The sequence below is a fragment of the Pangasianodon hypophthalmus genome, chromosome 20 (assembly GCF_027358585.1).
Source record: "Pangasianodon hypophthalmus isolate fPanHyp1 chromosome 20, fPanHyp1.pri, whole genome shotgun sequence".
NCBI lineage: Eukaryota > Metazoa > Chordata > Actinopteri > Siluriformes > Pangasiidae > Pangasianodon > Pangasianodon hypophthalmus.
In genome coordinates, this window is record NC_069729.1 from 9,576,810 (window position 1) to 9,720,988 (window position 144,179).

The window sequence follows — 144,179 nt, forward strand, 5'->3', positions numbered from 1 at the left end:
GGTATAAAACTAAACAGTTCATTGTATAAAATTGTTTTTCATACAGAAAATATACTGCTCTATTTACAAGACCCTTCTAAATCACTCATAAAATCCATAACTCTTGTAAACGAATTGTCTGAAATATGACAATTTTACCACTTAATGGAAATCACTGGGACCATTATTCAAACTATCAACAACTCCTGTTTGCACTGGGAGTATTACATACGTCAACATTTCCCCCAAACACTCAGACCTATTCCATGTGAACCCTTTAACAGTCAAAACAATCATCGTAATCCCTTGAGATAAAGGGGAAATAATGATTGTTTTTGACATACTATGTTCACAAGAGGGCTCTGTCAGTTTTGAAATACAGCTTTGAAATCAGTATGAAAACTAAGTGTTCCAGACTTAAATGTGTTACAGTGTGTTTTTGTACATCATGTTGATCTGTGTATATCTTTGTTACACAATGCAGTTGTCATAATAGTTAACGGTGCATATGTATTGTCATGTTAACTTTAGCTATGAGTCAACTATGAGACACCTGATAATTTTAAGGCAAAAAGTAATTTTTTTAAATGTTAATCTATTTAGCTTAAACTGTTAAGCTATTTGTAATTACCCTGATTAAAATCTTAGTCAATGCAAATTTATACCAGTAATCAGTAAAACTACAAATATAAATTTATTATAGTTGAGTTTACTTAAACACAGGAGTTGTTTCTAGGCATTTCGATGTAGATGATCTAACTCATGATGGTAGCACCAGAATGAATTCAGAAGTCTACAGAAACACACTATCTGCCAAAACAATTGGAAGGTTTTAGACTGGCCAAGTCAATCACCAGACCTTAACCCAGCATGCATTTCACCTCCTGAAGAGGAGACTGAAGGGTGAAACCCCCAAAACAAACATCAACTGAAAGAAGCAACAAACCTGGAGAAGCAACCCAAAACAAGAATGCAAGCAGGAAATGAAAGCTTAAATTCTGATCCATCATCCATTATTCATCTTTTGATCTCAAATCCAAAATAGCACAAACAAGAGAACTGGCCATGCTGTTCTAATATGTTCGGCACGGACTGTAAATGGCAGTTTTGTACACACGATTGGTAGAAAGATCAAAAGAAAGATTGGACGAATGTTTTCTATATGGCGTATTCTACAGAAAGTGCGAAATATGGTCCCATCTATTTTTTTGAATCATCCTGAAATTCACACAAAGGTAAGCATGACATTTTTTGCTAATGCTCTTTTGTCAGCTTATCTGAGTCGGTGTGCTTTTGCATAACTGAAACTGTATAGCCTCTCACTGATCTGTACTAACTAGAGAAGTGACTCTGTTAGATCGTACATTAAAAGTGATTGACATGCTAAAGATAATAAATGGTATTTGTTGCTGTCCTCACATTGAATCGGTTATGTAACAAAATGAAGAGTGCACGTTTGAAAAAAAAATGTTCATTTTTATTTAATGTAAGATAGCGATGTTACATTTGTGAACGAATCTGACTTTTTATGTTTTAGGTAGGCCTAAACGATCTCATTCAGTTAATGCATTGATTCATATTTGTCGTTCACTAATCTCCCTCTTTGGCATGACAGTACACGTGCGCAGGCGCACCTCTGCCAGTTCGTGGTACGTTCGTGAACGAAATGAGCGAATCAGTCATCAAAATGTTAATCAATCTTGTTTAACAAGGCAATGCAAAGATCATTGAACGCAGCCCCACATTTAACATAATCCGAGATTTATGTGTGTTATTTCTAAATGCAAAAGCTGTTCTCAGTGTTTTTTGGCATAATTTATTATTATTAACCAGCGTTTTGCTTGGCTCTTGGATCCAACTGATGCAAAGTTCTCACCACTTGCAGCAGCTGCCGGCTTTGTCAACCCTACTGTCTGTGAAACTCTAGTTGATGTGGCTGATGACAATATTGAGGAACTTCTTAAACATGCAGAGGAGTATGTGATCAAAAAATCCACTCTGCTACACACACAAGATGAGGATCAGTCTGAAGATGATGCAGAAGAGGAAAATCCTGAGGAACCAGAAGATGCACCCTCCTCATCAAAGCTGCCAGTCTTTCGGTTTCTTTCAAAATGCCACAGAAGGCCTAGACAGAAGACCTCAACGACCAGCATGAGGGAGCAGATCAGAAAGTATAAGGAAGAGCTTTCACAGCAACCCATCACTGAAGAAACAGGAATAGACTTTTGGTTGGCAAAAAGTGACACTTTTTATCACAAGTTGAAACCTTTTGCTTTAGACCTGTTGGCTATGCCAGCTTCTCAAGCAGAAATGGTTTTGCAGAAATGGTTTTCAGTGTAACGGGACCTCACTAGAGGTCGGTGCAATAAAGCAAGGGTCACATTGGCACAAAATGCTTTCCTTTTGAAATGAATCGAATCAAATAGAACTGTTGTATTGACTGCCACTGATAGCACTTCTTATAGCAACAATATGCACATTCTCATTGTATGTTTACAGGTCTGTTAGTTTAATTAGATATTGACCTCTACTGTCAATGCTGAAAATAAGATGAGTTGGTTTTTAGTTCCATGCATTGTTGGCATTGTAGCCTAGCAGTTTTTATTTTAATACTGAATTAGCACCAAAATAATATTTTGTTGTTTTGTTGAGGTGTAAGAAGGAAGGGGCTGTTTCAGTACATTTGCTGTTTAACATATTCCTTATGATATAAATAAACTGTTTATTATTAACAGAGAACTGCTGATTCAGGTAATTTTTTCAGGTCATACAGTATTTGCAATGGCATTACTGCCAAATACAGTTTTTCTTTTTATAATTTTGGAGTTGCACTTTTGCTTTAAATAATGAAGAATGTCATGTGCAAGTTATAAACAATGCATATCTAATTTTTGGTCTTTTATGGAAAGGCTATATTCCATATATTTAATGAGACTTGGCTTTATTTAATTTTAATTTAGAATATTTTGTATATTACAATAGTTTAACTAAATTACACTTAAATTAAACCCAATATATTTTAGTCAACTAAATGTACAGTAGATTTAGTCCACTAAAACTAGAGTAAAACTAAAACAAAGCAGATGACTAAAATATGACTAAAACTAAAATTGCATTTTAGTTCAAAGACTATGACTAAAACTAAATTAAAATCTGCTGTCAAAATTAAAACTGGTGTACACAACAGTTCAATTAATCTACACAAGCAGTCCATGGCCATGCCATTTCTTCCTCATTTTAACACAATATTTTACCACAAAGAACGTGCAGATCACATATTTCTCTTCTTGAACGATGCATGTTTTATTGAAAGCGATCATTACTTCAGTGCACAGAATATTTTTAACTAATTTTGAGGAAAATTTATACAAATTACTCACTTTCAGCTGTTGAAATCAAAGTCAAATGATCCATAGCGCATGTGATTTTCTACGATGGAGTCACTTCTGAACTATAATAAATGTGGCTCTCGCAATGTAAACTTCGCAAACATTACTCCTCAGTCATGGACAGGATTAACGTTCGCCTTACACCGGGGTTCCTTAAGCCTGGATTAACTGATGATATAAAATCTTTCCCAGATAATAGCAACAAGGTAGTTATGGCTTTAATTTTCTATGTAAATCAGTGCTAGTGAATCCATCTTCTGATGCAGCAAGGGGTATTGCTAACGTTACTCAGGTGGCCAGACGAACATGTTATGTTCGCAACTGGGATAGAGCATTGCTTTTGGTATTGTGGGATTGTTTTCTGTCCACTTTCAAGTTTTTTTATTTTAATAAAATCATTCTAACAGAAAAATAAATCTAAAAACACTGTCATTACTTATACAGTTACTTTATTTTAGTTTCTATCATACTGAACAATCTTTGCTTGGGAAAAAAAAAAAAAACTTCATTTAATTTTGTTATTTTGCTTCAGTTATGGCATACACAAATGTGCTCACTTTCTCTAGAATACACCAAATGCTTTTTGACAGCAATTATTTTTGCTCTTCTACAAATTAAAATAATTTCTGGTTTGGCATCACAATAATTTAATGGTTATTTCCTCGTGTGCCTTGATATTAGTTTAAAAGCACAAAGGTTTTATTCATTTCTACCACTCGAAAGCTCTTTTGTTTAACCTGAAATACATACGGTACTACATCAATTTGAGTTTTTACATGAACACAATTTACTTCTGTTACAAAATAAATATCTGCTTCAAAAATGAATACTTTACAGATATGTTCAGATGGTAAAGATGTATGAAATTAATTTACAATTTTCTTTCTCCAGAAGGGCTTAGTGGTAAAATATTTTACAACTGCAAACATGTTCAACCTTATATGTACAGGCAAAGATGCTTACATTCACACATCAAGACAAAAAGCATACTTTAAGAAAATTAAGTTTGCTTGAATCCCTAAGTCTCCTGAAATTTGTCTTTATTTGTTATTACTAAAAGAATGATGAAAAAACCCAGACACATCAAAAGAGAAGCACAAAGGAGGCATTTGCTCTTGTCCAAGCAAAAGTGACCCTGTATTTAAATAGAGAGAAAAAAACAACTGGCAAAAACAACTTAAATGAATGAGTTCCATCGGTGCTCTATGTAATTTTAATACCCCATGAGTTCATGGAATATTAAAATGGCTTGAAAATGATGTGGCTGCTCACTGGTACTGTCTATAGTCACCAAAGGATGAGGCAGGCATTGAGGGTGGTTCCTCTGCAAACTGTGGACCTGATAAAAATGACAGAAATTAATTTCTTGGGTCTTTAAGGTCTCAAGTTAAAACATTTTTTGCTTTTGGTAAGATATGCTACAAGCCATTCTCATATTTTGCACACTCACCAGTTGGGAGCTGTGATGAAGCAAACCTTGTGAGAAGGATTCCAGCACCTTCTATCAATGCTAGCAGTATGCCACCCATAGCTGCAGAACCAACCATAGCCACAGGCCCGTCTAAATATAGAGAACTTCAATCAGCACCAACTTGACACAGCAAGGGTAAATAAACTGATGGTTGTGTGTCTATAGCCATTCTATATTTACAGTCTATTTTGATTCTTTCAATGACTAGTAAGGAAATAAACATCACAAACTATACTTTTACACCCAACTTACAAACAATAACTAGACAGGTAATGTTCGTCACAACAAACTTTGTTGTTGGCTTGACAATACCAGTCTGAAAGTTTGAAACTGTTTCATAAGCTTCAAGATAGTCTAAAGTTGAAAGACAGAAGGAAAGAGTGACACAGTTATAAAAGTCATATATATAAAAGCCACATATAAATTCTCGTGTTATCGTGCATGTGACGTCAATAGAATACCCATAACGCAGTTCTCCTCATAGAGCTAAGCATTTTAATGCATCACGTCTATGTTGAGGTAGTTTTGTGATTCCACTTATTTTGGGGATTAATGTGCACGTGACGTCACTAGAATACCCATATATTTTATTATTCACACAGTGTTTAGCGTAACATTAGCTCAGTTACTAGCAAACACAGCTAATTTTTTTATTCACACATAGCGTTTAGTGCAAGGTTAGCTCGCATAATAGCGAACATGGCTAATGTTATTATTCACACACAGCAGTTAGTGTAACATTAGCTTGCTTAATAGCAAACGGCTAATTTTAAACAGAGTGAGAGTGATACAGGTAGATTGATAGAAAGAAATATGGAGAGAGGGTGTGTGCTACTGGTAGGTTGATAGTGGATGGAGAGGGTGTGTGGCATTGATAGAGAGATAGATGAAGTGAGAGTCTCATTGAGCCAAGTGTTCTGATATGTCACATGTCTATGTTGCGGTAGTTTCGTGATTCCACTTATTTTGGGAGTTAATGTGCACACAAAATTTCCCATTTTTGTCTATGGGGCTGGAATAATGTCATTTTCTGGACATTTCCAGCGAATATTTCAAAATGTGACGTTTATATGCCAGGTCTACCCCCTAAGATGTATGAGAGGAGATGTGATATGAGCATTTCATTTGAATGATGGCCGAGCTGCGACACCTGTGTTTTATTCCCAATTATAATAGTGATGCTTGAATTGCATAGCAAGTACCACTATTAATAATAATAATAATAATAATAATAATAATAATAATAATTTTATGCGATAAAAATAGTGATGCTATAGGAAGCAGCACCACCACCGCTACTACTACTACTACTACTAATAATAATAATAAGCTTAATAAGAACAGAATGTTGGCTTTGTCAAGCCAACATAATAAAATGGACACTCAACTATATACTTACTTCTTGCAGCAAGAATAGCGCCCGTCATGGCTCCACTAGTTATTGAGTTCCACGGGTCCTCTTTTCCACGCACTTTCACTAGGCCACAGTCGATCATTGAGAAAAGCCCACCCCATACAGCAAAGCTTCCTGCAACAGTCAGATTTTAAACACTGACATATATATATATATATATATATTATACACACACACATATATATATACAGTGAGGTCAATAAGTATTTGATCACCCTGTGATTTTGCAAGAACTTACTTAGAAATCATGGAGGGGTCTACAATTTTCAGCATAGGTGCATTTCCACTGTGAGAGACAGAATCTAAAAATAAAAATCCGGAGATTTTTTAACAATTTATTTGTGAATTACTGTGTCAAATAAGTATTTGATCACTTGCTTATCAGCCAGATTTCTGACCCTCAAAGACCTGTTATTTTGCTTTTAAATAGTCCAGCTACACTCTGCTCATGATTCTAAAGTAGTAGCACCTGTTTGAGGTCATTAGCTGTCATAAAGACACCTGTGCACCCCACAATCAGCCAAAGTCTAAGTAGCAACATGGGCAAAACCAAAGAGCTGTCAAAAGACACAAGAGACAAAATTGTAGACCTTCACAAAGCTGGAAAGGGCTACGGGGCAATTGCCAAGCAGCTTGGTGAAAAAAGAACAACTGTTGGAGCAATTGTCAGAAAATGGAAGAGGCTAATGATGACTGTCAATGTCCTTCGGACTGGGGCCCCACGGAAGATCTCTCCTCATGGGGTATCAATGATGCTAAGAATGGTGAAGAATCAGCCCAGAACTACACGGGAGGAGCTGGTCAATGCCGTGAAGAGAGCTGGGACCATCGTTTCCAAGGCTACTATCAGTAATACACTAAGACGTCATGGTTTAAAATCTTGCATCACACGGAAGGTTCCCCTGCTTAAGTCAGCCCATGTCCAGGCCGGTCTGAAGTTTGCCAGGGACCATCTGGATGATCCAGAGGAGTCATGGGAGAAAGTCCTGTGGTCAGATGAGACCAAAGTAGAACTTTTTGGTCTTAACTCCATTTGCCGTGTTTGGAGGAAGAAGAATGATGAGTATGATCCCAATAATACCATACCTACAGTGAAGCATGGGGCTGGAAGCACCATGCTCTGGGGGTGTTTTTCTGCACAGGGGACAGGACGACTGCACTGTATTAAGGAGAGGATGAACGGGCCATGTATTGTGACAAAAACCTCCTTCCCTCAGTCAGAGCATTAAAGATGGGTTGTGGCTGGGTCTTCCAACATGACAATGACCCAAAGCACACAGCCTTATCAAGGTTCTGGAGTGGCCTAGCCAGTCTCCAGACCTAAATCCAATTGAAAATCTTTGGAGGGAGCTGAAACTCCGTGTTGCTCAGCGACAGCCCCGAAACCTGACAGATCTAGAGAAGATCTGTATGGAGGAGTGGACCAAAATCCCTCCTGCAGTGTGTGCAAACCTGGTGAAGAACTACAGAAACCGTTTGACCTCTGTAATTGTTAACAAAGGCTTCTGTACCAAATATTAAAATTTTTTTGACTTAAGTGATCAAATACTTATTTGACACAGTAATTCACAAATAAATTGTTTAAAAAATCATACAATGTGATTTCTGGATTTTTATTTTTAGATTCTGTCTCTCACAGTGGAAATGCACCTATGCTGAAAATTGTAGACCCCTCCATGATTTCTAAGTAAGAGAACTTGCAAAATCACAGGGTGATCAAATACTTATTGACCTCACTGTGTATATATATATATATATATATATATATATATATATATATATATATATATATATATATATATATATATATATATATATATATATATATATATATATTTTTATACAGCTCACATTTTCACATTTTACTTGCCTGCCTCCCCTTATCTAGCACAGCAAATACAACTTAAAATTCTGATATTTTGCAGTCACTTGTACATGCAAAAATATTAACATGCAAAAAAATATTAAATTAATGAACTGAAAACTTGATTTCAGTTATGTCGGTGATCAATTATGAGCTGTATAATACTTGTGGCGCTTTTCCACCACACGGGTCAGCAAATTACTCATAATCCTTCATCCAATCCTTCACTGTTGTCAATTAAAAATAATTTAAGCAGTTTAGACCTTAATTTAAACAAATGTATCAGATTAATCATTATTAATTTCTCTATAGTAATGTTTTCTTATCGCTTGATTTCTTTGCATTAAGTGATGAGAACACAACACAAGCACTCAGCCAAGATACAAATGGTACTGGCTTTGCATTTCTTAACTAGCTGTGCTGTTTGATAGAGAAGAACTGTTCACGAAACGGAGCATTGGACAGAGGACTCAAAAATGCTGAGGTGTACAGTGTATTCATACCTCCTAATTGTGGAGCCCTGGTTCTGATGGCCGTCAAGCTTCCTCTCAACCTGTGGTTCATGCCCTATGATAAAAACCATAAATCCATCAAGACTAAATTAACAGACATGGTTGAGATTCCCATAAAGCATTTTCACACACACAAAAAAATGTAAGAGTCAAAAAAGGATTAAAAAGTATAAAGCAGCCAAACATACAGAAGGTGAATTTCTAAAGCCTTTGACAGCCTGAAATATTCCTCCACCTAGGGCTCCCATGGTGAAGGCACCCCCACAGTCGTCCACTATCCTCCAGGGGCTAAAAGAAGAGGATCATAGGTAAATAGTGGGGTGAGTCAAATGAAAATCATTATTTTTGTTATTTTGCATCGTTTATTGCAAATAGGTATCACAAAAGTGTACAGTTTTTCTACATAATCTCCATTTCATTCAACGTAAGCACTCCAGTGTTAAACATGTGTCCATATTTCCCTGAGTCCATTTGCGTGTACAGCCACTGATGCACCATCTATTGCACTTCTTCATCCTACCTGAAGATCATTCCCAGTGCCTCCTTTAGTGGTCTCTACTGGTTAAGTAGGTAGGGTTGAATAAGATTTGAATGAATTTTTTTTTTTTTTTTTTTTTACTCCCTTGAGCCCACCTCCATTCCCACTCATAAAAGTAAATATCCTCCCTCAGAACCCATGGTTGTTCAACTAGAGTTAACATTAGCTAGGACTGTCATGACATCACTTTCAAGCACACTAATAATAATAAACAAACATGCAAAATTCAGCTCATAATGATTTGAGGACGTTCACCAGTGCAGTTGCTGTCGTTTATTTATAACAACTCTTATGAGTTCTAAGCTGCAATATTAGCATGTTAGCTGAGGGCAGAGTGAAGGAGCGTTGGGGAATGTCTCTAAAATGACTGACAGGAGGCCCATCCGAAAGACAAATAAGCGTTCTGTTTTCCAAACGGGTTTCCTCAGCCACATAATACTTTTGTCTTAAACCATTTTTAAAAAATAATTTCAACAGCAATTTGCATTCAAGTCTTCATCAGTGAACAGTTGATAACTTCAGCAACATAGGCCTCATCTGAAAACTATAATGAATTTTCCTGTTTATACAATTGCACCTTTTGACCCTGTACTACACAGTTATAGAAGGGAATTATTTATAATTGCACTATATGTTGTCATCCAGATGAGGATGTGCTCCCTTCTGAGTCTGGCTCCTCTCAAGGTTTCTTCCTCATATCATCTCAGGGAGTTTTTCCTTGCCACAGTCACTTGCTCATTATGGAAAAATTCATACACTTAAAATTTATATCCTGGATTTATATATTTCTGTAAAGCTGCTTTGTGACAATGTCCATTGTTAAAAGCACTATACAAATAAAATTTAATTGAATTATTCTGTTGCACAGGACTATATCGCTTACTGTCCATGGTTTAGCAGAATTCAAGATTTTATGTTGTGCTCCTCTTTTCACCAGAAGCTACAACCCATAATGCAATACAGCAATACATAATTCAAGCATGGGAAATCTCTTCTGCGATCAACCAATCTGGAACTCTGAGTGCGACACTGGGTGTTTCACACTTGGTCCGTTTCAGTGTCCAAATGGTCTCAGATCCATGACTCAGCGTTTTTTGTGCATATGTGAACATGTGTATTTTGTCTACCCCAATCACTCACATCAGCAAATACTACAGTCAATAGCTCTATAGCATGAATCATGAATTGATTTTGATGGTTGTATTTTACTTCAAATCTGTTTTGCCTGCTCTATTTTTCAACCAAATCATAGCATTACAGCAAATGATAGCATCATATAAAGCAACCATTTTGAATGGCACTATTCAGTGTTACCGTAGTGTAATAGCTGTGTAAAAGAGTCATGGTGTGAACAAGTGGTCAGAGAGCTCAGCAATGCTAAAATGTCCAGAAAGAGAATTGAGTCCCCTTTTGAGTCCACTTGTATTGTGAACACCAAAAGCACTGAGGCCATTTGCAGCTAGTTCCCTTTCGGGTACACTTTAACAGGAATAAGTATGGTTCATTTAAAAATAACTATATGTGAAAACACCCTCTGATAGCTTCCGAAGACACACTATTCCTGGAAGAGAAACGGCAGTATTTTACTAAAGTTGTGATATCTCAGGAAAAAAGCGGGACTTTAGTGATTTTTTTTTCTTCTTTTTTTTTTTTTTCATTTTATGACATGTGGAGTGCTCATTAGGGATAAATATAAAGTTTTTAATTTCTGTGATGATGCTTTGTGACATTGTACATTATTAAAAGTGCTTTATAAATAAAATTTAATTGAATTGAAAAAAGGAGCGAAAGTGAGGTAGGAGAACTAGCTAATCTCCACTAGCAAATGCTTGTCACCCATGTAACCACTAGTAAGATGGCTAGTAAGGTTGCCAACACAAGGGTAAAAATAATCATGTAACATTGCTAGCTAACATTATAGTAGCTACTTCTGTTGTTACTAACCTCAATTATTTGGCAATTAAACAGCCTAAATGCAATATTTCAGTCTAGTTCTCACCTCTACTTGAATGACTGATTGGATAATTGCATGGATATACAATTATCCAATCAGTCATTCAAGTAGAGGAACCTCAAAATAGGGCTGCAAGCTATTGAAGAAAATTGCAATATGCGATAACTTGTTAAATAACGCGATATGTGGTACGATAATACTATAAGTGTGTAAAATCAATTTAAATTATATTTATATATTTAAAAACTGAAAATGGCATAACCAAGATACGTTTCATGTTCTTTTGAGGAAAAGAAAGCATTCTCTGCTATCTGCGTCACCCTAAAACTTTGACTTTTTGTAACTTTTTGAAGTATTAAAATCATTCAGTTATCGCAAGCCCTTGCGATAACATAATTCTATATTTGCATTTGCGATATTTCGATAGTTTTGACATATTGTGCAGCCCTAGCTCAAACCATGGAGTGGATAGGCTACAACAGCAGAAGCTGGACAGAAACTGCGCAGTTAAAGAGGGGAAAAACATTGCCTTTTACCTGCAACTGCCCAGTTTTGGTGAACCTGTGCCAATTGCAGCCTCCGATTATGTCTGAATTGATTAGGCTGACCAAAATGGAACCTGATGTGGTCATTTGCTGTTGTAGCCCATCTGCCTCATGTGTTGTGTTTTCAGAGAAGCGTTTCTGCTCACCACTGTTGTAAAGATTGGTTATTTAAGTTCCTTAGCCTTCCTGTCAACTTAAACCAGTCTGGCCATCCTCCTGTGACCTCTCTCATAACAACAAGGCATTTCCACCCGCAGTACCATGCCACACACTGGATGTTTTTTGCACCATTCTGTGTAATTCTATAGACTGCTGCGCATGAAAATCCCAGATGATCAACAGTTAATACTCAAACCAGCCCGTCTGGCACCAACATCCATGCCATGGTCAAAGTCACTGAGATCACATTTTTCCACTATTCTGATGTAGGTGTAAACATTAACTGAAGCTCTTGACCTGTATCTTTGGCTGATTGGATAATTGCCAAGCAGGTGTACAGGTTTTGCAATTAAAGTGGCACAATGTGTGCATATATTATATAGTCAGGTCTCTAAGTATTTGGGTACTGACACAATTTTCACAAATTTCAGCATTTGACTGAATCTGAACAGAAAGTATAGGTCTATACACTTCAGAATTCATCCTGCTACTTCACAGTCACGTCATCAATAAACACCAGTGAACCAGTTCTATTGGCACCCATACATGCCCATGCCATAACACTTCCTTCACATTTGACAGATGATGTGGTATGCTTATGCTTTGGATCATGTGCCCTTCCTTTCCTTCTCCATACTCTTCCCATCATTCTGGTACAAGTTAATCTTGCATCAGAACTGGTCAGGCTTTTTTTTTTTTTTTTTTTTTAAATGAGCAAAATCTTATCTGGCTTTTCTGTTCTCCTCCAGAGTGTTTTTGACTTGGCTAGATATTGTGAAGGGTTTTTTCCTTCAACAAGGAAAGAATTCAGCATTCATCCACTTTCATTGTCTTCCATAGTCTTTCAGGCCTTTTGGTGTTGCTGAGCTCACCAGTGCATTCCTTTGGACACTGTATACAAGCTTTGTTTGTTACATTCTAAGTTGATTTTGCTTTAGGTCTTGGTTTATTTTACAGAATGGTGCTAAAGTGTGCATTTCCTGGATGCCATAACCTTGAGAAATTGTGTCAACACAATATGCATGCGTTGTGGATCTCTCGTGAACGCGCGTCAGAGATCTATGCAAAAGTAAAGATATTTTGTGAATAAAGACTTAATTTTATTTATTTTTTTGCACACAAAGAATTCATATCACTTTAGAAATTGGAATTAAAACCACTGGAGTCACATGGATTACTTGTACAATGCCTTTATGAACTTTTTGGAGCTTAAAAGTTTTGGTTACATGTACTCTCAATGGAGGGACAGAAATCTTCCAGGTTTCATTAAAAATATCTTCGCTGTTCCGAAGATGAACGTAAGTCTTATGGAGTTGGAACGACATGAGGGTGGGTAATTGATGGCAGAAGTTTCATTTTTGGGTGAACTATAGCTTTAAAGATTTTAAGTGTATAAATTTGAGTAAATAAATACAAATGAAATATATTGATGACCATGTAGTTTTAATAGCTGGATTTGGATAATTATGTACAAAAATAGAAATGTGCAATAGGATGAATTTGGGCTCAGATTATGTGTTGTGGTAGTTAATATAAATTTACTGTAATATAATAGCTTGATCTGATGCTTTGATGTTTTTCAGCAGGTAGACAGTCCAGTGGAGGAGACTGACCAGTCAGAGGAGGTTGAACACCCAAAGCGGCCTTTGCCTCTACTAAAGACAATGTTGCACCAAAATCTGCACATGATGCTTCTGCAGCTGAGATTAAGAAGTCTAGAAGAAATACCTTTGCCACACCCAAAAAATCCTCTCAGTTGGTGGAAAGAACACAAACAGGAGTACCCTCAGCTATCCTGACAACTGGGTATGTTGACCAGCTTATCTTTCTCCACAAAAACCTTGGCATGAAAAAATAAGAACTGACACACATACAAACTGGAATAACATGTGAAATCCAAGTTAAAAGGATCTGAAAATCACCATCCGTATTTATTTTTTTGTTCACATTTGTTTAATGTTTTCTTTAGAAATCCTGCAAGCACTTTTATTTTTCATTGATATAGGCAAATGTAATTCTTTTGTTCAGATCAGACAAAAACTAGTGTTATGATGTTGAATGTTACAGTCAGGGAGTGGACTAAGCATTTTCTTTTATTGACTACTTGAGATGGAGACATTAAAAACTGGCACACAGTGGATATAAAAAGTCTACACACCCCTGTTAAAATGCCAGGTTTCTGGTGATGTAAAAAAATGAGACCAAGATAAATCATTTCAGAACTTTTTCCACCTTTAATGTGACCTATAACCTGTACAACACATCTGAAAAAAAAAAAAAGAAAGAAATCTTTTAGGGGGGGGGGCCGAGTAAAAATAAAAAAACAAAATAATGTGGTTGCATAAGTGTGCACACCCTCTTATAACTGGGGATGTGGCTGTGTTCAGAATTAAGCAATCACATTCAAACTCGTGTTAAATAGGAGTCAGTACACATCTGCCATCATTTAAAGTGCCTCTGATTAACCCCAAATAAAGTTCAGCTGTTCTAGTAGGCTTTTCCTGACATTTTCTTAGTCGCATCTTACAGCAAAAGCCATGGTCCACAGAGAGCTTCCACAGCATTAGAGGGATCTGATTATTACAAGGTATCGGTCAGGAGAAGGGTACAAAAGAATTTCCAAGGCATTAGATATACCATGGAACACAGTGAAGAACATCATCATCAAGTGGAGAAAATGTGGCGCAACAGTGAGCTGCAGGAATTTCTGGCAAGTACTGGCTGTGCAGTACATGTGAAAACAATCTCCTGTATTCTTCATATGTCTGGGCTATGGGGTAAGGTGGCAAGACAGAAGCCTTTTCTTACAAAGAAAAACATCCAAGCCCGGCTAAATTTTGCAAAAACACATTTGAAGTCTCCCAAAAGCATGTGGGAAAATTTGTTATGGTATGATGAAACCAAGGTTGAACTTTTAGGCCATAATTCCAAAAGGTATGTTTGGCGCAAAAAGAACACTGCACATCACCAGAAGAACACCATACCCACAGTGAAGCATGGTGGTGGCAGCATCATGCATTGGGGCTGTTTTTCTTCAGCTGGAACTGGGGCCTTAGTCAAGGTGGAGGAAATTATGAACAGTTCCAAATACCAGTCAATATTGGCACAAAATCTTCAGGCTTCTGCTAGAAAGCTGAAGATGAAGAACTTCATCATTCAGCATGACAACAACCCAAAGCATACATCCAAATCAACAAAAGAATGGTTTCACCAGAAGAAGATTAAAGTTTTGGAATGGCCCAGCCAGAGCCCAGACCTGAATCCGATTGAAAATCTGTGGGGTGATCTGAAGAGGGCCATGCACAGGAGATGCACTCGCAATCTGACAGATTTGGAGCGTTTTTGCAATGAAGAGTGGGCGAATATTGCCAAGTCAAGATGTGCCATGCTGATAGACTCATACCCAAAAAGAGTGTTGTAATAAAATCAAAAGGTGCTTCAACAAAGTATTAGTATAAGGGTGTGCACACTTATGCAACCACATTATTTTGGTTTTTTATTTTATTTTTATTTATTATATTATTTTCCTGACCGATACCTTGTAATAATCAGATCCCTCTAATGCTGTGGAAGCTCTCTGTGGACCATGGCTTTTGCTGTAAGATGCGACTAAGAAAATGTCAGGAAAAGCCTACTAGAACAGCTGAACTTTATTTGGGGTTAATCAGAGGCACTTTAAATGATGGCAGATGTGTACTGACTCCTATTTAACACGAGTTTGAATGTGATTGCTTAATTCTGAACACAGCCACATCCCCAGTTATAAGAGGGTGTGCACACTTATGCAACCACATTATTTTGTTTTTTTATTTTTACTCGTCCAACCTAAAAGATTTCAGTTTGTTTTTCAGATGAGTTGTACAGGTTATAGGTCACATTAAAGGTTGGAAAATTTCTGAAATTATTTATCTTGGTCTCATTTTTTTTACATCACAGAAACCTGGCATTTTAACAGGGGTGTGTAGACTTTTTATATCCACTGTACGTACTACTGTATGTGTGTGTGTATATATATATATATATATATATATATATATATATATATATATATATATATATATATAACATTGTTTACAATTTATTTTCTTAAATTAGGACTTCTGCAAGCACTTTTTTTTTTTTCACCTGATATAGGCAAATGTTTATTCCTTTATTCAGATTGCACAAAAAGTAAGGCTGTGATATTGGGTGTTACAGGGAATGTGCATTTTCTTTTTTCGTTTACTACTTGAGAAATGAAAAACTGGTATACTGTGAACCTTCAAAGCAGGATCTAAGAATATATATAGTCTGTATATATAACATTGTTTTTTTTTATTTACTTATAAAAGCAAATATTTCTGCCATCAGTCCCCTTATCACCATGATAATAAACCAATCCCTTCAGACTGGCCATGTACCGTCTGCCTTGAAAACGGCCATAATCAGACCATTACTTAAGAAACCCTCAATTGATCCTCAAATCTTTGCTAACTATAGGCCCATATCCAACCTGCCATTTCTCTCTAAGGTTCTGGAGAAAGTAGTTGCCAGCCACCTTCAAGACCACCTCAAACACAATAACAATTTTGAAAAGTTTCAGTTTGGTTTCTGTTCCACTCACAGCACGGAAACAGCCTTAGCGAGAGTCACAGATGACCTGCTGATGACAGCTGATGCTGGTTCACCATCACTTATTGTCCTTTTGGATCTTTCTGCAGCGTTCGACACCGTTGATCACGGTATACTTCTCAACAGGCTACACCACTCCGTTGGACTTAATAACACTGTCTTGCGTTGGTTTGAGTCATACCTTGCAGACAGATCTGAATTTGTGGCCATGGGAAGCTCAAGGTCCCGTTCACATGCTGTTAGATGCGGAGTTCCACAGGGATCAGTTCTTGGACCTATTTTATTCATTTTTACATGCTCCCCCTTGGCAAAGTCATCAGTCGCTTGGGAATTTCTTTCCATTGTTACGCTGATGATACACAACTATATATGAAAAATGATGCTCACTCATCATCAACTTTAACTACACTCATTGCCTGTCTGGAGGAGATAAGGGCATGGATGAATCATAACTTTCTCCAGCTGAACAGCTCAAAAACAGAAGCCGTCCTCATTGGTTCCCCTCATCAGATCAGAACATCTACCATAACTTGCATTACATTTTCTGGCCAGGACATCCCCCTATCACCATTAGTTACAAATCTTTGTGTTAGGTTTGACCCTCATTTAACCTTTGAGGCTCACATTAAACATCTTTGTAAAACATCATTTCATCACCTCAGAAATACAGCCAGACTCCGTCCTACACTCACCCTACATGATGCCGAGAAACTCGTCCACACCTTTGTCTCCTCCATGCTGGACTACTGCAACTCTCTTCTCATCGGGATCCCTAGCAAGAGCATCCAGAAACTCCAGCACATACAGAATAGTGCCGCTAGGATCCTGATGAGGGTGCGTAAATACGAACATATCACACCAATTCTTCAATCATTACACTGGCTTCCCATTTCCGCTCGGATTGAATACAAGGTCTCCCTCCTCACACATCAGTGCATCTATGGCAATGCCCCCACTTACCTTAAAGAACTCCTCACCCCACAGATTTCAGCACATCCCCTCCGCTCTACAAACACTCATCGTCTCCTCCCCCCTAGGACTAAGACCCGCACCATTGGGGATCGAGCCTTTTGCGCCGCTGCTCCTCGCCTGTGGAATGCCCTCCCTGAACATCTGAGGGCTCCACAAATGACTGATGGTTTTAAAAGGGGTCTAAAAACATACCTTTTTAAAAAGTGTTTAAATTTCTGTGCTAATCTCAGTTGGCAGCTGGTTTTAATTGCTGTATGTTATTATGACTCTTTTCTGTAGCACTTTGAGATTTTCTTTAAAATGTAAAGTGCTTTATAAATAAAAATGTATTATTATTATTACTTAATTTGTTTACCTAAATAATCAGGGGCAGGATTTCTTTACTGATACAGGCAAATGCTCAGATTGCACAAAAAGTAGTTGTTGGATGTTACAGGGACTGATAAATGCAAATGCAGATCCCACTGTTCTGATTACATTTAAAAAAAATTACTAAGGTTTTATGCAGTTTTATGGTGGTGTGTTCTTTATACTAGACAGTTTTCCTAAAATTAGATTTTAAAAAATGCAATATATTGCCTTGCTTACAGTATGGCAATATATTGAATTGTAACCCCTGTATCGTGATGCATATCTTATTGCCCAATTCTTGCCAATACATAGCCCTATTTGAGACACTGTAGCATTTGTCAGCTCAAACCAGTCTGGCCATTCTCCGTTGACCTCGCTCATCAACAAAGCATTTCCATCCGCGGAACTGCTGTTCACTAGATGTTTTTGCTTTACCACACCATTCAAAGTAAACTCTACAGACTGTTGTGCATGAAAATCCTAGGAGATGAGCAGTTATAGAAATACTCAAACCAGCCTTTTTGGCACCGACAATCAAAATGACTGAGATCACATTTTTTTCCCCATTCTGATGGTTGATGTGAACATTACCCAATGCTGCTGGCCTGTATCTGCATGATTCCACTGCTGCCACAGAATTGCTTGATTAGATAATTGCATGAATCAGTAGGTGTACAAGTGTTCCTAATAAAGTGCTCAGCAAGTGTAGATGTGTTAACTTAGAACATGGTACCTATTTTTTTGAACGCAGCCATTTTTCCAAGGGATCAAAAATGCTGGAACATGTGACTGACAGGTGTTTCTTGTTGCAGCGGTGTGCCCTGTTTGATTGTTTAAATTGTTTAATTTGTTATTCTTCCTTCACTTCACTTTAAGGGTTTACAAATGCAAATTTCATTACTCTTAGATAAATGTGTCATGTAAATTTAAACATGCATTATTAAAGGCTGATTTTAGCCTATGGTCAGAAATATGACAAAGGAGTAAACAAACCTTTGCCAAGAGCGGGTAGAAATCATAAAATCACCAGAGCATAAAGAACTTGGAGCCATGCTCAATAGATCACTAGATAATTATAGAAATTACTAGTTTTAAAACAGTTTGTCCACATTTTGTCCACTGTTTATTTTCTCTTTTTGTTTGTTGGTCCAAATTTTCAGAAAATAATATTGAAAATATGCCATAATATTGCAATAAAGCTCAAATTTGGCACAGATCTGGTCTTCCGAAGGTTGATTTACTGAAATTGTTCCACAGTTCTCACGTCCCTAAATGAAACGGCACCGAAGAGGAAAATTGTGCTCTCCCTATAGTTTAGTAGCTTCTGAGAGTGAAGAGAATGACCAATATATTATAGGGTTTTGTACTGAATAGCTGTTTTTGTGGCATCAACAGTTATTTAGTTATTCAAAACATAGTCAAACTACTTGGACAATTTTTTACATTAATAATCAATTTAATGTTAAGCTGTATTTTTTTTTTTTTCAGAAATGTTAACCAAATTTTTAATCAGTGCAATAAACAGATACTATGAGAGTTCATACTTGATAACTGGTACAGCATCATGTTTGTCATAGTATTGTATTAGTATTGAACATTGTGACGCTAAAGTTGGTAGAGGTATCAAAGTCAAAATTATGACAAGATATAACCAATCTGCAAGAGCCTCAGAACAGTGGCTGTGTCCATTCTAGATTCAGTAGGGGTTAATCAGAACTTAATAGGACCCACTCATAGCGGTGGTCACACTTGATTTAATATTAACATATGGATTAAATACAGAACATATAGTCACACTTCCACAGTCTGAAGCTCTCTCATTGGGTCCAGTTTTCGAATCGTTTGCCAGCAGTTTCTTGCCTGTGCCAACACTTAAACTATACCCTTTTTTCCCTGCTTTTATCAATAATTTTGCACTATCATTTTCTTTTGTTGTATTTTTCACTTTTCTCTTCAGCCACATTTTAATTTTCTCAAAGAATACTTCTGTTTTGTTTTTTTTATCTTAAGACAGCAAGAGGAGGCCATCCACATCTAATCTTTCTAATTTCAACAAATCTTCGACTAAGGCATGTTTAACATTCAACATGGTAAACATTCAGCTTGTTCAGTGTGTTGAGTGCAGGATGTGTAGTCATTCTTCCTCCGTCGTTAGTAATAGCTTTATTTGTGATAAGTGTATATTAGTTAGCTCTCTGGCAGAAAAGATTGCAGCATTAAAGGTGCGCCTCCAGATACTAAAGAGGGTTAGCCAGAGCGAGAGTAAAATAGTTTCTGTAGAGGAAATTCTCGATGCCTTTGGCAGGGTTAGTAATCCCCCTACTCACTGGCAAATGGATGACAACTCGGTGGCATAATCACAAAGCCAAAGCTAACGCTAAGGTTCGCCCACAGGAGCAGCACTTTTCTCCGCTTCACGTGTCTAAAAGGTATGCTCTCCTCAGTGAAGTACCTGCTGAGAAACCTGAAGGAGCTCTGGTTATAGGAGACTCCTTAAGGCAGATGAAATTAGCTACGCCTTGGGGGGCACCAGCAGTTTTAGCTAGGTGTATACTGGGAGCCAGGGTCCCAGACATAGCAGGTAATCTTAGGGTCTTAGCTGAACAAAGGTTTTCAAAGGGAATTTTTCCACACAGAAGCCTTCGTCAGTCAGAGGTTACTGAGAGTAACATTGTAGAGGTGTGTAAATTAGCAAAGGAGATGTCCAACGCGGTAATATTCTCTGGCCCCATCCCAATGTGCGTGGCAATGTAGCTTACAGCAGGTTACGGTCGCTGAACTACTGGATGTCAAGGCGGTGCTCCAAAAACTAAGTGGGCTTTATAAATAATTGGAGTAGTTTTGATGGCAAGGCTGGCCTATTAGGGCTGGTTGGTATCCATCCCACTATGGAAGGTGCTGCTCTCATTTCATTGCAGCAAAGTTCATTCTCAGCACAGGCCTAGTTAATCAGTGAAAATCCAGAACCAAGGCCAGGGAGCAGGCAAGCAGGCTAAAACTACCATCTGCTTGCTGCACACAGATTCCACCATATTGAGACTGTGTCTGTTCCCTGAGCGAAATGAAAATACAGAAATACTCAAAGTTTGTTTCAGTAACCTAATTAACATAAAATTAGATCATACTGACTGCACAGCCAGCACCTTTGATCTGAAGCTAGGACTGTTGAATATTAGATCTCTTGCATCTAAAGCACTTATTGTTAATGAAACTATTACTGATCAGGAATTTAATGTACTGTGTACTTAACAGAAACAGTCCTCCCGGATAAAGTTACATACATCACCCTCATATAACTGGCAGAGCAGTAAGTGTTGCAGTTATTTATAATGATAATCTAGTTGTCACACAAAAACCTAGACATAAATTCAAAGCATTTGTAGTTCTTCATACTAACATAACATATGTAGCCACAAAAAATAAGTCTACTCAGTCGATTACAGTAATTATTATTTAGAGACCCCCAGGGCCAAATTTTGAATTTCTTTGTGAATTTGTTGGTTTCAAATCTCAAACCTAGATTGTTTCTTTAGACAAAGCATTAATTGTTGGAGACTTTAATATTTGATAAACCAGAAGACCCTCTGAGAACAGCTGTTGTGTACATTCTAGATTTAGTAGAGGTTAACCAGAACATAATAGGACCCACTCCTAATGGTGGTCACACTCTTGATCTAATACTAAGTTTGGATTAAATACAGAAAATCTAGTCACACTTCCACAGCCTGAAGCTATCTCAGATCATTACCTCATTTCATTTAAAATGTCTTTTTTTGCCATGCTTCCGCATCAAAGGTACCTTCACATCAGCTACTGCATGCAGTTTAATTAATAATCTCCCAGAGTTATCAACTTTAATTGGATCACCATCTGACCCCACAGAACTTGATCAGGTGACTGAATGCTTAGAGTCAACATTCTGCTACACTCTAGTTGATGTAGCTCCACTTGAAACAAGAATAATTAGAGAGCACCCTGGTATAATGATCACACATGCACCGATCACACACAGATCACAAAAAAATTAGAACGTAAATGGTGTCAAACTATTGATAGTATTCCAGACAGCATGGAAGGAGAGCCTCCTGAGCTATAGAAAAGCTCTTAGTTCTGCTAGATTAATGCATCTCTCCTCCCTAATAGAAGATAACAAAAATAATCCCAGATTCTTATTTAATACTGGAGCAAAATTAACTAGGAATAAGACCACCACAGAAGCATGCACACCAATCAACAAGTAGTACCAATATCAATACATCACTGTGTTGTAGCAACGACTTCATGAATTTTTCCAATGACAAAACTGAAGATATCAGGCAAAAAAAATTCAGACTATTAATTTAAGTCTGATAACTAACCATGTCGATGACAATATAACTATATCAGATCAGCAATTACAATGTTTTACTCCCGTTCGAGAGACTGAACTAATTTCACTAATTTCCTCATTAAAATCATCAACTTGTACACTAGATCCCTTACTTACGAATTTCTACGAACAGATACTACCAGATGCAATTGGACCTTTAATTGTCTAAAAATAACCGATTCTTCCCTTAGCAATGGCCATGTACCTAAATCTTTTAAACTAGCGGTTTTCAAAAAAAGCTTTGACCTTACCTCAACCCCTGTCAGCTGTCCAACTACAGGGCAATATCAAACCTCCCCTTTATCTCCAAGATCCTAGATAAGGTTGTAACATAGGAATAATATACTTGAAATCTAGCAGTCAGGATTTAGGCCTCATCATAGCACTGAGACAGCGCTGGTTAAAGTAGTAAATGACCTACTACTGGCCTCTGATCAGGGTCTCTTTGCTTGTGCTGCTTGACCTTAGGGCAGCTTTTGATACTATTGATCATATTATTCTCCTTGACAGACTAGAAAATGTTTTCGGAGTTAAGGGAACAGCTCTCTCCTGAATCAGGTCTTATTTGACTAGTCGTTATAAGTGTGTAATTGTAAATGGTGACTTCTCTATGCATACAAAGGTAAAGTCTGGAGTTCCACATGTTGTATGTTTCAGCAAAGCCAGATGAGAGACACTAGCTTAATAAAGTTGACGAATGTGTAAAGGACATTAGACACTGGATGCTAAGTAACTTCCTTCCAAGACATAAGTACTTCTACTAGGACCACGTGCAGCTAGAAGAAAGCTTTCTGATTACATAGTAACTCTGGATGGCCTTTTAGTAACATCATGTGAAGCAGTAAAAGACCTTGGCATGATTATTGACTCCAGTCTCTCATTTGAAGCTAATGTAGATCATATTACAAGGATAGACTATTTTCATCTCATAAATATTACTAAAATAAGAAATATACAGTATGTCACTACAAGATGCAGAAAAATTAGTTTACTTTTTTTTTTTTACCTCTAGGTTGAATTAATGTAATGCCTAGCTGTCTTGATGTTCCAGTAGATAAACAAGCTCCAGTCCATCCTTACTATAACCAGATGATATGACCACATCACTACTATCTTATATCTTCATATATATATATATATATATATATATATATATATATATATATATATATATATATATATATATAGGAAAAACAGTTTTGTTTATATTTGTAACACTCATTTTGTGGAATTTGTTTTAAATAAATGAAAAAATGTTATTGAAATTTGTATTTTTTTAAAGTCCAATTAATCAGAAAAACAATTGGCTGATTAATTGATTATGAAAATAATCATTAGTTGCAGCCATAGCTGTAACTGTAAAACATTACATCTTGAGCATGTCCACAAACAACAAAGTTGTAAGCATCAAGAGACTTGTATGCCTTCAATTTCTCTCTAGTATAAATGCTTAGAGTTTCTAAAAGATACGTATACATATCCTGTCATTGCAGTCTAGACCACCACATACCACTGAGCCCCTGACATGACGCCAAGCCTTAAGCATCTTTTTGTTTACAAACATCAAATGGGTATGTACAGCAAAAATGATTTAAAGGTAAGAAGTGTTACTCTGTTTATTGTGAGTGCTATGCAGGGAGTGGGTAAAACGAGGTAGCGGACAGTATTTGGCCGGCGGTCCTTGAGATTGACACATGTGAATTACATTCTTAATTGAATATTTAGCTATTTAAGCAGATACAGCTACCAAGTTCGCTAGCACAAATTATAATTGAGACTTATTAATAAATACATCCTACCAATGCCGTCCAGCAACAAAATATTTATATATATATGGAAGCACGAAGACTAAGCATAAATAGTACTAACAGTGCTAAAGCAAGGTCATACCATGCTCAATAGCAATAGCATGTCAAGTGAGCGAACATAGAGCATGGCTAAAATCACTGAACTGTACGAAGCATGAATCACCCGCTACACGGGAGTTTCATATGAAACTCATTTTGAGCTTGAAACAATATATAACGTAAGTGCATGCTTAGCTTTGGTAAAGTAAGACAAAAGTATTTAAAATGTATAAAATCAAGAAGTTATTTTAACTGGTTAGCCTTACCACGGCTCCCTTGCGTACTCTTCCATTTTGTTCTTTTCCGTTCCCAGTGACGCAATCAGGAACGTGACACTTCACCGGGTGCGTCACAACCTCTTATCGATGCCTCATTGGACTGTATGAATCCGTGTATCATTCCGAAACCGGAAAACGAAAAAATGGCTTGTTGCCTTATTATTCATTTACAAATCCAAAACGAAAAACAAATTCTTTCGATCTCATGATCAAGTTAAAAATAAGAAATTTAAAAAATGGGTCAGGGTTTAATTTTAACATTGTAATTTTTCGGTTTGCTATGACCCGGAAGTTACTTGTTTCTTACTTGTGCTTGTACTTGTACTTACTTTGTTACTTGTGCTGGATAACGGTGTTTTTTTTTTTTTTTTTTTTTTGATGAAGAGCATGGACAGGGAATGAGAGAGCGTGCACAGCTTTGTTTGTGTTTGTGTGTGCGTGTGTGTGGACGCACGGTCTGCTCTCGTGTCCGTATGCATGTTCGCGCTGAGCTTATAAAAATGAATTACCATGACCCACGTGAAATACATAGTAGTGCCTCCTGGTACGTGAGACAATGAGAACAATAGGGAATTGGAATAGGACCGCGGCTTGGTATTGCTTTTGACATAGTTCCTGTTTTTGAATCATTTGCCGGGAGTTTCTTGCCTTGTGTCGGCATTTAAACTATACAGTTTATCCTGTTTTCATCAATAATTTTGCGCTATCTGATTATTTAGTTTTATTTTTCACTTTAACCTTCTGCTGCCTTTTTATATTCTCAAAAAACGATTTGTTTTTTGTTTTAACTTTTAACATTCAGCATGGCAAACATTTGGCTTGTTCAGTGTGTTGAGTGCAGGATGTTTAGTCATTCTTTAGTCATTGTCCTGTTAGAGCAGGACAGTATCCATCCCATTTGGGAAGGTGCTGCTCTCATTTCTTGCAGCATAGCTCATTGTCTCAGAACAGGCCTAGTTAATCAGTGACAATCCAGAGCCAAGGCCAGGAGCAGACAAGCAGGCTAAACTGACCTTCTGAGTCATCACTTAGGTTCCACCATATTGAGACTATGTCTGTTCCAAGAGCTAAACAAAAATGTAGAAATACTCAAAGTTTGTTTTAACTTAATTAAAAATAAAATCAGATCATGCACAGTCATCACCTTTGAACTGAAGCTAGGACTATTATATATTATATATCTTGCATCTAAAGCACTTAATGAAACTGTTACTGGTCAGGAGTAACATACTGTGTTTAACAGAAATGTGGATTAAACCAAATGAATATGTAGCATTAAATGAAGCTAGTCCTCCCGGATACATCAACCTCATCTAGCTGGCAGAGGAGGAGGTGTCACCATTATTTATAATGATAATCTAGGTGTTACTCAAAAACCTGAACATAAATTCAATGCTTTTCAAGTTCTTTATACTAACATATGTAGCCACAAAAAAATAAGTCTACCCAGACAATTCCACAAATTATTATTTACAGACCCGCAGGGCCATATTATGAATTTCTTTGTGAATTTGCAGATTTCATTTAAAATCTGGTTGTTTCTTTAGACAAAGCATTAATTGTTGGAGACTTTAATGTTCATTCTGATAACCTGGAAGATCCTCTTAGAACAGTGGTTGTGTCCACTCCAGATCCAGTAGGGGTTAATCAGCACGTAATAGGACCCACTCATAGTGGTGGTCACACTCTTGATGGAATACTAACATTCGGATTAAAAATAGAAAATATAGTTACATTTCCACAGTCTGAAGCTATCTCAGATCATTATCCTCATCTCATTTAAAATGTGTCTTAGTCATAATATATGCACATGCATATATTAATTAAAGACAATCTGACAACTAACCATGTCGATGACAGTACAACCATATCAGATGAGCAATTACAATGTTTTACTCCCATTTGAGAGACTGAACTAATTTCACTAATTTCCTCATTAAAATTAATGCATCTCTCCTCCCTAATAGAAGATAACAAAAATATATAACTATATCAGATCAGCAATTACAATTAGAGCAATTAGAATGCAATTAGAATGTTTTAGTCCCCTTCAAGAGACTGAACTTAGTTCATCAACTTGTGTACTGGATCTCTTACCTACATGTTTCTTCAAACAGATACTACGAGAAGAAATTGAACCTCTTAAAAAAAAAAAAAATTCTTCACTTAGCACTGGTTATGTACATAAATCCTTTAAACTAGCAGTTATCAAAACCCTGATTAAAAACCTGACCTAAACTCTTTGTCAGCTGTATAACTATAGGCCAATATCAAACCTCCCCTTTATCTCCAAGATCTTAGAAAAGGCTGTAGCACAACAGTTATGCTTATGCCTACATAGGAATAGCATTCATGAAATCCATCCATCAGGATTTAGGCCTCATCATAGTACAGAGACAGCGCTAGTTAAAGTAGTAAATGACCTACTACTGGCGTCTGATCAGGGTTATGTCTCCTTGCTTGTGTTGCTTGACCTTAGTGCAACTTCTGACACCACTGATCATACTATTCTCCTTGATACACTAGGAAATGCTGTTGGAGTTAAGGAACAGCCTTCACCTGGCTTAGGTCTTATTTGACTGATCATTATCAGTTTGCAGATGTAAATTGTGTCTTTTCTATGCACAGTAAGGTAAAGTTTGGTGTTCTGCAAGTTTTTGTTTTAGGCTCACTGCTTTTTTTCCTCTATATATGCTACCTCTGGGTAAATTTGTTCACAAATGTCGTATTAGCTTCCAGTGTTAAGATGATAACACACAGTTATATGTTTCAGCAAAGCCAGATGAGAGACACCAACTTAATAAAGTTGAGGAATGTGTAAAGGACATTAGACACTGGATGCTTAGTAACTTCCTTCTATTTAGTTCTGACAAGATAGAAGTACTAGGACCACATGCAGCTAGAATTAAGCTTTCTGATTACATAGTAACTCTAACTCAGTCACATAATGTGCAGCAGTCTTTCACATGTAGATAATATTTCTAGGATAGCCTTCTTTCAACTCTGAAATATTGCTAAGATAAGAGATATAATGTCACTACACGATGCCGAAAAACTAGTTCATGCTTTTGTTGCCACTAGGTTGGATTATTGTAATTACCTGCTGCCTGGATGTTCCAGTAGGTGCATAAACAAGGTCCAGTTAGTCCAGAATGCAGCAGCCAGAATCCTTACTAGTACCAAAAGATATGACCACATCACCCCTATCTTATCCACACTGCACTGGCCCCAATCAAATTTCTTCTTGATTATAAACTACTACTGTTGACGTATAAAGCACTGAATGGTCTCACACCACAGTACCTGAGTCTTTATGATCCTGCACACCTACTTTAACCCTTGGGAGTCTCGGGTGTTTTTTGGATCCTGGAGATGCCCTGACATGCCCTGAAATTTGTTCTTATTTGAGTTACTTATAGCACATTAATGGCAATAGTCTCATTACACTATATTCAGCACAAACTGTGCTTCAATAATATGTGAGCAATATGTATGTACATGTTTGTTTTTGAGAAAATCAAGTAGTAAAAAAAAAATTAAGGACACTGAGACACATAAAACACATACTAAATATATTTTCACAAGACTTTTGAGTACTAGATTGTGTAGTCTTTGTTACACCATGGTGTGAAAACCATCCTGTTCATTCATTCATATTAAACGATGCATTGATTTAACTTTTGTGTGACAGTTTTTGTTTTAGAAAGGCTGCATGTAAGCGAGTGTCAATGGTAATGAATATTGATGTCTTTCACACCTGGGGAGATAACGACCTACCCCCTAATGGGTCCATGAAGGTAGAATGCAACTTTGACTAAATAAAGAATTTGAAGAGACTAAAAAAGAGAATGTTTTTGTTTGTAGTTTACATTTACATTTATGGTATTTGGCAGACGCCCTTATCCAGAGCAACTTACAGTAGTGCTTTGAAATCTATCAAAAATACATTCTGATATTAGTTCACTAGGTCACAAACTAGGAATACCATCAGTCCAAAACTCTGTTGGGGATTTTTTGTGTGTGTGTGTGTGAAAGTGCTAACTTAAGTACTTTACGAAGAGGTAAGTCTTTAGACGTCGTTTGAAGACTGCCAGTGACTCAGCTGTTCGGACATCTAGGGGAAGTTCATTCCACCACCTTGGTGCCAGAACAGAGAAGAGTCTCGATGCATGCCTTCCTTGCACCCTGAGAGATGGTGGGACAAGTCGAGCAGTGCTAGAGGATCGGAGGGAGCGTGGTGCTGTGCAAGGTGTGATAAATGCTTTGAGATGAGTGGGCGCTGGTCCATTTTTGGCTTTGTAGGCAAGCATCAGTGTTTTAAATCTAATGTGGGCAGCTACAGGAAGCCAGTGGAGGGAGCGCAGCAATGGGGTGGTATGGGAAAATTTAGGAAGGTTGAAAAACAATCGTGCAGCTGCATTCTGGATCAGTTGCAGAGGACGAATGGCACTCAGAGGCAGACCTGCCAGGAATGAGTTGCAGTAGTCCAGTCTTGAAATGACAAGGGACTGAACAAGCACTTCTGTGGCCTGTGTAGAAAGAAATGGACGAATCGTTCTGATGTTGTAAAGGAGAAATCGACATGAGCGTGTCAGATTAGCAATGTGAGAGGAGAAGGACAGTTGATTGTCCATGGTTACCCCAAGGTTGCGTGCAGTAACCGAAGGCGAGATCAGAGAATTGTCTAGGGAGACTGTAAGATCCTGAGATGGGGATGAATCACCTGGGATGAACAGCAGTTCAGTTTTAGTGGGATTAAGTTTCAGCTGATGAGCTGTCATCCATGATGAGATGTCTGCGAGACATGCTGAGATCCGAGCAGTAACATGAGTGTCTGAGGGAGGGAAGGAGAGGATGAGTTGAGTGTCATCTGCATAGCAGTGGTATGAAAACCCATGTGAGGATATGACTGCACCAAGAGATTGAGTATAGAGGGAGAACAGGAGAGGACCAAGTACTGAGCCTTGTGGAACACCAGTGGAGAGTCTGCGAGGAGCAGATGTGGATCCCCTCCATGTTACCTGATATGACCGACCTTCCAGGTAGGAAGCAAACCATTGCCATGCTGTTTATTTACAGCGTAATGCACAATATAGTAAAAATCTAAAAAATGAGGGTCAAAGGCACATTTTTGAGCACATAGATTTCAACACACAGTCACACACCTTTGTGCCATTCCTGAAAACAGTAACTGGTTAACTGAAGACACAAGTGAACGTCACATGCCTGGCATTTCCAAAATGTTTGCTGCTTCTTGCCATGCACTTCTTTGGAATGCGCACAGATCCAGCGACCAGCAGTGGCAATATTCCTGACATCTGAGCTCAGCTCAGCTCCTGGAACCGGCACATGGTCATTGCTGGTGCTGCTTTCTGTGACACACCACAGAGCTCTGCAATAAGCTGTTCCATAAACCCCTTGTGTGTCATTTTGCTGTATAGCTCTTTGTGCACTATGTAAGCATTGGTGGCAGCAATGTCCAAGAAGTGCAGAAAGATCTTTCTTTACCACTTTATGGTTTTGTGCTGTGCAGTGTAGTACTATAACAGCTGATCGGACAAGTCAGTGCCCCCCATGTGTCTTTGTCCTCCAAGTGTCTTGTGCTTTCACCCTCCTCTGCACAGTGTCTCCTGTATAGGCAGCATGGATGGTGGAACAGACAGACACCTCTCGTGTGTCCTTCCACTTCACAAACACAAGAGATCCATGCTGAATCCACCTGATGTATCCCCTGGCAGACTTTTTGGTCAGTGAATTAGCTGCATTCAGTGGGCAGTCCTTCCTACAGTCTCCGTAAATCCCATAAGCACCAAACTTCATAGCAAACAAGTCTAGTAGCTTTGGACTTGTGTAGAATTTGTCCATGTACACTTACAGGATCTGCTGCTAATGTTTTGGTGCCAGATACCACAGCACACCTTCAGAGGTCTTGTGGAGTCCATGCCTTGACAGGTCAGAACTGTTTTGGCAGAATAAGGGGGACCTACATAATATTAGGCAGGTGCTTTTAATGTTATGGCTGTTCAGTGTATTTCTGTAAAGCTTCTTGGTGACAATGTCTATTGTTAAAAGCGTTACAAAATGAAATTTAATTGAACTTTAAAAGACGTGCACATGGTGGATTGCAAGTGATAGAAACTATAAAAATATTTCCTTTGACAAATTAAGTTCCAAAGCACAGTAACTTTAATTGGAATAACGCTACAGAGATTGGATCTTATTTTTCCTCGATATAAACAGAGATCGCTGACTGAGTGACCGTGTTAATAAGCACAGAGTGAGATCAAGAAGAGAAGGAAGGAGATTCGAGGTGGTGTGTGCAATTCCCATTGTTTAAAAGAATGCTGATTTTAACAAACAGTATGCAGCTTCAAAATACTCAACACTTTTATTAGAATATATATGTTAAAATCAAATTTTATAGTTTAAAACAGAAAATGTACAGTATTCATATTCATCTATGCTTTAGGTTGTTCTATCTTCAATTTATTCTCTACCATTAAGGTAGGATTCTTTTGTGTACTATCTACTTGACTCAGTTGAATCTAGATGCTTGCCACTAGAATTGTTGTATTTTATATTATTGTTGATTCTGTAGAGTTGCTTCGAAGTGTCTGTTGGGCCATGCTAATTAGTCTTCTCGCGTGGCTAATCAAACGTAGTTTCAGTCTCCCTTAAGGTGTGAATTGTGGGCAGGGCTTACTAAGATATATTGAAGGTTATCCACTACAGGTCAGAAGCATATTCTGCAATGGTTATATGCATAAATTTAGATGGAAAGTGACAAGTTTAGCAGTGTCACTATCCCCACTCCTGACTAGGCTGCAGATATGTGCCTCTAACCCATCTCTGTTGTCACCTCTCACAGACCCAGAAGCTCTCATCCACAAACCAGAGGCTGAACTACCAGTTACCTCATCTACCCTCCTCTGTTGTCTCAATCTCAAACAGTGGTGGTAGGTGGGCTCTGGAATTGCCAGTCTGCTGTAAAGAAAACTGATTTCATCTCAGCTTTAGATTCCCATTACTCTGTTGACTTTCTGGCACTAACTAAGACCTGGATCTCTCCATAGAACTCAGGTACACTGACTGCCCTATCCTCTGCTTTTGCTTTCTCTCACACTCCACACCTCTCTCTCTTCACACCTCTCTCCCTGTCTCATCTCAACATCTCATTCTTTGAATTCCATGTAGTTACAGTTACATCCCCGATCAACCTTCTCATCATTGTCATCTACCGCCCTCCTTTTCCCCTAGGAGAATTTCTTGAAGAAATGGACATGCTCCTCAGTCTTTTCCCTACAGACAGCACCCCTCTTACTGTCCTCGGAGACATCAACCTCCCCTCTGGCAATCTCCAGTCATCATGCCTTCTCCCACTTCTGCATTTCTTGATATTCAGCAGCTGCCGTCCCACACACAAGGGAGGAAATGCCCTAGATCTGGTTTTCAGCCGCCCCTCTCCAACTACAGACATCAATGCTACCTCCCTCCACATCAGCACCCGCCCTATCCTGTCTAAAAACTAATATCAATACTTCTCTCCAACTTGTCAAAACTTCCACTCTATCTCCCCTTCCTCCATAGCTTCCTGTACCCTGTCATCCCTTCCAAACCCTGAATTCATTTCCATCATCATCATCATCATCATAACAGTGTGTTGTCCTAAGATCAATATCATCATCATCATGATCATCACCACCACCATAGTGTGTTGTCCTGAGGCTATCGTAATGAACATCATCATCGTTGTCATCATCATCATCATCATCATGATTATAATCATCAAGATCATTGTGTTGTCCTGGAAATAATTATGTCATCATCATAATTATCTTCATCATCACCATCATCACAGTATATTGTCCTGAGGCTATCATCATCACCGGTTGATGTCCTAAGGCTGTCATCATTATAGTTATGATCATCGTCACAATGTGTTGTCCTTAGGCTATCATCATCCAGTTCATCATCATCATCATCATCATCACAGTGTGTTGTCCTGAGGCAATCACCATTGTCATCATAAACATCATCATCATGATTATCAGAGTGTGTTGTACTGAGGCTATCACGATCATCATCATCATCTTCAGTGATGTCCTTAGACTATCATCATAATCATTATCATAATCATCATCATCATCTTGATCATCATCACAGTCTCTTGTCCTGAGACTATCATTGTCATCATCTCAGTGTGTTTTCCTGAGACTAACATCATCATCATGATCACAGTGTGGTGTGCTGAGGCTATACTCATCATCATTATCATCGTCATCATCATAATAATCGTCATCATTACCACAGTGTGTTGTCCTGAGGCTATCATCATCATCATCATGATCACAGTGTGGTGTGCTGAGGCTATACTCATCATCATCATCATCATCATCATCACCAGAGTGTGTTTTCCTGAGGCCGTTATCATCATCATCAACATCATCATTACAGTGTCTTGTCCTGAGGCAATCACCATTGGCATCATCACAGTGTGTTGTACTGTGGTTATCGTCATCATCATCATCATCATCGTTGCCATCATCTTCACTGTCTGTTGTTCTGAGGCTATCATCATCATCATCATCATCATCATCATCATCACAATTTGTTGTCCGGAGGCCGCCATCATCATCATCACAGTGTCTTTTCCTAAAGCTATCATCGTCATCATCATCACAGTGTATTGTGCTGAAGCTATCATCATCATCATCATCATCACAGTGTGTTATCCTGAGGCGAACGTCATCATCATCATCATCATCACCATCACCATCACCACGTTGTGGTGTCCTGAGGCTATACTCATCATTATTACCATTGTCATTGTAATAATTATCTTCATAATTATCACAGTGTGTTGTCCTTAGGCTATCATCATCATCATCATCATCATCGTTATCCTCATGATGGATGAGCCTATCATCATCATCATCATCATCACATTGTGGTGTCCTGAGGTTTATGCTCATCATTATTATCATCATCATCATTATCATCATCACAGTATATTGTACTGAGGCAATCACCTCAGGATGTTGTATGTTGTCCTGTGGTTATAATCTTCATCATCATCGATCATCATCTTCACTGTCTGTTGTTCAGAGGCTATCATCCTTAGACTATCATCATAATAATCATAATCATCATCGTGATCATCATCATCACAGTGTCTTGTTCTGAGACGTTCATCATCATCATCATCATCATCACCATCATCATCATCACAGTGTGGTGTCCTGAGGCTATCATCATCATCACCAGAGTGTGTTGTCCTGAGGCCATCATCATCTTCATCATCATTATCATCATAACAGTGTTATCCTGAGGCGAACATCATCATCATCATCATCATCATGATCATCACATTGTGGTGTCCTGAGGCTATACTCAACATTATTACCATTGTCACTGTCATAATTATCTTCATAATTATCACAGTGTGTTGTCCTTAGGCTATCATCATCATCACTATCGTTATCATTATATAATTATCATTATCCTCATCACAGTATATTGTCCTGAGGCTATCATCATCATCATCACCACATTGTGGTGTCCTGGGGCTATACTCATCATTATCATCGTCATCATCATAATTATCGTTATCATCATCACAGTATATTGTCCTGAGGCTATCATCTTCATCTTCATCATCATCATCATCATCATCATCTCATTGTGTTGTCCTGAGGCCATCATCATGAACATCATGACAGTGTGCTGTCCTGAGGCTATCATCATCATCATCATCTTTATTATAATCATCAAGTTACATTACTGTGTGTTGTTCTGAGGTTATCATGATCATCATCTTCCTCATCATCATCATCATCACCATCATTATCATCTTCATCATCAGAATGTGTTTTCCTGAGGCCGTCATCATCAACGTCATCATTATAGTGCCTTGTCCTGAGGCAATCACCTCAGGATGTTGTATGTTGTCCTGTGGTTATAATCTTCATCATCATCGATCATCATCTTCACTGTCTGTTGTTCGGAGGCTATCATCCTTAGACTATCATCATAATAATCATAATCATCATCGTGATCATCATCATCACAGTGTCTTGTTCTGAGACGTTCATCATCATCATCACCATCATCATCATCATCATCACAGTGTGGTGTCCTGAGGCTATCATCATCACCACCAGAGTGTGTTGTCCTGAGGCCATCATCATCTTCATCATCATTATCATCATAACAGTGTTATCCTGAGGCGAACATCATCATCATCTTCATCATCATGATCATCACATTGTGGTGTCCTGAGGCTATACTCAACATTATTACCATTGTCACTGTCATAATTATCTTCATAATTATCACAGTGTGTTGTCCTTAGGCTATCATCATCATCATCACTATCGTTATCGTTATATAATTATCATTATCCTCATCACAGTATATTGTCTTGAGGCTATCATCATCATCATCACCACATTGTGGTGTCTTGGGGCTATACTCATCATTATCATCATCATAATTATCGTTATCATCATCACAGTATATTGTCCTGAGGCTATCATCTTCATCATCATCATCATCATCAACATCATCATCATCTCAGTGTGCTGTCCTGAGGCCATCATCATGAACATCATGACAGCGTGCTGTCCTGAGGCTATCATCATCATCATCTTTATTATAATCATCATCTTTACTGTGTGTTGTTCTGAGGTTATTCTCATCATCATGATCATCATGATCATCATCTTCATCATCATCAGAGTGTGTTTTCCTGAGGCCATCATCATCATCATCAACATCATCATCACGGTGCCTTGTCCTGAGGCAATCACCATTGTCATCATCACAGTATGTTGTCCTGTGGTTATAATCATCATCATCATCATCATCATCATCATCGTCGATCATCATTATCTTCACTGTCTGTTGTTCTGAGGCTATCGTCATCATCATCACCATCATCACAATGTGTTGTCCGGCGGCCATCATCATCATCATTATCAGTGTGGTGTCCTGAGGCTATCATCATCATCACCACCACCACCACCACCACCACCAGAGTGTGTTGTCCTGAGGCCATCATCATCATCATCATCATCATCACATCTTCATCATCATTATCATCATAACAGTGTGCTTTCCTGATGCTATCATCATCATCATCATTTTAATGATTTTCATGATTTTTATGATCTTCAATAAGTATGTTATCATAATAATCATCATCATTGCCATGATCATCATCACAGTGTCTTGTCCTGAGACGATCATCATCATAATCGTCATCACACTACGGCGTCATTATTATCACAGTCATCATCATCATCAGAGTGTGTTCCTGAGGCCATCATTACAGTGTCTTGTCCTGAGGCTATCATCATCATCACAGTGTGTAAGATATGACCACCATGATCATCATCATCATCATCATCATCATCATCACCATCACAGGGTGTTGTCCTGAGGCTATCATCATGATCATTTTTACCATCATCATCATCATCATCATCATCATCAGTGTGTTGTCCTGAGGCTATCATCATCACCATCATCACAGTATGTTGTCCTGAGGCTATCATCATCATCTTTACTTAGTGTTGTTCTGAGGCTATCGTCATCATCATCACAATGTGTTGTCCGGAGGCTAACATCATCATCATCATCATCATCATCATCATCGTCATCATCACACTGTATTGTCCTTAGGCTATCATTATCATCATCATCATCACCATCACCATCTTCATCATCCTTATCATCATAACAGTGTGTTGTACTAATGCTTTCATCATCATCAGCAACTCAATTCAAATCATCAATTCAATTCAATTTAATTCAATTTTGTTTGTTTGTTACGTTCAAGTTCAAAAAAAAAAAAATTGGTTCCCCGGTCCCCAAACACACTTGCATCTCTCTCTCCCCCTCGGCATCTCCAGCCGCAATTCATTGCAGTTTTCACATCTGTCCGGTTTGTTGAACCTATCCACTGTCCACCGATGGAATCCTGAGTGCAAAACTGCTCGTGGCAACTGCAGCCCCAAAGCCACCACAGTAATCACAATCCCAAGCCATCACAGTACAACTCACCATATGAGATCCCCAAGACATCTCCACAGCCCCCAAGTGGCACCATGCCCAGCAATCCCAAAGATCTTCAGGCCATCCATGTGGGCCCCCCCCCCCCCCAGCAGCAGTGAGTGATCTCAACCAATGAGAACTCCAAGTAGGGCATCAGGATGGATCAGGCAGGTCTGGAGAGCAGATAGGGTAAGAATCACCAGTATCTCAGGAGTAGCATATGTAGCTCGACAGAGAAAGAGAGACATATAGAGAGAGAAGGAGAGAGTCCGTAATAGTTTTTGTAAGTGTAATAGTGTAAGCAGGGACACCGGCAAAACTAGCTGTGACAGCATAACTAAAAGGGAGAGCCAGAAGGTAACACAGATATGAGGGCACCCTGGGACATAAAGCGGCCAGCCAGTCCACCGTCAACAAAGGTGAGTGGACGCGTGAGAGTGGGGGGCGATAGCATCCAAACATCCCAGTTCACCACAACACTCTATGCCTGTGAACCCTCCAGACCTGCCCCTGTACCTGAGAAAAAACTGTTCACAAAAGGCTTGACTAAAAGAATGTTTTCAGCCTAGACTTAAACACTGAGACTGTGTCTGAGCCCCAAACACAAAGTGGAAGGCTGTTCCATAACTGTGGGGCTTTGTAAGAGAAAGGTCTACCCCCAGCTGTAGCACGCACTATTCGAGGTACCAACAAATAGCCTGCACCTTTTGATCTAAGTAGGCGTGGCGGATCATAAAAGACCAAAGGTTTGCTCAGGTACTGTGGCGCAAGACGATTTAGTGCTTTATAGGTCAATAGTAGTATTTTATAATCAATACGAAATTTGATTGGGAGCCAATGCAGTGTGGATAAGATAGGGGTGATGTGGTCATATCTTCTAGTTCTAGTAAGGACTCTTGCTGCTGCATTCTGGGCTGTTTATGCATCTACTGGAACATCCAGACAGTAAGGCATTACAATAATCCAACCAAAGGTAACAAAAGTATGATCAAATTTTTCTGCATTGTGTAATGACATTATATTTCTTATTTTAGCAATATTTCTGAGATGAAAGAAAGCAATCCTAGTGATATTATCTACATGAGCTTCAAAAGAAAGACTAGAGTCAATAATCACACCAAGGTCTTTTACTGCTGCACATGATGAAACAGAAAGGCCATCCAGGGTTATTATGTAATTACTTCTAACTGCATGTGTTCCTAGTACAAGTACTTTTGTCTTGTCAGAATTAAGTAAGAGATAGTTGATAAACATCCAGTTTCTAATGTCTTTTACACATTCCTCAACTTTATTAAGCTGGCGTCTGTCATCTGGCTTTGTTGAAACATACAACTGTGTGTCATCAGCGTAACAGTGGAAGCTAATATGTTTATGAATAATTTTGCCCAGAGGTAGCATATATACAGAAAAGAGCAGTGGGTCAAGTATACAGAGAGAAATCACCATTTACGTCTTCAAGCTGATAACGATCAGTCAAATAAGACCTGAGCCAGGAAAGGGCTGTTCCCTTAATGCCTACTACATTTTCTAGTCTGTCGAGGAGAATAGCATGATCAATGGTATCAAAAGCTGCACTAAGGTCAAGCAGCACAAGCAAGGAGACACAACCCAGATCAGAGGCCAGAAGTAAGTCATTTACCACTTTAACCAGTGCTGTCTCTGTGCTGTCTATATGCTACGATGAGGCCTAAATCCTGACTGATACATTTCATGAATGTTATTCCTATGTAAGTATGAGCATAGCTGCTGTGCTACAACCTTTTCTAGGACCTTGGAGATAAAGGGGAGGTTTGATATTGGTCTATAGTTAGAGAGATGACAGGGGTCAAGGTCAGGTTTCTTAATCAAGGGTTTGATAACTGCTAATTTAAAAGATTTAGGTACATAGCCAATGCTAAGGTAAGAAGTGATTATCTTTAAAAGAGGTTTGTTTCAGGAATTATCTGTTTGAAGAAACAACTATGTAAAGGCTCTAGTATACAGGTTGAGGATTTTGATGATCAAATTATTGAAATTAGTTCGGTCTCTTGAAGGGGAGTAAAACATTGTAATTGTTGATCTGATATTATTATATTATCATCTAAAGGGTTAGTTATAAAACTGTCCAGTTTCAAATTAATAGTCTGAATTTTTTGCCTGATATTTTCAATTTTACCATTGAAAAAATTCATGAAGTCATCACTGCTATATAATGATTGTCTGCGTGTTTCTATTGTGGTCTTATTCATAGTTAATTTTGCTACAATATTAAATAAGAATCTAGGATTATTTTTGTTATCTTCAATTAGGGTGGAGAGATACATTGATCTAGCAGCACTAAGAGCTTTCCTATAGCTCAAAAGTTTGACGCCATTTACGTTCTACTTTTTGAGTAGTCCGTTTTAAAGTTTGTGTGTCATTTGCTATACCAGGGTGCTAGCTTTTTCTCCCTAATTATTTTTCTTTTAAGTGGAGCTACCTTATTTAGCGAGTTGCAGAACATTGATTCTAAGCATTCAGTTGCCTGGTCGAGTTCGTCGGGATCAGACGGTGATCCAATCATGGTTGATAAATCTGGGAGGTTACTGATAAAACTCTGTGCAGTTGTTGACGTGAAAGTACGTTTGATATGATGACGTGGCAAGGTGCATACATTAAGACACATTTTAAGTTAGATGAGATAATGATCTGAGATAGCTTCAGACTGCGGAAATTAGACTATGTATTCTATATTTAATCCGAATGTTAGTATTAAATCAAGAGTGTGACCACCACTATGGGTGGGTCCTATTCTGATTAACCCCTATTGAATCAAGAATGGACACAACTGCTGTTCTTAAAGGGTCATCTGGATTATCAAAATGAATATTAAAGTCTCCAACAATTAATGCTTTGTCTAAAGAAACAACCAGGTTAGAGATGAAATCCGCAAATTCACATAGGAATTCTGAATATGACCCTGGGGTCTGTAAATAATAATTTGTGGAATCACCTGGGTAGACTTATCTTTTTGTGGCTACATATGTTAGTATAGAGAACTCCAAACGCGTTGAATTTATGACTAGGTTTTTGTGTGACGCCTTGATTATCATTATAGATGACTGCGACGCCTCCTTCTTTGCCAGTTAGACGGGGCTGATGTATGTAACTGTACCTGGGAGGACTAGCTTCATTTAATGCTACAAACTCATTTGGTTTAATCCACGTTTCTGTTAAACACAGTACATCAAACTCCCAATCATTAATGGTTTCATTAACAATAAGCGCTTTAGATGTAAGGGATCTAATATTCAACAGTCCTAGCTTCAGTTCTAGTAGAAAGTGAATCAGATGACAGTAGTGCAAAACAGTAACAATATAAGTTGCTGTAAATGTAAACATAAGGAGTAGCAGCCGGGTAGAGAGTATAAAGATTATATACAGTATATAATAAATATTTGTAGCAGCAGAAATTGAATATGGAAATGTGCAAAAATAAGGAGTAGCAGCCAGGTAGAGAGTATAAAGATTATACACAGTATATAATAATTATTTGTAGCAGTAGAAATTGAAAACGGACATGTGCAAAAATTGCGAAGAGAATGGGGTGATGTTCAGTTTAGTGTGTGTGTGTTTTCAGTCCAGTCTCTGAGTGTTGAGGAGTCTGATGGCTTGGGGGAAGAAACTGGTGCACAATCTGGCCGTGAGGGCCCGAATGCTTCAGTACCGGCAGGAGGCAGAAGAGTTTGTGTGAGGGGTGTGTGGGGTCATCCACAATGCTGGTGGCTTTGTGGATGCAACATGTGGTGTAAGTGTCTGTGATGGAGGGAAGAGAGACCCCGATCTTCTTAGCTGTCCTCACTATCCGCTGCAGGGTCTTGCGTTCCGAGACAGTGCAATTCCCAAACCAGGCAGTGATGCAGCTGCTCAGGATGCTCTCGATAGTCCCACTGTAGAACATGTTGAGGATAGAGGATGGGAGATGGGCTTTCTTCAGCCTTCGCAGAAAGTAGAGACGCTGCTGGGCTTTCTTTGTTATGGAGCTGGTGTTGAGGGACCAGGTGAGGTCCTCCGCCAGGTGAACACCAAGAAAATTGGTGCTCTTGACGATCTCCATGGAGGAGCTGCCAGTGTTCAGTGGAGAGTGGACACTCTGTGCTCTCCAGAAGTCAACAACCATCTCTTTAGTTTTGTCCACATTCAGAGACAGGTTGTTGGCTCTGCACCAGTCCGTTAGCTGCTCACCTCCTTTCTGTATGCTGACTCATCATTTTTGCTGATGAGACCCACCACGGTTGTGTCATTGGCAAACTTGATGATGTGATTCGAGCTGTGCATTGCTACACAGTTGTGAGTCAGCAGGGTGAACAGCAGTGGACTGAGCGCACAGCCCTGGGGGGCCCCTGTGCTCAATGTGATGGTTTTGGTGATGCTGTTCCCGATCTGGACTGACTGAGGTCTCCCAGTCAGCAAGTCCAGGATCCAGTTGCAGAGGGATGTGTTCAGGCCCAGCAGGTTCAGCTTTCCAATCAGGTGCTGAGGAATGATTGCGTTGAATGCTGAACTGAAGTCTATGAACAGCATTCGAACATATGTGTCTTTATTGTCCAGGTGGGTGAGGGCCAGATGGAGGGTGGTGGTGATAGCGTCATCCGTTGAGCAGTTGGGACGATATGCAAATTGTAGGGGATCCAGTGAGGGGGGCAGCAGGGTCTTGATGTGCCTCATGACGAGCCTCTCAAAGCACTTCATGATGATGGGTGTCAGTGCAACGGGATGGTAGTCGTTGAGGCAGGACACCGGAGACTTCTTTGGCACAGGGACGATGGTGGTGGCCTTGAGTTCCACTAGCCTAGTTCCACTAACCTTGATACCTAGTTCCTTACATTACTTCCACTCCAACCAGCAAGGGGGCCTTCTTGGAAGATTGAAGACCCTGCTACGTGTGTTAGGGGTAGCCAGGTGGCTGTCAGTATGGAAAGACATCTGGGAGTATGTCAAGCTGTGTACCACCTACCACACATATAAGTACAAGAACACCAAACCTTCAGGTTTCATGCAATCCAGAGACATACCAAACGCGAGGCACACCCTGGGGATGGACCTCATGGGACCTTTCCCTGCCAGCAAAAGGCAAAACACTTACCGGCTGGTGATCATGGATTATTTTTCCAAGTGGGTAGAGATGTTCCCTCTGCAAGACAGCAAAACCCCCAAGATTGTGAAAATATTTAGGCAGAAGATCTTTACCGGATTGGGGGTACCCAAGTTCCTGGGCTCCGATCGTGGTCCCCAGTTTATGTCATGTTGCCGAATGACCTTTGTAAAAACCGAAGACTAACACAAAAACTCACCATGAGTACCACCACGCCATACCACCCGCAGATGAACCTGATGGAAAGAGTCAACAGAACACTAAAAGTTATGATCTCATCTTAAATGGGAGACCAACATGATACCTGGGACCAGTGGATCCCTAAGTTCAGGTTTGCCATAAACACCGCTCAGCATGAGACCACTGGGAGAATGTTAGCCAAGCTCACGACAGGCAGACCCCTCAAGGGACCACAGAAAAGGCTGATACATCGACCCCCAAAGCCAGACCAAGCTGCCTACCCTATGGTGGAAAGACAGAAGATAATGGCAGAGGGGGTTAAGCATAGGTTACATAGGGGTTGCTTTTATAATACCATTCTCACCCTCTTTCCAGTGCCATCACCAAGTTCTCTGCTAAGCTATTGCCCAAGTGGGAGGGACCAGCAGAAACAGTCAGTAAAATAGGGCCAATAAATTACACTGTACAATGGGGTAACCCACCGAAGACAGACAATATAACCATTGTTAATTTAAAAAGATATCATGGACTCTTACCTCTGGCACTATAGGCTGGTGGGGGTCTATGTAGATCTACCACATAATGTTGCATTTTATACATGTGTATGTAATTAATGTAATTATAACCACATGTAACTTGTTATTGTTTCTTGTTACCGCCATCAACCAAACATCAAATTGTTTGGTCTAGTGCTCACGTTATCGCGAGACCCAACAAGGTCACCGCGTTATGCCACGTCATCACATGCCACTGTGTGTGTTTATGGAAGTGAACATAAACTGGGATGAAGACAATGAGAGCATGCTCAGCTGTTCACGCTAATGGATTACGTTAGTGCAGACCTCTGGAGATACCGCCGAAGAAATACTGGTGGGACTACTTTTCCTTTTTATATTTTTCTGCCTCATGGGAAGTATTCCCCAGCGAGATTAAACACCCAGCGGGTTTGGAGGATCCGTTCACCATGGGACAGACACTCAGGTGAGGATGAACCGGTAAGCTATAATCGCTTGTATATAATTCTCATGGGGACTTTTACACAGCGAGAGAGACTGTGGGTGCAGGGGTTAGTGTAAACATTTGGTGGCTTTTTTCTTTGCACAATACACTACAACTACTGAACATATTTTGTGTTTGTTAATTGCTCTTCACTGCACACTGAGTCCAAACTTAATTGTAACCAGTACCTCTCAAGGGCGAGTTGTTAGACCACGAGGCTCTGTTCCATTGCTCTTTTCTCTATATATGCTATCTCTGGATACAATTATTTGTAAACATGGTATTAGCTTCCATGGTTATGCTGATGACCTGCAGTTATATGTTTCAGCAAAGCCAGATGAGAGACACCAGCTTAATAATAAAAGCTTTCTTTACATAGTAACTCTGGATGGCCATTCAGTTGCATCATGTGCAGCAGTATAAAACCTTGGTGCGATTATTGACTCCAGTCTCTCATTTGAAGCACATGTAAATAATTTTACTAAGGTAGCCTTCTTTCATCTCAGAAATATTGACCAAAAATGTGTCACTACATGATGCAGAAAAACTAGTTCATGCTTTTGTTACCTCTAGGTTGGATTATTGTAATGCCTTGCTGTCCAGATGCTCCAGCTGATGCATAAATAAGCGCCAGTTAGTCCAAAGTCCTTTCTAGAACCATAAAATATGACCACTTCACCCCTCTCTTATCCACACTGCATTGGCTCCCAGTAAAATTTTGCACTGATTATAAAATACAACTATAGATTTATAAAGCATTGCATAGTCTTGCGCCACCTGAGTGAACTTTTGGTGTTTTATGATCCACAACACCTGCTTTGATCAAAAGGTGCAAGCTCTTTGTTGGTACCTAATATGTATGTATGAATAGTGAAGGCTAATACAAGGGGCAGAGCTTTCTCTTACAAAGCCCCACAGTTATGGAGCAGCCTTCCAATTAGTGCTCAGGACACAGTCTCATTTTTTACAGTTTAGGCTGAAAGATTATTTGTTTAGTTAAGCCTTTTGTTAATAGCTTTTTTCTTAAGTACAGGCACAGATCTGAATGGTTCATGGGTCTAGAGTGTTTTGGTAAACTGGGATGCTTGGATGCTGTCACCCCCCACTTTCATGTGTTCACTCATGTTTCTTGATAGTGGAGTGGCTGGCCACTTTATGTCCCAAGATGCCCTCATGTCTGTGTTACCTTCTGGCTCTCCATCTTGGTTATGGTGTCATAGCTAGTCTTGCCACTCTATGCACAATCTACATCTAAAACCATTACAGTACAAGAGCATACCTAATAATCTGTTATTTCTATCTCCCCTCTCTTTTGAGCTACACGTTACTCCTAACACACCAGTAACCCTGACTCCTTCTGCCCTCCAGACCTGCCTGATCCAACCTGACACTCCACTTCTGCATGGAGCCTCGCTCACCTGAAAATCACTGACTGCTGCTGAAGATGACCCTGCATGGATAGCCTAAAGATCACCATGAAATTACTGTGGATGGTACCACACAGACAGTACGGTAAGATGGCTGTGGATGTTCTTTCTTGGATAGACTAAAGAGAGCACTTGCTAAGACCAGTTTACACTCAAGTCTCCATATTTGAACACTTGATAAAATTTTCTTGTATCAGACTGAAGTTAAGTTAAAACTCTAATGATGCTCATTTATAATCACACTACTCAGTGGCAATCAGATGAGGATGGGTTCACTTTTGAGTCTAGTTCCTTTCAAGGTTTCTTCCACTTGTTGCCTCAGGGAGTTTTTCCCCTTTCACCATCGCTTCTGGTTTGCTCATTAGAGATAAACTTAAATTTTTATATCCGGATATCTGTAAAGCTGCTTTGTGACAGTGTCCATTGCTAAAAGCACTAGAGTTTCTTGCATCAAACTGCAGTTATCAACTGTTCAATGAGGGAAACTTGAGTGTAAACTGTTTGTGGCATTACTGAAATAACATCTACAGCTGTCTTATCTGTGTGGCACCTATCCACAGCAAACCCAAACTGGTTATCTGTAGGCTATCAATGCGGGGCCATCTTCAGCAGCTGGTCATGGATGGCAGCTCACCAGCTGAAACTAAATACCTGCAAGACTGAGCTGCTCTATATCCCTGGAGATGCATCCCCCTGTTAAGATGATGTGATCTCCCTGGACAACGCAGCTGCCAATATATTAGTTATACCTATCATGACGCTACACTCAGTGGCCATATAATCAATTCCATCAATTCCATATACAGTAGGTGCACTTCATAGATGTACAATAAATTGAACTCCATGGTCCAACTTAACACCAGGAATAAACAATAATTCTAATGACAATGTCAAAGGCCTTTAATGATTTAAAACTGCAACCTATTGCCATTTTTAAAATTCTAATGTGCCAAGGGTTTGAAATAAAATGGAATACTAGTTATAATAGAATACTTGTTACCCTCTGTTACTCATTACATACTTCAAGTTTAAGTTAATAGTCACAAGTTTTGTGTTTTCATCTAGAAAGCTTTCAAAAATGTCACAAAAACAAGTCCTGAGATTTTATTTGTACAAACATAAAAATAAAGAAAATGCACATTGAGACTACATTTCATTATTACAAAAGAAATGCTGGTTAAACTAACAGAAGTGAGACTAAGCAATAAAGCAAGGGTGCCTTAGCAATCATTTGCATTGTTCCCTGGTTTGTAAGATGCCTGCAAGGTTCTTCTAGCCATCTCAAGAACTCCCTCCTTGGTTTTGTTTCCCCCAATGAAGCCACTGGCATGAACAAAGACACAGTCAGGGATTCCACTTAATTGGGATAAGGCATCGTCCCTAAGCCCACGCCATTCCTCCAGCAGCGACAGCCTGTGTAATGAGTGGATAAAGAAACAATTGGTGAATTACAGGACAAATGCCAGAATCCCTTCATTATAGTGACAATTCCATAGAGAAAAAATATTACATAGAAATTATAAAGTTATGTACATTATATGGCCAAAAGTATGTGGACACTTGACCATCACACCCACATGTGCGCCTTCCCCAAACTTTTGCCACAAAGTTTGAAGCACACAACTGTCTAAAATGTCTTTCTATGCTATAGGATTAAGAATTCTCTTTAAGGGGCTCACCTGTTCCAGCAATGACAATTTCCCTTTGCACAAACTGAGGTCCATAAAGCCATGGTTTATCAAGGTTGTTTTTGAAGAACTCAAGTGGTCTGCACAGAGTCCTTACCTCAACTCCACCAAACATTTTTGGGATGAATTTGGGAATAATGCTTACTGCATGCCAGGTCTTGTTGTTCAACATTAGTTCCTGACCTCACTAATGCTCTTATGGCTGAATGGGCACAAATCCTCCCTTTCCTGTCCAAAACCCTTGAAAGAGCTGTTTTCAATCAATTCTCCATTTTTCTCACACAGAACAACCTCCTGGACACAAGGAAGTCTGGCTTCAAAAGCAGACACTGTGCTTTTTCTGCACGAAGACTGCTCTGCTTTCTGTCACTGAAGCCTTATGACCAGCAAGATCATCCGTTCTCATCTTACCTGACCTCTCTGCTGCCTTTGACACTATCAATCATCCTCCTGTCAACACTCTCCGGTCTAGGCATCACTGGAACGGCTCTGTGCTGGGTGGATCTCAGATCTCTGGATCTATCTCTCAGGGAGAACCTTCAAGGTTATCATGGAGGGGAGAAGTGTATGAATCTCAGCAACTCACAACAGGGGTTCACCAGGGGTCAATTCTGGGCCCACTGCTCTTTTCTATTTATACTTCATCTCTGGGGCCTGTGAGAGTCTCATGGCTTCTCATATCACTGCTATGCTGATGACACTCAGCTCTATTTGTCCTTCTAGCCTGAAGAGCCATTGATCTCAGCACACATCTTTGCCTGCCTGTCTGACATCTTGGGCTGGATGAAGAAATGCCACCTTAAGCTCAACTTGGCATGAGCTTCTCGTCATCCCTGCCTGCCCCTCAATCAAACACAACCTCACCATACAGCTAGGCTCAACCACATTCAAGCCAAATAGGACAACTAGAAACCTTGGGGTGACTTTTGATGACCACATGAACTTTAAGAGTAAGAGTAAGATATTCCTTTATTTGTCCCGCAGTGGGGAAATAGCATAAGAGCTGTTGCAGCCAGCAGCCAGCTCGCGCCGGCGCCGGAGCTGAATGTCCACAGACCACATTTCAACAACTGCCTGGTCCTGTAGGTTCATTCTGTTTAACATGAAGAAAATCAGACCCTATATCAGTTATCATGCCACACAGCTGCTAGTCCAGACTCTTATCTCAAAACTGGACTACTGAAACACACTACTCCTGGGCCACCCAGCCAGCTCGATCAAACCCTTCACATGACTCAGAATGCAGTGGCACATCTTGTTTTCATCCAGCACAAAAGGACCCACGTCACATCCCGCTTCGTCTCCCTCCACTGGCTTCTTGTAGCTGCCCACATCAAATTCAAAAAAAAAAACCTCTAAAAACATCTGACCAGTTCTGATGGAAGATTAACTTGTACCAGAATGATGGGAAGAGATGGGAAGAGAAGGAAAAGAAGGGCTTATGTTCCAAAGCATACCACACCATCTATCAAACATGTGGAAGCAATGTTATGGCATGGGCATGTATGGCTGCCAATGGAACTAGGTCTCTGGTGTTTATTGATGATGTGACTCCTGACAGAAGTAACAGGATGAATTCTGAAGCATATAGAGCTATACTTTCTGCTCAGATTCAGTCACATGCTGCAAAAATGACAGGACCGCCCTTCACAGTACAGATAGATAATAACCCAAAACATACCACAAAAGCAACCCAAGGCCCTCTTAAGGCAAAGAAATTAAATGTTCTTAATGTCCGATGACCTCAACCCAATTGAGCAGGCTTTTCACTTACTGAAGGCAAAACTGAAGGCAGAAAGACCTACAAACAAGCAGCAGCTGAAGGCAGCTGCCATAAAGGCCTGGCTAACCATCTCAAGGGAGGAAACTCAACATTTGTTGATGTCCATGGGTTCCAGATTTCAGGCAGTAATAGACTGCAAAGGATTTGCATCCAAGTATTAAAAATAATCCTAATATTTATGATTGTTAGTTTGTCCAATTACTTTAGAGCCTGTGAAAATGGAGGGACTCTGCAACAAATGGCTGTAATTCCTAAATGGATAATGCAATATATTTGTTAAACCCCTTGAATTTAAGCTGAAAGACTACACTTCAATAGCATCTTTACTGCTTCATTTCAAATCCACTGCAGTGGTGGACAGAGGCAAACTTACAAATTTAGTGTGTCACTGTCCTAATACTTATGGAGTTTCTTATGGGTAAAAGCATTACCCAGATAAACTAACTCCCAATCAAAGTTAAATATCAATTCAGAAAATAAAAGCAATTAACAAGGGCAGCAGCTCAACATACTGGTTAAATAGAGTTCTCTTCGTGCTCGCCCATAAATGTTTTTTTTTTGTTTTTTTTTTTTAACTGAGGAACCTGAAAAAGGCCAACCTACTACAACTCATGGTCAAGCCTGTGGAAACCATACTGACATACTGTATTACATTATATGTTTAAAAATTTTTATTTGGAATTTCGCACAATGATATCTTTCGCAATTGCACATTTTAAATTATTTAAACAAAAACACTGAACTTCACAATTACATACAATGAAAGTACCAATTTAAATTCAAAATAAATACATAAAAAAGTAATAAAATAAGCAGAAAAAACAAACAAACAATAAACTGCCAACAAGACATAAAATCTCACATCTCTCCCAACCCTAACCCTCCAGAACTCAGCCTGACAGTGGCTGACAACAGAAAAAGTAGAGCATAATTTAAAAAAAAAAAAAAAACCCACTAATGATCACGTTTTTGAAGAAAGGAAATAGAAGGAGACCAGTTATTTTCAAATGACGGAAGGTTTTTTTTTTTTTTTTTTTTCCAAAACATTGTGTTTTTTTAAGCAGTGATTACCCCATAAGAGACAAACTGTTGCTGCACCAATGTAAGACTCGTACATTTTTCAGAAACTCCAAATATAACTAATATAGGATTGGGCTCAAGATGTCTGCCAAGAGTGTCTGAATAAACCTGGAATATTTCTGTCCTGAAACTTTGTAACTTCGGACAAAGGGCACAGCATTGAGACAAATTTGCATCTAGCGACTGATATTTGTCACATTGAAGGGATACTTCTGGGAATAATTTGTTCAATTTTTCCTTAGAATAATGGAGCCTGTGGAGCACTTTAAATTGTATGAAACAATATCTAGAACTGATGGAACAATTGTGCACAACTTCAAGACCATGGTCCAAATTTCAGTAGGAAGTTTCACACCCAGGGCCTCCTCCTAGGCCAATTTAATTTTCTCCATGGAGGGTGGGTTCAGATGTTCCAAAGCATTATATATAAAGGAGATCACACCACTTACCCTTGGACAGTCTTTCAAAAACACATCCAGATACAAAGGTTTGGGACTTACATAGTTAGGCAAGGGAGCCTTAACAAAATCTCTAATCTGAAGGTATCTGACATGGATGGGAGAAATTAGAAGTTTGTTGAAATAGAAAGTAAAAAAGACATTCGGAAAAAAACTAAAATGTGCCCTTAATTGTTTCCAGATGTGAACAGAATTATGATGTGAACAGAATTATCTTTGATAGGATAGAAGTAATGCATTAATGGAATATGGATGACAATCCTCTTGTTCCAGCTTCAGCCAGTCCCCCCTTCATGTTCATCATCAATCAAAGAAATATAAGCAATCATTTGTAGCCCAATAATAATAAGTAAAATTAGGTAGGGCTAACTCCCAAGTAATTTTGGTTTACAAAGATGTTTGCTGATTCTGTGAGTTCTATAGTCCCAAATACAAGAGACCACAATAGAATCCAGTTTCTTGAAAAAAGAATTAGGGAGGAACAAGGGAATCTTCTGCACCAGATATAGAAGTTGTGGGAGAAATATCATACTGATTGCATTAACCCTACGTAAAAGAAAGATAGGAAGAATTCTCCAGAACTTAAGATTACTTCTGAGTTTGGCCAGCAGGGGGTGAAAATTTGCTTCAAACAAGGAGGAGAACTTTTGTGACCTCAATTCCTAAATATGTAAACCGTTCTGATGTGATCCTAAAGGGGAGATGATGAAGCCAAGAGGGGTTCTTTATGACAACTGGCATTAGTTCACTCTTATCCCAATTAATTTTATATTCTGAAAACATACCAAATATATTCATCAAATTAAGTATATCGGAATGCTAATTTTGGGATTAGAATTAAAGTACATCGTCTACATATAACAAAAATTCATTGTTGTATTTTTAGTATTATATCCCATAATGCCTAAATGGGATCGAATTAGCAGAGAGGTCTCAGCTAATGGCTCAATTGCTGATGCAAACAGAAGTGATGACAGCAAGCAACCCTATTTTGTACCTCCGTGTAGATCAAACTGAGATGCAACACTGCGAATAGATAGGGCCACTCATCCCCTGAGGGTATATATATAATGTTGAAAAGACATCTAAGATTATGAGAGGAATTGTGCTTTGGTATAAAACCAGTTTGATCTGGGTGCACTAATTGACCAATTACAACATTTAATCTCCATGCTAAGGTTTTGACCAACATTTTTTTGGTCTATGTTTAAGAGTGAAATCAGTCTGTAGAAGTCTAGGTTCCTCTGAATTCCTTCCTTTTTTTAGGAACCACAGTTATGACTGCCTCTTCCATAGTGGGTGGCAAAGCTTGGTCCTTAAATGACTGTCTATAAACTCTTTGTAAGGTGATAGCAATTTGTCATAAACCTCATATAGTTCATTAGAAAGCCTGCACTCTAAAAAAAAAAAAAAAAAAAATTATCCCTGTGGCTAGTGAGAAAAGCTTAAAATAAAGAACAATTTTGACATAATTAAATTTGTTACATGTACATGTATTAGGGAGTTGATAACTTATTTTAAGAAGTTTGTCAAACTGAAAAGAAAGAAATCTGTCTCAGCTTATTAATATATGGATTTTGAACAAACAGTTAGTGAAACTTGAAAATCTAGTGAGCAAACTTAACAAAAAACAAAAAACTGAGAACAGACCTGGACCTTGTCTGAACATGCCAGAGCCAGACCACGCCTATAGGAGGAGAAGCAACAGTAGAAACGAACAACGAAGGAACAAACGCGAGTGCACACATTAAAGGTACGTGCTGAGGAGCCTAACTATTTCTGATTTGTTTTACTAGCAACAGCTATCAAAATATATCAGCACAGTGCAAAAAATCGTTGTCACAGGACACTAAATTTTAAAGTAACGTTACAGCTTGCCCCTTGCTAATTTGACCGTTTGAAAGTTCAGCTAGCTAGCCACCATCTTCTAAGCTTCCTACAGCATGTAGGAATTTGGAGTTAGTGAAGTTGACCTCTAGCTATCGCGTCTTCAGTTTTCTTATGTTTTGTTTTACAGTGGCAGCCGAATGACTAATCGGCAATGAATGTTTGTAGCATTAGTTCAAACACTGCACATGATTGAGAATAAGTCTTGCATTGTCCTAATTTAAATTTGGCACTATTGATAAAATTTTGTGTATTATTTGACATTTTCAACTAAACCTGTAACAAATGTAGGTTACTAATTTTTTTTTTCTGCGGAGGAGTTTGATTCTGTTGTAGAAGCACCATTTTGTTGTGTTGTACTTGTTGTGTTGTAAGATTAACCATGTTGTAGAAGTGTCATTTTGTTCATTTTTACGTCAGTGCTTGAACGATCTTGTAATGTGTTTGTATATAAGAACATTTTTTTTATTTAACAATGTTTGATAGTCAGACATGTTTAGACACAATTAGACACTAGACACAGTTAGACCAATTTCATTGAATCTACAAATAGTTTGTCTTCGTGTTTCCACCAGAGTGTGATTCACATGACTGATGCACAGCCACCTCATTTTCTGTTTCTCAAGTTACTGTTTTTTGGCACTTCTACAACATTTTTTTTTTTTTTATGAACACTACATTACAAATCAAAGCATTATAGGCAACATAAGTTAGATTGCACCACAATCTAATCTACTAATTAGTAAGCACCACAGCACACCAAAAGATTCAGTTTAAGTAATTGGCCTACTCGTAAAACACTTTAGTTTTTAAAATGAATTGGATATGTAAAATTTGCAAATTTGATACGCCAAGGAAGACTGATCCCTTAAAGCATTATAGACTTAGACATGGCCATGGTGGAGAATTTCTCCCTTGTCTTTATTGAGAGTGTTATTGCTCATTTAAAACATGGGGCAGCCTGCAAACCCATCTATCAAGAAGCCACTCGACAAGTGCAACAGTGGCACGAACAGAAGTCCTGTCTTTAAAATGTCCTTGTTGCTCTTTAAACACTATCTCCACAGAAAGAGAATACTTTGAGCACATTGGCCGTCATTTAAAAAACAGGAAACTGTCTCTTTTGTTTTTGAAAATTGTTCTTTCAAAACCAACATTTATGGAACATATGCTTCTCATAGGAGCCGAAAGCACACTCCCCACTCCTAGCCTGAGCTTTTGCAGAGGTTTGTAAATCCTTTAAATGCAGGGGATGATCCTGTTGTTGAGGATGATACACAGGGAGCAGTGAGCAAACTTACAGATGAAGAAATTAGAGAATTGCCTAACTTTATTGAGAAAACTCTAGCCCACCTGCTGCTGAAATTGGAAGGCATATTCAATGTACCCACAAAGGTGTATTGATGAGTTAGTGGAAGAATTGCACTCTCTTTCTTCATCAGCTTCAGGTCCTATTTTAAAAGAGATTTTACAGTCATGCTTAAAGAATCATAATTGTGAGGTTTGTGATTTGGTAATCTCAGAGATGGTGACAGACCTATGTGAGTGCAATCCAATTACATTAGCTCTAAAGAGTAATGGTCCTCTTTCCACATTCCACAAAAGAAGAGAGTATTTCAGGAAGCATTTTTCCATGGTGGAGCCCATTGAGTATTTGCACAGTGCCACGGAGCAGAGAAGTTTCCAATATTTACCTATTTTGAAGTCATTACTTGAGGTTTTGAAGAAAAACGAAATCCAGGATTTGCTCACTCATTGTGAAACAGACAGGATTTGAATCTCAATACTGTTCATTTCAAGATGGCACAAATTTAAAAACAATAAGTTGCTATCAGAACATAATCCAGCCATTTCTCTAATTCTTTATGTGGCCGTGTATTGGGTTCTAGCTAATGTGCCACCTTTGCTCAGGTCCTTGTTGACATCAATCTACCAGCCGTCCTCTGCAAGGCTGAGGATTTAAAATGGTTTGGCTATAGTGCAGTGTTAGAACCACTGCTAAAAGATCTTGCCAGCCTAAAAGAGGAAGGACTTTACATTCCTTCTTTAGGAATAAATGTCAAAGGTACTGTGTACTTTGTTATCGCCGATAACCTCGGTTCCCACTCTATTGGAGGATTTGTGGAGAGCTTCTCAAGTACACTTGTCTGCAGGTTCTGTCTTGGAGAAAAATCCCAGTTCCAAGTAAGTGAAGTCAGAACAGGAGCATTTTGTCCTAGGACAATGCAAGAGCACAGGGTGCATGTTCAGACAGCACACGGGGATAAAAATCAGTCTCATTGTTATGGAGTAAAGAGACAGTGCCCACTGACTGAAAAACTAAAACATTTTGATGTCTTATGTGGCTACCCACCTGATTTGCTACATGATCTTTTTGAAAGTATTGTACCTTTAGAGTTAGCACTGTGCCTAAATGCCTTTAATCAAACAGAAATACTTCATACTTCATGAATAAAACAGATAAAACAGATGCACCACAACCAGTTCCATTGACTTTTGCTGCAAGAAAAAGTGTTGGTGGGAATGCTCATGAAAATTGGGCTTTGCCTTCTTCCTCTTATAGTTCGAGAAAGAATACCAGAGAGTGAACCCATTTGGCTGGTCCTTCTTAACCTTAAGGACATAGTTGAACTTGTGCTTTCCCCTGTTCATACTGAGGAAACTATTTGTTTTCTTGATAGCAAGATTTCTGAATATCGGCACAGATTCCTGGCGGCTTTTCCACAGGAAAGACTAATCCCAAAGCATCATTTTCTAGAGCACTACCCAGAGCTGATAAAGAGTTTTGGTCCACTTGTGTCTTTGTGGACTATGCGCTTTGAAGCTAAACATAGCTTTTTTGTGGTCAGGCATACCCGCAGCTTCCGAAATATTCTGTTGTCTCTTGTGGTGAAGCATCAGTTAATGGTTGCATGCCATCTGCATGGCAGTAAAATTGTACAATCATCTCTTCAGGTAACAAAACTGTCAACAGTGAACAGTGAGGGAAGACCTTAAGAATGCACTGGAAACAAAATTCCCTGGTGAGTCGTTTGTCCAGTTGGCGCAAACAGTGTGTTACAGTGGCACCAGTTATTCCACTGGAATGATCTTGGCATATGGTTCAACAGGTGGTCTGCCAGATTTTGTGGAGTTAATTCAGATATTTCTTATGAAAGGGCAAGCTGGCTTCATTGTGAAATGTTTAAATTCATGGTATATTGAACATCTTAGAAGCTATGAGCTTGAAAACACAAGAAATGTTGTGTTTTCAAGTCATTGAGCCTACATGTTCCCTACATGTAGTAAGTCATCATCCTACATGTTCCCAATGGCAGCATACACAGTTCGAGGAAAGCGCATGGTGACCCTAAAGCATCACATTTATTTTCCATAGAGGGTGAAAGTCATTACACCTCGTCATTTGTTTGACATAATCCACAAAACTTCATAAAATGCATAATTAATAATGATACCATCCCTCCAATATATGGGGTTATAGTTTCATGAAGAAAATGACAAGGAATTTTACATTAATATACTGGATGTATTCTACTGTAACTAATTGACATGACATGGTTTCTATTACAGATGCCCCAATGTCTGAGTTAACCAAACTTCGGATCATTCTTCAAGACCATGACACTTGTAAATTGGATTTGCCTCATGGAATCCCTGGGACTGTGGGCAAGCTCGAGTCTGTTGTGAGAGAGACATTCGGGCTTAATGGGAACCTAACTTTGCATTATAAGGATCCTGATTTTGGAGATGAATATTTTTCTTACCTCAACAAGTGAACTCAAGGACAAGGACACAATTAAGGTGGTACAGACCAGAGAGAACTGCGGTGGGTGGTGAAGACAGCCCAGTGTATCATTGGAGTGAAAATCTGGACCTGGAACAAATCTACGTCAACTGCTGCTTTAAGAAAACCCTCAGCATCATCTGGGACCCATCCCACCCTGGACACTCCCTGTTTGTCCCCTTGCCATTGGGGAAATGCTACTGGTCCACACACACACACACACACACACACACACACACACACACACACACACACACAATAAGGAACAGCTTCTCTCCAGAGCTGACCATGACCCCCATATGTTGGGCTTCCCCAAACTTTTGCCTCAAAGTTGGAGACACATGAGAGTCTAAACTGTCTCTGTATGCTGTAGCATTAAGATTTCACTTTACTGGAACAAAGGGGCCTACCCCAAACCTGTTCCAGCATGACAGTGCCAGAACACAAAGCACGGTCCATAAAGACATGGTTGGACCAGGTTGGTTTGGAAACACTCAAGTGGCCTGCACAGAGCTCTGACCTTAACCACAGTGAACACTTTTGGGATGAACTGAAATGCCAACTTCACACCAGGCCTCCTTGCCCAGCCTCAATAATGCTCTTGTGGCTGAATGGGCACAAATCAAAGAATAACATGCCAAAATCTAGTGGAAAGCCTTCCCAGAAGAGCAGAGACTGTTATAGCAGCAAAAAGGGGGGTTCAACGCTGGAACTAGATCTTCAACAAGCACATCTGGTTGTGATGGTCAGGGGTCCACATATTTTTGGCCACATAGTGTAGACCAGATGTGAGCCTAACACTCTGTCTTCTGTCTCTCTGTTGGGTGTTGTATTATTGCAAGTAATCATATCTTCCATAAAGTTGCATGTTGCTGATCTTCACTGTAAATTTCCTGGTGAATCTCGACAGCAAGAAATATGTGATCTAACAAAGCTAATATTCAATAAATTAGGTCTTCCTGACCAGTGATGGTTAGGTACTTTTCAGTTTGTTGTAATATCTATTCAAGCACAATGAGCACTCAAAAACAGAGTCAAATTCTTTATATACGCAAGTGCAATCTGCATAAAACACATTCTAAGCTGACAGCTGAAGACGTAAGTGACCGATAGCTAGCCTAAACAAAAAAATTCAGAAATGAATGCAAATAATCAAATAGAACTTCATACTTACAATTTAATTACAATATTTACATATTACCAAGATAAAATAAGATATACTAGTGTGCAACACTGTTTCAGATTAAGCTAGTCAACTAACCACTACTACTATAGCGCCAAGAGTGTACTGTCCAATGAGCGTTGAAATATTTTTTCTATGCAAAACCCACCCAAATTCAATTCAATTCAATTCAATTTTATTTGTATAGCGCTTTTAACAATGGACATTGTCACAAAGCAGCTTTACAGAAATAAATGGATTCACAAAAATATATTGTAAATATTTAAATTTATCCCAAACACACTTCCATTCACTCCCAGAGATGCACAGCTTCCAGGCAGGACTCAAAATGACGTGATAATAGCCTGTTGACCAATGTGTGATAATCTTCCATTTCATTAAAACATATTATATAGTAGCACAGCGTCTCTGAGTTGTCAATGCTGTGTTGGGGGCTTTCAAAGGAGATTTTCATGCAGGCTGCACTGTCCACCAAAACCAGTTTGCGATAAATGAATGTACAGCACAATATTGCAGTGAGATATTTGATAATGTGATCTGCTTAATATTAAATTCCAACAGAGTGACAAATAGTATAGATCCACATGGTGAGGACATTAACAGTATGACTAACTGTGTCACAGGCTACATCAATTTCTGTGTTGAAAACATCATTCCCACCAGAGAAGTTCACTGCTTTCCCAACAATACACTCTGGATAACCATTGAGCTGAAGGCACTCCTAAACAAGAAGAATAATTAGGGACAAAGAAGGCAAAGTGGGTACAGAGAGAACTAAAAGGGAAGATAAAGGAGTGCAAGGACTTAAAAGAAAAAAAGAGCAATGAGCAAACTGAGGGAAGTACAGATTGGGCCAACAAGCTGAACTGGTTCTTCAACTGGTTCAACACTGGGTCCCAGCTGTCCCTCCCCACACATACTCAACCATGTAGTACACATTACTACAACATAGACAGCTGCACCCACCCTCCCCTTCTAATCCACTTTAGAGGTCAAAATGGCAGATGCTCCTGTTCTCAGCCATCTGCTTGCTGGTTCCCCCCTTGAACCCAGCAAAGAGATTGCCAATACCTCACCTCTACATCACAGGCTGGAGAACACATCCTGCACAGACACCACCAGCATGGACAGGAGGTTCGATGTGCTTCCGCTGGGTCAACTGTCACTCCAGACCAGGTTAAAAGGGAACTGTTTAGACCCAGTCAAGGCAACAAAGCCAGAAAGCATTAGGCCAAAGATACTTAAGGCCTTAAGATCAGCTCTGATAAGTACTTCAGTCACTCATCAGCCTGAGCCTGAGGAAAGGAGAAGTATCCTCACTATGGAAAATGAATTGTCTAGTTCCAGTTAAAAAGAATGCATGCCCAACAGCTTTCAGTGACTGTAGACCAGTTGCATTAACACGTCACATGATGAAGACCCTGGTTCTTCTCAGTCCTAAAGCTGACTCATCACTGGAGTTTGTGTATCAACAAGTCAGTGTAGATGATGCCATTATCTATCTACTACAAATGGCCCACTCCCACTTGGAAAAATCTGGCAGTACCGTGAGGGTCATGTTCTTTGACTTTTGCAGTTTTCCTGGATCACTGATTACCTGACAACTAGACCCCAGTTTGTGCAGTTGAGGAACTGTGTGTCAAACAAGATGGTGTTCCACAAGGAACAGTTCTTATCTCCTTTCTTGTTCACACTGTACACCTTAGATTTTAAGTACAACTGGAGGACATGTCATCTACTTCGTTGAGTGATTTGGAAGGAACAACATAGACAAGACAAAGGAGATAGTGGTGGTCTTTAGAAGATCCAAGACCCCAGTGACTCCCTTCTTTATCCTTGGGGAGTATGTGGAACTGGTGGAATCCTACAAGTACCCTGGGGTACACATAGACAACGGACTGGACTGGACATGTAATACTGAGGCAGTCTACATGAAGAGACAAAGCAGACTCTACTTTTTGAAGAAGCTCAGATCTTTGAATGTATGCAACAGTCTTTGAATGTATGTCCTACCAGTCAGTTGTCATGGGCACCTTTTACATCTTACATCTTTTATGTAGCAGTATGCTGGAGCAGGAGATGCCAGCAGACTAAAGAAACTAATAAGGAAAGCTGGACAGGTCATTGGGAGGAATCTGGGCTCCCTGGATTCAATTTTGCAATTAAGGGACTGGCTAGACCTCAGGTTCTTACTACCAGTGCTGAGATACCACCACATCCTGATCTGTACAGATAACATGGTGACAGTCAAATATGTAAATCAACATTGGTGAATGTAACCAGACACTGTATATGGGGCAGAGATAAAGACAGAGGAAAGTAGATGAACACATGATGTAATGAATAGGTAATAACCTTCATAATGGAACATATACACATTTTCCTCTTATGTGGCCAAGCTACAAATTTGTTTACAGTGGACTGGCTTTACATCCCAGGGTACCCTCATCCATGTGTTACCTTCTGGCTTTCTGTTTTAGTTATACTGTCATAGTTGTTAAATACCCTTTTAAGCAATTGTGTGCTCTTATCTCACCTAATAATCTCTTTTGTCTGTCTGTCAAGCTGCATGTGCATATCTGCTGCCCAAGGCGATGTACAAACTGAGCAAACTAGGCAAAACAAACATGAGAAACAAAGAAACAGGCAAGAAGTCAAAAAACCGAAATGAGAAACACTGGACAAACGGCTTGGTAATGTTCAGGCGGCAAACACTGAAACAATGTTGCGCACTAAGGACAAAGACAAACGGGGGTTTACATAAAAAAAACTAATTAAAGGGAAAACTTAAACAGGTGAGAATGATGATGACACATAGGGGAGACGACCAACGACAATGGGAGGAGACAGGACATGAACCAAAACGAAACACACATAAAAGTAAACAAAGTCCTGTCAACCAGGGAGCACTCTGGCACTCAGTGTGAGGGGGAAATACCTGACAGAGGGATCACAAGGTTTTTTTTTTAAACTCTTTCTCTGTTCTCTTTTTAAACTCTAACCTAATCTAGTGTCTCCATTTATAACGGATGCTATAAAAATATAATAATTTAAAGCCTGAGATGTTTTAATGTTTTTTTTTTGTTTGTTTCTTTGTAATTTACAAAAGGAACCAGCAAAACCTCATATCTCCAACCATGATAAAGTAAAATTAGCTGTCACTCTGGATTTGTGGATGTGATATTTGCCCAACAAGCACAAGATTTTAACAACATTGTGCAAAAGGATAGAACCAGTGTTACTGAATAGCAACAGAACCATTTCTTCTTTGACATTGAATAAGTTATTGAATGAGGTAAAAATAAGTAGCAAGATCTCAGTCCAGAATGAAGTTGAATAGGGACATCTAAAAAATACATGAGGCACCGATTCATCTTCAGAGCCACAGAAAGAACATTCCGTTTGGATTCCTATAAATTTAGAGTAATAATAAAGAATAAAGAATTAATAAAGAATAAATTGCAAGTCTAAAAATTATGAAGGATTTTACTATGAATCTCTTTAACCTTAGCTGGTATTACAAGATGGTTGTGTACAGACCAGACATTATGCAAAAGATAATGACGGAGTCTGTCATCATAAAACCTCAGATTTTGTCGCAACACTGCTCACATAATGTAAAGTTTTTCTAACATGTTTATTGCTGCACTTGTGATTTAAGACATCCACTCCTCCTATCATCAGGCGTGGTGGTTCTTCCTTTAATGCTGACTATTGTATTGAGGATTTGATAAGATGAAGAAGTTGAACTGAAATGCCATTAAAACACAATCGTCTGTTCAATATATTTTCCTTCTTGGCCGTTGACTGTGACTGGTGTCACTTCCAAATACAAACACACCCCATAGTATACGCCCACCCACAACACTGATTGGCAAGTGTCAGGCAGAAGTAGTCACAAGAAGAGCGACCTTAACTCTGATCTAGAAAATTTTTTTGGAAGGAACCCATTTAGCCGTTCTCTATCTACTATGAGGAGAGGAAGGCTGGAGACTATGAGGAAAGGAAGTCTCCAGCGGAGCTCCCTCCAGAGGCTGACAGGACGGCCTTCCTTGCAAAGCTCCGGCTAGAGGCCTGTGTGGTGGCCTCACCTACAGAGCACCCTACAGAGACCAACAAGGTGGACTCCCCTTGGCAAGCCCCAGCCAGAGGCTAATGTGACGGCCTCACCTTAAGAGCTCCAGCCTAAGACCAACGAGGTGGTATCCCTCGCCAAGCTCCAGCTAGAGGCCAACATGGCGGCCTCACCTACAGAGCTCCAGCCTGAGACTAACGAGGTGGTCTTCCCTGCCGAGCTCCAGTCAGAGGCCAACGTGGCGGCCTCGCTTCCAGAGCTCAAGCCTGAGGCCAAAGGGCGGCTTCACACACCAGGTTCCTGCCAGAGGCCGACGGCACAGCCTCCCAAGTTCTGCTCCAGCTTGAGGCCGATGGTGCGGCCTCCCAAGTCCTGCTCCTGCCAGAGTCTGACGGCATGGCCTCTCAAGTCCTGCTCCTGCCAGAGTCCGACGCCGTGGCCTTCCAAGTCCTGCTCCTGCCAGAGGTCGATGGTGTGGACTCCCACATCCTGCTAATGCCTGAGATTGATAAGGCGGCCACCCAAGCCTTGTTCCTGCATGAGACCGATGAGATGGCCTCCCACACCATGCTCACGCCTGAGACGAAGGAGCCGGCCTCCCACGTCGTGCTCAAGCCTGAGAATGACAAACCGGCCTCCCAAGCTTGGTCCTGACACCTGACACCGACAAACATGTCCCAGCCCCGCCATCTGACCCCGGCCAGCCTGTCATTGACCCACCGCCTGCTTCCCGCCAAAATGCCCAATGTCTGCTTCCCAGCTCCTCTGGCACAGTAAAACAATGCCTACCTTGGGACCTTGGGTCTTGGTGAACATTTTGCCCAGAGGGGTGGGACCACCACAGGAGAGCTTCTGTTGGCGCTTAGAGAGAACCGCTCTTCTGTCAGGTATTTCCCCCTCATGCAGAATGCCAAGTGCAAAAACACTCAGAGCGCTTAAGCAACCGGCAGGGCGACAGCGTGTGCTTCCACACTGTGTCTTTATGTTGCCATGTGTGTTTTTATTTTCATTTCTATCCTGTCTCCACCCCTGCTACCGAGGTGAATCGGAGCAGCAGGTGAATCAGATAAAGAGTCTTTGGGATATTTGTGTATCTGGGCTGATGTTATGCATATTTTGCATCTGAAATTTGGCAGACACTGTATCTCTGTGTATACAAAAATTCAAACAGTAAAAATATCAAAATTTGTGTGTGTACAAATAGAAAACACAATTGCAAATACAATTTGCAATTAGTTTTGAAAATAGTCTGGAAAATACTTCCATACAGCCCCTTTCACAAGCAATTTGCAAACCTGAAGCTGATGGTTGCTTACTCTGATGATATACAATCATTTATATGTAAAGCACTTTGAAATTTTAAACTAAAGAGCTACACAATTATTATTATTATTATTATTATTATTATTATTATTATTATTATTATTATCGTTGTTGTATTTGGCAACAGACTTGTCTGTTTGGCCATATTATTTCAGTAATATAAAGATGTTACTAGTTTTTGTCAGGCATTTCCCCCTTGCGCTGAGTATCCGAGCGCTCAGCACGTTTAAGCTACCGGTAGCACAACGGCACACTCTTCTGGGTTAACATATGTGTTTTGTTTTCATTCATGTCTTGTCTCCTTCTCTGTCTTGTCATTGGATACACCTTCATGTGTCATGTCTCACCTGTTCCTAGTTTCCCCCTTGATTATTCTTTATTTAAACCCCCCGTGTGTCTTTGTTCATCACGCAGTATTGTTCAGTGTTTCGCTGCCTGACTCTACCTAGCAGTTATGTTTTGTGTTCACGCCGGTTTTTGACTTCTCACCTGTTTCTTGATTCTCGTGTTAGTTTTGCCTAGTTATGCCTGTTTGCTGATCGCCTGACCCTGTGCCTGTTTTTCACTATGTGTTTGCTCTTTGTTCTTGGATTTGACTGCCTGCCTTTCAATAAACGCTTTATACTGCACTTGCATCCATCTCCACTCGCATTACATGACAGATTATATAAAACTATCTTTAAACTGGCTGGACAAATATCCAGGTGACTGCTCAGAATATATTTAAATGATTTAGCATACTTCTTTAAAAGCTATAAAATGCACATGCAATTGGCAACATCTAACCTTTTGAACCCTAACAATACCAAAATCCAACAACTTCAAAGAATTGAGCTTCACCTGTTGTGGAATGTGTTGAGTCCTGCTGGCACACACTGGATTCTCCATTGCCCATTTTGGTCTGGATAGAGCACAAACTTGATTGAGATATCCAGTTTAAGTTCTTTTTCCAGGGAGAAGAGATGTTCTTTCCAAGGGCACCCACCTTGAACCAACAAAACTATCTCTCCACTGGCATCCACCTAAGTATGAACAATTGTCTTAAGCATAAGCATGACCTGCAAGATTACAATTCTTTACATGTTCACTGAACATCACATGTTGAATATAATTATTGCAAATCTTGGTTACCTGATGCCTAGTCCGAATAGCAGCCTCCACTACCCTTCGTGCTGGGAGCCATGCATTTTGATAGTAGTGCAAACGGTCTAAGAATTCCACTCCCACCAGTGCAATGGCTTTGTTAAAACCCTCCTATACAATGAAACAAAAAATATTTTCAGTAACATTTATTTTGTTTTAAGTAACAATTGTAGTGGAAAGGAAGCACCAGAAATGCAGGTACCTTGACTGTAAATTTAATTAAATCAGTCTAATAAAATATCCCCTTTTATATTGTTGAATTTTAAATATTTATTATAGATTTAAAATTACAAACTTTATTTTAAAAAATTGTAAAACCACAGTGCAGACGAATAGAAATAATAATAATAAAATGATTAGTACCGAATAGTTTAGCTTCTTACAGTATCAAAGTAAAAACCATAAACCATTAAATGTTCAATAAAATGGGATTTATTGAAATACAGGAAAATATAGAAACAGTAGTTAATTACGTAACTAAGAAAACCTAATTCTAAGTAGGAACAGCCACAAGGAAAGGAGTTGTGTGTGTATGTGGGGGAGAGAGAGGGAGAGTGTCAGTGTGTGTGGGCCCTAGAGCTTGTGTGTCCATGTGAACTCATGGAAATATATTACCATGTTTGATGCATGACCATGCCTCCTGGTAAGAAGAACAGGAAGACAACAGCTAATAGCAAACAACCAATCCTTGTGTGTGCATTTTGCGGATAGATTGTTCATGGATCCTCTCTGAATGAACGGCGGTGCAATTCACAGCATTTGTTTTCATATTGCAGGTGCAGGTCAATTGGCATTTGTAACTTGTGGAGGGCCGACCTTCCAATGGCATTGAAAACAAAAGTAACTTGCATAAAAAAGAAAGTCAAACACACATTGCTGCTGAGAGAAATTTAGATTTTCCACCAATATGAAAATGTCAGAGATGTGTGCTGTCCTAGCTTCGTTGAGAGAGATGTTAGACTTCTCTTTTAGTGGCCACATTGGGCAGCAATCATCCTGAGAGAAAACAAACAACGGTTCTCGATGTATTTGTTCTACGGTTTCATAGTACTTTAGTGAAAGGGCGCTCCCTACCTGTGGATGCATGGTACCTACATCCCCCTTGGTCTGAGGGTGAAGCTGAATGGAACTCTCAGCACACCAACTTGAAATTAGATTAAATTTTTTTTTTATTGTCATTGTGCAGAGTATGAGTACAGAGCCAATGAAATTCAGTTTTTTCACATATCCCAGCTTGCTAGGAAGCTGGGGTCAGAGTGCAGCGTCAGCCATGATAAGGATGTGGAGCAGATGTGGTTAAGGGCCTTGCTCAAGTGCCCAACAGGTGCAGCTTGACAATGCTGTGGCTTGAACACCCAAGCTTCTCTTCAGTAACCCAGTGCCTAAACCATTAAGCCGCTGCTCAATGCAACCCACAGTGGGTTTTCCAATGTAGTGCGGGTCCAGGGTGGTTGAAGTTTGTTTATCCTTTGCAGTCCAGGGTTGTTTCTTAAATTCCCAGGTCAACTCAAGGTTAACAGTATGTGAACAGTTCATGATGGGCTATAAACATTTCTGGGCAGGTTACAACTAGAAACATCTGGGCAGTTATGTAGTAGTAACCACCAAGCTGACACAGATATAACAATAGAAAGAAACCATCTGGGGAAATGTGAGAGTTTATAAGAAGGATTAGGCGGCCATTAATGGAAATGAGGAAATACCTGACGGCCTGCAACAGAGGATAGTGTTAGTACATTTACAACACCTGTAGTTATGGTATTGCAACATTAATTGTTTTCTAAGGATGACCTGGCTCTGAAAAATCAAGGGAGACCCCTGAATTTGGGAAAAAAAAAAAAGAAAAAAAAAGAAGAAGATATACGTACATAAGGCCAAAGGTTTGTGGACACCTGACCATCACACCAATATGTGCTTTTAGAGCATGCCATTCCAGATTTATATGGCTATGGGAATTTTGCCCAATCAGCCACAAGAGCATTAATGAGGTCAGGCACTGATGTTGGCCGAGGAGGCCTGGCACAAAGTTGGAATTCCAGTTCATACCAAAGGTGTTAAGTGGAGTTTAGATCAGGGTTTTTTGCAGGCAACACAAGTTCTTCCACTCCAACCTTGGCACACCATGTCTTCATGGATCTTGCAGACCACTCAAGGTCTTCCACTCCAGCAAACCAAGTGTTCATGGAACATGCTTTGTGCACAGGGGCATTGTCATGTTGGAACCTGTTTGGGCTAGGCCCCTTGGTTCCAGTGGAGGTATGCTGTAGCATTACAGTTTACAAATACATCCTATATAATTGTGTTCCTCAAACTTTGTAGCAATAGTTTGTTAGCACAACTTACACTATATAGCCAAAAGTATGTGGACACCTGATCATCACATCCATATGTGGGCCCCCAACCTGTTGCCACAAAACTGGAAGCACACAATTTTCTAGAATGTTTTTGTATGCTGTAGCTTTCCCCTTCACTGTAACTAGATTTCCCCTTTACTGGAACTAAGGGGCCCAAACCTGTTCCAGCATGACAATGCACCTGTGCAAAAAGCGAGGTCCATGAAGACATGGTTTGTCAAGGTTGGTGTTGAAGAATTTGAACACTGACTGCACCAGGCCTCCTCGCTGACATCAGTGCCCAACCTCACTAATGATCTTGTGAATGGGCACAAATCCCCAGAGCCACGTTCCAAAATCTAATGGAAAACCTTTTTAGAAGAGTGGCGGTTATTCTAACGGCAAAAAGGAATTAACATTATAAAATGGGATTTACTGAAACACAAGAAAACAGAGAAACACTAGTTACCTACTTACCTAAGAGAGAGAAAGAGAGAGAGCAAGAGAGAGAGAGCGTTGACACACGCTCTAAAGCTTTAATGTGCTATTCAAATAGCTAGTTGTCTACAGCAGTGGTTCCCAACCTTTTTTGTCTGAGACCCCCTTTTTCCCAAGAAAATATTTTAGGGCCCCCCTTCACATTTAAATGATATTATCGCTCTTGTAAGCTTGCAGCAAGGATGACAAAAAATGTTGTTTTCAAACAAACGGTATGTTTATTACTATAACCAGATATGTTTATGCACAAATAATAGCCTATATATAATATTGAAAATACAATAACAAAAACATCAGTAGGCCATTTGTAATTTAAAAACGTAAGCCTAGGAGTAGCCTATAAATTGGCCCTATTTGAAATGCAATAACAAAAATATCAGTATTCACACTGGTGTGTAGGAAAAAAAGAATGAATATAGGCTATTACAAAATGACTGCTGTCTGGCACCTCAATACTTGCATGTTATTTGTGAGGCTTTATCAATCAGTGTGAGGATTGCTGCTGGCAGTGAGTAATAATTTGGTCAATGCGTGGAGAGATCTTTGACAGGGCAAGACGCATATCATCCTCAAGGGTCAGTCTGGCCCTGTATTTGGTTTTAAGGGCTGTCATGGTTGAAAACCCAGCTTCACAAAGGTAGGTGGTGCTAAAGGGAATCAGCACCTTCATTGCAGCTGTGTGACAGACTGGGTGTTCTTCTGCAATTTCAGACCAGAATGATTCCAATGCAACCTCACTGAAATGGGCTTTCAGGCTGGCATTATTTCTATAAGCTCTTCCAGAAGTCTTGATGGCAGAGTAGCTGTAAGCTTTGCTTCAATGTTCTCAGTGAAGGGGTTTCTGATCCACAGAAAATCAGCTGCCTGCTCCTCAGTTAGAGCTGGGAAATAACTATCAAATTTCTCCAGGACCTTTGACAGGTGCACTGTTATTTGACGTTGAATGATTTTAAAATTCAAGTGTCTGTCTGCAATAAATGCATGGGTGTGCTCAAACATGTCACTGATTCCGGAGGAGACATGGGTTTTCCACATGTGTAGTTTTCTTTTGAAAGCCTCTACTCGTACATGCTGCACCACAGTGTTTATGTTTGCACCTTGCATTGCTCTGTTAAGCTTGTTCATTTCACTGAATATGTCTGAAAGGTAGCTGAGTTGAGCGAGCCATTTGTCATCGTCCAAAAACTCTGCAAAGTCTGGTCTCTTGTCCGCAAGAAAGTCACGCAACTCCTCCCTCAGGCTGAACAGACGCATCAGCACCCGCCCTCTGGACAGCCACCTCACGTCAGTTAGCCAATTGTTTTGACTTATCCTCTCCAAATAATTCCTTGACAATCTCTGTTGCGCATGGCAAAATCAAAGTTTCTGCAATTGTATGCCCTTTCTTTGCTTTGGCGATTTTTTCAGCAACTGTATATGATATTTTTAAAAGTTTCTTGTCAATAGCTGTGACTTCCCTCATTTCATTTTGGGAGTGTCTCAATTCATTTGCCTTGCACTCAAAAAATGCCCTGGGCTTGTCGCGGTAATGGGGATGAGTTGTCTGCAAATGTCTTATTAGTTTGGACGGCCTCATGCATTCGTTAGCAAGGACTTTGGCGCAGATAATGCACTGTGGCTGGGACAGGGACTCTTTGCTACGAGAAAATGAAATAAAACCATAGCTCAGGTAACTATCTTGGTATTTCCTGCATTTCGTGTTTCCAGTATTGCTAGCATTGCGACCCGAATTGGTCGGAGCTTCCTCACCTGGGTCCAGTATGCCTTGGTCATTACTGTCAGCTGCTGTAGGCGAATCAGTGGGACTCGGTCGTTTTTGTGGAGGACGAATTACAAATTTGTCCATTTTTTGGTCAGTCAGGGGATCATGGATAAAATTAGCTAATGTAATTTGATCGTTCTCCTTAATGCTCACTGCTCAACATTTTTCAAAATATGACGCGACCCCCCACAGAGCTCGCTGAGGCCCCCTTGTGGGCCGGGACCCCCCCGTTGGGAACCGATGGTCTACAGTAATGTTAACTACTCAATGTTCAGTGTAATATTCTAGAGATTTCTGTTTATCCTCTTCTAACATACCAAATTCTGTCCACAAAGGTCTTGGGAATTAGAATCAGGTGTGTTAAATAACGTAGAAATCTGAACTCCACAATTCTGTAGCCTTCCATTACTGGAGATTAGCATGTTAGCTGCTAGCATTTACTAGCATGCTAACTGTAGTGTCACCTAACCAGCTAGAATGTCACCTAAATGTTTACACTGAGCATATACTAAGCATCCAATGCTTAATATCAGTTTATAAAATCAGCTGTTTGAGTTACATAAATGCTTTTTTTTACTTCACTCCACAACTCTTTATTTCACTTTGCAGTTCACTGTGATTGGCTAAATGCTGCCACTCTGAAAGTGTTTCACCAGAATGATTCACCTTTGACCTAATTTATATAAAATCTTTATTTTTGAGAGTTGAATTTTGAAAATCTTAAAATTTTAAACCTTAGGGTTCTGATTTAAAAAAAATCTGAAATCTTACCCCCAGCAAGATGTAAATGTGAATTGATTAAATACAGATTTTTTTTAGTTTATTTAATGTGACATCTATGTAATTAAAATATATATACAAAATTCATATTCAATACTTTTGTCAGCTTCCAAGCTCCACAGTTAGTAAGCAGAGAGTGAAATCACATGCAAAGATAGAGAAAGACTAAAGACAGAGAATGGTGATTTGTGGGGGTGAACAGGAATTCCTTTGTCTAAAAGAATACTAATTGCTATAAAACAGTTTACAACAGCAAACAAAACTATATTTTCTTGCCCAGACACGTCTTATGAGTTGTTTTCATTTGTAGCAAGTGCGAGAGGAATGCGGCTAAAGCCTTTAAAGCTTGTCTTTGTGCACTCTGAATGAACGGCAATGCAGCCTTTAGAAGAGTTGTCCTCATGAATGCATTTTGCAGATTGTTTGGTCATGGACCCACTCTGACCCAATGACTGCCAATGCAGTGTGCCAAGTTTGTCTTCATGCATATACAGTATGCAGTTTGCAGCTTAATCCTGGTGCAGTTAAGCTGGAATTAAAACTCACAAAGTTCCAGCCTTGCACAAAGTTGAAAGTGAAAGTAAATTGCATGAAAAAGAAAGACAAACACACTGTTGTGAAAATGAGAGAGACATCACTGTGAGCGACAATCTGACAGAGATGTGAGCCTTCTCTTTGCAGCCACATCATGCAGCGATCAGCCTGAAAGAAATTGAACTGGCAGATCCTCACTGGTGTAACATGTATCTGGTGTAAAACATGTATTTATTAATGAAAGGGTGCCCCCTCTCTATTTTAGATTAACTCCACAAACAGTTAATCTAAAATATACAGCTACCAATGTTTTCACAAGAAACCCATACTTTGGAAATAATACTGTTTCTCTATTAAAGCTGTTTGGAAGCTAGGATAGACCTTAATAGAAATATTCAAACAAACTATAATTTGAATTCCTTGGTCAATGTCACAGTGTTGCATGGTCTTTCCTTAATTTTCTAGCATTTCTATATCATAACTGTCTATATGAGTTCAGGGAAACAATATGTTTATAGTTAAAACAATAGACTAATGCTGGGTTATTGTGGAAATCGAGTAGACTCATATCAGACAGCAGGTTTAATCTATGTACTGTTAACTATGTACTATTAACTATGTACTGTTTTAACATCTTTAATCAACTTAACAATGAACAAAGAAAAGTGAAAAAGAATTTCCATTTTCCTTGCTAACCTCTGTGTCCTGGCAGTCACTGTTCCACCATGGGTTAAGATGACTGACACGAGCACTAAGAGTGCTGCTAACAGTATAACGTGCCTCTCCATCATACTGAGAAATCCCATTATCCACAGCGTCCACTTCCTCCACAAAGTTTTCATACATCTGAAAGAAAAAACAGTCAGCGCGTTAACAATATAATTAAGCATATTTTAATGTGCTCAACAGAAACATCTGCCAATTTTCCAGGCACTAAAGTAATTTCTATAAAACTATAACAAAAAGACAGGCTGTTAGGAATTTCCAAATTCTGGAAGTGACAATAACTGTAATATACTCAATATTTCAACATGGCCAATTTTGATTTTATTCAGTGTATTGCATGCAAGATGTTAATGTATTCTTCTTCTGTCATTAGTAATAGTTCACTTGTAAGGAGTTTAGTCAAATATTCATTCTGATGGAGAATAATGTAACATTAGAGATGCTCATCCAGATGTTAGAGATGACCAGTAAGAGGAGCAAAGATTCAGTCGAGGAAGTTCTGTGAGCCTTAAGCAAACACAGTGACCCCACAACTCAGGCTTTATGCAGTGGGGCAAATGGGTGACAACTTGGCAGCCTAGTCACAAAGCCAAGGCCATAGTATGCTCTGGCCCCATCCCAGTGTGGTGTGGCAATGTAGCTTACAGCAGGTTATGTTCGCTGAACTGGATGTCCAAGTGCTTTGTAAACAGTTTGGGCTATATAGATAATTGTGCTACATTTAAGGGCAAGTCTAGCCTTTTAAGGCGGTATACATCGCATTCTGGAAGGTGATGTTCTCATTTCCTGTAGTATAGCTCAGTGTAGAGTTTTACAATTTAGATTGAACTGCCCACATCCTCCACCAAAATACGCAGGGGGAAAATAGCAGATCAGCTCAGAGGGAGAAATTTTGCAAACTTAATATTGCAATGACTAATCGACTATTCGTCCAGCAATAAGTTGAAATTAGTGTATTTATTAATTCTGAATGGGATATTACCTCTGTGGCCACCAGCAATATATCCTAAACATAGTGAAAACACTACATTAAGAGCACAGTAACAAGAGTGGCAGTTTAAGGCAGTAAATTATAAGCACAGGGACACAAGACACTTGCCTTTAAATCAGACGAGACTTTATTAAACTATTCTAATACACAGAAACTAATCTAACACACATGCACGCACCCAACAAAGGGTTTTGAACAGAGAATGAATGAAATCTCAAGTTTCTAGCACTGTATACTGTTTCTCAGACCATGACCTGAATGAACCATCAATTTATCAATCTAACCTTCTTGTCATTCTTTAGAAGGGCTTTAAACTTTATTAAAAGCATCAGTTCAGTGAGAATCTGGAGGTACTGTAACTTGCATTTACATTGTCTCTTTGGATGGGATTCCCTCATTGCTTCGTTGTCTGGAGGGGTTTCTTGGCGATGTGGATTCACCATGGGGCTGGTTGGCTTTTGAGTAGCGTCTCAAGAAGCCAATCAGGATGATACCTGGCGGAGGCATACCCGGCGGAGTCTTGTAGGCGGGTTGCAGAAGAGCAGGTGGTTCACAGTGATAGAAAGGCTGGAGTCGGAGGCTTTACAGGAACCAGTCTTACTGCGGAGTCTCAGAGCAAGAGTGATCTCCTTGTGATGGTGTAGGATGAGAACTTCTGAAGCTCTTGGTTGACTTGAACTCCTGTAACTCTTCATGGATGACTCCTAATGGATGGCTTGACTTGTGGTGTCATAGGGTTTTTAACCCTTTCAGGCTAGTCCAACCACAAACTGTTTCCTCCAATCAAGCACTGTCTTAGGGTGCGGTGTCTTAGGGTGGGGTGTAAGCCATATTCTCTGCTTATGACATTAATTAGTCCATTGTTTCTGCAGTCATGTGGTTTCACACTTTTCATAAAGTGTGTATCAAACTATATATTCCAAATACACTGCCTGGCCAAAAAAAAAAGTCACACAATCTAATATTTTGTTGCACTGCATTTAGCTTTTATTACGACACGCATTTGTCCTGGCATTGTTTCAACAATCTTATGCAACTTCACAACATTTATTTCCATCCAGAGTTGCATTAATTTTTGGCTGAGATCTTGCATTGAGGACAGGAGAGTCTAACCACTCCGTAAACTCTTCTCCAGCACATCCCAAAGACTTTCAATGGGGTTAAGGTCAGGACTCTGTGGTGGCCAATTCATGTGTGAAAATGATTCCTCATGCTCCCTGAACGACTCTTTCACATGTTAAGCCTGATGAAACTTAGCATTTTCATCCTGGAATATGCCTGTGCCGTCAGGGAAGAAAAAGTCCATTGATGGGATAAGCTGGTGATTCAGTACATTCAGGTGCTCAGCTGACTTCATTTTATTGCCACACAATGAGGCTGAGCCTAGACCTGACCAGTTGATGCAATCCCAGATCATAACACTGCCTACAGAGGCTTGTACAGTAGGCACTATGCATGACGGGTGAATCACTTCATGCATTTCCCTTCTTACCCTGACACGCCCATTGCTTTGGAATAGGGTAAATCTGACTATCAGACCACATGACCTTTTTCCATTGCTCCACAGTCCAGTCTTTATGCTCCCTAGCAAATTGAAGTCATTTTTTCCGATTAGCCTTACTAACAAATGGCTTTCTTGTGGCCACACAGCTGTTTAGTCCAAATCCTGTAAGTTCTCATCACACTGTGCGTGTGGAAATGCTCTTACTTTCACTATTAAACATAGCCGTGAGTTCTCCTGTCGATTTTTTTATAATGTGACATCACCAAGTGTTTTAAAGATCTCCGATCACGATCATTCAAGATTTTTTTCCCGACTACATTTCTGCTGTAAAGTTGACAGTTCACCACTATCCTTCCAGGCTTTAATAATGCACTGGACATTTCATAACCCAGTTTCAGTGATTTCAGCAATCTCCTTAGTTGTTTTCTTTGCTTGATGCAGGCCAACAATTTCCCCCTTCAGTAACATCTTTTCACCGACCATGGGAAAAGTAATCTGCCATGGTTGTTTAAGAAATGATAAGCTGCACACTGCATCAGTTAAGGTTAAAAGAATTGTTGCCAGCTGAAACATATTAATCTCTGCAGTAATGATCCAATCATAGGCTCTTAAGTATTTGCTTATTTAAACCCAAACAGCAACCTTTTTTTTGGCCAGGCAGTGTATTAACACTTGCATATAATGACTTTCCATCTAAATTTCCATACTCTCATCTTTCAGGAAATCATTCAACAAACACACATACCAAACAAGACATATATTGGTTGTTAATATACTGATCAACCATAACAATGCCTTCGAAGTAATCAAATGAGTAATGGCAACCTTGTGGCCATAAGCAAGGTTGATAAGGTTCCACTACACTGAGACTGCGTCTGTTCCCCAAGCTAAACAAAAATGCAGAAAATCTCAATGTTTGTTCTACAAATCAAATTACCAAATTAACAGGAGATCATACCAAATTCCCAGTCAGATATTTTAATTCTTTCCAGCTGAAAAAAAGTAGCTAAATGTAGCACGATCCGATTGAACTTAGGAGGTTGGTAATGTCAAACACTTTTCATTTTTGCTTAAGGGTCCTACCATTTTAGTGACACCGGAAAAGACACTCAGGGCACCTTTGAATTGCCAGGACTTCTATACATTAGATCATTTACATATAAAGTGCTTTTTGGATATGAAACTATAAATGACCAGGGATATAATGTACTTTGTTTAATAGAAGAAGAAATAAGAGGATACAGCATTATATAGAGCACCAAATTATATATGCAAAATTTTTATGAAAAACACTTACATACACAAGCATACTTGGTCTGCTTAAAAACCTTATAAAATTGCCCACATCAAATTGGTTTCTTATTCACAGCTTCTAATGTGGAATTCAGCATTCCACATTAAATGAGTGCAAATACTACTACACCTGTAGAGGGCACCCGCTCATCTTATTCTTTTTCTAAAACATGGACTATTGTGGAACAGGACTTCCTAAAATGGTATAACTTCGTTCTAGTCTTCTTCATCCTTAAAAGCATCTATAATATGTTGTATAAAATGTCTAATTTTCCTGTATTTTCAGACTACTGTTTAAGCAGTTAAAGCATTCTTCAACCTTCACACTGTCATAACGTATAAAATGCATAATCTTTCTATGAGTCAATGTTCAACACACTCAATATATTACTTCCTAAAAATTTTCTATAATGGGCTATGACGGGATCATTTCAATTCAATTCAATTTTATTTGCATAGCGCTTTTAACAATGGACATTGTCACAAAGCAGCTTCACAGAAATAAATGGATTCAAAAGATATATTTTAAATATGTGAATTTATCCCTATCATCTGTCTACAGTGAGCTCCCAAGTGGCATAACAGAAAAGCATTCGCCCTATCATTGGGAGATCACAAGTTCACATCCCAATAACGTCACAGCCACCCACAGCTGGGAGTCCAAGAGAGCAAAATTGGCCATGCGCTCTTGGTGGGAAGGATGGTGTTACTCATTCCTATGTCAATCAGTGTGACACTAACCATGTGCATTGGTGAGCTCATGTATGTGGAAGAAGGCAGTTAGAATTTTCGTCTGATGTGACCAAGGCTGGATCTAGGGTGTTGGGGCCCCTGTGCTTGAACAAATTTTGTTCAAACCTACAACATGGAATGAATCTACAACTGCTCCAACCTGAAAAAAGCAAGGCTGTTTTTTTTTCCCCCCAGAACAAAAAACAGCAAGTAGTCACTGAGTAATGAAGGAGGTAATGTAAGCCATTAACAACAGTAACTAAAGCACAGAAACTGAATTACAGAACCACAGACTGGAAACAACAATCACAAGACAAGAATAAACAGTGAGTAAATTATTTATCACAATTGTATGGGTGTCTGTGTGTCTGTGTGTGCATTAGAGAAAAAATAGAAAGGGGGGGACTTAAAACTTCAAACCTCTGAGAGAGTTCAAGTACCCAAACTACGAGGTATAGTATAATCTATAGATGTGCATAATATTGTCCAACTTGTTTTGGAGCAACATTGTCATCCTTGCATAAAATATAATAACATGGAATTAACAGGCAATTTTTGATATGAAATTTTCTTTTCCTCTATCAGTATTAATTATTAATAATTACTATAATTATATAAAGTTACATGACATGTTCATTATGAATACGAGTTTAAATATGCCCAAATAGTGGTTGTAGATGGTGTGTGGTGTTTTAGGAGGCCCTGGAGATTTAATGTTATTCTAATTATTTCAACTGAAAAATTTAGCTAATAATTTTGCATGTGTTGGCAGTACTTTGTAGGAGTGCCTTGCACTCCAACAGCTTCTATGCAGCAAGCTCCGATTGAAATTAGGAGGTTGGTAATGTCAAATTTTTCCCACTTTTCCTTTTTGCTGATGGTTCCTACCATTTTAGTGACACCGTAAAAGACAATCAGAGTATACATGAAGAAAAAGTTCTACTAATTTCAGATCAGGAGGACTTGATTAAACAGGTGTGGTTCTCCTTTGGATGTCACACTCAAAATGTATGCATTGGTAACCTGACTTGGTCATGCAAGTTTCTCCTTCACATCAGGAGAATCCAGCCATTTCTAACCACAGTGGTCGCGCTCAGGTGCTTGTTCAATTCCTTGTTATCTTGTGACTATTGGACTACTACAACTCACTCCTGGCAGGTCTTCCCTTGAGTGCCATCAGATCCTTGAAACTGATTCAGAATGCAGCTGTGAGACTGCAGCTATTTTCAATCTCCCCAAGTTCTCTCACATCACCCCAGTGCCACTCCCCCTCCACTGGCCTCTGCCCACATCAGATTTAAAGAACAGATGTTTGTCTACAAAGCCAAACAAGACCAGCCCCCACCTACTTAAAGGTATTTCTCACACTCTGCTCTGCGTTCCCTTTGAGCCTCTAAGCATAAGTTTTTCAGGGCCCACCTTACCTCAAGGTACAAGGAAGACATGCATCAAAACTCTTCTCTGTACTGGCACCCAGGTGATGTAATTAACTTCCCATGGCTGTCCAAACAGCTGAGTCACTGAAGACTTAATTCATGTCCTTGGTCATGAGGTATCATTTATTTAATTTTACAAAAATCTCGATTGTGCGTTTCCTTATCTTGCTGTACGAACATCTAACTTCCCTATAACAGGATTTTAGCTTAGACCCTCACTCAGACCCTCATCTATTTATCTAGTCTGATATGGTTTTGATGGACACCTCAAAACTCTTCCTTTGCTCTGGACAAGGGTGTCTGCAAAATGCTGTAAATATAGACTTATAATAGTTTGGCATGCCATTTGTGCACTACATACATTTTGTATGCATTGGTAAACAGATGCAGGATTCTCCTTTACATCAGGAGGATCCAGCCATTTCTAAACACAGTGGTTGCTCGGGTTCTTGTTCAATTCCTTGTTATCTTGTGAATACTGGACTACTGCAACTCACTCCTGGCAGGTCAGGAGGAATATGAAACTAACTTTACCCAAGAAAAGGGACACGATTCAACCTTTGTTAAATCAGACATCTATGCACCCCACACAACACACTCCATGTTATGAGTCAATCTAGGTCGGGCCGCAACACACAAAGAAAGAAAAGAGTGGTGAGACCAAGATTGCATTTGCTTTGTATTTTATTTTCTCTTTTTTCACAAAGTGGTTTAAGCTTCAGAAACTGAACAGGCCAAAATAAAAAGCAAAGTTCTCTCTAACTATATACAAAGTGAACTAACTAACCTGACAAAAAAAAAACTCCAAAAAATACAATTCCTTCCCTCACTCCCTAGGTAACACAAAACCAAGAGAAAATGGATTAAACATAAACGATGCCGACTTCCTACTAAAACAATTTACAGTGTACTATTTACAGTACAAAAAGGTGGTTATTCGTGTGTGCTACTTACAAAATATACACAAATTAAACAACCAAATCCAAAGGGGCAAAGCACAACTGAGTTCAACAACAGGGAGATGGTCACACACAGAAGAAATCAGTTCACGCAGCAAAGTTCACACTGGACAAGTCAAAGGCAATGATCTGCGTGGGGATTTAGACTAAAGAGGTTTACACATCCAGCAAGAGCAAGGCATAAAAGTTGTGATCTTATAATGGCAAACCAGAAGCAGGAACAAGACATGTTGCAGAGTGCTGAGCCTGAAAGACAAGCAGACAAGAGACACCCATCCCACCAACATAGACACATGAATGGTGTAAAATGTTGTAGGGCAAGCAAAAGGGCCACGACTTCCTTCTCAATAGTGCTGTAGTTCACCTGACAACAGGTAAACTTATGAGAGAAGAAGCTAACAGGATGTTCTATGCCTTAAGTGTCTTCCTGAATCAGCACAGCACTGGCACCAGCACCACCGGCGTCTACTTCAAGTCTGAAGGGTTTCTTGAAATCTGGAGCAGAAAGAACAGGTGCACTACATAAAAGCATCTTAACAACCTCAAAAGTAGCCTTACAGCTAGAAGACCACACAAAAGAAACTGAATTATGGAGGAAATTTTTGAGAGGCAACATATCATCTGAGAAATTCATATAAAAACTCCTGTAATACCCAGCCATCCCAAGAAAGTGTCAAAGCTGTCTTTTGGTCTTGGGTGCAAGAAAAGTGGCAATGGACTTAACCTTAGGATCAAGTGGGCAAACAGCACACTGTCCAACTTGTTTACCAAGGTAGGTTACTGCAGCATGACCAAAGTCACATTTTGCAAGGTTTAGATTAAGAGATGCTGTCTGGAGGCAAGCAAACCCACGATCTAAGGCACAAATATGGCTATCCCAAGTATCTGTAAAAACAACCACATCGTAGGCTTCGCAATTATCTACATCACCTAGGACCAGAGTCATTAGATGCTCAAATGTAGCTGGTGCACTTCTTTTTAGAAGATCCAGTTTTGTAACAAACCGCATCTTGCCTCAGTCAACACAATCTTCCATTCTTGGATGGGGAAAAGAGTCTACAGCAGCCTTTAGTTACAGCATTGACTTTCCCATAATCTGTGCAGAACCGATAGCTTTTGTTAGGCTTTGGAACTAGCAGGCAGGGTGAAAACCAGGGACTACTGCTAGGCACAGCAAGATCTCAATCAAATAGTCTTTTCCACATCAACATCACTGTCATGCTTGAGGACCATAGTACAGGAAGGTCTATCAAAAAAGAGCAATGGGTATTTCTTAATGAGACTTATTAAGTCACCCTGAGCTGGCTCTGAAAAGTGAGCAAGTTTGGACTGAATATTTGACAGCAATTTAGAGTTTGGTAAATGAGCACAGGGAAAGCAAGCCCTACCTAAGCTGAGACTATCCACCACAGGAGAATACTTGGATGGCGGCACTCTCATAGAGGCTGCAGCTACTGAAGAGAAAACAGGAACTGAAGCACAGGCATCTGTGGTGGACTGAGAGATATAAGGGTTGAGCATATTCACATGGCATATGCAAGACATTCTTTTGCAATCAGAGGTTTTCACAACATAGTCTGTGTCACACAATCTGGACTCAATAACATAGGGACCTGAGAACCTAGCCTGAAGAGCTGATCTTGGTAAAGGCAGTAAAACCAAAACCTCATCACCTGCTTGAAATTCACGCACCACAGTCTTTTTAATCACAGCAAGTCTTCATACAGGACTGTGAGGAAGCAAGAGAACACTTGGCTAATTCATAAGCAGTATGCAGGTGCTCACAAAAGGATAATCTATCATAATCTAGGATAATATAATCTAGGATAACATAATCTAGGACATTCCTATCCGGAGTTTTCACAGGATTTGGAGACAGAAACTCCTCCTGTAAACTTTTAAAGGCCCATGAACAGAGTGGCCAAAGATTAACTCAGCTGAGCTGAATCCAAGTGATTCTTGTAAAGCATCATGGATAGCAAACAATAACAGTGGAATCCCTTCATCCCAATCTTTTCCCTGACATAAACATAGACTTTAATGTCTGATGGAATCTTTCTAATGCACCCTGGGACTCTGGGTGGTAAGCAGTAGAAACCTGATGAATGTTCACCTGCTTCATAACACTCCTGAACAGAACAGACATGAAATTTGAACACTGGTCTGACTGGATGAATTTTGGCAAACCAAAAGTGGTACAAAACTTAAGAGCCATGATGACAGCATGGGACTTTATGCTGCACAGAGGTATCGCTTCAGGATGCCTAGTAGCAGCACACACAAATTAGTAGGTATGTTTGACCAGACTTAGTTCGAGGAAGGGGACCCGCACTATCTATTAAATTTCCTTCAAAAGGTTCTTGCGTAACAGAAATAGGTTAAAGTGGAGCTGGGGGAATAACCTGGCTAGATTTTCCCGCAACCTGACACACATGGTCTTGGGCAACACTTAAAACTTGTGCTCTATATGATTTTGAAACCACAACTCGAAAAACTGACCTCCACTCATGCTCATAGTTTGAGCGTGTCCACTTATGCATAAATCCATCCTCATCAAAGCAATACACTTTAGAACCTTGAGGTAACCGTGGATTATCTACAGCAGCAGCAATACAGTGAGACAGCAAAAGATCTGAAAAGCTGCTCTCGCCCAACACCCCATTTACCATAATCCTCCTCCTTTGTAAGGAAGTAGCTTTAACATCTGGACCAATCACAGGACTGGAAAACAAATCTTTGTCTTCTAACACAGGATCGTCACTACACATAAGAGTCTGAAAGATCCTCAGCACTTTTCATTTTGCAAACTTGGGAGTGCATCACTACACAGGTACTGAAAACAGGTGAACTCACATGACAGCTCATCACTCTCATTCACATCTGGAGCGTCTGTTACTACAGGTAAATGGAAAACATTTCCAACAGCTAAATCATTATTCAAAATAAATGAAACTCCCTTAACTGGCAACTGAGGGCAAACTGCAACCTTAACAAAGCCAGACACTACATCAGAAGGGACATAAACAGTATGCAAAGGGGTCCTCACTACACCAAGTTCAACACCCTGAACTAAAACATCTGTACCACAGACAGATGGGTCAGACAAAGGAATGACACCTTCCAAAATAAATGACTGTGGGGCTGCGGTGTCTCTCAGAATATGCAGCGAATCCGTATAAGAGAGGGAAACTGCAGTCATGTGAAAAAAATTAAGACACCCCATAAAAGCCTGTTTTTTTTTAATTTATTTATTTAACATAGATAAACATATGGACATTTGATCTTCATTTTAACAATTTTGGGAGATTCAAGTAATACAACTAAACAAATAGAACCATAGAAAAGTCTTTTTAAAATGATCTGTAAAATGTAGTTTAAAAAAAATCCAATTTCTTGTGAGGAAAAAGTAAGGACATCCCCACATTTATTTGTACTCAAAATGGCTAAAATTATCTACAGGTGTATCACATCAGGTGTAAATTATTAGAACATCATTACAGAGCATTATGAAGGAGGCTTGCCTTAATTAAACCTCAGACATTTAGTTTTCGTTTGCTCTTAATTGTTGAAGTGAGAGGTATCACCATGTTGAGATCTAAAGAGCTCTCTGATGCCTTCAGAAAGAAGATTGTTGATGCTTATGAGTCTGGTAAGGGATATAAAAAGATCTCAAAAGAATTTGTAATCAGCCATTCCACTGTCTGGAAAATCATTTACAAGTGGAGAACATTTAAAACAGCTGCCAACATGGCCAGGTCAGGCAATCCAAGCAAATTCACCCCAAGAGCAAACCGCAAGATGCTTAAAGAAGTCTCCAAAAACCCTAAAATATCATCACGGGACCTACAGCAAGCTCTTGCTACAGTTGATGTCAAAGTGCATGAATCAGAAAGAGACTGCACAACTTTAATTATCATGGGAGGTTTGCAAGGAGGAAACCTTTGCTCTCTAAGAAAAATATGAAGGCAAGACTGAAGTTTGCCAAAGAACACACAGACAAAGGCCAAGACTTCTGGAATAATGTGCTTTGGACAGAGGAGTCTAAAATTGAATTATTTGGACACCATAACAGAGGGCATTTTTGGCATAAACCAAATACAGCATTTCAGCAAAAGAACCTCATACCAACTGTGAAACATGGAGGTGGAAGTGTTATGGTTTGAGGATGCTTTGCTGCAGCAGGACCTGGCCAGCTCACCATCATAGAATCCACTATGAATTCTACGTTGTATCAGAAGGTGCTTGAGGAACATGTGAGACTATCTGTCAAAAAACTGAACCAGAAGCAGAACTGGACCTTGCAACATCACTATGACCCAAAACATACCAGTAAATCCACCAAGGACTGGCTGAAAAGTAAAAAATGGAGAGTTCTGGAATGGCCAAGTCAAAGCCCAGATCGAAATCCTATTGAGATCCTGTGGGGTGATTTGAAACGGACTGTGCATGCAAGAAACCCCTCAAACATCACACAGCTTAAAGAATTCTGCATTGAGGAGTGGGGGAAACTTTCTTCCATCTTTCATCCTGGAAGATGGCTACAAGAAACATCTCACTGAGGTTATTTCAGCCAAAGGGGGGAAACACTAGCTATTAGGGCATAGGGTGTCCTAACTTTTTCCTCAGTTGAAACATTTTTGTTGATTTCTTTTGTTTAATAAGTTAAAGTGATTTTTTGTTGTTTACATGCAATCACATCACTTTCATTTACAGGTACAAATTAAAACAAGATCAGAAATTGACATGTTGGTCATCCAGAAAAAAAGGCTCAAAGGAAAGTGAAAAACTTTCACTGTGCTGCTGTGGTACATGCACTAAAGCCAAACTCTTAGGACTGTCTCTTAGGTCTCTCAAGGTTAAATGGGTCGAGTTAAATAAGATTTTAATGATTTATTTTACTCATTGAGCCCGCTCCTATTTCCACCCACGTACACAAAGCTACACTCCCAAAACCTATGGTGGTTCAACTAGAGTTACCGTTAGCAAGGAATGCCATACCATCACTTTCAAGCGCACTCGAACGTTCAACTGCTTCTAAGCATGTTACAACTCTATAAACATGCAACTTCTCCTCATAATGATTTATGAAAATGTGAAGGGGCATTGGGGGCTATGTCAATAAAATAATTGACATGAGGTCAATGCAAATACACATATTCAGGACCAGAGGACAGGATTCCAAACTGGGTTTTTTTTTCATGTAATACACTTGGTCTGAGACAACGGCTTAAACTTTTTTTTTTTTTTTTTTTTTAAATCATTTCTACACAATGTTCCACATTACTTGTACTAATAATAAATTTTAAAAATATTGACGATTGTTGATCAGTTGAACTACTGATCAGAAGGTCGTGAGTTCAAATCCCAGTACTGCCAAGCTGTCGCTGTCACTGCTGGGCCCTTGAGCAAGGCCCTTAACCCTCACCTGCTCAGTTGTATAAATAACATAAATAGAAAATGTACCTTTGACTTCTCTATGTTTCTTTGGATAATGACAAATGTCATACATGTAAATGTAGTCACCACAGTACTCAGTCATTAGTGTCTGTGAGTGACCTGTGCTATCATTGAGAGGTACTGCTGTGTGGTGCAAGACAGTTCAAAGAAACTACTCCCAATCCTAGATGAGCTATTGTCCTGAACCTCCTACCTGATGGGAGATGATTGAAGAGGTAATGACCGAGGTATGTAGGGTCCTGGATAATACTGGATGTTCTTTTGGGGAATAATTGGCCAGGGTTTTGTGAAATACTAAAGACCAGAAAGGTGAATGGGTCCTGCTGCAGCATAGTGAGGTGTGGATTTGTGTGGCTCTGGAGGTAGTGCCATGCCATCAACGTACGCTCCATGCCACAGGGACTCTGAGGAGGGGGCAAGCTCTACCCCTACCCTCCACAGGAATTCTAGTTGGGGATTTCCCCTTGGAGTAGAAGACCCTCAGACACGCCTTTGAACAAGTGAGAGTAATTAAGAAATTGAGAAAGTAATGGTCAAATAATGGTAAATGGTATGCACTTATATAGCGCTTTTTAACACTATATAAGTGGTTATATAGCATTAGTATAGTGGTTCTACAAAACTTTACACTGTTTCTCATTAACACACACACGCACGGCGCCAGCCTGCCATCAGGGGCAACTTGGGGTTCAGTGTATTGCCCAAGGACACTTCGGCATGTGGAGGGGCCTGGGATTGAACCGCCCACCCTGTGATTAAGGGACAACCTGCTATACCACTTGAGCCACAGCTGTCCCAATAAGCCAGCCACCACAATAACCTACCCTTGCTTTTCAGTAATTAAGGATAAATTATACAGAGTGATGCACGACACACACACAAGAAAAAAATACCCAACTATTGGTGCCAAAAAGTCACAGGAAATGCTTTTCCATGAGTCTAATAATAATCAATGTCTGGTCATTGGACAGGATAAAACACTCAACCATCTAATCTCCCATTTTTATTAGTCAGGCAGTTTTGGTGATGTATCTAGGTGGCGTGTGGCATGCTGTGAATGTCAGCTGGGGAATCCTCCAGCAGCCCCAAAAGCACCATTGCACCCTTACCATTAATCAAGGTCCACCTCAAGAGAATTGGAATGGACCTTGTCAGCACATAAGGGAATCGTTTTGTATTACTTCTTGTGGATTTCTGAATGTGATATCCAGAAGCAGTGTCTCTGTACAACATCTTTGCATGCAGAGCTGTCGAGGCGCTAATCAGAGAAATCACCCGAGCTGGAATCCTGAAAGAGATCCTGACTGACCAAGTCACTATGTTCATGTCATGGACACTATACAAGCTATACAAATTATTAGTGATTAATCCAATTTGCACAAGTGTTTACCACCCCCAGTAGAGATGGACTGGTCAAACAATTCAGAAGTTAAAGAGTGTGATTCCTAAGTTTATTCATGACAATGCACATAATTGGGACAGTTGGCTCAGCCCCCTGTTATTTGCAGTACAAGAGGTTACCCGAGGCTCCACAATGTTCTGCCCATTCCAATTACTGTATGGGTGCAAACTCTGTGATGTCAAACGTCACAAGGGAAAATTGGGAGAAGGGACCTTCAAACAGTAAAAATAAAATTCAGTATATTCTGGACCTGAGAGCAAAACTACATACTTTGGGCCAACTAACATAAGAGAATTTGTGTCAGGCTCAAGAAAGACAGTCCTGGCTGTATGGGCTATGGGCAGGTGTATTTCCAAATTGACAATTTGCCAGGATTGCCAGATAAAGTCCAGTGGAGAAAGCCATATGAACAGGCTTTCTTTTGTGTGGACCTGTGTGGGGGCTGTGAACACTGTTACATTCAGCTAACTCCTCTCTCCATTTTGTTCTGCAGATTGATGCATTAGACAGGCTGTTGGGGCCATTTCATACAGGTGGTGGAGGGGGAGGTGCACCCAGTGCTCTATGCCAGACAATAGCTCTCAGTAAGGGAGACCAGATACAGTACAGTGGACAAAGTGTGCAAGTGGGCAGTCCTCACCCTTCGAGACTACCTACTGGTATGCCCTTTTACCCTCTGTTCTGATCACACCTCACTCCAATGGCTCCACTACGTGAAGGATGCGAAAGTGCATCACTTGCTTGTATCTACCCTGACAACCTTTTCAAGTCTGATGTGGCCCACAGGCCAGGGGTGCAAATGGCAGTAATGGATTTTCCCTCTCTCCGGGTGAAGGTGGCTGGACAGCTCCCTGGCCTGAGTTAGTTTGTGGGGGTATGTGGCGGCAGGGGCATGGTAGAGCACTGGCTGTTAATGGAGAGATTCTTTCTTTTCCACACACCCAAGGGTCTACAAATGACAACTGGTCTAAATCAGAAGCTCTTTCCCTAACATTATACTACATACATACTACATACACACGACATACCTTTATGTTGTGCAAGTTGCAAGATGGGGCCTCCATAGATCTGACTTGTTTGTCCAGCACATCCCACAGATGCTCGCTCAAATTGAGATCTGGGGAATTTTGAGGCCAAGTCAACACCTTGAACGCTTTGTCATATCCCTCTAACCATTCCTGAACAATTTTTGCAGTGTGGCAGGGCGCATTATCCTTCTGAAAGAGGCCACTGCCATTAGGGCAAACCGTTGCCATAAAAGGGTGTACGTGATCGCCAACAATGTTTAGGTAGGTGCTGGGTGTAAAATTAACATCCACGTGAATGCCAGGACTCAAGGTTTCCCAGCAGAACATTGCCCAGAGCATCACACTGCCTCTGCTGACATGCCTTCTTCCCATAGTGCATCTTGGTGCCATCTCTTCCCCAAGTAAACGACACACCCAGCCATCCACATGATGTAAAAGAAAACGTGACTCATCAGACCATGCCACCTTCTTCCATTGCTCCATGGCCCTGTTCTAATGCTCAAGTGCCCACTGTAGGCACTTTCCGTGGTGGACAGGGGTCGGCAAGCTGCTATGCACTGTGTGTTCTGACACCAGTATTATCTTTTTCAGCAATTTGTGCTACAGTAGCTCTTCTGTGGGATTGGACCAGATGGGCTAGCACCTCACACGCATCAATAAGCTTTGGGCGGCCATGACCATGTCACTGTTTCAGGGGTTATCCTTACTTGGACCACTTTGTAGGTACTAACTACTTCATACCAGGAACACCCCACAAGACCTGCCATTTTGGAGATGCTCTGACCCATCCACCTAGTCATGACAATTTGGCCCTTGTCAAAGAAGCTCAGAGCCTTATGCTTGCCCATTTTTCCTGCTTCCAATACATCAACCTCGAGAACTGGCTGTTCATATGCTGCCTAGTATATCCCACCCCTTGACAGGTGCCATTGTAACAAGATAATCAAATGTTATTCATTTCACCTGTCAGCAGTTTTAATGTTATGGCTGGTTAGTGTTGACTTGTCTATCATGGGGCAGGTGAATGCTCTGAAAATAAACTGTATCCCAAAGATTAACTAGATTAACAGTTTAAAGATTAACAGTTCCTGCAGAAACTGCAAGTGTTTGGCAATGCATATCTTCAACGATGGTCAATTGTTACACACAGAGAAACACACGTCATAATTCGTCACTTATATTCTTAACCCTCTGGGGTCGACAAACGCGCCGGCACGTTCTGTGGCATCTTCTCCTGATAACGCAGAAAAGAACTTAAATTACTCTGTCAGTTTTGATCGTACAGATAAGAGCAATACATCATTCGAATCTGTAAAGGGTCTACTTTTATTTGTATACACTCATAATAACAAAAAGCTGTGCTTTTGTAGAATAAAGAAAACAGTGTTCTCTGTCTTCTCTGTCTCCGTCACCTCTCTTCACAGACACGTAAATAAAACACCCTGAATCTCAGCGAATACTTGCCTCAAAGACATGAGAAATATATGTATAGAAAGCTTGAGTTGTCTACTTCTAAATTAAATAATTCAAGTCGAAAACAAATAATCTTTTATGTAATCCGTATGACAGTAAGGAGTGGTACGGTTTCTCCTGTCTCACCTCATTATAGCTAATGTGATCCCGCCTCGCACTGAGCGCGCTGTTCATATGGAAACGATCTGAGGTGAGCCAGGTAATTATGTACACGCCCCCGAGAAATGGCGTAAAACGAATTTACTCACTTTTTCTGCGCGTTTGGATGATGGCACGCTACACGGGTGAAGAAGCACTATGGCTGGTTCTGGACAGCGATGAAGAGATTACTTTCTCCTCGTAATATTATATATATATATATATATATATATATATATATATATATATATATATATATATATATATATATATATATATATATATGCACATATATATATACACACACGTATATAAGATTATCTATATGGTAATATTATTCTGTGGTTGATATTCTAACTCTATAGTTTCTTTGTTATTGGCATTCTGTTTTCTCATCAAGTATGCATATACCAAGGTACTGTGAAAAATAAATGCTAACAGTTGTTTACAACATTCTTTTAGAACTGTGAATACACCACTCTCGCCTTCACCTGCATCTCGCACAGGAAGTGGACGCAGGTGTTGTTCAGTTTTCAACTCCATTCAGAATCTTATAGTATAGCAAGTGTGCATTCACAATTTAACAGATGTCACAGATGTTAATTTGATTTATTTACTGTATGGTAAAATGTGTGTTATGTGGTAATTGTGTTCTTTTTTCTATAAATTAGTACTAGTATCAGTGAACATCACAATGTTAATAATGTAGTTTATTTGTTTACTTAATTCGAGATGGACATCTTGTGTTTGTGAAATGGATGGACACACGAGAGGTGTCTGTCTGTTCCACCATCCATGCTGCTCATACAGGAGACACTGTGCAGAGGAGGGTGAAAACACAAAATGGATGGAGGACAAAGAGTTTTCCATGTCCTGCACCTGTGACTGCATACAACCAGCACATGGGGGGTGTTGACCTGTCTGATCAGCTGTTACAGTACTACACCACACAGCACAAAACAATGAAGTGGTACAGAAAGCTATTTCTACACTTCTTGGACATTGCTGCCACCAATGTCTTTATTGTACACAAAGAGCTTTGTGGCACCATGAGCCACAAGGAGTTTATGGAAGAACTAATTGCAGAGCTCTGTGGTGTGTCACAGAAAATAATACCAAAACGGACCAGTGTTGACCATGTGCCAGTTCCAGGAGCTGAGCAGGCCTCAGATGCCACTGCTGGTCGCTGGATCTGTGTGCTTTGCAAAGCAAAGCATGGTAAGAGGCAGAACACACTTGGAAATGCCAGGCATGTGATGTTCACTTGTGTGTTCAGCTGAAAAGGAACTGCTTCCTAGAGTGGCACAAAGATGTATAGATGTATAGCTGTTCAATTCTGTGGGCTTCAAAAGAGTGGGCTTTTACTATATTCTAAATAAACTACAAACAAAAATTATATAAATTTTTGTCCTCACATTTTTTCATACCACTTCCCTCTCAGCCACATTCCTGACTGAAAGGCTCATTATGCAGGTCATTATGCGGGTCTTTGTCTTCTCAGATGTCAATCACATTATTATTCATGATCATTCACGCCCTCTTGCATATGCCCTTTCAAAACAAAAAGTGTCTTAGAAAATTTAAATCAGTATATTGTTTTCTGTGAATGAGTGAACAAGATGATTATCACATCACTTTAATGCAAAACCTCTAGGCTACAAGATCCAGTTCTCAAAAGTCTTGTGAACCAATGTTCTGTATGTGTTTTATGGCCTTATTTCAGTGACTTAAAAATTTTAGTTTTTCCACTTTACATGTGTTTTTAAGGCTTTTGGGGCAATCAGCAGTCAGGAGGATATTTAGGTTTGTGTTTAGTGCAATTAGAGGTCGCTGCTGTATTTATTTTTTGGCGTTGGGGAAATTCGCAGGCAGGGGAATATTAATATTTTGGACAATTATAGTCAGGTTTGGGGAAATTACAATTTACATGTGAATTTATTGTAGGCTTTTGGGCCATCTTTGGATTTCAACTGATATGAATAATTTTCACATGATGGCTAAGGACTACAACTGCTTTGATAGCTTTAGGACTGTAATTTCCACAAACGCTTTTGCACTCAAGTCTTATATTAGTTAGTATTAGTTTTTTTGGGGTTTGGGGCATTAAGCATTGAGGAATATACACTATAGGGCCAAAAGTTTGCAGACACCTGACCACCACAATCATATTTGCTTTGTACCAGAATGATGGGAAGAGAAAAGTGTGGCAAAAGAAAGGAACAGCTCATGATCCAAAGTATATCACATCATGTGTCAAACATGGTGGAGGCAGTGTTATGGCATGGGCATGTATGGTTGCAACGGGCTCACTGGAGTTTGTTGATTTTTTGCATCTGCTCGATCAGAAAATTGCCCTTAACTATTTTGAACAAAGTCATTAGTTAAGCGATTTAAGAAATATTTTCTGAGTTTTGAGTGCTTGTAGTGACAAAAAATATGCTGAGTCAAGGATTTTGTAACAGGCAGACAATAATAATACACAAACTGACTGTTATTTAAAAGTTTTGGGAATGTCAAACCCCAAAATAAATACACTATATGGTCAAAAGTTTGTGGACACCTGACCACTCCTATATCTGGGTCTTCTCCAAACTGTCTCTGAATGCTGTAGCATTGCAATTTTACCTTCACTGGAACTAATAGGCCCAAACATGTTCCAGCATGACAATGCCCCTGTGCACTAACCGAGCTCCATGAAGACATGGTTTGCCAAGTTTGGTGTGGAGGAACTCGACTGGCCTGCATAGAGCCCTTACCTCACCCCCACTGAACACCTTTGGGATTAACTGGAATGCTGGCTGTGCCCCAGGCCTTCTCACCTGACATCAGTGCCTGACCTCACTAATTCTCTTGTGGCTGAATGGGCAAATCCCCACAGCCATGCTCCAAAATCTAGTGGAAAGCCTTCCTAGGAGAGTGGAGGTTATTACAACAGCAAAGGGGGACTAAATCTGAAATGGGATATTCAAAAAGCAAATACTGCTTTATGGCAGTCTTTTGGCGTGCGATGTGACGTCACTAGAATACCCATACAACAATTCTTATTGTCTATGGGGCCAGAATAACACCATTTTCCAGATATTTCTGGCAAAAATTCCAAAATGTGACGTGTATATCCCAGGTCTACTCCTTAAGACGTACAAGAGGACATGTGATACGAGCATGTCAGCTGAACGTCAGCTGTGACACCCTTGTTTTATTCCCCATTCATTCTCTATGGGCCGAAAATGTGCGTCACCTGTCCCAATGTGGCCACACATTTTGAGGTATGTTTTGTGACAGTGATACAAATGGTGTGAGACTAGTTAATAGTTAGAAAACGTGTCTGGAAAATTTAAAAATATATATAAATAAATAAATAAATAAATAAATAATAATAATCTTATTAAATATGGGAAATTATAACAGTGATGCTTGCATTGAATAGCAAGCACCACTAACTAGAATTTACATTTTCTGAAGAAAATGTGAATGTTGCTTGCCCGTGCAAAATTCGACACCAACATGCAGCTGCACATGCCAGTCATTAAGGGGAGCTATGTGTGTGTACATGTTTGCTTAAGCACAACTTATTTGACCTATATAGGTAGTTGTGATTGTATTTAACTCGAGTTTTTGATATAACAGGCCTTATGGCAGTCCGAATACCCATAATGCTCACTGGGCCAAGCTTTTTGATAGACATATGACCTATGTTGTGATAGTTTTGTGATTCCACTTATTTTAGGGGTTGACGTGCACATGATGTCACTTGATGTCAATAAAATAATGCAATTATCCTCACTGAGCCGAGCGTTTTGATATGTTGTGTGTATGTTGAGGTAGTTTTGTGATCACACTTATTTGGGGGGTTGGCGTCACGTGACATCACGTGAACGTGGGTCAGAATGACGCTGTTTTCCAGACATTTTGACACATGGCAGTCCGTTTGCATGACGTCACTGGAATACCCATAATGTAGTTATCCTCGCTGAGCTGACTGTTTTAATGCATCACGTCTTTGTTGCAGTAGTTTTGTGATTCCACTTATTTTGGGGGTTAAAGTACAAGTGATGTCAGTACAATGCCCATAACGCAATTGTTCTCAGTCAGATAAGCGTGGGTTCAGCTCATCAGACATTTAAGAACATTTAATTTCTTTGCCTAAAGAAGACCTTAGGTTGCTTTTGCGGTAAGTTTTGAGTCATTATTCGTCTGTACTGTGAAGCGGCTGTACTGGCTTTGACTTGATGTTGTGGAAGGGTTTTTCTTCAACAAGGAAGGAATTTTGCATTCTCTACTTTAGTTGTCTTCCGTGGTCTACCAGGTCTTTTGGTGTTGCTGAGCTGTGCATTCCTTCTTTTTAAGAATGTACCAAATTGTTGATTTGGCCCCTCAAAGTTTCTGCTATCTCTCTGATAGGTCTGTTTGTTTTTTCAGCTTACTGATGGCCTCCTTCACTTGCATCGACACTTCTTTGGACCACATATTGAGAGTTCCCATGAACAGCTACCAAATGCAAATACACTTGGAATCAGTGCCAGATCTTTTATCTCCTTAATTTGTCATGAAGTAACGAGAAAACAGGCCACGCCTGGTCATGAAACTGTAAAATTGTGTCACTGTCCAAATACTCATGGACCTGAATGGATGTCTTGGGAGAGGCATCAGTTCTATTTGTAGATTCTATATGTAGAAAAGCACTTAAAGAGTTGTATACAGCCTAACATGAGTGGTGTTCTCATGAGCAAGCCTTAGCTTTGAGACTGTGCCGCTGAATCATCCCTCATTGGTCCTGCAGTGATGGCTCTAATGCCAGAGCTGTCGGCTCATTTTCTCTGCCTAAGGCACTATAGAGGAGAATCTATACTCATCTCACTTTCACTAGTCATCTCTAGCATCTGCACATTTCTAATGCTAAAATCCTCTGTGTCAGAATGCCTACTAGTTTACACTTCTCACATGTTGTCAATTCCCCCTCTCAGCACGTGCTGTGGCTCTTGGCCACCCCGTAGCTTCATGGAGGAGGAAGTTCCTCCCTCTATCTTTGCAAAGGATATTGCTCTGCCCTCTGGTTTTGCGGAGAACATTGCTCCACCTCCGTGCTCCACTGAAGACATTGTCACACCACCCATTTGCTGACTTCGGAAGACGTCATTGTCCCAACCCCTGCAGACTTTGCAGATGACTGTCATCTCACTGCCTGACTCCAGTGCTGTCCAGTGCCTATGATTAAAATGCTGTCTCCTCCATTGTCCTCCATGTGAGAAAAAAAACTTTTTGTGGACTTTAAATGGTCAATACTATTAATTAATTGTGTCATATTTATGTCATATTTATTTGTAGTTACATCGAACTGTCATGGAATTGGTTTAGACGTGGTGCTGCTCCTCACTCAAGTCAATATGGCACTAGAAAAATGCGTTCAAGCCCAAGGTTAGAATGGCACATAACAGAAAGGCTTCTGTTTTAGCAAAATCTGCCCTGCATGCATAAATCTCACACAACTTCTAAACAGAGCATAAGTAAATATTTACGTCCGAGATCTGAATACTGATTTGCACAATTTCTGTATTAAATCCTTCTGTATTAAATGCATGCTTACCTCAAGTCTGAATATGGCTATACCTAAATTAGCTATTTTTTAAAAATAATGAAGTACAAAATCTAGACTAATCCTTATTTTATACAACATTTTTATGTTTCTTTCAGAAATTAACCTTATCGTAGAGGACCTCCAGCTGGCTGTTACCCTGCGCCAAGTGTGTAAGATGAGAAAGTATTCGATGACCAAAATGAAGATAAACCAGACCTGCTGAGCTCAGCCTGGTTACCCATGGCTTCTCTGGGCATAAGCTGTTGAAGGTCTCCTCAAAGGACCTGGGGAAAAGAACAGGAGCTATATTTACAAACAATCATGTCGGAGCTCTCCTTAGCACTAAAATTTAACTAAAGTAAATAATTTCTCCTTGAAACAGTTTCTGTACCTGTACTGCAGTAATACTGCATTCATTTACCAGCACCTGTACTTGGGTCTGGGCGAAATTGGAAGAAAAAGGGAGGAGGGGAGAAAAAAAAAAAAAATCTCTCTCTTTTTTTTTTAATTCATGAGCTATTCTAGATTACAATTCTGATTTTTAATTTTTTTAGTTCTTACGTTTTGCAATTGAAAAATAACACTTTTTAAATTAGACTGGAATTTGGAATATGTAGATGTTGGAACTACATGTTGGAACACGTAGTAACAGCACCATCTATTGCAAATAGTGCAAACAATGTTTCATTTAAATAAATGTCTATTTAAAAGAACCATTGTTTGCACTATTTGCTATAAATGGTGCTGTTACTAGTTTTGCACAACTTAATAACCCCTTCTTTCGACTCAAAGTCACAATTTGATATTCCCAACCAGTAAAAGCCAAAGAAAACACCCCTCAACTTGACATTTCTACTTGTTAACTACCATTTACAGAGGGATGTCAAATCAATATGGCTGCACACAGCATCAGAAATAAACTGTAAATGTAGAAGTAGCACTTCTTTAAATGAGTTATACTTTATATACAAGTATTTAAGATAAATCAACATACTGATATTTTCACTTGTTAAATCTACAACACTGATTATACATTTCGTTATTTGAGGAGTGATGTATACTTTCCTCATCACAGTTGGCTGGCTAAATTGTTGCTAACAAAAGATAAACATGAAGGCATCAATTTTTTCCACTTCTTCTGCTGAATGTGCCGAGGTCAAAAATGATGTAATTCCAACCAGGAAATTGCCACTTACGAGGTAAGTCGAACATAATCAAATCCAAAGTTATTCAAGCGAAGGGAGCGAGCTTTAGTGCATAGATTACCGGCATGTGAGTTGGGTCAGTAGGTTTAGATCGTTAAAAGCACAAGCAGTGGAATTAAAAAGTTTTAATTGATTGATTTTACTCCAATCTTCTCCTGATTCTACCCCAATTTTCTCCCTAATTTAGTTTGGGCCAATTCCCAAACACCAGTCAGCCCTCCCCTATCATATAACAGCTATCCACACCTTTCCATATGCATGAGCTCACAGATGCCCATGACTAGCTAGCATCAATGTAATTGACAGCAGAGATAGAGTATGCTGAAAAGCCAATATACTATTCTTCTCCTTATGTCCTATATGGGAATAGGGGGCTTTATATATGCTTTTTGGACAGATCGGATATATGGCATTAGAGAAATCCATAAGTCCATAAAATATTATGGAAGGAAGTGACATAAAAATTTGAGTAAAAAAAATTTTGAATTTTAAAAGCCACTGAATTCTTAATATTGAAAATTAAAGACCACTGAATTCGAAATATTGAAATATATTAGGCTGAAAATCACAAATCTGTAGTTAGTTATTTATTTTGAATTATCTTATTGGAAAATCACATTAGATTTTTTTTTCACATTTTAAAAATTAGGTTTTCAAAAAAATCAAGTATATTAAATTATATACAAAGTGCAGGAAACCACATGGTAGCAACAGAAAATACACACTTCAAATCATCAAAAGGCCAACAACATCCTCTCCAAAGACCTGGAAGAGCTTATCTGGAATATATCGATCACTACTACTATACCTACGTTAACGCGAACAAAGAAAAAGACAAAGTCAAGGGCAAACAAGACACAACACCTTCCTACCAGCTTCCACGTCCATCCAGCTCACTGAGAGAAGCCAAAGATCATCAGACTTCACCATGTTGTGCAGAGCTTAGTGGCATTTTACACTCCATCAACAGTAAACTTTCAGGACTTGATGCAAGATTCACTCTGGTTGAAGCATTTCGGCAATACGCGAAAGCTTGGAGTTCAGTCAGGAGCAAGTCGCAGTGCTAACAAAGGAAAATAAAACAGTACTCCGTCCGTTAGCAAACTCATGACAAAGCTCTCATTAGTGACCAAAGAAAGCAAACAAATGAAAGAAACCATACTGGATTTACAAGTCCGCTGCATGAGGGACAATATAGTTTTTTCTGGGATCCCAGAACACCTATCCAGAAAGTCTATCTATCTATCTATCAACCTACCTATCTACCTGGATCCAGCTATCAGTAATCTACCTATAAAAAAATACCAACCTTCATCTTTTATATAAATATCTACCTATGTATCTATCTATCTTGATTCGATCCATATAATCGACCTATCCAGCCACCACAAAAAGACAAAAAAAACTAAAAATTTTGCTTTATGCACACACAACGCATAACCAAACAACAATATCCGATTTGAATATCTATCTATCCTCCTACCTTTCTAACTACCTATCAGGTGTTACAATATTACACACTCCCAAGTATCATGATGATTTACCTACATAAAATAGCCCCCTTGATCTCTCCCACTTTATAACACTTTAAATCTCAAAAATACCACTGAACCGCTGTCCACTGCAACCTTTCTTTCCCCCTATTCCTGCCTCACTACAAGCACATACACACACACACACACAACACACACCATCAATAAACATAGAACAAACACCTTAGGTTTAAGCTTGACTGCCTTACATTAATTGATCGGACTGTCTCACTCGTCACCCAAAAAAACCCACACTACCACTTTTTAATCCTCTGTTGTTAACTATTGTTCTTTGTTTGTTTGTCCATCCCCATGTTTTAAGTCCCTGACATACACCACCATGCTCACATGCAAAATGACCCAATAAAATAACCAACAAGTAAGCTAGTGTCTACACAGCATTTCACACATTGCCATCACACGCATATGCATCAACATACAATAGTACACTACTGATAAACCCAACAAGAGATCTCCCAAAAACATGACATCAGTCAAATTCCTGACTTGGAACATCCGCGTGGTATCTGCTCTCAGACAAAAAAAAAAAAAAAGCCACAGCAGCTTACTACACTAAACGCTTACTCCAAGAAACATATCTGTCAGAACAAGTCACAAACTACACACCGCACAATTCAACCACATTTTCTCTGCCCATTAAAATACCAAACAAAGAGGTGTAGCAATTCTGATAAATAGAAAAGTCTCATTCACACACAACACTCTGACTCTGAAGGCAGACACATCATAAAAAATATCAGTATCAATAACAGCCCGACAACTATAGCAAATATATATGAACCAACTATGGACAACCCCTCGATCTTCAGTACCTTCTTCAAACATCTCACAAACTTCTTGGACTCTCCCATTATTGGCAGCAACTTTAACATAGTCATCAACCCAGAATTAGATAAAACCACTAGCACACATAAAACACAGAATTGGCAAACAGCAGAAACAATAAGGCAAGACATGTCTGACTGGACTTGATGATTGTTGGCAACTACAAAAAAAAAAAGAATGGACATCCTTCAGCGAAAAAATTATTCTCCAGAAACCCCACCAATGCTACTAACCGGGAAAGCCATTCTTAGAGGAAAAATAATATCCTACGCATCACATAAAAAAAGAAAAATATTGAAAAGGAAAATAAATAAATAAGGGAATTAGAGAGACTAACAGCAATCAACCACACAAAAAGCACAGAAATGGAACTGAGGAAACTCAAACTAGAATAGAATGACCTCATAAATGAAAAAAACCTCAATTCCTACTATAAAGACTCAGGCATGAAAACTTTAAATATAATAATAAATCTGGAAAATTCCTAGCAATCCTCATCAATGAAATAAAGAAAGAAAAACAATTCCAATTTTCAAGAACTCAGAAGGAAAGACCATATAAACCCCAGAGGGAATTAATAATACATTTATATAATTCTTTCAAGACCTATACTCATCATTTGAAGATCCAGACACAGAAGACATCAATAACTTTCTGAATAATATGAAACTACCAAAATTAACTGAAGAACACCAAATTCCATAGATAAACCTATAGAAGCAGAAGAGATCTGTAACACCCTCAATAATATGCCTACTAAAAAAGCACCAGGTGTTGGCGGTTTTCTGGCTGAATTCTATAAACAGTTCGGGACTATTTAATCACTATTTAAGTTAACTGGAAATTTATAATTGCCACATGTTATAAATTGCAGTGGATAAAAATCCTCTACATCATCATCAAAGGCCACAGTTATCAACAATGGACTAATATCACAAGGTTTCACACTGCACAGAGGCACTAGACAAGGATGCCCACTCTCTCTGTCCCTCGTCACCATTTTTATAGAAACATTAGCAGCAGCAATAAGACAAAATTTAAACATTAATGGGATCTAGACAGCAATTGAAAAATATTCCAAATTTTGCAATTACTCAATTATTTTGACCAAATCCACTATGCTCCCTCTCAACATGAAACTACAATATAACTCTACCCATCCCCATAAGCACCGACTTCAACACTTATCTTGGTGTCAAGTCTCAGCCAAGCTGTCAGACCTGCATAAACTCAATTTTAACCCACTACTGAACACCATAAATAATGATCTCTAACACTGGATGAACCTTCCCCTCTCTCTCATTTGCAGAGTAGCATCCATAAAAATGACAATACTACCCAAAATAAATTACGTATTTTCAATGATCCCAGCTCAACCTTAGCTTTCCTGGTTCAAATCATTCAAACTTCAACCACTAAATTTTATAGGAAAAACAAACATCCCAGAATCAAATTAACCACCTTACAAAGACCCAAATATCATGGAGGACTTGATGCCCCAAACTTTCAACAATATCTCACTAACCAACTCCAATATATAATCAAATGGATAAAACCTAGACAAATGAGTTATGGCTAGATACTGAAGAGGCACTATGCAAAGACCTACTATACATCAGCAGAGATATCAAACGCCACCCCTGCTTCAAAATCCCAATGATTGCAGTGACTTTACCAGCTTGGGGGAAATTTTATAAAACTATAAATTCTCCACTCCAACTAACCGAACACACTCCCATATGGCACAACCCTGACTTCACAAACACAATGAAGACAAACTTCTCCACATGGGTAGAATAAGGCACCTTAAACATGTCAAAACAACACCTTTATGTCATTTCCATATCTAGCTGAGAAGCATGGACTAGAAAATTAACATTTCTTTGAATTTCTACAACTCAGATCCTTTATATGCGCTAAAATCAACCAAAAGTCAAATGTCCTATCCAAAATCTATAAAACAATATCCAAATCCAACTCTACAATTACCATGTAAAAATTGGGAAAATGACCTAGCAATCACACACAGAGAATATCTGTTGGACACAAATCTTACAGAACATGTCCTACTAGTGACACTAGCGATCCCACTATTAAGAACACTGCAAATAATACAATACTAAATAACCCATAGACCTCACCACACAGGTAAAAGGATGTATAAAATGGGCTACAGGGAATCTGACATCTGCACACAGTGCACAGAAAATACATCAGTCGATTACATACATGCACTGCACACCATTTAAGCACTTCTGGAAACAAATCACTAAGGAACCCATCTGCGTTCTGAATCACACTCAAATCTTTTCACAGTACGATGATCTCTCTTAATTTTTCGTGAAACATCCAGTGTTTTCATACCTTTTGAAAGATACTGCACTATTTCACGCTTTTCATCTGCAGAAAGATCTTTCTTTTTCCCCATATTGCATTAAACTTGTGACTTGCTTAATAATGTGGACCAATCTCCTTAAGTAGTTTCACTTTAATTTGGCTCACCTGGCAAACCAAGTCTGAGATTGATGTCAGTGACAGGAGAAGCAGCACAATTGAAAATTTTAATTGAAAAAATAAAAATCAAATGTTTGTTTAATTGAAATTGTATTTGCATTATAATTTGGAACACAGTGTAATTATATATACACACACACACTATATTACCAAAAGTATTCGGTCACCCATCCAAATGATCAGAATCAGGTGTCCTAATCACCTGGCCTGGCCACAGGTGTATAAAATCAAGCACTTAGGCATGCAGAGTGTTTTTACAAACATTTGTGAAAGAATGGGCCGCTCTCAGGAGCTCAGTGAATTCCAGCGTGGAACTGTCATAGGATGCCACCTGTGCAACAAATCCAGTCGTGAAATTTCCTCGCTCCTAAATATTCCACAGTCAACTGTCAGCTTTATCATAACAAAATGGAAGAGTTTGGGAACAACAGCAACTCAGCCACGAAGTGGTAGGCCACGTAAACTGACGGAGAGGGGTCACAGTCAATTGCTACAGAGCTCCAAACTTCATGTGACCTTCAGATTAGCCCAAGTACAGTACACAGAGAGCTTCATGGAATGGGTTTCCATGGCCGAGCAGCTGCATCCAAGCCACACATCACCAAGTGCAATGCAAAGCGTCGGATGCAGTGGTGTAAAGCACGCCGCCACTGGACTCTAGAGCAGTGGAGACGCGTTCTCTGGAGTGATGAATCACGCTTTTCCATCTGGCAATCTGATGGACGAGTCTGGGTTTGGAGGTTGCCAGGAGAACGGTACATTTCGGACTGCATTGTGCCGAGTGTGAAATTTGGTGGAGGAGGAATTATGGTGTGGGGTTGTTTTCAGGAGTTGGGCTTGGCCCCTTAGTTCCAGTGAAAGGAACTTTGAATGCTTCAGGATACCAAAACATTTTGGACAATTTCATGCCCCCAACCTTGTGGGAACAGTTTGGAGCGGGCCCCTTCCTCTTCCAGCATGACTGTGCACCAGTGCACAAAGCAAGGTCCATAAAGACATGGATGACAGAGTCTGGTGTGGATGAACTTGACTGGCCTGCACAGAGTCCTGACCTGAACCCGATAGAACACCTTTGGGATGAATTAGAGCGGAGACTGAGAGCCAGGCCTTCTCGACCAACATCAGTGTGTGACCTCACCAATGCGCTTTTGGAAGAATGGTCAAAAATTCCTATAAACACACTCTTCAACCTTGTGGACAGCCTTCCCAGAAGAGTTGAAGCTGTAATAGCTGCAAAAGGTGGACCGACATCATATTGAACCCTATGGGTTAGGAATGGGATGGCATTTAAGTTCATATGTGAGTCAAGGCAGGTGACCAAATACTTTTGGTAATATAGTATATATATATATATATATGTATACATACACACATATATACACACATATATACATACATATATACATACATACAGTCAGGTCCATAAATATTGGGACAGTGACACAGTTTTGGTAATTTTGCCTCTGTACACCACCACAGTGGATTTGAAATGAAGCAGTCAAGATGTGACTGAAGCGTAGACTTTCAGCTTTAATTCAAGGGGTTTAACAAATATATTGCATTAACCGTTTAGGAATTACAGCCATTTTTTACAGAGTTCCTCCATTTTCACAGGCTCAAAAGTAATGGGACAAACTAATATAATCATAAATATTAGGATTATTTTTATTACTTGGAAGTAAATCCTTTGCAGTCAATGACTACCTGAAGTCTGGACCCCATGGACATCACCAAATGCTGAGTTTCCTCCCTTGAGATGATTTGCCAGGTCTTTACTGCAGCCATCTTCAGTTGCTGCTTGTTTGTGGGTCATTCTGCCTTCAGATTTGTCTTCAGTAAGTGAAAAGCCGCTCAGTTGGGTTGAGGTCAGGTGACTGACTCGGCCATTTAAGAACATTTAATTTCCAAGCTCTTGGGCTGCTTTCACAGTATGTTTTGGGTTGTTATCCATCTGTACTGTGAAGCGCTGTCCTATCAGTTTTGCAGCATTTGACTGAATCTGAGCAGAAAGTATAGCTCTGTACACTTCAGGGTTCATCCTGCTACTTCTATCAACAGTCACATTATCAATAAACCCCAGTGACCCAGTTCCATTGGCAGCCAAACATGCCCATGCCATAACACTGCCTCCACATGTTTGACGGATGATGTGGTATGCTTTGGATCATGAGCCCTTCCTTTCGTTCTCCATACTTTTCTCTTCCCATCATTCTGGTACAAGTTAATCTTGAATCAGAACTGGTCAGGCTTTTTTTTTTTAGAGGTTTTTTAGCAAATTCTAATCTGGGCTTTGTGTTCTTGAGTGTTACCAGCGGTTTGCATCTTGAGGTAAACCGTCTGTATTTACATTCATGAAGGTGGCTCTTGATTGTAGACTTTGACAATGATAGGCCTACCTCCTCCAGAGTGTTCCTGATTTGGCTAGATGTTGTGAAGGGGTTGTTCTTCAATAAGAAAAGAATTCTGCAATCATCCACTTTAGTTGTTTTCTGTGGTCTCCCAGGCCTTTTGGTGTTGCTGAGCTCGCCAGTGCATTCCTTCTTTTTAAGAATGTACCAAATTGTTGATTTGGCCCTCCTAAAGTTTCTGCTATCTCTCTGATAGGTCTGTTTTGGTTTTTCAGCCTAATGACGGCCTCCTTCACTTGCATCAACACTTCTTTGGACGGCATATTGAGAGTTCCCATGAGCAGCTACCAAATGCAAATTCAACACTTGGAATCAGCTCCAGACCTTTTATCTCCTTAATTTATCATGATATAAGGAGGAAACAGGCCACAGCTGGCCATGAAACTGCTTATCAGTCAATTGTCCCATTACTTTTGAGCCTGTGAAAATGGAGGAACTCTGTAAAAAATGGCTGTAATTCCTAAAGGGTTAATGCAATATTTTTGTTAAACCCCTTGAATTAAAGCTGAAAGTCTATGCTTCAGTCACATCTTGACTGCTTCATTTCAAATCCACTGTGGTGGTGTACAGAGGCAAAATTACCAAAACTGTGTCACTGTCCCAATATTTATGGACCTGACTGTGTATATATATATATATATATATATATATATATATATATATAAAATGTGTGTGTGTGTAAATGTTCAATTAAAACATCCATAAATGCTATATAAAAGTTTAAACCAACATGAAGGAAAAACACAACCATCTTAACTTGATGAAAGCCTGCGTTACTCCCAAACACTGTTTGCTTAGATTTAAAAAAAAAAAAAAAAAAAAAAAAAAAAAAGTAAAGATAAACAGGCAGCAGTTCGCCACCTCAGTGACGAGGAATGGCCGGAAAGCTTCAACATTCTTCACGGCAAACCCTCAGCTCGTATCCATATAGGTGCTAATGATACTCGCCTTCGTCAGTCTGAGGTTATTAAGTGTAACATTGTAGAGATGTGTAAATTAGTGAACGCGATGTCCGATTCAGTAATATGCTCTGGCCCCATCCCAAAGCAGTGTGGCAAAGTAGCTTACAACAGATTATGGTCACTGAACTGCTGAATGTCTAGGTATTGCCCTGAAAACAATGTGGGCTATTAGATCATTTTGATTTAATTGATAATTAATAGTTCCAAGGGCAAGGCTGGCCTTTAAGGGCAGGACGGTATCCATTCCACTCAGGAAGGTGCTGCTCTCATTTCTTTGTAGCATAGCTCATAGTCTCAGAACAGGCCTAGTTAATTAGTAACAATCCAGAGTTGAGGCCAGGGAGCAGACAAGCAGGTTAAACTGACCTTCTGCCACTTGAGTAGTCATTCAGGGTCTACCTTATTGAGACTGTGTCTGTTCCCCAAGTTAAACAAAACTTAAACCCTAGAAACACTCAGAGTTTGCTTTCATACCCTAATTGACACAAAATTAGATCATACTCAATACATAGACAGTACCTTTGATCTGAGACTAGGACTGTTAAATATTGGATCTCTTGTATCTAAAGCGCTTATTGTAAATGAAACTGAAATTTATTGTACTGTGTTTAATAGAAACTTGGTTTACACCAAACGAGTATATAGCATTAAATAAAGCTAGACATAGGTTTAAAGCTAGACATTAGGATATTCTAAGCATCACACAAAAACCTGAATGAATTTGATTCATTTGAAGTTCCTTATACTAATATTACATACATAGCCACAAAAAAATAAGTCTACTAATTCGTTTCCACTAATTGTTTACAGACCCCCAGGGCCACATTATTACTGTAGATAAAGGAGTAAATGTTGGAAATTTTAATGTAATGCTGGGACCCATAATAAGACCCACTCTTTATGCTGGACACACCCTTGATTTTATACTAACATTTGAATTCAATACAGAAAATATAGTCACACTACCCCAGTCTGACGCTATCTCAGATCATTACCTCATCTCATTTAAAATGTGTCAGTCATAATATATGCCATGGCTAACATGGTACCATGTCAAATGTACAATCACGTCAGCTACTGTACATAGTTTTATTGAAATTCTCCCAGAGTTGTCAACCTTAATTGGGTCACTGTCTGACCCCACAGAACTTGCTCAGGTGCCTGATCATACTTGGATTCATACTTGGAGTTCTGCTACACTCTAGATAATGAAATCGCACTTAAAAGAAAATTAAAGAGAAAAAACAAGCACGCTGGTATAATGATCATGCTCGCACATTAAAACAGACCATTCGAAAATTAGAACATAAATGGTGTCAAACTAAATCGGTAGTATTTCCGATTGCATAGAAGGAGAGCCTTCTTAGCTATAGAAAGGCTCTTAGTGCTGCTACATCAGCATCTCCCTCCACCCTAATAGAAGATAAAAAATAATCCCAGATTTTTATTTAATATTATGTAATAGCGATGATCTTATGAATTTTTATCAATGACAAAATTTAAAATATAAGGCAAAAAAAATCAGACTATTAACTTAAAGTAAAGAATTTGATAACTAATGTAGATGACTATATAACCACGTCAGATCAGCAATTAGAATCGTTACTCCAAACTAATTTAACTAAGTTCCTCATCAACTTGTGTACTAGATCCCCTACATACATATTTCCTCAAATAGAAGCTATTGAACCTTTGTTTTACAAAAACACTACATTTTCCCTTAGCAATGGTTATGTACCTAAATCCTTTAAACTAGCAGTTATCAAACCTCTGATTAAAAAACCCGTCCTCCACGCCTGTCAGATGTCCAACTATAGGCCAATATTAAACCTCTCATTTATCTCCAAGATCCTAGAAAAGGTTGCAGCACAACAGCTAGGCCTCATCACAGTACTGAGACAGTGCTGGTTAAAGTGGTGTGGAATTATTTGATTTCCCTTTACTTTCTCTTATGCTTAAAATCTGTTTTACTCTATTTATGCTGATTCTTATTATTTGTGAGTGTACCAGAAGTGAGGATGAAGTTTTTCTTCATCCATGCTTCGTGGCTTAGCAGCAGATCATTTAAGTCCTGTAAGTTGTGAGGCAGAGCCTCCATGGATCGGACTTGTTTGTCCAGCACATCCCACATTGGCTTGAGATCTGGGGAATTTGGAGCCCAAGTCAACACCCTGAACTCCTGAACATGTTCCTCAATCCATTCTTGAGCAATTTTTGTAGTGTGACGGGGCGCATTATCCTGCTGAAAGAGGCCATTGCCATTAGGGTGTACTTGGTCTGCAACAATGTTTAGGTAGGTGGTACATGTCAAAGTAACATTCCATGAATGCCAGGACCCAGGGTGTTCCAGGAGAACACTGTCCAGCATCTCTGCTGGCTTGCCTTCTTCCCATAGTGTATACTGGTGCCATCTCTTCCCAAGGTAAGCAACACACATGCACCCAGCCGTCCACATGATCAATGAGCCCGCATCAATGAGTTTTGAGTGGTCCCTTCCTTGGACCACTTTTGGTAGGTACTAACGACTGCATACTGGGAACACCCCACAAGACCTGCCATTTTGGAGATGCTCTGACCCAGTCGTGTTGCTATCACAATTTGGCTTTTGTCCAAGTCGCTCAGATCCTTATGCCTGCCCATTCTTCCTGCTTCCTGCACATCAACTTCGAGAACTGACTGTTCACTTGCTGCCTAATATATCCCATCCCTTGACAGGTGCCATTGTAATGAGATAATCAATGTTATTCACGTCACTTCTCAGTAGTTTTAATGTTATGTCTGATCAGTGTAATCTTTTTATTACCTTGATTTCTGGTTTACTTTGCAGTTAATTGTGAGAATAGTATAAGACTTTACCATGAGGCCTTTAGCATTTATGAAGCTATATTCTAAGTCAGTGCATGAGTTTTCTGAGAATGTTGAGATGTAATATTTGCTCGGTAAGGGTAAGATTAAGACATCTACATTTCCTGAGACTGAAATGAGATTTTCTGAGTGTGATGAGGCGGAAGGAGGGGCCAAGATGTGAGGATGCACACTTGACCCCGAGCATCATGGGGGATCACTTCCTGGTTGGCTGAGGACGAGATGACAGCGTGTCTGGGGACTGGGAAACCAGTTATTTTCTTTTCCCTCTCTCCCTCTTCCTCCTCTCATCTCTCCTTTCACTCCCAGGATGAGGGGTCAGCCAGCTGAAGGATGTAGGATCCCAGATCAAAGAAAATCTTTCACTTTTTTGTGCTTATTGTGCAGGAAAATGTATTAATGAAAAGTGTGCTCTGTCAAGAATTTGGAAATCACCACAAGTCTGTGGGCTATTGTTCCACACGGCTGGAGCCAGTAGGCCTAGGTAGGGGCCAAATTTAAGAGGGGTTTCCTGACTGCAGTTGAAACCCCATTCAAACATAGGCAAGGGGTGAAAGAACTGGTAGATGCAGTGTCTCTCAGCACAAACAGCAGTGATAAAGGTCCAAACCAGAGAAAAGGACCATATCAGCAAGGGCAATGCCCTAGCAGACTCACCAGCAAAGGCAGCAGACCAGAGAGAGGACTCATCTATCCCAAATGATAGGGAAGACAATGCCATTAACTCAGCATTATCAACTAAGGACTGTGACAGTCAATTATATCACTCAAAATGCAAGAACAAACATCAAACTGTGACATTCAATTATGATATCACTCAAAATGCATATGTAAGAACAAACATAAAAAGAAGAGAAGTTGACATGGATGGTAAATGGAGCCCTTTTAGGCACCTACAGGTAGATCACATCAGTCTTCCTCCTCGTAAGGAAAAGCAGGATGTTGGTTGTGGATGAAATTTTCAAAATGGGTAGAAGCATTATCTTCTAAGAAAGGGACAGCTCATCACACAACTAAAATCCTAGCTTGAGAAATCTTATGCTGCGTTGGCATCCAACAATTGATTCAGATCAAGGAAATATTTTACAGGACAGGTGAATTAGGAACTGTGCAGGATGTTGGGCATAGAATGGAAACTGAATTGTACTCATCTTCCTCAGTCTTCAGGACAGGTAGAAAGGGTCAGTTGCATCATCAAGGAAAGGCTAGTTAAGCTCACAGTGAAGGTTCATGGCCAATAGCTTTACCATGATTCTTTGTAGTATGCATGGACCCGAAACCTCAGCCCATTTGAAATGAGTCAGCCTGACACCATTGACCTTAGGAAAGCAGACGTTCATGTGCTGTCCAATAGTATAGTACAGTATTGCAAAGGTCTCAATAAAGCTGTTTCCGAGGCTAGTAAGGAAGTTCGGGAGGCATGGGGGAGCAGCCAGAGGAGGAACATTCACTAATACCAGGTCAATAGGTCATGATCAGACATTTCCCCAAGAAATGTTTAGAGCCTCACCAGGATGGTCCTTTCACTGTGCTTTTGATCACTCTTTCAGCAGTAAAGCTCAGGGAAAGGACAGGTGGATATACACCACTCACTGTGAGTTTAGTAAGGGGAACCACTCCTTTTAGTGGGGTGGGAGTTGCCCTCCCAGTGAAGAACAACTCTGTCGACACACGCATGAACAGATTTAGCCCTATCTGAACAGCTCACACAGCCAATCAAGATGGAGTTAACATTACCATGTGGACAATCAAGAGGAGTTGAATGAACACTAATATATACAGTTGGCAGATGAATATATGCAGTGGAGAAGCATCTGGCACAAAGGAGAGGGTGAAAAGCTGACCATGATCGTCTCATAGCTGAAGATGACGTGCATCCTGTTCTGGGAACTACAAATATCAAACTCAGAGACATTATTGCAAGACCTTTCAACACTACTGAAAAGTATTACAGCATTAGATTTCAAAGATAATGTGTACAATGTACTCTTCAGTGCAACCAGAAACAGATTGTTTGGGTCAACTGCAACTGCGTGCACTCCACATTATACAGTGTTGGTGCAGATGCGCTCTTCTGCACATAAATGTAAGTAAGGTTAACACAGCAACTTGACATAATCTCACGGGGCCATGTGCGTCGAGTTGTTGTGATCCAGGTACTCCCACATGTAATTTACCTTATGCCCCTGCATTTAAAATCACTGATATTCTGTTGATCTACACCCCATATTGGTGTATAGAGGGAAATGTACCCTTACACCCATTTCTAGGTCAGACCATAGTTCATACACTCACTCAGAGACAGACCCATACACATAACTGAGATAATAAATAAAATATAGTTCATAAAAGTTGGTGGAGATAAAAACTTTTGTTCCATTTGTTTTTAAGATAAGTTCATTGCATTTAAAAAGAGAATGAAAAAGAAAAAAAACCCTTTAAGAGTGGGGAAAAAAGCGAGTTGCCTAGCAACATGCTTGAAACTCGCATCTGGTTGGTTACTGTGATAGGGCCGGAGAGTTGAAGAAAGAAAGAACGAGAGATGTTTTCTCCCAATAAAAACTAAGAATTATGAGTGACTAATGGATTGTGACTGTAAGGTAAAACTTTGCGCTGTTACTACAGTAATCCAAATGTAAGAACTTACTAGTTACATACTGATTTAAAAGAGAGACGTTCCAGTTTCTACACAAAGTCTGCACACAGCATACTACCTAGAAGACTAGTGTAGTTAGACAGCTGAAGCACTGGCCTATTGTTCAGCTCAAACAGCTGCACACTATTGGCAGCTTTTCTCCTGTTTTCCCTGGGGAGCAGCCGAGGAAAACCAAACAGCGCTCTGGGCGACCGGATAATGAGGGCTCCTCTGACAATGCTGTATAAGGACCTTTGAATGAGTAACACCACGCGATGCAGTGGCTATCATCTGAAACATCGAGCATGTACGACCTCGGAACCCACAAACACCAGGTACTTTGCTCTCAGTTCAGACATTGCTCTTCATAGAGTCAGAAGGCCATTTCAATTTGGGCTGCACCATACCCCAGACACATCACAGGCCTGTGACATTTACATTGTTTATGCATTTTTCAGATTGCAGGCTTGAGTGAGAAGGTGGATCCACAATATTATGTTTGGGTGAATAAGTAACTGTGAGCTATTGAGTGTTGATTGCTTGGTTTATCATCAAGTTAATAGGATTTGGGAATATTGTAAGAGAAAGTAAATATTTTACACTGTGGAGCTATTCTATTTTATTTTCATTTAAGAAGTAAATATTTTGTTATTTAATATTCAGTTAATTTATTGTATTTTGTACTTCAACACAAGTGTAAACGACAAAAGCGAGGTTAGATCTACCAGTAAGTAGTATACCAGTAAGTACTCACAAAAATTATACACAGTATAGTTATCTGCACATTGAAATACAACAAGCTACGCACAGGACTCCAAGATATAATATTCAATCATTTACAGCAATCTAGAAAACAACAGAGTGAGTTATGAACCCAGAGCTCTGCTCTCGCAGCAACAGGGAGTAAAAAGGGCTACACAAGAAAACATTAGACACCACACCACCAGCAGCAGGCTGAATTGTTTTCACAAGGCAGGTTGGGTACATGGACTCATGCTGTTGATACCAAATTCTGACCCTACCATCTGTACAGTACTCATCCAGAATGGCCTCACCACCACCGTGGGTGAATTTTTCATTTGGTTCTGCAAACCACTAAGCGGTGCTTTAATCATAGGATTTCCATAGGAGGGAGCTGAACGCATCAAAGTCCATTCTGCAAGTGGCAGTTTGAGTTAAAGAGGTTGTTTTACCTAAACAGTGTCAGAAAATGCCCACTGTATGCTTCTAGGAAGCACTGAATGTTCCACTTAAGTTAATATACTGTATAATATGGTTCTTGTTTTGTTATTTTTGAGGGAAAGAACTTCCTAATATTACAAGGATTAATTTTTTATGTTTAATATTTATAATATATTTATATGAATATTTATAACTTTAAACTATATTTATTGAAGAACTTGACAACTAAACAACTATTTATAAGAACTTGCGCAGAACATTGACTTATGGTTATTTGTAGGTTTTATTTTTATAACTTCAAAAGTTCCTACAGCAGCTGAAGTTCCTAAGAATGGAGAGTCAGGGGCAGAATGTAGTATGTGAGTGGAGTGGAACGAGCAGCAATTTGCCTAAAGCACTCAACCCCAAGCAGTTAGAGAGGTAGTGTAGTGGGTGACACAGTTTCAACATATCACAGTGGCGCTTGTACGCAGGGGACCTGAGTTCGATTCTGGTATAATTTTCACTATCCTCTATTAAAAAAGTCTGAATATATACACCAATCAGCCATAACATTAAAACTACTGAGAGATAACATGAATTGAACATTGATTTTCTCGTTACAATGGCACCAGTCAAGGGGAGGGATATATTGGGCTGCAACTGAACAGTCAGTTCTTGAAGTTGATGTGTTGGAAGCAGGAAAAATGGGCAAGTGTAAGGATCTGAGTGTCATTGCGCTTTGGACAAATTGTGATGGCTAGATGACTGGGTCAGAGCATCTCCAGGTCTTGTGGAGTGTTCCCAGTATGCAGTCGTTGGTACCTACCAAAAGTGGTCCAAGTAAGGACAACTGGTGAACCAGTGACAGGGACATGGGCACCCAAGGCTCAGTGATATGGTGAGCAAAGGCTAGCCCATCTGGTCCGATCCCACAGAAGAGCTACAGTAGCACAAATTGCTAAAAAAAAAAAAGTTAATGTTGGCTATGATAGAAAGGTGTCAGAACACACAGTGGATCCCAGCTTGCTGTGCATGGGGCTGCATAGCCGCTGACTGGTCAGAGTGCCCATGCTGACCCCGTCTACCGCCGATAGCACCTACAATGGACATGCGAGCATCAGAACTGGACTATGGAGCAATGGAAGAAGGTGAACTGTTCTGATAAATCATTATGTGGTCAGCTGGGTGCATGTGCGTCACTTTTCTGGGGAAGAGATGGTACCAGGATGCATCCATGGGAAGAAGACAAGCCGGGGGAGGCAGTGTGATGCTCTAGGCAATGTTCTGCTCAGAAACCTAGGATCCTGGCATGCATGGGGATGTTACTTTGATATGTTCCACCTACCTAAACATTGCTGCAGACCAAGTACACCCCTTCATGGTAATCCCTAGTTGTTCAGTGAGAGGTATCACCATGGTGAGATCCAAAGAGCTCTCTGATGCTTTCAGAAAGAAGACTGTTGATGCTTATGAGTCTGGTAAGGGATATAAAAAGATCTCAAAAGAATTTATAATCCACCATTCCTCTGTCTGGAAAATCATTTACAAGTGGAGAACATTTAAAACAACTACGAACATGGCCAGGTCAGGCAATCCAAGCAAATTCACCCCAAGAGCAAACCGCAAGATGCTTAAAGAAGTCTCCAAAAACCCTAAAATATCATCACGGGACCTACAGCAAGCTCTTGCTACAGTTGATGTCAAAGTGCATGAAACTACAATCAGAAAGAGACTGCACAACTTTATCATAGGAGGTGTACAAGGAGGAATCCTTTGCTCTCTAAGAAAAATATGGAGGCAAGTTTGCCAAAGAACACACAGACAAAGGCCAAGACTTCTGGAATAATGTGCTTTGGACAGAGGAGTCTAAAATTGAATTATTTGGACACCATAACAGAGGGTATGTTTGGCATAAACCAAATACAGCATTTCAGCAAAAGAACCTCGTACCAACTGTGAAACATGGAGGTGGAAGTGTTATGGTTTGGGGATGCTTTGCTGCAGCAGGACCTGGCCAGCTCACCATCATAGAATCCACTATGAATTCTATGTTGTATCAGAAGGTGCTTGAGGAACATGTGAGACCATCTGTCAAAAAATTGAAGCTGAAGCGGAACTGGACCTTGCAACATCACAATGACCCAAAACATACCAGTAAATCCACCAAGGACTGGCTGAAAAGTAAAAAATGGAGAGTTCTGGAATGGCCAAGTCAAAGCCCAGATCGAAATCCTATTGAGATTCTGTGGGGTGATTTGAAACGGACTGTGCATGCAAGAAACCCCTCAAACATCACACAGCTTAAAGAATTCTGCATTGAGGAGTGGGGGAAACTTTCTTCCATCTTTCATCCTGGATGGCTACAAGAAACATCTCATTGAGGTTATTTCAGCCAAAGGGGGAAACACTAGCTATTAGGGCATAGGGTGTCCTAATATTTCCTCAGTTGAAATACTCATTTTTGTTGATTTCTTTTGTTTAATAAGTTAAAACAAAGTGATTTTTTTTGTTGTTTAAATGCAATTACATCACTTTCTTCTACAGGTACAAATTAAAACAAGTTCAGAAATTAACATGTTGACATTTCTTAATAAAGAACTGAATATTTAATGGGGTGTCCTAATTTTTTCACATGACTGTATATACACTTGTATGTATGCATACATATATAGGTGTGTGTGTGTGTGTGTGTGTGTGTGTGTGTGTGTGTGTGTTTTATATGTAATATACATGATTACATAAATGTAAAACTTATTAAAATATTTATAAATATAAAATTCTGCTCAGGAGCACAATTCGGACAGGAAAGAGCTCTTCTGAAACATACCAGGATAACACCCGACAACATGACAATTTGAACTCTTGATCATCTTAAATAATGCCATTCGTTATGGAGTATCACTGCTGCTTATGCATTGTTGCAGGAGTTTTCAGGTAAAATGGTGCTGAACAAAAGCCAACATTTTTTTTTAAACTTAAGCCAATATATCTCTGTGGGTTTATCACTCAAACAAACAAACAGTGTGAAAATCAAATTGAATTGTTGCTGAAATGCAATTGTTTTATGGACCATTAACATTGCAGTAATGGATGATAAAACCTCAAGTTTTTATAAACATTTATAAGTCATGTGAATTTTTTTTTTTTTTTGAGAAAACTTAAAGGATAGTTAAAATAAACTCATCCTCTAAGCTCCCATTCAGGCTATGTTTACATGACAACATTTGTAGTCAAAAACGGAAAAGTTTTTCTCTTGCGTTTTCAAAAAGTTTCACGTATACACAACGTTTTCAAAACGATTTTCAGTCCCCAAAACGCCATTGTCATGTAAACGAACAGGCAAAACACATAAAAAGTTTCCCGTTTTTGGCTGAAAATGTTGTCATGTAAACAGCCCCTCAGTCTATTGTTTTTATTGCCAATTGCCCTTTCATGTTTCTTATCTCCACACTGCAAATGTTTCACACTTTTGACCCCAGTGTGAATGTTTTCAGCCAAAAACGGGAAACTTTTTATGTAAACTTTGTATGTAGACATGCGCAGTACGTATCTATAGTAAAGGCAAGCGCGAACAAACATACACAACAATGGCGGAGTACATGGTAGTGTTGTTGCTGCTCAAGAGTTTGCTAACGCTTCTTCAGCAAAGTGTGGATTTACTTCACAAATATTACAACCAACTAACAAGGTGACAGTGCCAACTACTGGCCTGGCATACGTAATACAGCGTTTTTGGCCTTTATCACGGATATGTGTAAACGCGAATCGTTTTGAAAACTTTGTCATGTATGTGAAACTTTTTGAAAACGCAAGAGAAAAACTTTTCCATTTTTGACTACATCGTTGCCGTGTAAACGTAGCCTGAGAGTCTACAGTATGCCTCTGATCCAGTGGGGGCTGGTGCTTTTGAAGAGTGGGGAGGCATAAATGTCGATGGCAAAATGTGTACTCAGATCTATTTTTATATAATAATTATATATTGGTGATTTACGTGGAAGGTGCAGATGGGTCTGAAAGTGATTTGCAATTCCTCTGGCTGTTATTTATTATTTAGGTCCTGATGAATAAAACATAGAATTGTAGGAGGGTGTATTCTTTTTCCCATGACAGTATAATAGATAAATATAATCCTTACTAACTGTGGATTTACAAGTTCTGCACTTGTCCTCAAATCAAAAGACAATTCCACAGAATAAACATCACAGCTAATACTCAAGCAATATTTCTGACAGCAGCCAGTTGCTTTGCATTGAAGTGGGGTCCAGTGTACAAAACTACACTAGAATTCTGTTGACAAATACTAAAAGGCATTCAGGGTACATTTAGGTATGTTTTCACTGGCTCTACACAATAAGCACTCACAAGTCTGAAAGTCATATGGAAAAGATCTAGATGTCTGGAATGCATCTTATTTTATTTTAGGCTTTCTATTCCTTTTCTGGTCATATACATTTATGGAATTTGGCAGAAGCCCTTATCCAGAGTGACTTACAATTATCTCATTTATACAACTGAGCAGTTGAGGCTTAAGGGCCTTGCTCAGGGGCCCAGCAGTGGCAGCTTGGTGGTGCTGGGATTCGAACTCTCAACCTTCTAATCAGAAGGCCAACATCTTAACCACTAAGCTATCTGCAAGCACTCTACTGAACCAACAGAAACAGATGACCAACTGACATTCATTTTGGACTGCACATCAAGGATCAACAACTCTGGAGGTCAGTTCATGTTTAATATGACTTAAGCTTTATGTGTTCGGTGTCTTGGAATCAGTTTATGTTATATTATGCCTTTCAATAATTCTATTTTATCAGGTACACATAGCTCACTAAAGACTAAATATTAACTAGTCACTAAATGTTAACGAGTCTGTATCTAGCTAGAAGCTCATGATAGTTATCTAACTAACACAGTGCTGCTAACCTATCCATTGTTAATAAAGTTCTGCCTTGTGAAGAACAATGTTTTTCTAATGTTAAAGTTTGGACTACTGAGAAAACGCTAACGCTTGGAGCACACATTAAATATAATGGGGCATCCCAGGTAGCGAGCTAGCTAGCTAATGCTTACAGCCCAAGGTGGTAGCTTAGCTAGACAGACATATCATAAGCTACATGTCTTATGTTTTAAAAACTTGACCAGCTCATGTGGATGAAATAAAGAGTGAGACTGATGGCTTTTACATGCTCTTTGTGTATGTCAGCTATTTATTTTTATATTGGTTAGCCAACTATATAATAACTTTATCTAAAATAGTAATAGTCATCTTTACTGTACTTTTCATACACGTGTAGAGAGAGCAAGTGAAACCCTATGCAGAACTAAAACTTACTAATAATAAGCCTCATTTCAGCATGTCAGCTGAGACACTAAAAACAATAGCAGTTTCACAGTGTGGCATGCTCAGTGTTCATGACAATTATTTTATTTATAAAATGTCTTGTGGGCCATTTCAAAAATGGCAGCTGGCAGTAGTTTGGACACCCCTGCTATGAGATTAAGACCTAAAGTCAAAGCTCAATTAAATTAAAATGTCTCTTCACCATATAAAGTGCATTATTGGATAGGGCCATGGATCTGCCTGCTTTTTACTGGTTATCCAAGTTTTATCGGTTAAAGAGAAAGCATGTGTTGATTTTAAACCTGCTTTTAAGACTTTGAACAATTATAAACATTACTGCTGAACAGTAAACTCAGATTAAATCAAATAAAAAGACAGAACAAAACTGCCTATTTGGTATATTCCTACAATGAAATCAGACACCAGGTCATCTGAAAATACCTCTGATGATGGTCGTATCGGTGTTGTTTGTGATCATACACTCCGCCAACGTCGACCACAATATCACACCCAGCCAGCTCTACAGGGTCACGAGTCCGAATTATTTCGGCATCCTTGCGGAAAAAACAAAACCTTTAAAGAAACAGAACTTAAAAGGGCAGCACATTTTACTGCTTGTATAATTGGCAAACCTATTAAAAAACGATTATTTTCATTTTTATTAAATAAGTAACTAGTAAGGTTAACCTTGTACTCCGGGACCTGACGTAGAAGATAGCATGCCAAAACTTCATCACAGTGAAAAGTTCCGTTGTGTGTGCCAATTTTAACAGAAGACATTTTTACTAAGCAACCTTTTTGGTTGAATATATGTGTCGTCTTTAAGTTTTAAAGATGTGCGATCCTTTTGTAGCTATCTGATTAGGAAGTTGATTGGAACACAGCTGAAAAAAACGGAGAGATATGGTTACATGCAATAAAAAAAATACAGCACACGTGCACTGCAACGTTACGACAGTATGGCAACTCAGCCCTCGTCCTCTGCCAATATCCTTACACATTATTTACGACACTGCCCAATCTGTACAAAGTGTGGTTAACCGATCCACTGTACCAAGTGTGGTTACCCGATCCGCACAGCCTGCCCGAATCGTAATGCGCATGCGCACCAGTGTTGACACGCGCACACAGGTCAGAACGCTTTACGACGCTGCCGGATCTGTACTGCGCCGTATGTGTCATTTTACGACATTACGGCATATTTTGTAGCATTTCGAAACCTGAGACAGTGTCGGGTGCAAGTGAGCTGAATCATTAAAACCTGAGACACCAAGCATCAGTGTTTGGTGTCTGGATCACTGTATTCAATCTAGAATTAGTTTAAATAGCAGACTTTAACAATTGTAAATGCATGCCCTGAAATACTGAAAGATAGGTACTTGAATCTTGCAATCAAATGGAGTCTAACAGTGCCTTGCAAAAGTATTCATACCCACTGAACTTTTCCACATTTTGTCACGTTACAACCACAAACAAAAATGTATTTTATTAGGATTTTATGTGATAGACCAACACAAATTGGCACATAATTGTGAAGTGGAAGGAAAATGATAAATGGTGCCCAAAATTTTTTACAAATAAATATCTGAAAAGTGTGGCGTGCATTTGTATTCAGCCCCCTGAGTCAATACTTTGTAGAACCACCTTTCACTGCAATTACAGCTGCAAGTCTTTTGGGGTATGTCTCTACCAGCTTTGCACATCTAGACAGTGAAATTTTTGCCCATTCTTCTTTGCAAAATAGCTCAAGCTCAGTCACATTTGATGGAGAGCATCTGTGAACAGCAATTTTCAAGTCTCACCACAGATTCTCAATTGGATTTAGGTCTGGACTTTGACTGGGCCATTCTAACACATGAATATTCTTTGATCTGAAATGAAACCATTCCATTGTAGCTCTGGCTGTATGTTTAGGGTCACTGTCCTGTTGGAAGTTGAACCTCCGCCCCAGTCTCAAGTCTTTTGCAGACTCTAACAGGTTTTCATCTAAGATTGCCCTGTATTTGGCTCCATCCATCTTCCCATCAACTCTGTCCAGCTTCCCTGTCCCTGCTGAAGAAAAGCATCCCCACGACATGATGCTGCCACCACCATGTTTCACGGCGGGGATGGTGTGTTCAGGGTGACGTGCAGTGTTAGGTTTCCGCCACATATAGCGTTTTGCATTTAGGCCAAAAAGTTAAATTTTGGTCTCATCTGACCAGAGCACCTTCTTCCACATTTTTGCTGTATCCCCCACATGGCTTGTCGCAAACTGCAAACGGGACTTCTTATGGCTTTCTTTCAACAAAAGCTTTCTTCTTGCCACTCTTCCATAAAGGCTAGATTTGTGGAGTGCACAACTAATAGTTGTCCTGCGGACAGATTCTCTCCCCTGAGCTGTGGATCTCTGCAGCTCCTCCAGAGTTACCATGGGCCTCTTGGCGGCTTCTCTGATTAATGCTGTCCTTGCCTGGCCTGTCAGGTTAGGTGGACGGCCATGTCTTGGTAGGTTTGCAGTTGTGCCATGCTCTTTCCATTTACGGATGATGGATTGTACAGTGCTCCGTGAGATGTTCAAGGCTTGGGATATTGTTTTATAACCTAACCCTGCTTTAAATTTCTCCACAACTTTATGCCTGACTTGTCTGGTGTGTTCCTTGGTCTTCATGATGCTGTTTGTTCACTAATATTCTCTAACAAACCTCTGAGGGCTTCACAGAGCAGCTGTATTTATACTGAGATTAAATTACACACAGGTGGACTCTATTTACTAATTAGGTGACTTCTGAAGGCAATTGGTTCCACTGGATTTTACTTAGGGGTATCAGAGTAAAGGGGGCTGAATACAAATGCACGTCACACTTTTCAGATATTTATTTGTAAAAAAATTTGGACACCATTTATCATTTTCCATCCACTTCACAATTATGTGCCACTTTGTGTTGGTCTATCACATAAAATCCCAATAAAATACATTTTTGTTTGTTGTAACGTGACAAAATGTGGAAAAGTTCAGTGGGTATGAATACTTTTGCAAGGCACTGTATTCTACTAGAAAACATATCATAGAAAAGCACCATAACCAGTGTAAAAATGATTTTCTCCGTTTAACGTGGCATCAATCTTGTTACAAGTGAGAGAAAATGAGACAAACCTTTAGGAGTTAAAACTGTTGTTAAAGTTGCATTACAACTAAAGTTTAAAGATTGCGAGCTTCACAGGAGCATGTAAACTGTGCATGCTCCTTGACCTTGTGAACAAACACACCCCACGAACAAACCACTCCCCACATGATTTTGTCTTAGTCGAAACACCAAGTATTTAGTTAGAGCCAAACTGTTACACCATGACTTGTGGAACATAAGATTTTTTTTTATTGAATGCTTACAAAGCATACAACGTTATATAACAAACAATGAGACAATATGGGTACATGGACGAATATAACATAAGTATGAAGGATGACAAGGTTTTTTGTTTTTTTTTACCCATTTTCCCTGTTCTCTTTTTAAATTTAGCATTTTTTTAAAATGCTACAATCTTATTTAAAGCCTGAGGTATTTTAATGGCTTTTTTTTATAATTTACAAAGGGAATCAGCAAAACCTTTTATCTCAAAGCAAAATAAAGTAAATTTAGGTTTCAAAGCTGTTACTCTGGATTTGTGGATGTGATACTTGCCCAATAAGCACAGGATTTTAAGAGCATTGTCCAAAAGCACAGAACCAGTGTTACTGAATAGCAACAGGACCATTTATTTTTTGATATTGAATAAGTAATTGAATGGGGTAAAAATAAGTAGTGAGATCTCAGTCCAGAATGAGGTTGAATAGGGACACCTAAAAAAATAGATCCAGATTCGTCTTCAGAGCCACAGAAAGAACATTCCAGTTGGATTTCCATAAATTTAGGTAAGAATAAATTGCAAAGGTAAAAGTCATGAAGGATTTTACTATGAATCTTTTTTAACCTTAGTTGGTATTACAAGATGGTTGTGTAATACCAGACATTATGAAAAGATAATGAAGGATAAGTCTGTCGGCATAAAACCATAGATTTTGGAGCAACACTGCTCGCATAAAGTAAGGTTTTTCTAATAATTTATTGTTGTACTTGCGATCTAAGAAATCCACTCATCATCAGGCGAGGTGGTTCTTCCTTTAACAACAGCAGGCGAGGTAGTTCTTCCTTTAACAGTGAATATTGTATTGAGGATTGTTCATCTAAAATGCCATTAATTTCCCTTGAAAACTCAACACGTGTGACATCGACATTCTTATTCTTGGTAATTTTTTTGTAAGTAAGTGGATCCCCATTGTTGTCAATAAAATTTGAAATGAAAATAATATTCTTCTCAACACATTTTTTGTTAAATAAGGTCCTGGTTCTATGCAAAACATGCTCGTTATTCACATGATACATCTGTGACTGTTCTGGAGTCAACATCAGTATAAGGATGAGGCAGGATAACAGCAGAATCTGTCCCTGTAGAGTAAGGTCCCATTGAACCCATCCATTGAAAATAATCTTTGTTTTCTGTATGTTCAGAGCAAAGTTGTCATCCAGTCTGTCATGAGCCAGTTTATTGATTATGATTCCAAGATATTTTACTGATAGTTTGACTTTCACTCCACAGATGGAAGACATGTTAGAGTCATGAAAGGTTAATATCGCACTCTTATTCCTATTAATTAGAAGGCCCAAGGCTTTAGAAAAGGCAACCCATCCAGAACACTTTAAACCTAGTTTTCATCTTTCAGAAAAATGCAAGTGTCATCTGCCAGTTGACTGATTAAAATAGCATTCTCACCAATTTTTATGCCCTCAGCATTTACACATTTTACTTAGTATAAAGATTGAATAATTCTGCTGCAATTAAAAACAAAAACAGGGAAATCGGGCAACCTTGTCGTATACCCCTAATGAGAAAAAATCATTTAGAGGTTCTTTCTGCGAGAGCAATGCTATTTTTTATACCTTTGTATATAGTTCGAACCGTATTTTTAAAGTTTATTCCAAATTCAAATTTATCTAAAGGTGTATGAATAAATTTGTGTTCAATGGAATCAAATGCCTTGAAAAAATCCAAGAAAAGAATAACAGCACCCTTGGGGGCAGGAAAACTGTATGCAAGCATCATTAATCCCAGTGGTTAGTATTTGTTTTGTGTAGGCTAATGCTGCTGCTCTTGGGGCAGGAAACCTGTTCTGCGAGCATTATTAAGCCCAGTGGTTAGTATTACTGTGGTGTAAGGCAGTGTTGCTGCTTTTGGGGCAGGAAAACTGTTCAGCAAGCATTATTAATCCCAGTGGTTAGTATTAGTGTTGTGTATGCTAATGCTGTTGGTCTTCGGGCAGAAAAACTGTTCTGCGAGTATTATTAATCCCAATGGTTAGTATTACTGTGGTGTAGCATAAAGCTGCTGGTCATGGGGCAGGAAAACTGTACTGCGAGCTTTATTAATCCCAGTGGTTAGTATTAGTGTGGTGTGGGGTGACGCTGCTGCTCTTGGAGCAGCAACGCTGTTAAGCAAGCATCGTTAATCCCACTGGATAGTATCATAATGAAGGTGCAGACGGATGCAACTGCATCTTAAATTTTATGTAATGCAAATACACAGGTAATCTAATCCAAATCATATGGCAGAATCAAAGTCAAAAACAGGTAAAAAGGTCAGGCGATCAGCAAACAGGGTAAATTAGACAGGACAAAGGCAAAAAAAAATGAGATCAGGTCAAAAACAGAGAGGCAAAACAGGAACAAAAGGCTTGGTATGGTCAGGTGTACAAGACAAAGCTGAGCATATAATTCACAAAACATGAATGGATGAGAGTCTCTATTTAAAGGGACCATGGGTATATGGCTGATTGAATGCAGTGGTGTTCAATCAGAACCTTGGTGATTCAGAGCAGGTAAGAGGGTGTGCATTCCGGGGAGTGTAGTTTGAGGCGGCCATATTAGTAGGTCACAGAGGTTGTTGGGATTTGACAGTTAGTATTAGTGTGGTGTAGGCTAATGCTGCTAGTCTTGGGGCAGGAAAACTGTTCAATGAGTATTAATCGCAGTGGTTAGTATTAGTATATTGTAGGTTAATTCCCACTGATTAGTATTAGTGTGGTGTCGGGTAATGCTACATCTCTTGGGGCAGGAAGATTGTTCTGCAAGCATTATCAATCTCAGTGGTTAGTACTGGTATGTTTTAGGGTAATGCTGCTACTCTTGGAGCAGGAAACCTGCACAGCCAGCACTGTTAATCCCAGTGGTTAGTACTACTGTGTTGTAGGCCAATACTCCTGATTTGGGGGCAAGAAAGCTGTTCATTGAACATTATTAATCCCAGTGGTTAGTATTACTATTGTGTAGGATAATACTGCTGCTCATAGGGCAGGAAACGTCTCCAGGTTATGCATGTAACCATGGTTCCCCGAGGGAACGAGACACTGCGTCGAAACGCTATGGGAACGCCTTCAGCATGACCGTGCTCTGAATAACATGTGTAATCAGTCCAATGGTTACATGTGTAACCTGGAGACGTTCCCCTTCAGGAATTCGAGCTGCGTCGAAACGCTATGGGAACGAGTTTGCCCATGCCGCCAGACTTACAAATCCCTGCCTAGTGTGGAAAGGGCACAGCTCAAGGCAAAAGGACAGAAGAGCCAGGAGTGGCTCGCATATCCAGGCCGTAGAACCTGGCAAACGCCGCGTTGCAGAGGTCCTGCATGGACACACCTGTGAGAAAGGCCTTTGAGGCCGCCACACCTCAGGTAGAGTGAGCCTTGACCCCCAAGGGTGAGGGGAGACCAGAGGACTCATAAGCCAGGGAAATGGCCTCCACAATCCACCGGCTGAGGGTCTGCTTGGTAACAGGAAGACCCCTCTTAGGGGGACCAAAGCATACGAGCAATTGGTCCGCCCTCCTCCACAGGGCAGCTCTGTGGACGTACGCATCCAGTGCTCGCACTGGGCACGTACAGTTAAGCTTTCAATGGTCGGGCTCCTGAAAGGGAGGAGGACAGAAGGCCTGCAGCACGACTGGCCGTGGTGCCGAGGAGGGAACTGTCGGTAAGTACCCCGCTCGGGAGTACAAGAACGCTTTGGCCAGACCGGGCGCAAAGTCTAAGTAAGAAGGGGCCACAGAGAGGGCCTGAAGATCCTAAGACGTCAAAAGACGGTCCGAAATCTCCTCTATGGGTTCGAAGGGGGGTTCACAGTGAGCCTCTAAAACCACGGCCAGGTCCCAAGGAGGGACCCGGGATCGCACTGGAGGTCTGAGCCTCAGCGCACCGCGGAGGAAACGTGTAACCAGGGGGTGCCTGCCCACTGACTGACCACTGAGGGAGGCATGGCAGGCCGCAATAGCCGGCACGTAGACCTTCAGGGTGGAGTGGGTCAGCCCTGCGGAGAGACGGGCCTGCAGGAACTCCAGCACTGTACCAACTGGGCAGTGAACAGGGTCGAGCCGGCAGTCTCCGCACCAGGAAGTGAAAAGTTTCCACTTCAGGGCGTACAGTTTCCTCGTTGAGGGAGCTCTGGACTGGAGGATGGTCTCAACAACCTCGGCTGAGAGACCGGAAGCTCTGAGTTGTGCCCCCTCAGAGGCCACACCCACAGCTTCCACAACTCCGGGCGGGGGTGAAGGATGTCACCCCCTGCCTGTGAGAGGAGGTCCCTCCTGACGGGAATCTCCCATGGAGAGCCATCGAGAAGGGAAATCAGGTCCGAGAACCACGCTCGGCCCGGCCAGAACGGGGCTACTAGCAGCAAGTGGACCCCATCCCGGCGCACTCTCTTCAGAACTCCCGGGAGCAGAGCGACCGGGGGTAAGGCGTACAGACGCGGCCTCGGCCACATCTGTACCATAGCATCCAGTCCTAGGGGAGCCAAGAGAGAACCAAAGGGGACAGTGCGACGTCTCCTGAGTCGCAAACAGATCCACCTGAGCTCGGCCGAACATACGCCATATCTGCTCCACCACCTCGGGGTGGAGCCTCCATTCCCCGGGCATTGGCCCCTGCCTCGACAGGGCGTCTGCTCCCATATTGAGACGGCCAGGGATATAAACTGCTCTCAGCAAGAGGAGTTTCCCCTGGGACCACACAAGGATCTGGAGCACCAGCCTGTAAAGGGGGCGCGAGCGCAGACCTCCCTGGTGGTTGATATAAGAGACCACTGCTGTGTTGTCGGTGCGCACCAACACGTGGCGACCTCTTAGGTCCGGGAGAAAGTGTTTCAGTGCTAGAAACACGGCCAGCATCTCCAGGCAGTTGATGTGCCAAGTGAGATGGCGGCCGCTCCACAGACCATGGGCAGAGCTGCCACTCATGACTGCTCCCCATCCGGTGAGAGATGCATCCGTCGCTAGCGTTACGCGGCGACAAGGAGCTCCCAGCACCGGGCCCTGAGACAAGAACCCAGGTTCCCTCCACATGTCTAAGGCACGTAGGCACCGCCGCGTGACCTTGATCATGCGGAGCGGGTTTCCCATCAGGGAGAACCCCCTGGTCTTGAGCCACCACTGTAGGGGTCTCATGTACAGCAGGCCAAAAGGTATTACGTTGGACGCAGCTGCCATCAGACCCAGCAGTCTCTGAAACTGCTTCACAGTGAGTGACCGGCCTTCTTTCACTCTCGCGACTGCTGTGAGGATCAACTCGATCCGAGCAGGAGACAGGCGTGCCTGCATCGTGGTCGAATCCCACACCGCGCCCAGATAAGTGATTCTCCGTACTGGAGAAAGCACACTTTTCTCGGCGTTTAGTCTTAACCCCAGCTCTTTCATATGGGAGAGATGCCGCCATCTGCTCCGATCGAGCTAATATCAACCAGTCGTCGATATAGTTCAGTATGCGGATGCCCCGGAGTCGCATAGGAGCCAGAGCAGCATCCACACACTTCGTGAAGGTGCGAGGTGAGAGTGCTAGGCCGAACGGAAGAACTCGATACCCGAGACTCGCTACATTCCTGGGCGAGAACTGGGAGAAACACTCGCCAGAGACCACTGCGCCCTGAAGCACCATAGGTGGCAGGGTTGGCAGATCGGCCTCCCGAGGGCACTGAGGCGAGATGGGCACCGTATAATGAGGTGTACACCGTCCTGCCCCAGAGGGGCCCGCCCTCGGAAGCCCTGGGCCCAAGGCGTCAGGGCTTCTTAGCCGTGGCCCTCCTCAACAAAAGAACGGTCCTCAGATCCGTCTTCGTGTCAGAGGGACCGGGCCCAGAGCACCGCCGTGACTCCCGGTCCCGCCGCAGGGGGGGGGGGGAGGCAACGCTCTGCTTCTGTGCCTCCCTGTGAGAGGAGGCAGTACACGGAGGGGGATGCCCCCGCCCAGCAGCCCCACGAGCCAGAGAGCGGCGAGGGAGAAACCGCTGGAACGCAGCCACCTGCGTACGAGCCTGCTGGTACCTGTCGACGACGGAGCTAACAGCGTTGCCGAACAGACCAGAGGACGCCAGCGGGGCGTCCATAAGAATGACCCTGTCCCTCTCTTTCATGTCTGACAGGGTCAGCCAGAGGTGTCGCTCCGCCGCCACCAGGACTGCCATAGACCGGCCGATAGCACGGGCGGTCTCCGTGGTGGCACGGAGTGAAAGATCAGCGGCCCGCCTCAGTTCTGTCACGTGCTCAGACGGCTTCTCCCCGTGCTCATTCAGCTCTTTGAGCAGTTCTGCCTGGTACGCCTGTAACACCGCCGTGGTGTGCAGACATGCACCAGCCTGACCCGCTGCCGTGTACGCCTCAGCGCTGGTGGGCAGCGCCGGAGCCTTCAGGGATGATGCCGCACCAGGGGACAGATAGCTAGCTAGTGTCTGTTCAATCCTGGGCATCGCCCTGTAACCAGCATGGTCCAGCCCCGCCACGTTAGCATAGTAAGAGGAGGCGGAACTGAATAGATGGGCGGAAAAAGGCCTTCCCCATGACCTCGACACCTCAGTGTGGAGGTCGGGGAAAAAAGGCAGGCTCTGGCATGGAGGTGGCGGTTTACTGGGCAGGAAGCGCTCATCTAGTTAATTCTAGTTAACAATGCTAAGTTTAGCAACAGCCCACGAAACCACCTCCAGCAGCTCCTCATATTGAGGAGACTGCAGCAAATCAGAGTCGACACCCTCCACGTTAACCTCCTCGGAGGAAGACAGGCAGAGCGCCGAGCCCGCTTCCGGGGGGGAAGAAACCGCAGAGCGGGCTTCCGAACTCAGAGAGCGGACAGTGGATCTGGAGGGTGAGGAAGGAGAAAGGGACTCGCCTGTCTCCATTCCCTCCGCCACATCCATCTGCGAGCCCCACGAGCGCAACCGCCGCTCTGCCTCGGCAGAAGCGGGCCGGCACCGTGAGGCACGCGAGTGAAGGCTCCCTCCTCAAAGAGAGCCTTCCAGGAGCGAAGCGCTCGCAATGCGAGCAGCCGGCTCCCTCGAAAGCCGACTCTGAGTGCTCCGCTCCCAAGCAGACAACGCAAAGACTGTGTGTATCCCTGCCGGTAATATAACGCGGGCAGGGAGGAACACACAGCCTAAAACGCTGTCCGCTCTCGCCCGGTTTCAGTTTCATTTTGTCCTTGGCCTTAGGCATGCCGCAGACAACACAGAAAGACAAACAATGGACAGACAATATCACACAGAGCGCTTGCTGAATGACAGAAAGCTAGCGCGGCGTTTGCCGCTTGGGCTTTTATGCTTCCGGGTCGCTACGTCACCCCGCCCGTGACGTCTCGCCCATCCATTGGACTGATTACACATGTTATTCAGAGCGCGGTCACACTGAAGGCGTTCCCATAGCGTTTCGGCGCAGCTCGAGTTCCTGAAGGGGAACCTCTTCTGTGAGCATTATTAATCCCAGTGTGTTGTCTTGCTGAATGATGAAGTCCCTCCCAATCAGATTGGATGCATTTATCTGTAAATTGGCAGACAGAATGTTTCTGTAGACTTCTGAATTCATTCTGCCGCTACCATCACGAGTTACATCAGCAATAAAGATTAGTGAGCCTGTTTCAGAAGTGGCCATGCAAGCCCAAGCCATGACACTACCTCCACCGTGCTTGACCGGTAAGCTCATATGTTTTGGATCATGAGCAGATCCTTTCTTTCTCTACACTTTGGCATCATTTCGTGGCTCATCTCTGTGTTTCTTTGTGAATTCCAATCTGGCCTTCTGATTCTTACTGCTGATGAGTGGTTTGCATTTTGTGGTTTGGCCTCTATATTTCTCTTGAATTCTTCTTCAAACTTTGGATTGTTATACCTTCACCCCTGCCCTGTGGAGGTTGTTGGTGATGTCACAGACTGTTGTTTTTTGTTTTTTCTTCAAGGCTCTCACAATGTTTCTGTCATGAACTGCTCTTGATTTCTTTGGCTATCCTGTTCCATGTCCCATGGTAGTTAGTACACTCGTGATTTCTTCTATTTTCAGGACATTCCAAATTGTTGTATTGGCTATGATGTATGGTTGTGCAATGGCTCTGATCTTTTCTCAGCTTCAAAATGGCTTGCTTTGCTCACATAGACAGCTTTCTGTTCATGTTGATTTATCCTTTTTAACAAATGCAGTCTTCACAGGCAAAACTCAGAGCTCAAACCAAGCGTAGACATTGGACTGACACCTGTCAGTCACATGTTACAATATTTTTCATCACTTGAAAAATGAGTGAGTTCAAACAAAAAATGCCATGTTCAAAGTTGTAACACATCTAAATGTAAATATCAAAGCTGAAATTCTGATCTATCATCTCATTCATCTTTTGATCTCAAATCAAAATGTCTTCAGTGTATAGCAAAAACAAAAGAATTAGCCTTGTTATTCTAATTCTTTTGGAGGGGAATGTATCTATTTTTGCTATTCAAAAAGGTATCTTGGGTATAGCAGGCACAGTGAAAGATGTGGAAAAGTAAAGGACTAGACAGATACTGGTGGACTGTTCCAGGAAAATTCATGCTGAAAATTTAATGCATGCTGATATGTTGGCCAATGTTCCTATTAAGGTCTATCATCATCCATCGCTAAATGGTAGCAAAGGAGTAATTCAAAACAGAGAACTCCAGAATTTGGACGAGGCTGAAACAGTTGACATTGCAAGGTGTAATAAACGTAAAAAGAATCCTGATCAAAAAAGAGGACCAGGTAATTAAAACAGGCACTTACATCCTAATGTTCAAAAAACCTCAACCACCAGTTCAATTCAATTAGAATTCAATTAGGATACTTCAGTGTACCTGTCAGTGTTTCATTAAAAACCCTCCGAGATGTTTTAACTGTCAAAAATTCAGACATGGCTCTGTTGGCTGTAAAAATAAGCCCATTTGCTACAATTGTGGGGAAGAAAAACAGGAATTAGCCTGTATAAGACCACCAAAATACATCAACTGCTCAGCGGAACATCCAGCTTCATCAAACGATTGCCCAGTCTGGATCAAAGAAAAAGAAATCCAAAGAATGAAAGGTTCTGAGAGGGTGAGCTACACAGAAGCACGTAAAGTTGTTGACAAATCACTTCCTTTTAATTCAAGGAAATCCTATGCCTATGTGTTAAAACCGACCATGAGCACCATTGATTGTCAGACAGATTTGACTTGGGTGAACCACAATAAATTTACAAAACCCCTACCCCATTTTAAATGAAGACTCAAAGCACCCAGTGCCAAATGATGGCAAGCCAGACTCAAGCTACTGAAGATCAGAGTTCATCAGCTGAATATAATCAAAGCCCAAGAGGGAAAAAGATACAACATGGCACAAGAGAACAACTACCAAAAATCAAGAAGAGACCTCAAAGACTGAGCAGTCAAAGAATATCGAAATGACAGAAAACACAACTTCTCATAGTCATAGTCTATCTCATAAATGGATAAGTAAAGGGTGAGTACTCGTCCTGCCTACTTGATAATGAGCTATCAAATCATTCAGTGGAACTGCCGTGTCATTTAATGGCCAAAATATACAATGCCCATCAGGTTGATCAGCCATATTGGTAAGAAGTGGCATAATTCAGTCATATCGCAATAGACACAATATAACTTGGACAAACTGGCTGATTAGTTGCCATCCCCATACCTGCTCACAGGTGATTTTAACAGTCACAGTCCTTTATGGGGAGGTAGCCATACAAATCCTAAGGGGAAAAAATCATGGAGTTTATCTCTAATAATTATTTGTGCTTACTAAATGATGGCTCTTACAGTTATCTACATCCAGGACATAGAACATATTCTGCTATAGATCTTACAATATGTGAGCCTGAAATATTACTTGAGTTCTCTTGGAAAGTCTGGGATGAGTTATGTGGGAGTGATCACTTCCCTCTGATTGTAAAGTCTATTGAAGTGGATTTCCAACAAAGAACCCCAAGATGGCAATTAAAGAAAGCCAACTGGTACTCCTTTCAGTCACTCTGCTACGAGAAGTTCAATATGTGAACTCAAGGAAAATCGTTCCAAAAACATCAACAAAGCCATGGTCCAGAACTAACCCATGGTGGAAAATATATTTTTCAAGTTTAACTTCACAAATACCAACACATAAAATATGGGACATGGTTCGAAAGATGAAGGGCGAGGAAGACGGATCCCAAGTACAACATACCAAGAGTAAAGGCTCTCTGTTAACGACAAAACAATAAACTGCTAACAAGTTAGCAGAGACATTTGAGAGAAATTCTTCAGTGGAGAACTGCCGCCCTGAGTTCCAAACGATACAGACACAACAGAAACAGATACCGCTTAACTTCCTTTCTTATAACATGGAACCATATAACCAGCCTTTTATTATGGAGGAAATTTTAAAAGCCTTAAATTGTTGGACCAGACAAAATTCATTATCAGTTCTTAAGCATTTACCCCAAAGTACGTTATCGATCCTCCTGGACAACTTTAACACCATCTGAAAGTCAGGAGGTGTACCATCCCCCTAGAAAGAGGCAATAATCATACTCATACCTAAACCAGGCAAAGATCATACTGACCCAAACAATTATTACCGTATAGCTCTGACTACCTGCCTCTGTAAAACCATGGAAAGAATGGTAAATAACCGTCTTGTGTGGATGCTTGAGACAGACCATAAGACCAGTGACTACCAATGTGGTTTTATATGAGGAAAAAGTACTGTTGATCACTTCATAAGACTGGAAACATTAGTGCAAAATGGTTTTATCAAAAAAGAGCATACCATAGCTGCTTTTTTAATCATGAAAAAGCCTATGATACAACCTGGAAATATGGCATCTTAAAAGACTTACATGAAATAAGTTTTTGGGGACACCCGCCCATTTTCATCTCCAACATTTTATCTAACAAACATTTTCGTGTCCGAATAGTAAACATCCTTTCAACTTGCCACAAGGAAGCCTCCTGCCAGTCACCCTTTTTAGCAAAAAAAAAAAATCAACATTATTACAAACATTTTTGGACCCAACATATTCTGCAGTCTTTATGTTAATGATTTATGTGTCAGTTACAGGGGGTAAAATATGAATATTATCGAGAGGCAGCTACAGATATGCATAAACAAGATTAGTAACTGGTCAATCGTAGACTGTATGCATCATGTAATGCAAATGGAGATGGATGAAACTGCAGTAAAAGCTTTTATTAAAGGCAGATAAATCCAAAAACAATGTACAAACAATGCAAACTAGGCAAAACAAACACGAGGATCAAGAAACAGGCAAGAAGTCAAAAATCTGAGCGAACACACAGAACAAAACTGCTAGGTAAAGACAGGAGGCGAAACACTGAACAATACTGCGCGAAGAACAAAGACACACGGTGGGGGTATAAGTATACAAACTATTCAAGGGCAAATTGGGAACAGGTGAGCTTGATCATGACACAGGAAACATCCAATAACAATACAGGGGCAGAGACAGGACAGAAACCAAAACAAGAATACACATGGCAACATAATCAAAGACATAATCCGGGAAGTGCATGCTGTCGAGCTGTCGGTTGCTTAACCGTGCTGAGCTCTTTTTCGCTTGGCACGAGGGGGAAATACCTGACAGTATGTATGCACCTTTGCCTTCTGCGATCTTTGCATTTGGACCAAGAACTTTTTATGAAAGGAGAACCCATTAAGGTTATAAAAGAAACTAAGTTTTTTGGACTCACTTTTGACAGCAAACTTTTTCATTCCACATATGAAATCACTAAGAAACAGATGCCTTAAAAACAATGGACATCATAAAAGTATTATCTAAAATAAAATGGGGTGTAGAATATACTACTCTTTTGCGGCTTTACAGAACGCTGGTCTGATCCCAGATGGACTATGGAAGTGTAGTGTAGGCCACTGCCAGGAAATCCCACATCAAAATGCTGGATACTGTATACCACCTAGGATTAAGACTCTCCCTTGCAGCTTTCAGGACTTCAAAGTTTGTACAATGAAGCAAGGGAACCATCACTTCAAAATAGGCATTTGAAACTGGCCCTGCACTATGCAGTTAAGCTAAAGGCAGACCAGCATAATCCAGCTCATGGATATTAATTTGGACATCCTAGCACAGACACATACATGCCCTATTCTACCTTGGAATATAAAGAAGCCAAACATCATAATGGAACTGACTCAACATAAGAAGATGGTGACTCATCCAAATGTGTACAAACAACAATTCTTAGACATAAGATGCCATTTCCCACTTCATAAACACATATACACAGATGGATCTAGGAGGATCAGTCACGTCTGCAACAATGCCTAAGTATTCATATTTCTGGACAAAGCTCAATTTTTACATCTGAGGCCTGTGCTGTGCTCCTAGCCCTAGAGCAGATAGAGTACACAAAAATGGCACTTTTTAATCTGCACAGACTCAAAATCTTCCCTCCAAGCACTTGAATCTTTAAAGACCGAACACCCCATATTGGGCTGTGTGGTAACGAACAAGCAGACACTGCTGCTAAGGTAGCAAGGAAAACCTCTTCTAGCTAGCATTATTAAGCCCAGTGGTTAGCATTAGTGTGGTGTAGGGTAATGCTGCTGCTCTTGGGGCAGGAAAAGTGTTCACTGATCATTTTTAGTCCCAGTGTTTAGTATTAGTGTGGTGTAGGGTAATGCTGCTGCTCTTGGGGCAGGGAAATTGTTCTGTAAATATTATTAACCCTAGTGGTTAGTATTACTGTGGTGTGGGGTAATGCTGCTACTGTTGGGGCTGGAAAACTGTTCAGCGAACATTATTAATGCCCATGGTTACTATTGTAAGATAGTCTAACACCTAATACCTCTTAAAATCATGATTTTCATATGTGTATTACATTTTATTTTTGTATTGGTCAGTGATGATTAACAGGGACCTCAAAGAGCTCAATGCCTTAAGACAGATTTCTGGTGACATTGTAGAAGAATATTGTATGTGTATTACCACTGATATGATTACTGCCAATAATTCATAGATCCCTCAGAAACATTAGTATGAACAGACTATTATAAAATGTCTATTAAAAAACTATTATAAATGAGAGTTTAGGTTATGCAGTCCAAAATTTATATAGGAAGATCTCAAATTGTTAAAAAAAAATACACAAATGTTGCTAATGTAATCTAAAACTTTTATTTTCATTAATATGTAGGCTGTGCATAGGTGGTTGATAAAATGAGAGAGGAAACCTGCCAGTAAGCCAGACAAACATGATTATTCAAGCAATGGTGGAAATGCATGTTTCACGATAAGAGCCTTTCACATCTATACCCTAGAGATCATTAGTGAAAATACTAAAGCTTTAAATCAAGATTTTTCACACTATTTATTTATAACTTTGTCAAGCAAAAAAAAAAAACACTGCCACAAAGTGCAATGACCTGGATTCCTACCTTGGTAGTGTACATGTATCTACAAATTGAAGATTCAGTGGACTTCTTGTGGGGAGCTGTGGTCAAAATTGGCAGGTGACCCTGCTTACTGAATGCCTTTTGCCTGTTTTTGACTTTGACTCTGCCGAATGATTTGGATAAGTTTACCTGTGTTTTGTGCATTAAATATTCAACCTAACCGGCAATTGCATCCGTCTGCACCTTCATACCATAACTATTCTTCATGCTTGGCATTTTATGACCAAAAAAGCTTTTTCTTTTGCCTCAACAGGATTAGTACACTACACAAATGTATAATATGAACAATGTCCTGGCAATACACTTCCGAAAACATATCTGTTACCTGGTGTGTTAAGTATGGGTGTACATATTAGTTTAATTACAAAAGACAATCATTATGCCTTAGCATAATGATTAGCATTCATTTCACATTAGCATGCATTTCACATTATGGAAATGTGAATGCACACGTCACCAGTTTCAGTGATAAGAAAAAAGCATGCTTGTTATTACAATAAATAGGCCTATATACAAACTTTTACTTCTCTGCCTTGCTGTTAGTTTCACTGTTTCCATAACTTTTTATTCAGCCATCGATAAGGGGTAAACCTGGCCGCGAGGGGGCATGGCACCCAGAACAACTCAATGGTGCAGTCGTAGGGCCGGTGTGGGGGCAATATTCATATATTACCCCCTGATTTAGATTAGCTGAACACTTCTTTCAAGTCCTGGTATGCAGCGGGAAGAGAAAACTGAGTCTGAGCCTCAGGGCTTTTGACGGAAGCAGAAGACAGAGTAATTATGGGGAGTCTGAGACAGTGGTCATGACAGTGCGAGGAACAGCAATGCGAGTTGTTTTTCTGGCCATGAAATGAGGGGGTTGTGTTGTTCCAGCCACAGGAGACCCAGGATAACATGATGTTTGGTGGAAACTATGACCAGCAGGGTGACATATTCAGAGTGAGTGGCTCCGACCTGGAGGAGGAGAGGTTGGGTGCGACGAATGATGGGACCGCCATCAATGGCTTGGATTTTACAAGGCTGACGTAGGGGCTGAGTAGGAATATTGAGGCTGTGTACTGTATCCCAGTCTATGAAGTTTCCAGCTGAGCTGGATCAATAAGGGCTGTCAAAACAGAAAGTAAACCTGAGTATCTGAACATCATTGGTAAAGTGAATGACTGACATTGACTCACCATGAGCGAGCAGTGGCCGGAGCTCCTGCTCGGGTTGGTACTGGTCCGGCTTCTGAGGAGACATTGTCCTATGAAATGATCAGGCTGCCCACAGTAGAAACACCTGTGTTTGCTGCCCTATTTCTCTTGTTCCTCTTCACTCACTTGCGTGCGCCCCAGCTGCATGGGCTCAGCTACATTACTGGTACTCGGAAGCATACCCTCAGTTCAGAGCGAGTGATGGCTGTGGAGCAGGTGGTCAAGGTGGATAGCTAGGTCTATGAGAGAGTCAGGTGTGAGATGTTCATTGTGGCATGCCATCTCCGTCAACACTTCCGGGTTCAGCCCTCAGCTAAATGTGGCTTTTAATGTGGCATTGTTCCATTCACTGCCTGCTGCTATTGTGCAAAATTCGAGGATGAATTCAGCCACCTGACAGGAACCTTGATGGATTAGAAGATGCTCCTCTACTTCCTTGCCCTCTGGGGAGTGGTCGAAAACCCAGCGAAACAGTTCCGTGAACTGCTCATTAGACAATTTAGGCTCACCTCCTGGTGCCATACTGTAGTGGCCCACTTCAGTGCTTTCCCGGTGAGCAGATTAATGAAGCGGGCGATTTTCTGTGACTCTGACATCCCCTCATGGCTGGCGAAATAAAGGGAGCACTGCAGAAGGGCCCCTTTACAAAGTGAGGTATCGCCAGTGAATTTATCCAGAGCTGGCAACTGCATACTGACTGTCAGTGTGGGAGCATGGCGCACAGTGGTGGAGGCAAGGGCTTGAGAGAGGAGGTTAACTTTGTTGTCGAGCTCGGCCAAACGCTGCTACTCTCGCATCAGGTGTCCTTGTGTGGTAAGAGCATGGCACAAATCTGGTTCACCTGCTGCATCCATATTTAGCTGAAGTATTCTGTCATATAATGAAGGGGCAGACGGATGCAATTGCTGGTTAGGCAGAATATTTAATGCACAAAACACAGGTAAACTAATCCAAATCGTTTGACAGAGTCAAAGACAAAAACAGGCAAAAAAGGTCAGGCGATCAGCGAACAGGGTAAACTATACAGGACAAAGGCAAAAACGTGAGACAGATCAGGTCAAAAAGCCGGGAACAAAAGGCTTGGTGTAGTCAGGTGTACAAGACAAAGCTGAGCGTATACTTCGCAAAACATGAATGGATAAGAGTCTCTATTTAAAGTGTCCGTGTGTGTGGCTGATTGAATGCAGGTGTGTTCAATCAGAAGCTTGGTGATCTAGAACGGGTAAGAGTGTGTGCATTCTGGGGAGTGTAGTTTCAGCTGGCTGTATTACTAGGTGTGGCAAGTGTAAGTTCAAAAGGAACAAAGTAAGATCCTACCGACTACGCCAGAATGTGGCAAGTGGTAAGTTCAAATGGAACAAATTAAGATGTAGCTGACTACACCACCCTGTTAAACAGGGAAATCATGGTAATTATGGTTTAATCACCAGCAAAAGATCACACAGGTACGTGGTTTCAAAAAAAGGAAGGGCAGAGATGTAAATACTAAATACAAAACTATTATTATAAACAATCTAGCACTATTTAAAAGTCATTAAAAGACTGTAGGACCCAACTGATAACAAATATGAGACACTAACACATGAAAGGAGACCGAGGCTTACCAATAGCAGTTAAGCTAGTTAATGAGCACCAAGTTACTATATCGCTATCTTACCATCCAGTGCACAGGTCACAAAACACGCACACACAAATAAGATCAAGCGTGAACACACTGCACCCCGTGCTGGAATCCCACCACCGCACACTAGGGTCGGCTAGCGGCCTGCCTGGAAGCCTCGACTCCTGCACCAAAAAACAATATTAACAAATAATCTCCAAATACACACACCAAAGGAAGAAAAGCAAACAACTTAAACAAAAAAATTTACAACTTACAAATTTACAAACAACTTAAACTAAAAAACTTTAAATATGTAGTTTAAACAAAAAAAAAATTTAGAAACACAAAACTCACTAACTCTGTGGTGCGCTCTATGCCCTGGTGTCCGTGTTGCTCATGCAATTGCCGTAACACCTCTGGCCTCTAAGTGGCGGGCAATACTAATTGCAACACCTCCTCCTTACCATTCGGGCAGTGGACCCGGCGATAGAGCATCCCATCTTGCTCCATCAAACGGTCCCGCTGCTTGAGCAGTGTCAAAGCTGCCTTACTCATTTGACGCCGTTCATCAGGGCCTGGGCGACTACCTTGTCTCCAGAATGGCAACACTTCCTGGATCACTGGGTCAGCTGCCTGCAACAAACCCAACTTGCCAACTGAATATCCAGGTAATGTAGCAACTACACATTGGGTCACTACTCTATCTGAATCCAACCCAGCTGGCTGCCGCAATGACTCAGGACCTGCAGTACCTGGGGCCAATCCATCTAACACACCAGGTTCCAGGGGGTCCCGCCGAGAAAGCGCGTCTGCATTTTTGTTATTCTTACCTGAACGATATTTAATATCAAAGTCAAAGGCAGCCAAGTGGGCAGCCCAACGCTGCTCCATCGCACCAAATTTTGCGGAAGTCAGGTGGCTGAGGGGGTTATTATCTGTAAATACCATACACTTATTACCCAACAAATACTCGCAGAATTTCTCTGACATGGCCCACTTGAGCGCTACAAACTCTAACTTCATAGAACTATAGTTGGACATGTTGCACTCAGTGGGCCTTAGACTACGGCCAGCATATGCAACTGGGCGTACCTTACCTTCGTATTCCTGGGAAAGGACTGCCCCTAGACCTTGGTGACTGGCGTCCACCTCCAGGATGAATGGTCTTGAGAAATCCACATACATGAGTACTGGGGTGGTGGTAAGTTTCTCTTTTAACCCCTCAAAGCTCTCCTGACACCTTTCACTCCAGGCACTAGCAAAACTCCTTCCTGCCTGCTTACCTTTTACACCAGCAATCTCCCCTACCAGCTTATGTAGAGGGGCAGCCAACTTGGCAAACCCCTCTACAAATTGCCAGTAGTAGCTGGCAAAACCCAGGAAGGATCGCAATTCTGTGACACTAGAGGGGCGAGGCCACAAGGCCACAGCCTCGATCTTACTGGGATCGGGTGCTACTCCCCTGGACAAGATAACAAGCCCCAAGTATTTTACCTCTTGCTGGAGAAAGACTTTACCCCTTCCCGTTCCAGACGGCCTAAAACAACCTCCAACCTCTCCAGATGCTGAGCAATAGAGATGGAGAACATCACAATGTCATCTAGATATAAAAGACTGACATTGCTGGTCCCCAAATAGCCTCTCCATGAGTCACTGGAAGGTAGAGGAGGCATTACACAACCCAAATTGCATTCTGTTCCATTCGAACAGGCCAAAGGGGGTGCAAAACACGGTCTTAGGCTTATCCCCCTCTGTGACAGGGACCTGGTAATAACCACTAGCTAGATCCATAGTAGAAAACCAACAGGCCCCCGTCAACGCACCCAGTGACTCCCCAATCTGAGGCAGGGGAAAGGTATCCCATCTAGTCTTGACATTTAACTGACAGTAGTCCGCACACATGCGTAGACCACCTTCCTTCTTTTTAACCAAAACAATTGGGGAGGCGTACGGGCTACAGCTCTCCTGGATTACCTGGGACTCCAGCAGCTGATTAATGTGGGCCTTGACAACCTCATATTCAGAGGGAGGTACACGACGACGTTGCTGCCGCACCGGAATGTCAGCTGACAATGGAATATCATGAGAGATGAGATTTGTGTATCCCAAATCACCATCATGTTCAGAAAACACCCCCTGATACTTCATAAGCAAGGCCCTAACCTTACCTTGTTCTAATTCTGGTAATGCAGTCAAGTCAAGCGCTGCAATCTGCTCTGGCACCGTGGAACCAGCTGCTTGGGTGACTTGAGAATAGGCACATGTGGTAGAGGGCCTGACTTCGGTAACCCCTTTCCGCCAACTAATGACATGGACTCTAGCCAGGGTACCTAGCACTCTACGTGGAAAAAGCAGAACATCAGATGTACCTAGGTTAACTACCGGCACATAAACTGAACCTCCAGTCACCTGCACCAAGGCAGGGGAGGCTAACAAACCCTCAGGTAACCCTGACTCAGTGGGCTCAAACAGCACTGTACCACCTGCCAACTGTTCTGCGCAAGCTGCCGCAACCAACTTAATAGTACCGCCTGCGACGCGACATGCCCGAGAACCGTGCACCCTTAGTCGTACACTCGACAGGAGGTTGCTCACTACTTTGATTGCAGTGTTGTAAGGCTTGAAAAACCGGAAGTGGGGAAAACAAACAAAGCAGGGCCATGCTGCCCAAAGAGCTCCTGGTTACATCGCCTGAGTACAGTCATCCCCAACACCCCAGAGACTCGAGAACGCAAGCCAACAGGAGGATCCCTGACCACCAGCACCCCACATCGCGGCACTATCCTACCACAGAGCCCAATATCCATCTCCATATAACCAATGGATGGAGAGCCCATTTGCAGCCCTTAGCTGCAACCACGAACATGACCTCAAACGGTCTTGACCCCATGGCTCAAAATGTTGAACAAAACTTTCCGTAATAGTCAATACCATTGAACCGGTATCAATTAGACAAGGGACAGACACGTCATCAATTAAAACATCCAGATGCGGGCAAGAAGACATTAAGTTTAGAACTGAATTAGGTTGCCTACCATCAGAGCCAGTCTTTTCCCCAGCCGAGCTATGGCTCTTCAGCACAACAGGCACTAGTTTTCTGACGCATTATTAGATCATGGCTGCCTACCCCCAACCACTGCTTGATCAACACCAGAATGCAAAGGTGACCGAGACACAACACGTTCCCCCTCGCATTCCCATGCGAAATGGCCTGGTTTTTGACACCACCTACAAATAACGGGCCCACTATGTAACGACTGAGTACGAGGGTGAGAATGGGGGCCCTGCAATTGGGAAATGCTTTGAGTAAGCTGGTTTAACCGCTCCTGTTGCAGCTTTAACATTTCTCTAAACTCCCCCATTTCAGACTTCTCAGGCGAGCCACGACCCACTAAATGTGTACCTCCCTGTACTCCATACTTGAAACCCGTGTGCCAAAGGGACAGAAAGACTTCGACCCCTCGCTCCACCCAGCATTCCCATCAAATAGCCTCACCACTCACCTCCAATAATGTAAAATGAGGCTGACGGCGAACTAATTGTTTCAATTCACGGCGGAGGAAAGCGTCGCAAACATATTCGACAAATTGACCTCTCAATAGGACATCCGCATTTGGCATTGCAGTTGGGGACTTCTGCCTAACTTTCTCTAGGAGGCTCATCAGTGCAAGAGAGAACTCCAACAAAGTATCCCCCTCCCGCTGTCTCCTAGAGAAAAAGGCTTCCTGCAAGGCAACATAAGACTGGGAGCACCTGTATAACTTGCAAAATGGAAAAGATTGTTTCTGGGTCACTGCGCTCAGCAACAGGGCGATGCCGAATCTCCACAGGCGCCTCCCCCCAAACGAGCAAATGCTCTGCTCCTGACGCAATTTTTCATTATCCGCCCTTAACTGAGCAACGAGATCCCTCAATTCACTCCTCTTCCATTTTTTTATATTAAATAAGACTTACCAGGGAAAATCGCAATGAAAACACTGCTAGAATACTCCCAAATCCACTGAAATAGCGACACTGCTGCTTTGTCTCTAACACCAAACTAAACAAACAAACAAAAAAAGCACACACACAAAAAAACTATTGGTCCATACAGATAGTCTATGAATCACCGTTAAAACATCTATCCAAATAAGCATCCACATCTCAGCCCAACAATGAAACAAATCCTGCCGACTACGCCAGAATGTGGCGAGTGGTAAGTTCAAAAGGAACAAATTAAGATCCTGCCGACTCTGCCAGAATGTGGTGAGTGGTAAGTTCAAATGGAACAAATTAAGATGTAGCTGACTACGCCACCCTGTTAAACAGGGAAATCATGGTAATTATGGTTTAATCACCAGCAAAGGATCACACAGGTACGTGGTTTCAAAAAAAGGAAGGGCAGAGATGTAAATACTAAATACAAAACTTTATTATAAACAATCTAGCACTATTTAAAAGTCATTAAAAGACTGTAGGACCCAACTGATAACAAATATGAGACACTAACACGTGAAAGGAGACCGAGGCTTACCAATAGCAGTTAAGCTAGTTAATGAGCACCAAGCTCCTACATCGCTATCTTACCATCCAGTGCACAGGTCACAAAACACGCACACACAAATAAGATCAAGCGTGAACACACTGCACCCCGTGCTGGAATCCCACCACCGCACACTAGGGTCGGCTAGCGGCCTGCCTGGAAGCCTCGGCTCCTGCACCAAAAAACAATATTAACAAATAATCTCCAAATGCACACACCAAAGGAAGAAAAGCAAACAACTTAAACAAAGCAAAAAAATAAAAAAAACTTTAAACATGTAGTTTAAACAAAAAAAATTTAGAAACACAAAACACCAAAATGGAGTTAGATACTCACACCACCTCCATATAAGTAAAGCAGATACAACAAAATAAATACCAAACACTAACTGAAAACAAAGAGACGCAACAGATGAATGCAGCAAACAAACTAAACAGCAAATACAAACACACAAACAAATGTACGTAGGATATACACACTGAAAACAAGTTTAAACAGGACAAAATACATACTGAGCAAACACAACAATTATAAAGAAAAACAAAACAAACTAAAAATACAGAAGAGACAAGTGCAGCAACCAAAATAACAAAAAGAAAGCAAACACACGCTGAAGGACAGGTCCGAGAAGCCCGTCGAGAAGCAAGTTTAGTGAGGAAGAACGCTGAGCGAAAGAGAGATGGAGGAAGGCAACCACCAACCAACATGATGATTGTCCATAGAACTAAAATCCGAGAAAACTAATTACCTAAATCACGCATCTCAATGCTAACTAGTTAGTCAAAGAACACGTACCTGGAGAACGTAAAGGGGAAAAACCAGAACGGGCGGGTCTCAGGCAGCGACGCACAAGCGGTGCTCCGACACACAACGGTGCCTTAAAAGTCCCCTTTTATACTCTCACAAAATTCTGTGATTGGGCAACTCACACATTCCGGCATATTAAAATGCAGGAAAAAAAACACAGCACTGTCTGTCCCACTACATAGGCCACAGAGATTGTTGGAATATGAAGTCCATGGAGCGATGTGATGTGACATGGTTTTTCATTGTAGCTCTTCTTGCTTTTCATATTAACAGCATAGTATGTATGTTATTTTCAGACTTACTGGAGCATGGTAAACTGTTCTCAAGATTCATGTGTTAAGAAAAACCTCCTTACAATCCATCTATTTTGAACAGGAATGTGTTTGCTAAGGCCTTGGAGATAGCTATATCTGTGGCCTGACCTTGAGTTGGCAGCCTATGTTTAGAGTATGGGCTTTTTGAGTACGTAGACAGGTGAGGACTGAACATTGAAGGGACCTGTGAACACCTGTGTATGTACAGGAAGCGTCAATAAAACTATTCCTCTTCTACAAGTTTGTGCCTGCTTGCACCTTTATTAAGAAGACAATCAGAAAGGTACTTCACAATGCATCAATGCATAATCTGTTATTTTAAATATATTGAGTATGGCAATTTGTTTATCTTTCTTGCATAGATTCTTCCACACAATGAAAGATCAAACTATGAAGGGGAACACTAACACATTGACCAGCTCCTTAGCCTGCTGAAGTAATAGTTGTGGACATGCTAGACTTGTCCACAAATATTACTGGTAAATTGTTTATTGGAACGTTTACCTTTGTCTTCAAAATCCATGCAAATTGTTCTTTGACACAAAGCATCAACTTTCATCTAAAATATCTATAAATTAACTACTTGTTACTTATTTCTAATTCTATTTCTTATTGTATTCATGGGGGGTTACCAAAGTTTACCTGTTTACCAAAATACTCTATGCCCAGGAACCCTCCAGATCTGCACTTTTACCTAAGAAAAAAGCTATAAACAAAAGGCTTGACTAAACAAATAGGTGTAACCCAGTAGAATATAATTCTTTGGTTAAAGGAATTATGTAATTTCATTTAATAGTATATATTATGGTTTTGTTACAGTTCTCTGGAGTTTGAAGTGCTCTATATCTGTATCGAAATCTTTGTGGTGGACACACCCTTGGAGAATTCTCTCCCAGCTGGAATGTTTATAACCCCGGTAATACTGCCATCTTTCGCCATGAAAGAAAGAAATGTCAAGGTGCTGATGCATAATGAAACATCCAAAGATATATCTATCCCTGCCAGAATGGTAACTGCCCATGTGTATCAAACAGACACAGTCACCATAACTCCAGAAAGCCACAACTCTTCAAAGGTGATCGATCCGAAGGAATTTAATTTCGGTGAGTCCTCCTTTCCTGAAGCCTGGGAACAGAGACTGCATAAGAAATTGTCTATCCAAAGTGATGTGTTTTCTACTGATGAATGGGATGTAGGATTAGATAGAGGAGTCGAGCATCACATCAGACTATGAGATACCAAACCATTCAGAGAATGCTCTAGACACATTGCTCCTGCAGTAATTAAAGACATATCATGCCACATAAGAGCTATTAGCTACTGGAATCATTAAAGAGTCAAGGGGTCCATACACATCGCCCATTGTGATAGCACGAAAAAAGAGTGGAGCGGTACGAATGTGTATTGATTACTGAACTCTAAATGCTCGTACTGTCCCTGATCAGTATACCACTCCAAGGATTGAGGATGCCCTGGACTGTTTGTGGGTGGTTTTCCATACTGGACCTTCATAGTGGATATTATCAAATACCCATGGTGGAGGAAGATAAAGAAAGACAGTGTACATCTGTCCCCTGGTATTCTTCCAGTTCGAACGAATGCCACAAGGAATTACTGGAGCTCTTGCCACATTCCAGCAGTTGATGGAAATTTGAAAGAGTGTGGACTAAAAGTTTCAATTAACAAGTGCCAGTTCTGTTAACCCTGAGTTAAGTGTTGGCCACATTGTGTCAGCCACTGGGATTTCACCAGACCCAGCCAATAGAAAGCAGTAACGCACTGGAAAACGCCTATCGATCTAAAATTCCTGCGGTCTTTCCTAGGTTTCTGTGGATTCTATCGATGTTTTATAAGAAATTACTCATCAATTGTGATAACTTTGATGGGGCTCACCAAAGGTTATCCTCTGACAGCCAGAAAAATGCAAGAAGGCCCTGAGAGAAAAACACTATTACAAAGAGGCAGAACCATTTGGAGATTGTTGGAATGAAACCTGTACGGAAGGTTTCTGTAAAATCATTCACTGCCTTACCAATGCTCCTCTTCTTGCTTTTTAGCCGATCCTGCCAAGCCGTACATTCTGCATGTAGACACCAGTATGAGTGGGCTAGATGCAGTCTTGATTCAGGATAATTCCAATGGACTTAGGCAGGTGGCTTATGCAAGCAGGAGGAGGAGAGCTTCAGAACAACGTTACCCTGTTCATCAACTCTAGTTCTTAGGGCTTAAGTGGGTAGTTGTGGACAAGTTCCATGGCTATTTATAAGGTGCCCAGTTTGTGGTGAAGACTCACCTATGTATTGTCTAGTGCCACGTTGAGGGCCCCAAATCATTGTTGGTTAGCTGCTTTAGCTACCTATAACTTTAGCTTGCAATACAAACCAAGGGGGACACAACACTGATGCTGAAGTATTGTCTCCCTACTCATGTGACACAGCCGATTGCTCAGAATGGAAGGAAATACCTCAGTCAGGGGTCAAAGCCATTTGTCAGTTAGCATGGATTCCTATAAGTGATGAATCAGCATGCTGACTTGTAGATCAACTAGGTGTTTCACCTCAAAGTATCCCTGAAGCCTATTCATATCCTACCACTTTGAGTCTTAAACAAATGGAACAGTTTACTAATGCAGAGTTGAAGAAAATGCAAGATGAAGACCCAGTAGTTGGTGTAGTGAAATGAGAGGTAGAGTTAGGAAGAATAGTTACTGCTCTAAAAAGTTCTGATGCCACTATTGCTCTGCTACAGCGTCAAGGTCATAAGTTGAGTATACGGAACAGACTTCTGCATCAAGTCACCAGAAGTGCATGTGTTAGAGAAAAGACACAACTTGTTTTGCCTGAGAAGTACAAGGCACAAGTTCTACATTCTTTGGATGATGACTCAGGATATTTGGAAGTAGAAAAAACAACTGAACTCCTGCACGATTGTTTCTATTGGCCTAGAAGGTCTACAGACGTACAGCATTATATCAGGAATTGTGGCTGTTGCATAGCTAGAAAGACCATACCACATAAGACCACTCCGCTGAATCACATAACCAGCAGTGGACCATTCGAACTAGTGTGCATAGATTTCTTGTCCACAGAACCTGACTCAAAAGGTATCAGCAATGTTCTCGTCATAACAGATCATTTTACTGGCCTGAACAGGTTATTTAACTGTACCTGTTCAGGGACTGTAACACTATAGACCACTCAGTGTGATTTTTTTTTGGTACAGTTGAGTTTCTGACAATTGGAAAGATATTGTGCAATTTTATTTATTTAAATTGACTTTTCTTTGTTTAATGCAAGAACAGAATATTTTTAAAAATAAATTCTCATTTTTATATAAAAAAGAGAGTTTCATTTTTTAATTTAAACTATTAGTTTGGTTAGGGGAATTAACCAGAGTACTTCCTATAGTGTTGTCAGAGAGAGAGACGGCCTAAGTTCAAAATCTATATAGGCAAATTGATTGAACCAGGAGTGGCTTCCTACCAGGGGTGGAACGGTACACAGAAGCCACGGTACGGTATGTACCTCGGTTTTGGGGTCACGGTTCGATACAGGTTCGGTACAACTGGAATAAGCAACAAATCCCCAGTGCTTGCTTTTTTTCTGTTTATTTTGAACAGGCAGTAGTGTTTGGTCACAATCAGCTACAGAACTGAAAAGCTTTGTGTGATATGAAAGTACAAAATAAACAGAATAATGAAAAATAAAACTTTTTAATTAGGAGACTATATATTAAACTTTCAAAGGTTAAGCCCAACCTGCTCCTAAAACAACAGAAAAACATTAAATGTGCATTAAATTTAAGATTCAATAAATTTTAAAACCGAAATCTCTTTTAATGAAAATGCTTCAAAATAAATAAGGCATCAAAATAAAAGGCTTCAGATTTATTCTATTTTCAAGTTTTTCTTAAAAAATATCAGTTTGTCCACATTTTCAGTAGTGAGTGAAGATCGTGTGGCGGTAACAATGTCACCTGCCATTGAGAAAACCCTCTCGCTTGGAACTGAGTTTGCAGGTATTGCCAGGTAACGCTTTGCCAGCTTGGCTAGATTTGGATATACAGACTCTTGAGCCTTCCACCAGGCAAGTGGGTTGGAATCAACTGAAATGCACTCCTTTGCCATGTAGGCGTACACTTCATCCTTCAACTGCTGCTGCAAATCAGGCTGGTACTTTTTAACAGTTTTGAAGAGTAGGCCAAAAATTTCTGCCATGGCTGACCTCTTGGTTGGAGGGAAAGGTGCTGCCTCTGACTCTGCTGTCACTGCCGATGGACTGGGCTCTGATGAAGTTGACGGACTGGGCTCTGATGAAGTTGATGGATTGGGCTCTGATGAAGTTGATGGACTGGCCTCTGTAGTCTCTCTGGTCTCAGCCTGCAGTAAAATGACAGAAAAGGCTAATTAGTGAGTTCAGTGAACACTGTAACAACATTAATATGTTGTAATGAAAGAAAATATAAAGATGGTAAATTATACATACCTGTTGTGCTGTGCTCAGAACTTCTGTGATGAGGGTATCTTCATAGATTCTGTGTTGATAGGCTGGATCAAGATGAGGAAGTGTCTTGAAATGCGGATGAAGTGCAGTGCACTTGTTAAGGAAGTCCTCAAGACCAGGATCTGCAAAATACCTCGTTTGCAGATTTTCACTGATGGCTTGCTTGATTTCCCTGGCAGTGGGAGTATCATCATCATTTTGTTTCATGGATTCCAAGATCATGTTTTTTAATGGTAAGATCATGGAAACTGAAGGTGTTGTTTCAGTGCTCAGTATTGTTGGGACCATCTTCAGAGGCTTCATAATCTCAATCCCACTCTCTGCGATGCTCAGCTCATGGTCAGTCAGATTGGCAATATCCTTATTTTTATGGGCTCTTTCTGTTAGAGCTGAGTAAACAGCAGATTTCTGTTCAAGATACCACTCAACCATCTCATAGCTGGAGTTCCAGCGTGTGGGCACGTTGTGTATTAAACAATGTTTTGGCAAGTTAAGCATCTTCTGCGTTGTCTCCAATATATGGACAGCCACTGAGCTGCGGTGGAAAAAGCCAACAGTTTTTCTTCTTTTTCCCAGCAGTCGAGATACCTGGCTGACTGCCATTCCTTTCTGTGATGCCAGGTTCAATGTATGGGCAAAACATCCAATATGTGGACCCAATCCTGCATCACTGACAGCATTAACAATGTTTCTTGCATTGTCAGTGGTCACTGCAACAGGCTTAAGTTTCCACTCTGCTACTGCCTCTTGGAGCTTCTCAGCTTGGTGAGTGCCTGCGTGCTGTTCATACACTGGCCTCGTAACACTGGGCTTTTCATTTCCCACTCAGAGTTGATGAAGTGCGCTGTCACTGTGAGATAGCTTTCGGTAGCACGGGAGGTCCATCCATCTGTTGTTAATGCAACAGCGGGTGCAGTGGACAACTAGTGTTCAATCACTGCTCTAGTGCGTGTGTATAGAGAAGGGACCACGGACTGCCCTATGTGCGCACAAGATGGGACAGTGTAACGTGGCTTGAGCACGTTTAATAAATACTTGAAGCCGGGATCCTCTACTACTGTATATGGGCGCATTGCAGATGAAATGTATATGCCAATTGCCTCTGTAATAGCTTTGGTCCTGTCTGCTCTCACATCTAAAGTCTGCTTAAATGCTACAGGGATTAGTTGTTGCACTACTGTAGTCTTTGTCTGCCTAACTTCGGTGACTGGCACATCTGGATGATGTCGTCTGATATGTGTTAGCATATTGGTCGTATTTCCACTCACGTACCGTACAGCTGCCTTACAATGCCGATACACCATCATCGTCCTATCTACGACTCGCTCTCCTTTACTGCCGTACTTCACAGGAAACCCGAAACTTTCCCACACTACGGATTTAAAACAAGCAGGCGGGTCTTCAAGCTCTTGTGTGCTGTCTGAACTTGCCATTCTTGTTTTGGATTGGTGTGTAGCAGGTCTCTTTTTCCTGTTGTGACGGTTAGCATTGCATTATCACCCGTGCCCCCTTCTGGGCGCCTGTGACTGACTGTATTCATCGTCGGAGTACATGAACCGGATCGTGATGCCTGTACCATGACAGTTCGGGGCGAATACATGTACCGTTCCACCCCTACTTCCTACATAATTCCTCATAAGAGGATAGGGGTGCTACATAGGTTCTCAGCATAACTCTGATACTGTGTCAGAGTCCCAAACACCAATTGGAAGGCTGTAGCCTTCATTATTTAAGGTACATAAAAGATCATAAAAGACCAAAATTTGGCTCAGGTCCTGCGGCGTGAAAACATTCAATGCTTTATAAATCAACAGTAGTATTTTATAATCAATGTGAAATTTTACTACGAGCCAATGCAGTGTGCATAAGATTGGGGTGTTTGGCAGCGGGGGCATGGTCGAGTGTCAGCTGCGGA

The 144,179-nt window shown here is 40.5% G+C and overlaps 2 protein-coding genes across 3 annotated transcripts; both read right to left on the reverse strand.

Moving 5' to 3' along the window:
- Positions 1-3,803: 3,803 nt before the first annotated feature.
- timm17a (translocase of inner mitochondrial membrane 17 homolog A (yeast)) lies at positions 3,804-113,509 on the reverse strand. Of its 2 annotated transcripts, XM_053227062.1 has the most exons (12): positions 113,211-113,509; positions 112,965-113,077; positions 91,179-91,338; positions 69,037-69,186; positions 62,422-62,544; positions 62,131-62,312; positions 8,821-8,920; positions 8,624-8,687; positions 6,242-6,370; positions 5,095-5,196; positions 4,822-4,932; positions 3,804-4,710 (listed from the first exon to the last, which is right to left on the reverse strand). In XM_053227062.1, exons 1-12 carry the CDS (start codon positions 113,301-113,303, stop codon positions 4,640-4,642), a joined length of 1,398 nt encoding a protein of 465 aa, XP_053083037.1. In that variant the 5' UTR covers positions 113,304-113,509; the 3' UTR covers positions 3,804-4,639. The 2 variants fall into 2 exon arrangements, with proteins under 2 accessions (XP_053083037.1, XP_026791410.2); XM_026935609.3 differs by lacking the exon at positions 5,095-5,196 and having other exon boundaries at positions 113,211-113,504.
- A 28,114-nt stretch (positions 113,510-141,623) lies between these two features.
- On the reverse strand, positions 141,624-143,048 carry LOC113539474 (E3 SUMO-protein ligase ZBED1-like). The gene is made up of 2 exons (XM_026935215.3): positions 142,247-143,048; positions 141,624-142,140 (listed from the first exon to the last, which is right to left on the reverse strand). The coding sequence occupies exons 1-2, from the start codon at positions 142,865-142,867 to the stop codon at positions 141,649-141,651; spliced, it is 1,113 nt and encodes a 370-aa protein (XP_026791016.2). The 5' UTR covers positions 142,868-143,048; the 3' UTR covers positions 141,624-141,648.
- Positions 143,049-144,179: the final 1,131 nt, after the last annotated feature.

What these genes read in the sequence shown, in the direction of transcription:
- timm17a (XM_053227062.1), bottom strand. Translation starts at nt 113,303, where the DNA reads ATGTCTTCTGTTAAAATTGGCACACACAACGGAACTTTTCACTGTGAT. An exon ending in GTCAGGTCCCGGAGTACAAG is followed by an intron (nt 113,078 to 113,210) that starts GTTAACCTTACT and finishes TTTTTCCGCAAG; the next exon opens with GATGCCGAAATAATTCGGAC. An exon ending in CGATACGACCATCATCAGAG is followed by an intron (nt 91,339 to 112,964) that starts GTATTTTCAGAT and finishes TCTTTTCCCCAG; the next exon opens with GTCCTTTGAGGAGACCTTCA.
- LOC113539474 (XM_026935215.3), bottom strand. Translation starts at nt 142,867, where the DNA reads ATGGCAGTCAGCCAGGTATCTCGACTGCTGGGAAAAAGAAGAAAAACT. An exon ending in TTCTGAGCACAGCACAACAG is followed by an intron (nt 142,141 to 142,246) that starts GTATGTATAATT and finishes ATTTTACTGCAG; the next exon opens with GCTGAGACCAGAGAGACTAC.